Source organism: Labrus bergylta, chromosome 17, assembly GCF_963930695.1.
Source record: "Labrus bergylta chromosome 17, fLabBer1.1, whole genome shotgun sequence".
NCBI lineage: Eukaryota > Metazoa > Chordata > Actinopteri > Labriformes > Labridae > Labrus > Labrus bergylta.
The window spans coordinates 11,228,103-11,372,281 of NC_089211.1; the positions used below are offsets into that span (position 1 = coordinate 11,228,103).

The 144,179-nt window shown below is 39.8% G+C and overlaps 5 protein-coding genes and 1 long non-coding RNA gene across 12 annotated transcripts; 3 read left to right on the top strand and 3 right to left on the bottom strand.

The window, feature by feature from the left end:
- Nucleotides 1–17,162: 17,162 nt before the first annotated feature.
- On the bottom strand, nt 17,163–40,920 carry hook3 (hook microtubule-tethering protein 3). 3 transcript variants are annotated; one of them, XM_065965585.1, is made up of 25 exons: nt 40,730–40,920; nt 34,138–34,223; nt 33,959–34,031; nt 33,572–33,622; nt 33,227–33,359; nt 33,010–33,077; nt 32,715–32,777; nt 32,419–32,502; nt 31,356–31,418; nt 29,663–29,826; nt 29,416–29,556; nt 28,879–28,966; nt 28,558–28,671; nt 28,293–28,403; nt 27,826–27,910; nt 27,621–27,690; nt 25,735–25,875; nt 25,315–25,402; nt 23,498–23,532; nt 23,302–23,384; nt 23,022–23,122; nt 22,827–22,931; nt 22,622–22,693; nt 21,746–21,882; nt 17,163–21,573 (listed from the first exon to the last, which is right to left on the bottom strand). In XM_065965585.1, the coding sequence occupies exons 1-25, from the start codon at nt 40,784–40,786 to the stop codon at nt 21,561–21,563; spliced, it is 2,226 nt and encodes a 741-aa protein (XP_065821657.1). In that variant the 5' UTR covers nt 40,787–40,920; the 3' UTR covers nt 17,163–21,560. The 3 variants fall into 3 exon arrangements, with proteins under 3 accessions (XP_065821657.1, XP_065821656.1, XP_029135262.1); XM_065965584.1 differs by having other exon boundaries at nt 17,163–20,163; nt 40,730–40,919; XM_029279429.2 differs by lacking the exon at nt 31,356–31,418 and having other exon boundaries at nt 17,163–20,163; nt 40,730–40,917.
- Nucleotides 40,921–44,495: 3,575 nt separating this feature from the next.
- Nucleotides 44,496–49,447, bottom strand: rnf170 (ring finger protein 170). 5 transcript variants are annotated; one of them, XM_020644300.3, is made up of 7 exons: nt 49,342–49,447; nt 48,040–48,197; nt 47,464–47,539; nt 46,817–46,931; nt 46,500–46,573; nt 45,818–45,949; nt 44,496–45,508 (listed from the first exon to the last, which is right to left on the bottom strand). In XM_020644300.3, the coding sequence occupies exons 2-7, from the start codon at nt 48,171–48,173 to the stop codon at nt 45,239–45,241; spliced, it is 801 nt and encodes a 266-aa protein (XP_020499956.1). In that variant the 5' UTR covers nt 48,174–48,197; nt 49,342–49,447; the 3' UTR covers nt 44,496–45,238. The 5 variants fall into 5 exon arrangements, with proteins under 5 accessions (XP_020499956.1, XP_020499959.1, XP_020499958.1 ...); XM_020644303.3 differs by lacking the exon at nt 49,342–49,447 and adding an exon at nt 49,183–49,323; XM_020644302.3 differs by lacking the exon at nt 49,342–49,447 and adding an exon at nt 49,179–49,323.
- A 257-nt stretch (nt 49,448–49,704) lies between these two features.
- Nucleotides 49,705–52,852, top strand: gpn3 (GPN-loop GTPase 3). Its single transcript, XM_020644308.3, has 8 exons — nt 49,705–49,878; nt 50,046–50,154; nt 50,755–50,922; nt 51,206–51,330; nt 51,460–51,575; nt 52,019–52,115; nt 52,246–52,374; nt 52,506–52,852. The coding sequence occupies exons 1-8, from the start codon at nt 49,831–49,833 to the stop codon at nt 52,569–52,571; spliced, it is 858 nt and encodes a 285-aa protein (XP_020499964.1). The 5' UTR covers nt 49,705–49,830; the 3' UTR covers nt 52,572–52,852.
- A 51-nt stretch (nt 52,853–52,903) lies between these two features.
- arpc3 (actin related protein 2/3 complex, subunit 3) lies at nt 52,904–56,947 on the top strand. Its single transcript, XM_020644310.3, has 7 exons — nt 52,904–53,044; nt 53,428–53,527; nt 54,312–54,388; nt 54,790–54,858; nt 55,060–55,186; nt 56,219–56,313; nt 56,685–56,947. The coding sequence occupies exons 1-7, from the start codon at nt 53,039–53,041 to the stop codon at nt 56,745–56,747; spliced, it is 537 nt and encodes a 178-aa protein (XP_020499966.1). The 5' UTR covers nt 52,904–53,038; the 3' UTR covers nt 56,748–56,947.
- A 726-nt stretch (nt 56,948–57,673) lies between these two features.
- ube2g1b (ubiquitin-conjugating enzyme E2G 1b (UBC7 homolog, yeast)) lies at nt 57,674–63,607 on the bottom strand. The gene is made up of 6 exons (XM_020644311.3): nt 63,254–63,607; nt 62,669–62,771; nt 62,461–62,558; nt 60,782–60,960; nt 59,655–59,755; nt 57,674–58,458 (listed from the first exon to the last, which is right to left on the bottom strand). Exons 1-5 carry the CDS (start codon nt 63,294–63,296, stop codon nt 59,669–59,671), a joined length of 510 nt encoding a protein of 169 aa, XP_020499967.1. The 5' UTR covers nt 63,297–63,607; the 3' UTR covers nt 57,674–58,458; nt 59,655–59,668.
- Nucleotides 63,608–67,298: 3,691 nt separating this feature from the next.
- Nucleotides 67,299–85,986, top strand: LOC136183195 (uncharacterized). The gene is made up of 3 exons (XR_010669029.1): nt 67,299–67,390; nt 80,304–80,474; nt 84,906–85,986. It is a non-coding gene; the product is annotated as an uncharacterized lncRNA (long non-coding RNA).
- Nucleotides 85,987–144,179: the final 58,193 nt, after the last annotated feature.

Genomic DNA, 144,179 nt, shown 5'->3' on the forward strand with positions numbered 1-144,179 from the left:
TTCTTATTAAGTATAAATGGTCTTTGTACAGCAACCACTGTAGTAGCTAAAACAAAAAAACAAATCATTTTGAACTGTTTAGTAAGCTACTTAAATTGGGTTAGGTATAGGCTATGTCCTATAACAAATCAATATCAGCAACACAAAAAAAGTGTTTGTTGTTAAATGCATAAATATGCTTACTCGTTAATAAAGTCTACCATTCAAATGAGTAAAATAATATTTTTAAATGTATTTTAGCAGCGCCTAATTACAAATCAACTTACTACAAAGACAGAGCAGACTGGCAAGGATACACTGGGCACACCAAGCGGGCCCAAGCAGAGGACACTCAAGTTACACACAAATACCATTTCCAATAAAAAAAAAAAAACAATGTGCACATCCATAAATGGTGGTCACACAAATAAAGTAGTGTAAGAGCCCAATGAAAAGTTATGGGAAAGAGGATTCATTAACACAACTAGACTTTATTATTTTATTTTATTTTTTACATTATGTGATAAAGTCTATGCCAATGACACTTCTGCATAACACAAAATGTATGAGTAGGCCTACAAAATAGAAACACAAAAATATAAAAATAGATAATGTGAAACTTGAAAACCACCTTAGAAAGACCAATATTAGAGATTACGTTTAAACAAATCTTTAACTCAATCCCGTTTTTTCAGTGAATGGATTGAAATCACGCTGCAGACCGATCTATGCGCTCCTACTCTATGCTCTGATTCCTGCCGTCAGTGTGCTGGATCACACGGGGGCAGCGGACACATGTTGGTGTTGTCAGACGTCTGAGTAAATACAAAACGGGTTGTCTTCGCGAGGAATGGCTTAGGGTGGCTTCTCTGTAGATTGATGTTTGCAGTCAAAGAAATAATCCGGGAAAAACAAGGATGAGGCCGGCTGCCATACGATGAAGATGTCACAACTGCAGAAACCCATTGATTGCGAGAAAATAGCCAATTAGAAATTGAATGAAAGCAGGTAAAATGTAAAGAAATACAGGTTAGTAAAGCATACATTTACACTGCGCATATCGACATCTAAAGCACCATTGTACATAGAAATAGGCTACATATCTACAGTTAGTAGGCCTACTGTTTTGTCCATCTTACTTGGCTCAATCATGTGACTCTGCCAAAGCTCCGCCTAGTGGCGAAAGTTATTATTATCAGCTTTAAATGTCTCCTCTCAGTCTTGAACATTTTTGTCCGACTCTGCTGTAACCAGTCCAGGCTTCAACAACATCAAGCCAAACTCCTACCATTCAAAGTTGTTGTTTTTTTCCCCTCATACCGTATGGAAGGAAGGATGGAAGCCAAAACACAGAGAAGAAAGGAAAAACACGAGACAAGAGGCATCTGAGAGACACAAACAGTAACAAAAACAGACTTTGTGAAGACTGGTTGACGTCGCTCCAACATGCATTGATTTGAAGACATTGAAGACATGATGGGATCTGGCTCTCAGTGGTGTTAAGGAACATATTTCCAAAAAATTATAAGCCCCATTTAATTACAACTGCTCCGAGTCTTCATTGTTTACACTATTTTTATTACAAGAGCGGAAAAAGAAATCACACTTGGGCATAAAATAGAGGAGAAAGAGCAGCAAAAGCCCTGGAAATATATACATTTGTCATGTTGTTGTAAAAGCGTTAAAGAAAATGTCAATCATCCATAATGCAACCTACTTAAAATGACATTCTGTCTGAAGTTAATTGATTCAAGCTGTTGACAGCTCACAATAAAAGAGGTATAAAAAACCTCCCTGATGGGATAGGATGAAGGGGGACTTAGATGTTCATGGGTTTGTATGCTGATCTTTGTTTATGTTGTGCATCTGTAGAAATGTAAAAAGAACACCTGCAGCAGCTTCCTCTTTAATGTCTGAAAAGGTCGGGGAAGTGTGTGCACAAAGACACACACACACACACACCTGTTTTTTATTTCCATTATCTCCCCACTTAGCCCACAGAGGATCTTTTACATAAATACTCATCTGACATACGTCATCCTTTTCAGCTGTGTAGCGTCACATATGTTGGAGGTAAGACCTTGTTTGTTGCTGCTGGGTTTCAAAACCACATATTTTTAGCTTTTAACGAAAACTGAATGGGGGAGGGGCGGGATCAGGAGGAAGTGTAAGTCTGCCATAAGTCTGGCAGAGTAAAATGTTTTCATGACTTGAACCCACATCATACTCAAACATGATTCGCTGACGAGGAGATTATGGTCTTATAACAACTTTAACACAACAGTTAGTTCCGACCAAACCATTTTAATTAGACAAGAGGCCTTCAGTGAGCGCTGATACAGAGCACAACATCACCGGGACTTTAAACTATGTGTATCTCATACACTGTCTTTATTGATCAAGCTAGTAGCTCTGAATCTAACGGGAGATCAACGCAACTGTCAGCAGAGTCTTAAACAATGTAAATACAGAGTTACAAGATTGCAGGAAAACGCTTGTGTTTAATGGGGTCAGCCCAGGTCCAGTGAAGTTCTGTAACTACTTCTGTTGGAGGAGCCACTTGAATGAATAGATAAGCAAAAGATAATAATCCATCGTGCCTTTTAACTTGTATAAATACATGCTTGTACAACCTTTGTATAAAAGGAATATCACACACTCAAGGCAGAAATGTTACACTTGATATTGGCACACCTTAGATCAGTGTTTCTCAACTGGTGGGTCGGGACCCAGAGGTGGGTCGCGGAGCCATTTTCAGCGGGTCGCAAATATGTGCCCGGAAAAAAAAAAAAAAATTGCGTAAAAGAGTTTCTTGAAGGAAGAATATGTGATTTTTTTGATCCAGCAGATGTCGCCCTTGAGCACCAGCATTAAACCAAAACAACTTGCGCTGCATTGTTGTGTTAGCATGCTAATGCTTGCAATCTTTATTATGCTCGTTTCTTCACACTGCATGTAAATTTACACAGAATGGCCGTGATCTAGAAACGCTGACGTGCCATTCAAATAAGCAGTACAGTATGTTATTCTTCTTTTCTCTAGTCCCTCAATTAAACAACTTTTATAGGCAGGGGGATGAGCCTGCCTGCCGTCCCTGCCTATTCTTCCTTTAACATGTTTTTCAGAATCACTTTCTTGCTTCTGTCTTAGCAGAAGCTGAGACAAATGTTTGCCCGATTTAAAATATCAGAAATGTTTTCACAGAGGAAGGTGGTGGGTCCTGAGGCTAGACGAGTTGAGAACCACTGCCTTAGATTGTGCCTTATATGACTAACTCACAGCTTTACTGATATTCAGGTAAACATCATTCCCTCTCATAAGATACCGCTTTAAGCCTTTAAGATATTCATTCTGTCTTTGATGTAGCCTTTGTCGAGTTTATTTTGAATCCAAATTAGTAATTTAGTTTAGGAATAAAGGTCCATGATTGTTCATTATACTGTTTAAAAGATTGATGATTTACTTTTACAAATGTGTCAAACAGGCAGTCATAAATAAAAACTATTTTATGATTTTTTTCAGCATTTTATTTTACCTGTTTCTGTATTTCCAACGGCCTACACATTGGCGTAAGACAAGGCTTTAAACGAGACAAATCAAGCGACATTTTTATGCAGCTCTTTCATTTTATGAAAGGGAATCTGTTTGAAGCCGTTCCTGGACTTCAGTAACCTCCTGTCAATACTGATACTATGGCACATCTGTACATTTCCACTTTAAAGTGGCTCTGTTTGTGAGGATCAAACAGCGCTGCGCTCTTCTGAAGGGTTCCCGAGTAAACCTCTGATTCTCCCTCTTTAGACAAAGTCTTCAAAAGGATTTCACAATATGGAAATGAGCACATATGTTTCGTTTTATATAGACTGGGGAGGTGGATGTGTTTGATCCTATCAGGTACTGTGTTTATTATGGAGTAAACTCAAATGAGAATATAATGAGTAATATGTATTTGTTATACAGTAAAATCCAGATATTTTTTTAAGTAAATCCAAACATAATCTCCGTTTCCGATTGTATAAACCCAAAGTAAAGTTGGAAAAACATGAATTCCTATAAACAAAAGGACCTGTGTTTGTATGCAGGTTTTGCAAGTGCTTCCAGATTGCTTGCAATACTCCACAGGATTTGTATGTGTGCACATTTCGCTCACACATTTCTGGTGTTTTTATAATCCAGAATAAACACCAGAGAAGACATAACTTTCTGCAAAAAAAAAAAAAAAAAAAAAAAGACTGCTGGCCAGATGTGTCCACTCATTTTACACATGATTAGAGAAGAAAAGAAGAGAGAAAAGAAGACTACAGAAGAAGAAGATGAAGAAGAAGATGAAGAAGAAGAAGAAGAAGAGAGGATAGAAGGGCAGGAAGGGAAAGAGGGAGAGGAGAGAAGCTGTGTAAGTCTTCCAGTAAGAGTTTAAATTCATGTGACTCAGTCCATTTACAGATGGTCAGTCATATCAACCATGGTCCACTTCCTTCACAGCACATTAAACTCAGATTTTAAAGACCTGGCAGTGGTATCCGCAATACTGTGTGTGTGTGTGTGTGTGTTTGTGTGTATGTGTGTGTGTGTGTGTGTGTTTGTGTGTATGTGTGTGTGTGTGTGTGTGTGTGTTTGTGTGTATGTGTGTGTGTGTGTGTGTGTGTGTGTGTGTGTTTGTGTGTGTGTGCGCGCATGTGTGTGTGTTGGTACCATATGCCTTACTGTATTCGGAGTATGACTGTCTCCGTACTTGCATAGGTAACTACGGGTTGGTGGAAGGGATCAATCCACAAATCTTAAGAAATTGTAGGAAAAAATGAGACAGATGCAGGAAAACTGCAATTATGAGATTGTCAAAAGTTGCATGCAAATTCCGTTTGTGCATGTGGACAAAGCTCCTAATTAGTGGTTTTGCTGAACTTGTGTCGTAGCCCTTTTTTAGCCGTATTGTCACATTTTGAACCGTATATAAAGCCAGAGGTAAGATAACTTAATCAGGCAAAAAAAAAAGGTTAGCATGGCTCTATGTAGCCTGTCTTATTGCTGCACATATTAAATAAACAAGATATGTGTGCATTGCAGAGTTTTGTAGAGGTGTGATAGGATTAAAAACCTTTACCTATTGCTCTTGATATTGTTTCCCTTTACTCACAGACAATATGCTAACAGAGCTAACCATGTGCTGTCTATAGCCTCATAAAGCACTGATGTTCTTATTTAACCTCAGACTAGATGTTGACGTAGCCTCTGAGTCTGAAAGTAAAGCCAATGCAGAAGTGGCATGAACCTGCAATATACCTAATGACCAGCAGGGGGCAACTCAGCTGGTTGGGGAAAAAAAAAGGTGCAGATTGTAAGTAAGCTAATGAAAAAATTACCCTGAACATTTTCCTGATGAGTTTATGATCATAATGGCTAACTTCAGGTCTTCTTCAATAATGCACGATGATTGTGATATTAGCTATCTGATGGGTATAGCCTACTAGAGGCCATGGATACGTCGTGATTGACAAGCTGCTGCCACAGCAACACTTCAGCTTATTTATTCCACTGACCTCCAAATTTTAGATTACTGCTGGAAAAAAAAATTGCGACAATCACTATGTCGTCAATTAGTTTGTAGGACAGTCCATGTACAGACGGTTGACTTCCTGTTGGCTATGTCCAATCCATTTAAACATTCAATAAATCTGAGACTCTTCAGTAATCAGAAATCATGACTGTACCATCTTCATTACATCCAACTGGGCATGTCTTTTAACATGATGTGCTGTGTTTCTACAAAAATCATACATGTTGATGAATAAGGAAATTCTGTCAGAACTTGAAAACAAAAAAAAGAGAAAATATGAACTTTGCCTGAGACTAACATCAGTATGGCTGTTTTGATTAAGTTGCACTATCTCTGTACACATGTTGGTTCAGGTTATCGAGGCAGACACAGAGGAAGGAGTTCATCTGATATTAAAGCTGTTGCTTTAAGTCACATGTCTGACTAGACGCATTGACTGCTTCACTGATAGTTAAATCAACAGATTAAAAATGACTGTCTGCTGGACTTTCTAATGCTTTGTACATGCTTTTCAAAACGAAGGAAAAGCATATTCACAATACAAACAAAAGGCTCCTAGGCCAAACTAACAGAATATAAAGTCAGTTTTGTGAGAGTCTCACAGCCGTAGCAGTGACTTTTGTGTTTGTATTGTTTAAAACTGCCATGTTGCGGACAAATCAAGCCTGTGTAATCGCAGTAAGCAGTAACCTCACATTTCCTGTTTTTGGAGGGAAAGCGACACAGACATTGTTGTGGTTATAAACTGCTTTTCCAACTGTTATTCTAGCAGCATCACTACAAAAGTCAACAAAGAACATGTAAGATGTGTTGTCTTCTCTAGTTTTTAGGAAGAAGAATCAAATAAACCACAAAGATTTCCTTTGTGTGTACTCGTAACGCGACCTGACTACAGTTATATATGTGACTGGTGTTTTTCTGTCGGCTGTTTACAGTAATCCCATCTTTTCTAACATGTGATTCCCAACATAAGAAAACAAACCCTTAGGATTACTCAACTTTCCTGAGTGTTACACATGCTGACCTCTTAGCTTGAGCGGGGGATACAAACCACATGATTGCTGTTTTTGATATTCACAACACGTTCAATTATCTGCTTCTTGTAAACATGAATCGTTTCTGATTTGAAAAAACAAACGTGATTTTAACATAAATTGACACGCTGAGCAGGAATGGCACGACTGCCTGGTTAGTTGCTGATGGAAGTGGTTGTGTGACTGAGAGCTTAGTCAGAGCATCAAAGCAAAAATGGTGTTCATGTTAAAAAGCATTTACTGGAATCCAGGGTGTCCGGGCAGCTCTGTGGGCAGACAGATACTTGATCCAAAGGACTTTTATTACCAAGCCCGACCACCACTCTCCTGTTTTGTCTCTTTTTATTAGGAAGCATATTTTCACATTCTCTTCATCTCTATCCAAGTACATTCCAGATAATGATTCATATATATATATATATATATATATATGATCAGCAATTTGTTGAAGAATTTGTTGATATAACACCAGTATTATATACTGAGCCAAAGAATGACAAACACTTACGATAACTCTTAGTTAAAATGTCATGCAAACACTTTTAAATACATTTTTGTCCAAAATTAAATTGACTAATCAGGATTAGGATAATTCTGAGCACCAATCCTATTCAAACTAATTTTCATTCAAAATCACTCACCCGCTCGCTCGCTCACTCCCTCACTCCCTCACTGCAATGTGCAATATACATTAATTTCAGACCTTTATTAATTAACTGAACATTCTAAAATAAATGCAATTTTTTTTAACATAATGTGATTTTTTTTTAACCAATAGAATTACTTCTAATTCTAATCTAATTGTTATTGACATACCAACATTTTTCCAGGTGGCAGGAGAACAAAGGAAGCTGTTCAAATCATTACAAATTAGTGTTCCTGTTACTTTGCTCCAAACGACATGTGATCAAAATGTTATCTTCACAAGCTACGATGTGACCGCAAAGTGTACAACATTTCCTGTTACAATTTGAGTTCATTTTTAAATGTATCAAAAGGATTTTCTCTGCCTAAGGTCAAAAGTTGATGGGGAGTTGTTTATTGCTCAGAGCCAGCGTTAGGTAAGAAAAAATGATAATTATCTTTCCTATTATTATCATTCCAACTCCTCCCTCGACTTCCAGCCCATTTCTGAGGAAACTCGCTCCGTCTCTTTCTTTCTCTCTGATGTGCAGTGACCATGTGTATTCAGACCATTAGTTTTCATGATGATGAGCTTAAACAGAGGCGTCAGTTATCTGTCACTGCCAGAGGACTCAAACATTTCTTTCTACTATACAGCAAGTCAACTGTTCTGATACTTTCCCTCCGACGGTTACCTTGTGTGTCTGAGCTTGTCTGACTTTTTGGGGAATTTATCTTACAATACTAGAAACCACAATATCAGTGCTTTTATTAAATGATTGTGTAAATAAAGGGTCAAAAAGGTGGCTCAATCATGCATTTATTATCTGTTCTGCATCAGCATTGTATTTTATAGATCGGTGATTCCCAAAGTCCACCAAGAGGGGGGTTGTGAGATGCCTTCCAAAAAAGTAATAGTACAAGTTTGAAATTATTTAAAATTGTATATATACCAATTTAAAATATTTCCAAAGTAACTACATTTAAAATCAAAGAAGGGCCCGACTGACATGAGATTTTTGGGGGTGATACCGATATCGATACTAGGGAGAAAAATCTGATAATGATATATCAGCCAATATCTTACTTTGATCTATGTTTGATCTCTAGAGATAGAGAAATATAAACACACACATTTATTGTGTTTATCCCTCAATTGCAGTAATCAAACACTTGTAGAAAAGTAAAATAATAAAGAAACTGGACAGTAGCTGCGCATGTACGTGCATCAAACACTCTGAAGAATGATAATGCTTGTTGTAATCCATATTGCACCCCCTGCTGGTGGCAGACAGTACGAGAAATGCTCGGCTAATAGAATTATACTCAAATGAAATGCAATTTGGCTGGTGAAAAATTCTCGTAATATCAGTGCATATCTGACATAAATACCAACGACATTATACCGATAGTCACTGGATATGCTAATGTCGGTCTATATTATCGACTGGCCGATTAATCAGTCGGTCTCTTAATAAAATCATATCATTACAGTAAATGAAACTAAAAGAGTTTTCATGACACTGTAGGCGTCTGCGGCTCATTGCATATAAAGATGCATGCAGCTGTGTCTATTCATTATGTTTTGTATGTTTACTTAGTGCTCTATCCCATTTTTCATTCACAGCACAGTTCATCATGAGTCTGGTTTGCCCAAGGTTTTGGCCTCTTAAAGAAAGTTTTCCTTGCCACTGTCACTTTGCTAAATGTTCGCAATTATGATGGATTAATGTTGTAGTCTTTATAGATAATATAAAAAAGCGCTTTTACTGCTTTTGGAATGAATTGGCGTTATACAGATAACCATTAATAGATTAAAGTCTATACATGGAAATTACACACATATCTGCTTCTCACAAAAAAATAAAATAAATAAACGTATGGTTTTTAGGCCATTGTGTTCTTTTGTGTTACACGTGTTTGGATAGGCCACCTTGTGCGTGTGTGTGGCTGTGCGCTAAGTTACTGTAATTACCTTAACCAACTCCAGCAACAGTCCCTGCAGTCTCTTGCTCCCTTATTTTGAGGGTCAGCTGAAACGTTTGGAAACCCCTGGTATAGATCATAAGAGCATCATTTTAGAAACAACTGCACACACAGCTACATTTGAAATTGCAACAAAACAAAAAAAAGATTAATGGCGTCATAGCAGTCTATACTTTCGGCCCAGTTGTAATATAACCAGATAAAAGTGATCAGATAGGATCTCGACAAAGATCCGGTCCTCCAATCTCCAAACATTCAATTTATTAAAAGTGAATATGTATGTTGTTTTTGCTTTGTCCTCACAAAAAAAACCCACAAAATGTTTATTATAAAATATTTAGTTAAAAGCAGCTGTCTGAATATCTCAGCTTGTGTGGATTTGGGCGCCCCCTGTTGACAAAGATTGTAGAATGTAGAGCCTGAGTAATCCAGATTTGTCCTTAAAAGAAATCAGTGTCTGGATGAGATTGATCCTATTCAGTGTTTCTTAGAAAACATAAATATAAAAGTAAGATGTATTACCTGGTCCTGTAAAGAAAAACACAGGATTTCCTAAATCTGGATCGTTCTTATCCAGATGAAACTTTTTGAACATCTGGATCCAGATGTTTAATAATGGTGACATTTTGGTTATTATATACAGATAAATCCCTAGAAATAGTCTTTTTTTAAAATCTGCTTTTTAATTCCAGCTGTATATCAGCCAGGAAAACATCCCAACTCATTAAAAGCACATCTTTCTTTCTGACATTCTTTCTACCTATACACAGTAAAAGATGAGACACTGTCATGCTTCATTTCTGTCATGAATCTTGATAGATATTAGCCAAAGGAAACACAAAAACCTTCATCACCTTAATGTAGACCACTTAATCTTCATCAGGGCAAGATGTCAGGGTTGTCAAGATGTACTTCCTGCGGCAGCTGAAGAAGTTCAACCTGCCAAAGACCATGGTTCACTTCTACACTGCCATCATTGACTCCATCCTCTCCTCCTCCATTACAGTCTGGTACGCATCATCCGCTCTGCTGAGAAGGCGATTGGCTGCAACCTGCCATCTCTCCACGACCTGTACACCTCCAGGCCCCTGAGGAGTGCAGGTAAGATTGTGGCCGACCCCTCTCACCCCGCACATGGACAGTTTGAGACTCTCCCCTCTGGCAAGAGGCTGCGGTCCATCAAGACCAAAACCTCTCGCCACAAGAACAGTTTCTTCCCCTCTGCTGTCAGCCTGATGAACAATGTCCCTGCCCTCCCCCCCTCTTCCCACATAACCCAGACTCCCATCAGCCCCACAGTCAGTAAAACATCAAAGTAATGTGAATGATGAACTGTTCTTTATGCGTTACATTAACGCCCACTGGACTTTAAAAATGTATCTTCCTTACATGTACTCTGTGAGTAGTTACACACACTTTTGTCATAGTCCACTGCACAGCTCCTACATTGCACCTTTTGTACATTTTGTGTTTTTCATTTCAATTTTTTATATTTTCTATTTTACATTTTTTAATTCTATTGTATATATTGTAATATCTTCTTATTCTGTATTATTTAAGTTGTTGCTAGTTCTGCTTTATTTCCCTGTTAATTGTTTAGCACCAATACACCAAGACAAATTCCTTGTATGTGTAAATGTACTTGGCAATAACCCTCGATTCTGATTCTGATTCTGATTTTAGAATGAACTTAACCCTTTACAAATAAAATAAGACAAGACAGATAAGACACTTTTCGAGTGTCTCGTAATTACTTGTGCTCACAAATTTAGTAAGCAAGTACATTTTGCTTGCCCCATTGGCAGATTTGTTTTAACTTATCAAAAGCAATGCAGGCCTTATTTTTTGCTTTAATATTAGAAATAAGATTTTAGTAACACTTTAAACTAAGGTTATAATATTCACCATTAAGTAGCTGTTTATTAGCATGCTAATAAGTAGCATACTGACTGCTTGTTTTTCATTTTCAAGCACTTATTAGTACCTTACTCTATATGACCATATAGCTAATAGGCCAATAACTAAGAGTTTAGCCTCATTGACCTCCTAATTACTGCTTATTTATTGTAAGTTAGGAAGTGGTTGAAAATGAATTATGATCTTAATCTGCTTTGTTTACTTTATAAGGGTCATACCAAGCAAGCAGATTAAGCTCGTAAATTACAACAATTTCCTAATTTACTATCACTAAGCAGTAATTATGAAGGTAACGAGGGTTAACCCACTAGGCACTAATAAGCAGCCAGTATGCTACTAATTAGCATGCTAATAAGCGACTAGTTAATCGTGAATGTTGGGAGTGTTGTCAAACGTTTTTGTTTTTTTAAATCTGGATTTGTCAGGTCAATGTGGCTTTAAATAAGTGTACTGAGATATGTGTGACTAGAAGTTGGACTTAATGCTCTTGTTTAGATTTGAGTTTCTGAAGTGTTGACCCTGACGTCCCTTTGCTAAGAAGCACTTCACACATATACTGTCGATCAACCTTATTGCTATACGGAAAGCAGCCATGATGCATCCTGTCTTTTTGTATATAGAGTCAGCAAAACCTCAGAATTCAATTCAAAGAAATGTTTCAGTACTGGCTTTGTCCATACAAATTCGATTACTGTGCCTGCCACTAAAACTAATGGCCCCCCGAGTACTTGACCGTGTAGGAGGGCAGCTGTATGTGTGAAAAGTAATGAAAGCTCCATAATGACTCACTCAGGCTGTCATTGGTCTATAAATCAGCCCCAGTGGCTGCTGTGAAGCCTCACAGAGTTTCTCTGTCTCATCCTCTAACAGACACCTGTCCACAGTCAGAGGACGGCTTACCTCACTTCTGCACTCTTTTTCCATCACGCTCGATCTCCATCAAACCAGAACACTACTGGGGAGGGGGAGGGGGGTTAACATGCAGCAAAAGAAGTATTAGTATTACTGCACAGCAAGAGAGAGAGGATGAAGGGGTGTGAAGGAATGCAGCTGTTCAAACAGCTCTTTGATTTAGTGGTCACGGCGCCCGATGTGACTCACTCTGGCTCAAACAGCGTGGAGATCACTCAGACGTTCATCCCTCTGGTCCAGGCTGTTTCGTGTGTGTGTTTCTGTGTGAGTTTTAAAGGGAGAGAGTGAGTTTAAATATGCACAGTATCCGCTGCACGTGAACCTGATGACTTGTACATGTGGGAAATTAAATGCCCACATGCTCTCTGTTTATGAAGCTTGTTAAATACAGATGAACCCCCCCCCCCCCGGTAATGTGGGCTTAAAAAAACAATAGGGTAAAAACAGAGATACAAAATATCCATAAATAGTGTTAATAGATTTACTCATTTCATATCGTATACATGTTTTTCATGCATTATGTATCATGGGCGTCTGTTCCTGATATAAAAAAGCAGAATGCCTAAAGATACAGTGTGATTTAAATAACCTAATTTTAGGATATATATGCCTTCTAAAATCTTTGTAGACCAAGTCATGTCAAATTGACGAGTGAAAGAAGAAAAATTAATTTGAGAAAACCATGCCATTGTCTTTCATGAAATAGACATATTCAATGTCTACTTGTAATCAAGGCGTGTATACCTTTAAAACAACAACATACCAAATGAGACAGTTAGCAAATACTGTCACATTAAATGAAGGTTGGCATGTGGATTTTTCTTGAAAACAACCCATAACATTTATTATTTACATCCACATTAACCTGCTAGTAGTAGTCCTTTACTTTGAGCTTTGCATTTGTTTGTTGCACCTTACTACTACCTGTAGATCATCATTGTTTGGTTTAGCTAAAAAAAAATAACAATACTTTCCCAATATGTCTGTCAAGATGGTTAGAGTGTTGAAAAACTGGCATTGCATTTTATTGCATTTTACAAACATATTACACAGCTGTGGCTCAGTTGGTACAGCTGTTGTCTCTCAACCGGAAGGTCGAGGGTTCGAACCCCAGCTCCTACAGCAGCATGTCGGAGGTGTCCTTGGGCAAGACATTTCAGCCCAGATTGCTCCCGCAGCTTCCTCTGCGGCGTATGGATGCGTATAAATGGGATTAGTTACTTCTGATGGTCTCACGACATAGAAACCTCAGCCATCAGCGTGTGAATGGGTAGGTGTGACTTGCAGTGTAAAAGTGTTTTTTGTAGTCAGAAGACTAGAAACACACTATACAAGCTCAAGTCCATTTACCATTTAATGTAAAATGATGTGTGTCCACCAACTATGATGAATTGAAATGAATTTGTAGATGTCCATCAGTTCCTTCATGCACCTTAACAACCGTAACATTCAACCAGAATGAGCCTTTTTAAAATTATTATTGTCTTTGCTTATAGTGACTGGTAGATTTAAAAGTGACCTTAAGTTAGCAATGAAGCTAAATCATGGAGCCAGAAGTTGTTGAACTTCATTCTAAAGTCTTTGACTGTGTTAAATCAAAAGTAATTCACTGAAGCAGCCCTCCTCAGAATCTGCCTACAAATGTCAGTTTTTATGTGAGATAGAAATCCGATTTGTTCTTCTAGCGACCTCTGTAACCTATCCCTTAAATAAGATGATTTTTTTTTACAGCATAACAAGCATGAGAGTAAGCCAAGAACTGTCAGGCATAAATAAATATTAATGTGAAATGAAAATGATTTATGTCTCCAAAAAAAAATCACATCCCTGCTTTGGCCAGTTCTTCATGTTCTGCCTGTTATAAACCACAGCTTCTTGTACAGTGCGGCTGTCAGTCAGACTGCTCCCCTCAGTTCTCGGTGCTTATACGGGGGTCAAAACAATCCAAGGAGCCACTCGCTTCTTCTTTATTCACTCTCTGACTGTGTCAACACAAGCTGAGCACGAGGTTTTTGTTTCCCCCCGTGCACTTCTCACCTGGGTCTCATTGAAGTGAAGCCAAAAATTATCACGAGAGGTTTCCTGTGTGTTGGCTGAATGTGTTTGGTGTGCGTGTTAAAATCTCAGGTCAGGTATCCAAAGCATTGAAACACCACCTGATCTGTGTGTGTGTGTGTGTGTGTGTGTGTGTGTGTGTGTGTGTGCATCAATGAGAGCCTTGTGTTATCAGGCTGCTGCCATTGCCCCCCACCAGTCGATTTGAAATGGAAATTGAAAGTGTCATAAAGCCCATATTGTCGGCCAAACTCTAAGTTATGAAGGAATAATAACGGGCTCTTTCATTAGGGAAATGACAGCTCGCGTTAGCTTTGATTTTTCTGCCTGATCCTGTAATTACTTCAATACTAAGAAACCAAAAAAATAAGGGGGGGGGACATCTGGGATCAATGACAACATTTTCTTTGGACATTAAAAACAATGTTCTCATCCTCACAGGGTTTTCTGGTTGGGGCAACAATAGTGCGGTAAAATCTTTGTCCCCAAGTCCCCAAGAATTGTGTCATATTTTCTCATGTTTAACCGTATTCTGGCCACAGAGACCGTTTTAAATGTAAGAAACCGAGATGTGAAATTCTCAAAGATTCTTAAGCTGAACATTACTTCTCAATGGTTACATGTGTAGAGTCAACCAATCAGAAGGGACTTCATTAGGGGTGAACACTTCATTGTTTTACAGAGTTAGAAGAATGTGCAATGTCTGTGGGGATGAGGCCTCCTCCTTATGTCTTCATGTATTTGAAAAGAGTAGTGAGGCCAATAGACCGTATAGGGAACCTCCAATGGAGTCTAGGCACTGATGGTGGTGGTGAAAGAAGGGTGAAGGATGTGATGAGGGGTGGACATCTGTAGAACTGAACCAGCACAAAGGTAAGATGGATTTGAGTGGAATCAGCTGGTGGTTTCAATGGTGGAACTGAAATAAAAAAAACTGACAAATAGCAGAGAGGATAACAGATATAAAGTTGCAATGGCTGATTGAGTTTATCAGAGAAGCAGGTAGACAGAGACAAGAAGGTGTAGAGAGTGATGAATGGATGATTGATATGCAACAGTCTTAGTGCTTGAACTTTAACGCTGAGCTGATTAGTACTTATCCGGTTGAGGCAGATGGCTGTTCACTAATGAGTGTGGTTCCGCTTGAGGTTTCTGCCAGTTAAAAAGGACCTTTTTCTTGCCACTGTTACCAATTGCTTTCTCATGGTGGATAAATGTTAAGCTACTTAAATGCTACATAAAAGATGGAACCAGTTTGTTTCCATAATTGTTCTAGGATAAATCTTTTTGTCTGATTTTGCGCAATATAATAAAATATTGTTGACGTTGCTTACAGATGTTTTTAAAGGATATTAACACTGAAACTGTTCCAAATAGCAGCAGCAGTTTGTGAACTTTGTCTGGACCACACTAGTAGAATCGTGTCAGTGCTTCTGGTTGTCTATGTTCACAAGTTTATGACTCACTGTCTGCCTGTCGTGTTATGTTATTTACTCATCGACTTTCTCTGACCTAATTTGTCTACTCTATGTCTTTGAAGTCTTAATCCTGTTGACTTAATGGAGCAGACTTGAACTAGACCACACGTAAAGTTACTGCCAATGTGTGATGTAGGAATTCATAATGTTCTACAATTCTACAGTTCCTTTAGCAGACGCTTTTATCCAAAGTGACGTACATCACAGAGAGTAAGTACAACACAAGCAAGGATCGAGAGAGGAGGAAACAGTGTCAGTAAGTGCCAATGAACAGCTTTAAATCCAATTGGACACTCAGGTGCTGACAGGAAGTGACCAGAGGCAAACGCACAACATCGACAGCTGCTGTTGAGAGTTCTAATCAGCATCATAACCATCCTGTCCATTTGCCTGAGCGGGATGTATGGCATCTTTTCTTGATTGCAAATCTTATCCCAGTTCAACCATACTTTCCTCTGACTGACCTGCAAATATCCAAGTTGAGTTTGACTTTGAGTTGCCTCTGTTATATACACCCATCCTTGATGCAAGCAACATAGGTGTGGACGCTCTCCTTATAATAGAAGGCTCTGATGGGGCAGAGCACCTGATTTCTTACTTCTCAGGGACACTTGATTGGCATCAGATATGTTAAAAAAAAAAAAGGCAGGGGGGGTATGTCTGAGGCATTCATGTGACTGTTTTTTTAAGATGTATTTTTGGGCTATTTAAGCCCTTAATGTAGAGAAAGGACAGTGGATAGGGTCGGAAATCAGGGAGAGAGAGAGTCGAGATGACATGCAGGAAAGGAGCCGCACGTTGGATTCGAACCTGAGCCGCCTGCCCGGAGGACAGCGGCCTCCTTAAATGGGGCATGGGCACCAATCACTAGGCTACCAGCGCCCCAAAACTGTAGTTTTCTAAAGACTATCCAAGACGGATAAGTGCACAATGAGTGTCATCTTCGCTTCTCTTTCAGCATTCAGTACATTGTTTGGGTTTGGGGTTGAACACTCCCCCCTGCTGGATAAGAGGTGCCAATGACTCCAAGGCTTACCAGGTGTTGTATTATGAGTGTGTGTGTGTAGGGTATATCATTTGAAAAAAAAAAGGTATACATTGATTACATTCTAGGGGCTTTGGGTTTTTTATATCTGATTAGGCCAGTTGTTCAGTTTGGATGGAAGTATTCATTTAGGGTTTTGTGTTTTATTGTTGCTTCTGTGAAGAGGTAAGCCAGAAACTACGTCTGGCTTCCCTCTTCTTTTTTTCGGCCAGCCAACCAGTTGTTTGAACATTACAGCAATTTTGTCCTTCTGTGTAAGGACTGAATTGTTTGCTCAAATTTTGGTAATAAAAAAATCAGAATGTGAGCTAGCAAGTTTTTCACTGCAAGAAACCTCTTTTAGCACCAATTCATATTCTAATTTGATACATAGTTTGGACAACAAAATGTGTATTCTTGCACATTAAAGTTAAAAAGATTTAAATAATGCATTTACCCACATAACAAGGTCATATATTTATTTAAATACACATCCTCCTTTATAAAATAACTATCTCATGATGGGTGTGGTGTCAGCCAATTAGACACATGTTTATACTGCTCATCATGCTGGATTAAAAAAAATGAATAAAGGCATCCTCTTTTATACAAGCTTTATTTACAATGTCATTTCCAAGTTTTACAGTGTAGGAAGCACATTTTCATCATTAGGTTCTCATTGGACAGACGTTATATGAAATCCATCTAACTAGACACAAGTTTTATTGTCTCATTCTTAATGGCCACACACCTCCTCTACCACTGTCACATAAAGTATGTACATAATGTGTTTGTATACAAGCGATATAAAACTTGGCAAATGGAAGGTTATTTTGCTACTTCAAATATGTAGAGAAAAGTTTGCCTATGAGTAAAAAATAAAGTTAAACAGACAACACTGCACATGTAGTGATGGATTCTGACCTGTCGACAGCTTGTTGTTTGATTGATCTCTTTTTAATACACTTTAACTGGCCCACCAAGCAATTAGCAGCCAAGTAACAGGAACACTGGGTGTTACTTTCAAGCCAAGGTATGTTAGTAAAACACCCAAACTGTGACAAATACTCGTCAAGTATTTTGTTCTCAAATATGAAAATGAATCTGGAAAGATTTGGGGCTGGAGCTAACAGAATACTATACAGCAAACTGTAATGCTCATGTCATCTTCTCCACGTCTTATTGGCAACATATTGCAGGGGCTGACTTGGGGGAGGGGGATACTTATTAAATAAGAAAAACAATGTTTCAACAACATCCCTGATATAGATTTCAACAGCTCAACCAAAATGTGGATGTGTTCCATTACATACACATTTCCTACCAAACCAATGACTAATGGGGATGGACGGTTGAAGAGATTTGTGTACTATACAGTTCAAATTGCTGATCGCAAATGACAGGTGGACCTGTGTCACCTCCAAATCCGCAGCTGAATTTACATTGCATTATATTGCACAATTTTAAACCACTGGTTTCACGTCTCACTTATGGAACATTTTAGATGCTCACATGTGAAATCCAATTTTTTTTTTCTAATGTAACACTTGCATACCCAACAACTTTCTTTCCAGCATGGCCCCAGTCTTTACTTCTGTCACTAAAACAATGGTAACATTTGATCATTAGAAGGGTCCCAGCTATCACAAATCAATTGAAAGTGTTAGATTTGCTTTTTTTTTTTCCTTAAATGAGTAAATCTTAAAATGTCAAACATGACACGTTAATTGGCATGATCACTTTCTAGGAGACTTGGTGAAGAGCTCTGAGGTAAATGTTACCTCATCTGAGCGGACACTGTTAAAAAAAACTAAAAAAAACACAAAGTTTGTGTCTTTATCTTAGGTGGAGATGAACCTCTTCTCTCTCTCTCTCTCGCTCTGTTGCATAAGACAAAGTATTTAACAGTATTGTGATGTATTCAGGTAACTACACATCCATTGTAACAGTACAAGTGATGTTATAATAATACTAGTATCATCAACAAAAAATGTAACAACACTGCTGTACACGCGGCAACAGAATAAATAAGCCATTCAGATAAAAATGCACGGCATGAATTATAATAAGGTTACACGATATAACAATTATGAGTAAAATGGGTTTAAAAAAAAAAAAAAAAAGAGAGGAGAAAAGCCCCCATGAAGCCCACTCTATCCACACATTACACTCTGAATGAAGATTTCTGTCATGTGGTTTAAAGATCACCATAAACTGTTTTTCTTCCTCTTTATAAAGAACACAATAAAGCTGCTTTATAACAAGAGGCGTGTCATTCATTCTTGTGATTTTCCTTCCAAACAAAGGCACTACAAGTAGAGAATGTCTTTATATCTTTAAATAACTCACTTAAAAATGATGCTAACTTTGAACAACAAGATTTGTTGTTTCTTTACATTAATTAAAAATCAGGCTCTAATGAGATTGTGATTTGTGTCTCTTTCTTTCCAAACAATCTACTGAACATTTGCTTACACAAGCTAATGTACAGTTTCCTTCATTTCTTTTTTTTTCCCCTTCTCCCAGCTATGACTTTAAAAGCGAGTGTTATGATTATAATTTTCTGGCTTTTGGTTGATTAAAGCCACTAGTAAGACTTAAAAAAAAAAAAAAAAAAAAAAGACTACAGTTTAGCCAACTTACCTGACATTAAATCCATTCTAAAGACAGCATGAGAGTGGGCTTAATGGGAGGTTCTACCCTGTATAAAAGCGTATTTGTAACACATTTTATTCATTTAAAAACACTGTTGTTTTTTTTTTTTTGCACATCCTATGCTTGTACTGCAGACTGTCCATAAGCCAGCAGGGCATCTCAGTAATGCCCCATCAGCTCTTCCTTTAGACTAAACGTTGTTGAACTTGTTAACACTTGAGGTAAATCCACTTCTAACATGCCATCTTGTAACATGTTGAGGAGAGGCCGAGCAGAACCGTGAAGATAAAAACCTACAAGCTTAAAAATGGGGCCGACTTTTTTTTTTTTTTTTTTTTTTTTTGATATGCAGACTGAATTGCAGGTTTACACCTCTCAAACATTTCACTCACAAATGCCAACCCTCCTCAAACCATGTCAATAAAAACAGATATGTGAAAATATATCAATGAGGTATCCCATTTTCCCAACTGCCGGACTGACAGACTGCTGCTGTCTTAGATGGTTGTAACAAACCTTTGAATCGTAACAGACTTAACGCTGTCAGAAAGCACAAGCAGGTATGTCTATGAGGAGCGAGGGGGGAGGGAGCGATGGCGTGGAGAGAAGAGCAGGAGAAAGGATAAGAAAGAGCAGGAGACAATGAGGAGGAGTGTGGAGCTGGAAAGGTGAAAGGGAGTTTAATTTAAAAGGGAATGAGGGTTTTCTTTTCCCACACCCCGTGCCTCCTCAGGCTTTGTCTGAAGGTTACAACGCATGACACTGCAGAGTGTTGTTAGTGCTCATTGCTCCTGCTGGTGTGCTGGTTATTTGCAGGTTCAAGACAATGCAAAGTCATGCAAACAGTAGGCAGGCAGGTAGTTCATGCATCATGAGCCTCTGCCTAGACCAGCGTGGGTCAAAGACAGGCCAGGTCAGTGGTGTGCCAGTCATGCAGTGACATTGCTGTTGAGGGAGGAGAGAGAGAGAGAGAGATAATGGTCAGACGGTGTGGCCTAAAAAAAAAAGTCTAAAGTTTCCGCCGTGTACAAACACAGGCAAACAAAATGACCAGGGTTAAAGGAGCGTTTTTAAAAGAGCATCACGTTAGTCAGAGATCATTCACACTGTGCCTCTAAAACAACGACAAAGTTAACAGAATGGAAGAAGGAAAACGAGCAGAAGAAACGGCAGAACAGCTGCAACAAGCATACCTTTTTAAACTTCCAATCTAAAGAGACGTGGACAATAATGGGCTCTTCTTGTCGTAACAACAGGTAAAGCCTTCTTACTTTGATAGATACTGATACTAAAATGATATAAAAAGTAAGTCTGCTGCAATGAGCTACAACGAATAAACGCCCTGTAGGCATTAGTGGCAATCAACACGAAATACCTTTCAACCCAACAGTCAGAATATTTAAGCCTCTGCAACTTTCTAGACTTTTCTCTCTGTCATGTGAGAAGGGACGTTTGCAGTGTTGGTAGGATATTATCGACTAAATATCTTGGTACCTTTATTTAAATTGAAGTGTATGGCACATAGGGTGTTGTCTGAGACAACCTGGTAATGCTGGTAAAATGTAAAAACCTGTGAATGGATGCCATTCTCACTTTGCTCAACAGGGGCTCTTTCGGATATGAATCAGCTAACAACTAAATTGCACCACCTGAAGCTTGGCTGAAGAAGTTACTTTGACTTTTTCTCTGGGAAAAATACCTCTGTCGCTCAGTGTGACCTGTTGTTTTCCCTAAATCATGTTTTACTATGGAGACAAATTAGCAAGCAAATGGAACAAGAATATGTAATGACTTTACATCTTCTTTTGCCTCCCTCTATTTGTTTTGCGATTTTGATCAAACTTTAAAGATGAAAACATCATGAAATGGCAAAAGAACATTTTGTCCCTGTTGAACAAACAGTTCAAACATGGACACGTAAATAAAAACTGATGTCACCTGCTTAAAGCTACATCTTTATAGTTAAAACAGTCGAAAACAAGGTGAACCTCAAATGTCGTCACAGGTAGAGATGTGCATAAATACTGCATGGACAGGCAGAGCGATTCTTTTAACAAAAAATGGCAGACACTTGTGAGGAAGATGTGATTCTTCTCTGCCTTAGATTCAACACGACCTGTCTGGGGAAAAAAAAAGGTTGCCACAGAATACAGACTGAGGATGGCCAGTGGTTGAGGGGAAAAAGAGAGGGTGTTTGGAGTGACAAGTCAAACCCTGTTAAATAGGCTGGGTTGTGCAAAAGGGGGAGGAGCCTGATATCCAAGGAGTGAGGGTAAAAAAAAAAAAATCTTAGTCAAGGGGAAAAAAGTGGTGACAGATATGGGCAGCCTTGTCTGGCATCTCTACCTCATGGATCTGATCAAGAAGAAAAACAGAAAATCAATAGGCAGAATGCAGGGAAACAAGAAACGTCTGTTAGGAATGAAATGGAAATAGTGCGCCTCAAAAAAGGCACATCTACTGCATGTAAGTTCAGGGGATCTGTAAGGTAGCTTGTCACTTTATTTTCTGCCCTGCTTCCATCTACCTGGCGGTAGCTGGCTGGACGTGGCCTGGATAGGAGCGGCGTGTGCTGGTGGCTTGTCTCTGCCGGGCCAAGAAGGACTGACCAGAACCGGTGTTGGCAAGTCTGTCTTCAGCCGCCTTCTTCTGAAAAGACATACCCTGGAAACAGATAAAGAAGGAGATGACTTATTAATGACAATGATGGACAATGTCATTAGAATGAGAGAGCAAATACATGAGGACTAAATGTCAAAGGAGAAACCACAGACACTCTCAGTGCACTATGTAAGAAAATAAAAGCTGACACACAAGATAAGTGTGGACAAAAAAATAAGCAGAGTAGCAGATGTAATATTGTTTAAATCATATATGTGTGCTGCCCTCTGGTGGTTAATGCTGAAATTAAATAATTTAGCATGTAGTCTTGTGCAATATTTTTTTTAAAGTAAACAAACGTTATTAAAAAGTATCAAACTTAACACATGGAAACATGTGAAATAGACTGTGTAACATATAAAAAAGTGTAATGTTCAATCAATCAGGGATGGACTGAAAAGAACTGGACAAACTTGTCCTATAATGTTAACTGGTCCTTGAATGTCAGTGTTTTCAGTACTTTTTCATGACTTAATACTTTAGTGCTGGCAACTGCCATCAGTGTGTGAATGGCACACTTGCGGTGTAAAAGCGCTTTAAGTAGTCAGAAGATTAAAAAAGCACAAGATCAAGTCCATTTAACTGGTATTAACTGTGTGGGTCAATTATTTGGGAACTTTGCCATGTGATAGTTTTCATTAGAAAACAGACAAATATATTCTCAATGTATCCATGAGTCTAAACAACATCTTTAATCAGCTCATTCTGAATTGAATTCTGACGATTTCTAAATCCTTCTTACCATATTGTACCAGGCTGACACGATCAGTTTCTCCTCGTAATCTCTCTGGCCCTTTGTCTTGTCCATCTCTTTCTGTTAAGAGGAAACATAAAGCCAAATGAGCAATGGACTGTTTTTGAAGATAGATTAAACTGTTGTGCAAAGACTGCCATTCTTATTTCACACAAAGTAGCAGGCTGTCTTCTGCAGTGATCTAGTCCTTTACCTCCAAAGAGTGTAGCATCCTCTCCTTCTCCTGGAGCTGGTTCTTCAGGGCCTGAACTTCTGGACCTGAACCCTGGTTCTGTTTGGGGTCTAGGGTTCGAATGACCTGAAGAGGACACATGCGATCATTTCACATATCTACAGAAAGCATCACTGTGTTGCAGGTAGTTTATTAGTCGTTAAAAGAAATACTCACACTTTTGGCTTTTTCCAGGTATTTCTTATATCTCTCCTCCATCTGCTTCATGTCATCATCTTTCTTCTTTAATGCATCTTCCAGCTCCTCCACGCGTTGGGCTGACGGGGAACAAAACAAACCTTTTACATTGTTTTTGTGCTTTTGAGACAGTAAAGTCTGAAGTCATTTGAAATCAGAAAACAAAAAAATCAGGACAGACAAAAAAAAAAGGATAATGTAAAAGAACAGGATCTAAATAAGTCTTCACGCATGCTGACTCAGCAGGGTCCAAACTCACAGCTGGCGGTATATTTAGGCTCCATCTCATCGATGAAGGAGTTCTTTTTCAGTAACTCGTTGTTCAGCTCTCGTAGTTTCTCCCTGATGAAGTGAACAAAGAGAAGGGATCAAAAAACTGCTGCAGGACTGCATGGAGAAGACAGTTTCAATCATTTCAGATCACATTTTATATTATTTTGAAGGTGCTAACTTACATGTGCTCCTCATATTTCTTCTTCAGGATGGAAGACTGGAAATAAAAATAGATAAAGAGCCAATTTAAAAACATTTTATACCATTATACAAGTGCACATAACATAAATCAGATGTGCCCTTACACACTGTTGGACAAATGTCGCAGCCTTTGTAACATTTCTAGAGCTCGACTTCACTGGCCATACTTATCTACAATGCAATTAAGCATTAATGTTCACACTTCACAAAAAATTAATAAAAGTGTATTCTTAAACTGCCCTGTTAAATTGGATCTGTCAAAAGTTAAAAATGAAATGGGCCACACTATACAAGGGGTCCTGCACATTCCCCTTTTCCTCCAACAGAGGGCAGTGAAGAACAAACACAGTTTGGGAAGAGGATATCATTATGATTTCACACTACATTAAATAGTTTATTTGTTTGATTCGGTTTCACTCTGCACTTTCACTTTTCATGTGGGTGCTCTGCAGCAGAATGCTTCTTCAAGACATCTTACATCGTCAAGACAGAGGGAAGTTGTGATTCTACGGGAGAAATCAATCTAACTAAGGGTTGATTGAAGATGCCTCTCTATGTCTAACAGGCAAAGAAGAACTAAAGGATCCTAGCTAAGAGGGAGGTAAAGTACCCTTACACATGTGTAGCATCTCAGTGTTATAAATGCACAACAGCAGTGAAATGCTCTGTACAAGGTTCAGATTCAAAGACTTACGGAGTAGTCTGAGTTCAATCATTTATTATTGAACTCTGTCAAAGAATATGCTTTACACAGTGTAAACAATACACTATGTATAATTTCAACTATAAATCAATCAATCAGTCTTTGTTTGTATAGCGCCAATTCATATGTGTTATCACAAGACACTTTACAAAAGAGCCGGTAAAAGACCTTACTCATTACTATATTATCTACAAAGAGACAACATGAATCCATCATAAGCACTAAGCAACATTTAGCAAAGTAACAGTGGCCAGAAAAAGATTCATTTGAAGAGGCAGAAATCTACCAGTGTGTGCGAAGTGACTTCATTCTGAGATGTTACACATTTGTTGGTGGTCATAAGAAACTAAACAAACGCCCGAGAAAGAGAGACAATCTACAAAAGGGAATTGTAAAATAAGTACTTACTATAGTCTGACAGTTGAAGCGTAATTTAAAAAGAAAATCATGACAACTTTACTCATTTGATCTAGAATCACAAACAGGCCACGTGGATGGTCTTACACCCTGAGTGTTTTCTGTCAGGGTTTTTCTTTTTAACAATGTTTACACAGAAGTTCCACTACTCAATGTCTAAACATGTTCTGATCATTAAACACGGTTTTCTTAGAAGCTCTCCATAATAATGTGTTACGAAAGTCAGTTTGCTCAATATGTGCTTGTTGTTTTCTTGTGTTCATAAATTAAGTGCATGTAAAAAATACTGAGATACTGAGTGAAAAGAAAGATGTTTAAGACTCTTAATGTTGCAGCTGGGATGCAAAATCTACACAAGTCTGCAGTACGTGAACTGAAATCCTAAAAAAAAGAAGTGAGTGGTCTTATTTGTCATTTCTTAACTAATGCCTTTAAGGCTATCTTAAACTACAGCATAAAAACTATACAAACACACATATACAGAAAAACATAATGGACTAGAAATTGTTCTTTGTGGGAGGAGTTAGTTGGAAAAATGGTTATTTTTCCCTATTAATTAAACAGATACAAATAAAAAGGAAGACGAGATCAAGCAGATATGCATTACATTTCTATGTATGTGAGTGGTAATAGCATGATCTTTAATTGTACACACAGAAACAATATTTTGTCACTTACATCGTCTGCTTTAGAACCTTCTTCTTGGAGACTCTTCTGTAGCTCCTCTACCTGACTCTGCTCCTCCATCAGGCGCTGATTTATTAACCTAGATAAAAAAGCAGCATTGAGCAAACAGCGAGCTATACAGCAGTAGATAAAGCATCAGGGTGGCTGGCTTCTAACTAGAAGGTCACTGACTGAAATTCCAGTTGGACAAAGAAATGCTTTGTGGGGGAAGAAAATGGGAGATTGATCCATGTTCAAACACAGGGAAGCAGCTCACACTGAAAATGTGGCTCTGAAAACTGCAGGAATCCGAGCATTTCAAGAAAGGCTCAAGCACAAGTGTGAGAGTGTTTTTTTTTTTTTTTTTTTTTTACTTTGCAAATGTATGTGCTTTGGCTGCCAATGCTGCACCTCTCTGTGCTCTTCACTGACCTGTTCTCCGTCTCCAGTTCATTTTTCCTCCTGTTAGCGTCCTCCAATAGACTCTGCAGCAGTGCAATCTTCTCATTGTCTGATCCCTCCTGGGCCAGCTTCAGCATCTTGTTCTCATGTTGAAGACGAATCAAATGCTCCCTGGAACGACACATTGGACGATGGCAAGTGTTTTTTTTTTTTTGTTTTTTTTTAGGATAACCCTAACTAATGTCTTTCCTAACATTTGAAATCTCTCTGATTTGATGTTCTGGCTAAAAGAGACCCACACACTGTGAACATATGTTATTGCATGTTGATTCTCTGTGTATTGTTGCTCTTCTCTGCACTCATTCAGTTAAATTCCAGCAGATCAGATATTGCATCAACTTTCAGTCTATTTATTGACATTCTCACTATCATCAAATCAAAATAAAGAATTCAATAAACACAGAGAACTGTGCATTGTATGACCAAAATGGCAGGTGGAAAGAAAGCTTTGTTATACTTGAGAGTAGGAATGAGTAGGAGGGGGCTCCGGTAGTCCACCCCCCCCCCCCCCCCTCCTCCCTGATTTCTGACTCTATCCACTCTCTGATCGTTACAATAAAGGCACTAACAGCCAAAATAAATCTTGGAGGAAAAAAAAGGAATGTGTAGGAGGGCTTTTAAATTCTTTATTTTGTTTGAGATACTTTCAAACTGATGACAGCGTACTGTCAAAGATAAGCTTGGATATTTCACTTGATACCATTTTTTAAACACGTCATGGTTTTTTTTTTAAGGGTGCGGTTGCTGATGGAGGAACTGGCTAAATGTTGCCAGATGAACTCTCAGCTGCTAACCAGGAAAGGGCAGGCGAAGGAAACGCAGCGGATGACTTGTGAAAAAAAAAAAAAACGTCTTATATAGTTATAATTACAAACAATACGACTAGATGTATTCTGGTAGAGGCTTGATTCTGCTGCTCTTTTAGCAGAATGGGGGGGGGGGGGGGGGGGGGGGGGAAGACGTTTCCAGCCAAGGCTCGACTTCCTGTTTCATAGTCAGGAGAAAGACCTGACAAATCAATCCCAGATGCTGCTATAAAAGGGTAAATCTTGCAAACTCAGTGTTTAAGGCTGACAGTTCATACTTTTATACGTCACATACAGTTTCTTCTCTTTACACATGAAACATCACTATTGCATCATCTCACGAGCTCAAAGGAAATGACATCACTTCAGCACACAACAATGTTTCCTTACACTACCCCTTGGGTGGGATAAACAGCCTTCCTGCACTGGGTGAACTCGATTCATATTTTGTCCTATTAGTAGATTTCAGTGGATTAGGATTACAAGGTCAAATCTTGGTTCACTTGATAACCAGGCACAGTGTGCTGCCAGCAGAAAACCCAGCCCTCATGGAGAGCAGCAGTAAGGCTGATGTAACTCACACACACAGTTACATAACTCACTTCAGACACGCCAAACTCGTCTACCTTACCACTGCAGTGAGCAGAAGAGGGACATGCTACAAACAGCATCTGACTGGCTACAAACTGAACAACAGCATGACAGATACACTGCACACACAAACACATGAGGACAAGGTGAGAGACACCTGCAGGGGAACAAACCGACTGACACACTCTTAGATTGTGAGTCCTTTCATGACTGGTGTGTTTGTGGCATGTAAGCTACAAACTTAGAGGCCAATCGTCTTTTAAAATAAAATACTGTTTTAGAAAATATTGATGACTTTTTTCTTCCACACACAAACTCACATCATGCTTATTAAACTTGTTACATTAAATACTTTGTGATCTGTCTCCCTGTGTAAAACACAATATTAACATTATTTACCTCACTAACAATGTGCATTTAAATCCTAAGGGAAACAAATCAAGTGTTGGAAAGTCCTACCTAATCTCTGGAGTGGTGATCTCAGCAGCCAAAGAATCAGAGCCGTCGTTACTCGCCAACGGGAACAAACCTGAAACAAACCAAAATCAGTGTTAGAACAGGAGGAAAACATTTGTTAGAGGCTTTAAGTAGACCAAACTCTACTTTTAAAAAAGGCCCAGCTCAGTCCACATACTTAGCAACCCTTGACGGGTACGACTTTTACCTGATGTAAGCTGTCCCTCCTGGGCTTGCACACAATGCAGCTCCTCAATAGTCTCCTTCAGAGAGTCTCTCTCCGTCCTCATACGCTACAGAGGGAGAGAACAAGGAGAGAAGACGTTAAAGAGAAGAAGAAACGGACTGACAGAGAGAGAGAGAAAAGGAGTACAGTCTGAAGGAGCTTCAAAGTGCATATAAAATGCAACAGTCAATCAAATAACTCTCTGAAGATCCAGTATGTGATGTTTATAGCTTTGTTTTGCATCTCTCTTGTTGTTTATTGATGAATCTGCTAAATTACAAACTAGACACAGTCTTTTGGTTTAAAATAATATGATTTCATTTACACAAATAGGACTGTGAATATGTTTGATGGGTATTGTCCGTGTCAACTGCATATTAATCGTTGTGAAGGGTGAAATGAAACCATTGTTGTGATGTACTTCTAGAAGTAAAAAGAGTTGGACCTACATCTTTTTCTTTTTGTAAGGAGTCCACTTTCTCTTTGACCCGTTTGTACTCAAACTCCATCTTGTCTGCCTTTTTAGACTCCTCTGACAGTCGGTTCTGAAGTTCAACCACCTGTGCAGAGAAAGCAGCAGTTAATGAAGCAGCAGACGTGATCACTGACAGTATAGATGTGTGTGTATGTTAGTAATGTGACAGAGTAACGCCTTGAGGAACATGGTGCAGCCAGGGGCCATGCCAATGATAATAACTCCATGTGACCTGTTACCTGTCTCTTGTATGTCTCCAGCTGGCCCTTGGTAGCATTCGCCTTTCGTAACTCTTCTTCCAAACCAACATTAGTCTGCATGAACACTGTGTTCTTCTCTTCCAGCAGCTTGTTCTGGAAACAGAGACAGAAATGTGAGCTCAGTTTTAACTGTGTACAACAATACCACCTGTAAGCCTTAATTAGTTGATGACTAAAAAAGATGATGGAGGCTATATAATGCAGGTTCTTATAAAACATTACAATGTTTTGCAGGGAAAATGTGAAAATACAGATCATGAATACATTTTGTCTCTGTGTTCTCTGAGTGTGACTGAGTACCTGTCTCCTGAGAAGGCCCATGTCCTCCAGTTTCTTCTTGTAGTGTTCCACTGTTGCCTCCAGCTTTGACACTCGGTCTGATGAATGCCTGTGAGGAAAACAACGGTCGCTTTCATTCTGTGAGGTAACATTTACAAAGGAAAAGGAAGTTGGGGGTATAACAAAGGCTTGTTTTATTGTAGAAACCCACCTGAGACAATAAAAGTGTGATCAGGATCGAGGTTCAACACTTAACCTCAACTTCCCTCCAATCAGGCTTTTAGTGCAAAACATTTTTAATCATTTTTATCTTTTCATCATTGAGCAATAATCATGTTTTTAAAAGCTACAAGCAATATAACTGTTTAATGATCTGTGTGATGTAGCTTCAAACGATCATAAAAAAGCACTTATTTTGAAATCTACAAAATCTTGAGTATAACATCAAAGCTTTTCTAAGCCCTCTGAATACAAACTTTATTAAGGGCACAACAAACATCATCAGTAAGAAAATGAAATCTCAGTGTGTTGAAAGCCGAATCTGCCTCCCTGTCTTACCTGAGGACATCCATTTCATCCTTGAGAGACTGGGCCTCATCAGCCAAGGACGTAAGCTCTTCATTTTGTGATTTCACATCCAAGAGTTCTTTTTCAAGCTCTTCACAACGGATCCGGTAGTCATCTTTCGCTGCCTCCAACCTACAAAGAAAAAAAAGGCATATTTCAGAGCTGAAGATGTCTGACATCAAGATCAGTCAAGCCTCTCTCTTTCTCTCTTTTGATGTGGCAAAAAACATCCTCCTACCTGAAAGTCTCCTCCTGTAGTTGCTCCAGTTGTGTCTGCAGCTGGAGGTGTCTGCGTCCAGCAGGGCTGTTAATATCCTCTATAGAGTCAGACTGGTTAAGTCTCTCCATCAGGACCTGGTTTTCTGCGAGCAAACTGCTTTTCTCCTCTTGAAGGGCTGCGACCTGCGGGGCAGAGGACAGCAAAATACGAAGGCAGAGTGGAAACACAAAAAGAAAAAAAGGAGAAGAAAGAAATGGTCCAGTAGCAAGACAAGTAGAATCAGATGAGAAGGAAGAACAGAGGGAATTTTAAAAAAGGTGAAGAAGGGGCAACAAAAAGGAATTGCATGGAGAATAGGATGAGAGGTGTAGAGTAGGAAGAGAGGAAAGGATGTTAAGATGGAGAAAAAAGAGAGGAAGAGAAAGGACACAAGTTAGAAAGTAAATGACACTTCTTTTTGTATATGTCAAGCTTTTTTTTTAAAGTACATGTACAACTTCTCAATGCATTCAGTTATTTTCAATCACTGCATCCATTCTGGCAATAAAGCAAGCACACACCAAACACACACCTCAACAAGGCAAAACTAAAACACACTCCAACATGGCAAAGAGGGCTGGTTTGATGTCACCTTCTCAGTGGGATTGATGGATGATTCAATCTCACACAGAGCAAAGCAGAAGCTGTTTTTAAAAGGAACGATACTTGTAAAAAAAAAAAAAAAAAAAAAAAAAAGTGTGGTGCACTGTTAAAATTTAAGAAATGACTTTGATATTTTGTAAAGAGAATATAAATTGTGCTCCAATGATTAAGCTGTTTTTTCCCCTCGAAAATGTCTCACTACCTGACGTGTAAAGGATGTAATCACATCATCTTTTACAAACTCTAGTTGTTTTTTCCAATTAAACTAAAATTGCATTACCTGAGGACATGTTATATTTGCATTATAGTTTGCGTATTTTATGACCTTATACAATGGCATCAGCTTTTTCTGCTTCATAAAACCTTTTAGCACTTCATTGTGTAAAATGTGTCCCGTTGAAACGGCTGGAACACGGGAATGTGGAAGTGTTCAGAGAGAACTTGCAGCAGCGTGATATTCTCTCACTGTGGTAAGTCTATTTGAGAAGAGTTTAAAAAGAAAGAAAGATGTTTCAAAGTAGTTTCATAAAGACATACCTAATCCCTATTCGTATGAAGTAACATTGTGTGTAATTCTGTTACAGATGTTAGCATTTTGACCCCACCCCCCATTGAAAAAAACATCATATATGAATAATCCAAAATATACATTATGTGTGAATATTTGACAGATATTCAACAGCTGTGCCATGAAATGATTCCTCCCTGGGTCCAAAAGAGTTCTCCCTTTACTGTGTAGTGTTGCTGTGGTAGAGCATGAAACACACCAAGGTAAAAAGGGCAGAGGGTATTTAGTGAAGGGGTGACAACTGACACACCCACAAAGAAACTGCAGCTGTGACTGGTGTGACCCCCAAGAGGACCACGTGTACACATGTGCACAAACACTTGTGCACAACTGTGTACACACACACACACATGCACACATAATTAGGAAAAGGGGGGATCTGGATTCCAAAGGGGATGCTGGTGCAAGCAGACTGAAAAGAAAATCCAGGACTATTAGACACACCACACGCCATTGATATAAAAAAAAAGAGACAGGAAGAAAAAGAAAGTTTGGATTTACCCTCTCTTCTAGCTCATTATACTCTAACCTCAGCCTATCACGCTCCTCTTGGACATGGAGGGCCTTTAAAGCAAGGCACACAGTATTGAAAAAGTGAGGAGATAGGAGGACACCAAACAGGAGAGAGCACGTAACCCTTTAAACTACAGCTCCATTTTTCTGCAAAAACACTGTCATTAGCACAATGTATGGTAACTTACAGGTTAATTATGATCAGCTGTTACGAGATGATCGTTATCTGAATGTTACGGCCCCGTGTCCACCTAGAATTTTTTCCGGGGCAGAGAAGCGCTGGGTGTGCGCTCGGGAGCTCTTGTATGAAGCGTTTGTGCGCTGAGAAGAGAAGCGCTACACGTCTCTATGACTACAGTCTGTTGACAATGGCCGCTGTATGACTTACACTGCTCTGTTACTATTACTGTATATTTTTTATTTGAGATCATTTATTTCTCGATCGGACACGGATCAAAGAGGATGTGAGTACATGACACGATTGGTAGGCGGCAAAACTACGGGGGAATATCTTGTATCTGGTGACATCAACAGCGCCTTTCTGAATAGTTTAACGATTTTCAACTTGAGCGGCTGCACAAAATTAATGAAAAGACGCTGGGCGCTTTTTCTCTGGGCGGCCGCCTGCTGCTGGGAACGCTCTCTCCTCGTTGAATACAATTTTTTTTTTAAAGGCTCTGGAACTAAAAAAAAAATATAAAAATGCTAGGGGGACACGGGGCCTAAGAATGTTTCTTTCACCATTTACATTAAGATATACTTAAACTATAACATAATAAAGAACCTTGTATAGAAAAAAAGGAGCTGCCTTTAAAGTGTACTTAATAAACAGCTATAGAAATATTAAGCAAGAAACAATCAGTTTGATAGTAAAAAAAAAAAAGAGTAACAAACTTCAAGTGAAATGCTTAAAAGAAACTTTAAAGGGAAGAAGAGGGAGTTCTCGGGTATGTATTTACAGTATGCTATTGTTCTATGCTTTATTGAACTTTATGAACGATTGGATACATCACTGAACACTTGTATGGCTTCACAACTGCATCAAACAAACCTGCATGTCCAGCTCCCGACACCTCTGAGCGATCTCTTCCTTGGTGGACAAAGCATCGTTCAGCTCCTCTGCCGTCTTCTTGAGCTGAGAACAGAGTGAGAACAGATAAAAACCCTTCTGAATTTTTCTAATTTTCTCAAGCTCAACTCAAGAGTCACTCATGCCTACCGTTAGCTTACTGATTATACAAACAGGTCTGATCAAAAGGTAGTGTTGACACCTTATTGGTGGTATCGACTGAAAACAGAAATGATTTGAAGGCTCCACAGTGAAGATTTAGTATGAAGTCTCCATACCTGTCGGTCTAGATCCACATACGAGTCATTCCCTCCCGCCACTGGAGTCTCTTTACTCATCAGCTACAGAAACACAGAATAATGTTCAGAGAGGTTAAATGTAAGAAGCGACAATATGAAGCAGAACTTTGTCAATCATGCATCTGTGCACTTCAAACTCCAATTTATATATATATATATATATATATATATATATATATATTTAAATCTGAAGTATCTGATCAATGACATGTCATTACTGATCAATCATCATCTACAATTCATTATTAAAGGCCTGAAACACATGATAGTTCACCTCTTGGATGGCTGTCATGACAACATGCTGCACTGACTCCTCCATCATCATTATGGTCTGGATGTATTCTAGAGAGCACAGACAAGTAAAGGGTCAATCCAAGCTTCTGAGTCAGTTTCTAATGCAATGTGCAAACACACAGCACATTGTTTAAAAACACCAAATTGCACATTGCACACACACGTACAAATTGACAAAGTGATGATGCTATGAGCACCTTGTTTCTGTTCACAGTTGACTGCACAGCCCAGCAGAAGTTGTAGCATCCTCCCGAGTTCTGCGTGGTCGGAGTGTTCTCCGATAAGGTTCACATCTGGTAGTGTGAAGTCGTTGATGTGCTGGCCCAGGATCTAGACACAAACAACAAGGTGTCTAAACTTAAAATAATGGACACATTTCATTATATGAAAACGACATCATCATGGTGGTGTCATGTGTTGAGTTAAACAGATTAAGGGTGGAGTAGGCAGTCACATTTTCTCTGTAGCAGAAATCCTTCTCCTTATGTAATCGGAGTTCTGGGTAGTGATCAAGTCTTGTGGGAACAGTAGATTTTTCTTACCTCCTGATTATAGTCTAGCATTCCTTTTAAGATTTTCTTCAGATTGCTGACCTGAAACAAGAAAAGACAATGAGAAAGAATTACACAAGCAACACTGAACCAGAGGTTAGACCTCCAGATGACTCTCACAAGATAATGACAGCGATTAGTCATCATTTATTTATCAAAATCCTCGGAAAACACATTGAGAGAGAACCCTCGTTTCCAATGGAGCCGAGGTAAATCCATACTTTAAAATGTGACATAACAAGAGTGGGATCGACCATGTCATTATGAACAAAAAATGGCTAAATTTAGTAACAGTTTCTCGGATCTGGTTTCATAAAAGATGTAAAAGGGAAATGCAAATGTAAAAAAAAAAAAAAAAAAGAAGAAGCAGATACTAACCTTTAACCTCCAGTTGTCCCCGACCTCTGGCTTGATTCTACTTATCCAAGCATCACTAAAATAAACTATGTCTCTAAAAAGTTCAGACACACAAGAGAGCAGGGATTTAGATAGTTTGAAAAAAAAAGACGCTTGCTGATGAAAAACTTAGTAGTATAAATCTGAAGAGCAGAACTTACATTTTCTGCAGAGCTTGGGCCATGACGATACCACTCGTCAGGTCTTCCACTGTCTTGCATGGAGCCTCCACTCCAAAGGTCTGGATCTAAACAACAAAACAAACAAGTGTTGACTGGGCTGTGTACACACTGTCTAACTGAATCAAAATGACATTAAACACTGTAATAGACAAACCACGACACCCTCTTTATCAAGGTCTAAATGTAGAATTTTATATTCAGCTTAAGTGATGATCAGTTAAACACTTAATGAATGTGAAGCAGGAAAAATTAAATTTGCTTTGGTTGAATTGATCTATAAATATCGTCCTGCTCTTTAATGAAGCTCACACTTCCCACTCCAGCACAAATTTTCACAGCTTCGCAAGTCATCACTGCAGTTTCTCTCGACTCTTGCGTCACCTCTTTCCTTTCTTTCAGATTATTCCTCACTTGAAAAGTCTTTTTTCTGTCCTTCTTATTATTCTGTACTGCTTTCCCTCCCGGCTGCAAGTCTGATGTTGCACAGACAGATGTGAATATCTTTGAGTCTGCACGCCAACAGTCCACGTGCAAAAGGAAAGCGGGGAAGAAGTTGAGAGAAGGAATGTTGGATTTCTGACAGGAAGAAAGTGATGAGGTTGAAATTCTTCCTGTACAACCTTCTGCTGGTCTCACTTTTCATTACGTGGCAAAACAGTCAGCTGCCAAGCTCTGAGCTGCAGAGAGGGAAGAGTAAGAAACGATTGGCCAAGTTTCCTGCGATGGCAAAACAATTAGGGACACTTTTAAGTCCCTAATGAAGGGTAAAGCCTGGATCAACATGAGGTAACTGTGTTGAAATTAAATGAGCTGAGAGAGGGAAACTCCAGCTGAGCGTTTAATTTATTCACTAATATTTGCAGCTTTGTAGTGCTACTAACAAAAATCCCATTCAAAGTTCTTAAAGTTGAAATAATGATCTATTATAACAGCAGCTTCAAGTGTTAGCAATAATACAGCCTTCAAACGACTGCTTTACCGGTTGTATGGCAGCTTGTCTCAAAACATACATGATGACGATTCTTTTTACAACTAACGAGTGGTCATAATAAGAATAATTGAATATTTGTTCAGTTTAGCCATGTTCTGAATTTCCCCTCTGGGGATCAAGAATGATCTTATCTTCTAATTCTTTGGATCAAACTCTGCAGGTTTAGGACTTGAAGTAGTATGTAGCCACAGAAACTCAGTGATAGGTCTGCACTATCACTTAGGTACTTTCAGTAAACAAGAAGACATCGGACACTGCACACAGTGAAGGACACACTCCACTCCACGTGACATGAGGGATACATCACACTCAAAATAACATCCACACATCATCACTTGATGAAATAATATAACTTCAATGTTTAAAGTGTTTCTAAAAGGACGCTGATTTACTTTGGAATCACAAAGCAAATGATCCTCTTTCCTGGAGTTTGTCTAAACAAAAAAAAAAGGTGAAACAATCAAATACAGTTTGCTTCCAATTCTAGCATGACCTTCCACTGTACTTTACAACACTGATGACAGCCTGACTTCTCAAAAACATTACTCTCCTACTTCTGATCTCAAAAAGTCTTCATACTAGATAACCTCCAGTCTATTCAGGTAGTCAACCCCACATGAGATAAGTCTCTCTGTGTGTACATCATGCAGCTGAAGCCAAACACTGGCCCGGAGCCAGCACATGTAGAAACCTAAACAATACCCCTGATTACATAACACCAACTACCAGGGAGAGACTTTTCCCCACATCAATTACCAACACAGCATTCCCTTTATTTCTACCAGATAAGCTGAATTTTCAGCTACATTTATATTCAACACAATCAAGATTTGACTCTTTCCTGCAATGCTGTCATCTCGTGCAACCACTTTTATGCTGACTTCCTGTGTTACAAAACCCTTAGGACACAACACTGGCAAGAGAGATGGCTATGTGGTTTCATACAAAGTAGTGTTTAATGAGTTGGTGTCAAATATATAACATTAAATAAAAAGGTCTTGTCATGTTGAAAAAATACAGTTATAAAAATGTTATTACATTGAAAACAACACTCAAAGACAGAATTGCACATGGATGGAATGAAGCAAACAGGATAGTGTAGTCCTGGAGTTGCACGGTGCTTAAATTAAGTGTATGTTTTGTGTCATGGTAGAAACGGTGGCAAACACAGCTGTTGCTCTAAAAGCAACATTTGGTCTACATCATTTCCTGTAGCAGGAAAATGGTGGGAGGACAGAAAATATGGTGGCACTCGCACAAATACAAAAACAACCCATAGAGGCCCTGATGAACACATGTTCCCAAACAGGACAGCATGACAACCAGTGCACTGCTATCTAAAGAGTAAAAAGCCTAAAGGCCCTGACCCACAAAGAAGATCGTTAGCCGTTAGTCCTAGTTGGCAGCATTCGTCCCCACTAGTTATTTGCCGCCTGCTTGGTGTGTCAAGGCCTTGGAAATAAAAAATAAATATCTCTCCTAAAGTACCTCCAGCACTGGATCTAAGGTTGGGATCTAATGTTGTTTATAATCAGCCACCTTAACTCTCACAGCAGTGTTAGCTCCTGGAACAACCCCATCAGTTGCATTGTCTCCACTTGGCCTCTTTTTGCGGGCCTCTGTAGCTATTATTCCACTCTATAGTACTGTCCCCACACAGCAACATGTTTCCATTGCTCCAAAACCTCCACATGCTCGACTGCATGCAGTATACATGCCACTGTGTTACAAAGCCTTTAAAAAGAGTGTGTGCCCATGTGATGCCTCTTCAAAAAGCCCAGCGGAGTAAAACAGGCGAGTCTCTTTATGCTGCGGAGAACAATGAGCAACTGCCCGGCACCAGTGAATAAAGCCCAACTTTTTCAGCTCCAAGTAAGTGCATACAATTTCACTGCTTTGACTGTATTATGTGTACGTATCATTTGAGACAAGTGCACATCATGCATATATAGTCACTTACCGGTATTGTGTTGATTAAATCTGCTAGAACAGATTATAAGAATATTTGGGGGATGAACATTTACTCAAATTGTATAGATTTCACCAGCAGACTTTTTTTATTGGCAATAAGCAAGCTGATCAACGCACTCAGACTAAAAATAAAGTCTTAATTTGGAAACGGTGCAAAGTTTAGTCATTGTGCTCTGAGCCTCTGAGCTGTTGTTTCTGACCTGCGCTAAAGGTCCATCAGCTGTAACGAGTAAAACAATGGGGGCAATCTACAAGTGTCATTTCAATGCTGCATAAACAAATGCAGCAGCTATATAAACTGTTTTATTGTCCCTGGAACTCTGTGATGTTGAGTTTTGGGTTTACATTTTTGAAGTATTTGCACAAGTTCTTGATTATATCCTTCCCACATCTTATCCCATCTCCCCCTATCCCATTTTTCTTAACAATGAGGGTCTTTTACCTGCTCTTTTGTAAAGCCTCTCAAGATAACACTTGTTATGAATTGGCGCTATACAAATGATGATGATTGATTGATTATTACATTGACAGCTCAGCATTGCTATCGTTTTTTTGTGGCTTTTTTGCCTACTTTTCAGCTGTTCCTTCCTCCACCACAGAACATCCTGTGAAATTAATCTGCATACCATTTTAGGCCCTGCAAGTGCCAAATCTTTGTGTGAGCTGCATTGTGATGTTTGATAAGCCATTCATTTGAAAACAAAGAACTATCAAACACAACAGAAGAATGTGTTAATTGTACTTAAAAAAAAAAAAGATTTGCTAATTTCCAACAGCCTTGCCAGGATGCAATCAGTTTTCTTTGAGTAAAGGTAATAGAGCAGCTATCTGCTAACAGTACAGATGACAGAGTCCAGTGTAGTTTCTCTTCAAGAAGTTAAAGAGAGAGAGACAGTCTTAAAATGGGATCCACATCTGCATTGAACTGACATTGGTTGAGAAAACTCTGAACAATTGTAGCTTGAGATAGAAAATGTTACACAAAAATGTGGATTTTCACTGACACTCGCAATTTCTAACCTATGTGAAGAGTGTGGTCATTTTAAAAAAAAACCTTGACATCTAGAAATAAAAACTATACCGTAGCAACCAACAACAAAACTCATGAAAATACAGACTCAAGCACACCAAGAAAGTGTGGACATAAACTTCTTGGACAGGGCAGACTGAGGTCAAAAAAAAAAAAAAGCCCCACCTAGGAGTTTGTGGAAGCATTTGGGAAGGGTTGAAGTCAAACTGTGGATAGAGTGTGTGTCACATGACTAAAGCAACACATGACTAGGAGTCTAGGACAACGTGATTAGCAGCAAAAGCACTCAAATAAACTAAAAACAAAATTGATAACAAAAGGTTTTCTAGATGTTTACCTCCAGATTATGCATCTTGCATAATAGCTATCTTTGTTTTGCAATGTTTCCCTGAAAGAATAGCATAGCAGATGGAACACAACGTCAACAACCCTACATCTTTTAGAGTAAGAGTGAGTGTGCATGTGGTGCCAAACAAAATGTCGTCAGCTGCAAAAATACATGCCGCAAAAATAACCAAGACACAATGCAATCAATGCATATTGTTGTTTCATTCCAGTTAGCGCATAGGTGCCTGTAGATGTTATTCTTGAAGTTCCAGTGTAGACTTCAAATCTTTGTGTTGCTCTTCATCAGCCTTACATTAAGCTGTTGTAGACAATAATCATTACACATGGGGAGATTTAAAGGTAAAGGTATAATTGCAGCTGAAACCAACAATTTTATAGAATAGCAGATTACTATTGTATGCACAGAGATGTTAATGGGGCCAACAATAGCTACTGTCCCGTAAGCGTACTGTCATGCGATAGAATTGTATCACTTGTATCTCATTATCTTATTAGACAAACTGGCTTACACAACAGGAAAGAACTGCAAGATAAAAGCAGTAGCTGCATGCAGATAGACTCACAACAAAGATAAATGGCATTTGACCGACATCTGATAACATTTTTCATTCTGGCACCACAGATACTTCCTATTTTACAGGTATGCTTGCTTGATTTCATCCCGTAATAATGTCTATTTCATGCATCATCACTTAGAACTGTTAAATTACAAGATATGTTTGAACGTGTTTATCAGTCAATATTGAACAACAAACAAACAACCAACTACTTATTTGTGAGTGTGCCTAAAATCCTAACACTTCTTCCTGTTACATTGACCTATCGCAGAAGCACCACTTAACACATATTCACTGCTACTTTGTAAGACGTTAAGTCTCACATGTCTCAGTAACAAGCAGTCACAATCTGTGCTGTGACTCCGCAGATGACAAGCATGTGAGGAATGTTTGAAGCGACGTCGTTACAGGGAACATGACGAAAAGGCTACAGATAAGCCAAACCATGACAACAAAAGGAGGGTGCAAAGTTGATGCACAGACAGATACGACATGCAGTGTAGTGTAGCTGTACATTCATTTCATTTATAAAAAGGTATTCCGACGGTGACATTTCTGACTTTTCGTTGCCCTTACTTTTTCCAATCTCAATGAAAGCCTTTGTGATTAAAGCTGCATTCAGTTATGAATCCCAAACCCCTACATTGTTTATATATTTTTTTTTAAACAAGCTTTAATGGGCTAAATTACTTTCACAAAAGGAAATGTGCACATGTCTTTGCTTTACATGACATGTAAGGAAGCACATGACCACGGAGAAGCACGGAAGCTTGCTTGCACTAAGCTCTACCACAACCAACATCACAAGCTTTGTTTTGACTTTACACTATGACATATGTGCCAGTAGCTTATTGTGAAAACAAGGAGTTTCCATCAATTGCTACCCGTGCCAATCCATTCCCAAGTCATTACACGTTTAAGATATGTCATGAACTGCAAATGTCTGCTGAGATATCTAAATCCATTCAGCCTTTCCCCCCCCCAAACATCAAGCAAGTGCATCACACCACAACAAAAACAGCTCTCAGCTTCTTGGTTACACTGTGTATCATCTCAGCTCAAGACCCCTTTTCAACATTGTAAACATACACCAACCTTCAGCATGTGATGCTACAGTATGGTGCATTATTTCACTGCTTTAACATCTGCTTTGAGGCTTTAACTAGACATGCATGGGTCATTTCTCAAAGATTGGAAGGCAACAGAAAACAGGACATAATGACACATTGGGAAACAATGAGAGGAATTTAGTCTCAGACCAGACACTGAGCTGTAACCTTATATCCTCTCTCCGCTTATAAACCATTGAACCATAACAAGGCCAATGGTCTCTGCTGTTTGATCCCTTTATTACGCGACAGACATCAGGAAAGTTGAGTTAGCTTTATATTCGATGGCAAAGAACTGGCAACAACATATTAGTCTTGAATGGCTACACGGGTTTATGGCGGCTAGTAAGCAACACATCAGCAGCTAAAGTAGCAAACAGCTGGCCTGCATACGTAACCAACGTGAGCCCATGTCATTTTCCCCCCTCCAGTCTGCTACCGTTACCCGAGCTAGCTCCCTAGGCTAGCGTTAGCCTTTATGTTAGCTAGCATCAGCCGGCTGCCGGACAACAGTCTATCTGTGAAAAGAAGCCCCGAAAACTTCATATTTTTTTTGGTCACCTACCCATGTCAGGAGGCTTTCACAGAGTTCCATTCGATCCAGTGACTCTGAGGTGCTCATTGTTACCTAACGTAGACCGACTTTATGTGGTGAGCGGAGCCTGAGGTTGTCAGTCGGCTTCATGTACTCCCGAGGTCTCTCGCTCTCTCTCTGGGTGTCTCACGGTCTCTGTGTTGGCCAATAGTCGGGTTCGCTGCTTTGCCAGACTGGCGTCTCTGCCTGAGGAGGGCTGGGTGGGCGGAGTCTACTAGTCCACATTCAAGAAAACTCCCACAATTACAGAGGAAAACTCCCTAAGGAGAATGTCCTTCCTCTGGGACAAGAATGTAAAAAAAATAAAAAAATAAACCAAGTTGTGTGATCTTTTTCACTTTAAAGACCAAACATTATACACAGCCACACTTACAGGGGAACCAATTATAAGAGGGTACGGCTGGGTTTACCTGCTTCAAAAAATGTGGTGTGCCCCCCCCACCACCACCACTAAACCTTTAAAACTGTCCTTCTTGAAAAATCTTGAAAACATCAGGACAACCTGGCTGTAAAACCTCTGACTTGGATTCACATGCATGTCACAGTGGGATACTTTCCCCATGGAGGAGGGGGTTCTCAAGGGGAAGCACATGGCTTAAAAAAAAAAAAAAAAAAAAAAAAAAAGGACAATGCAAAAATAGCAAATGAAGCAACAGTGACCAACACTGTAATGACAGTTGTTGCCTTCAATGCTATTTATAATTAAAAAAAATATATATAAAACAAATTCACAGTATCAATAAATAAATAGGCTAGTAAATGAACGTATCATTGCAAGCAGAAAAGAGTAAGAAGCAGCTTCATTACATGACGATTGCACCGGTTGCTCACAGGTTGCGTGATGTATTGCTTTGTCCCCCTTACATTTGAATTGTTTACACAATGAGTGACAATGAGCCACTGGGTCATTTTAAATAATGTGTTTCTGTCTGCTCTGGTTGTCAAAATTAGATTTACATATTAAATAAAATCATGATAACACTTACTGGATAGTGTTATCTGTAGATAAATCTCTCTCAAGAAAGGGGAGCCATACGAACAAAAAATACAGATTTCCTTCCAAAACATGATTAACACACTAATAACCATCGGGGGAATCTAACTGAATACGTATGAAGGGCTCATGTATGATGTGCGATGGTCATGGCAAAATATTGTATTCAGGGTTGAATGTCAAAGGGAATTAGTCCCCCATTGAACTGTTCAATTAACAAGTTTGTTATTAAAGTTGATCTTCACACTACATGTGTTGCTGGAGCTCTTCAAGCCTCTCACTTATTCATGCACCTTGGTAGCTGAAGTTGTGCCAGGAAATCCTACTCTGCTCCCCCTCATTGAACAGGGACAAGAATGGAAAACGGTCCAGTTGACCCACACTGGCTCAGCCATGGGGGCATAACGCTCAGCTGTATCATGCTTGAACAGAATTTCTTGCATCACTAGACAAGAGACACGCCCAAACTCAATAAATGGTGTTTATATCCCGACTGACAAGATGTTTTGGAATCCATGTAAGGAACCATGTATTTCAGTACTTTGGCTTTTCAGCATTTATTATGGAAAGAACATTGATCTTAAGGAAAATATAGAAAGCCGGCGAAAACACAAAATGCATGACTGGTGTGTGTGTGTGTTCATTATAATCTCTCCCAGCAGCTGTGGTATTTTCCCACCTGCATGAGTCTCTCACCTAACCAGTTCTCAGCTGTCGAACTGTTGAAGCATTTACAACACATGCTGCTGTCATTTGCTTGAGTTGGGCAATCAAAAAAAAAAACAAAAGGGTGGAGGTTGCTCAAACACCCCAGAAACTAACCTGAGGAGACAACTCAGTAAAGACAGAGAAAAGGTATGACACAGCTCGGCCACACCTTAAAATAAAACATTCCAGGAGGGAGCCGATGGTCCTATTTGAGATGCGCTGAAGTTGTGAAACATACAGAATAGATTTGACAGTTGACTGTTCACCCGACACTAAAGCCTCAAACCCCCCTTACGGTTCATGAACATGAAGGCCGACGCCTGCTCAGCAGACAGAGTCCCCGAGAAAAGCAAATGGTTTGGATAGAGTTTCAGTTAGTGATCTGAAGCAGTGAAGTTTGGCAACCTTATATTCAAGTAACTTTAGGGTGCCAAGTACCTTCTTATAAAAATTAAATATCAAATATCTTGTACTAGGACTGATTGATACGAGCATGTGTCTAATGTAAAGTCAGAAAATGCTGAAAACAAGGACCTCTACTACAGTACTACCATGCACCACTAAAAGTATGAACAGAGTGCTTCAGATGATCACACCAACATCATTAACATCAAGGAAATCCAAAATGTCTGATTTCCTCAACATACTTTTCTTGATCACGTACAATATAAATAGACACACACACTGTACATGTAACTTTCATCTTTGTTTTTCATTATGTTATAAATGACTTAGAGGGAGCGCCGGTGGCCTGTTGTGCGCCCTCATGTACAGAGGCTATAGTCCTCGTCGCAGCGGCTGTGGGTTCGAATCCGACCTCGACCCCTTAGCTGCATGTCATCCCCCCCACTCTCTCTCCTTCCAACGTTTCCTGTCTCTCCTCAGCTGTCCTATCCAATAAAGGTAAAAGGGCCATAAATCAATAAATAAATACATGACTTAAGAGATTAAAAAGAGGTCGACTCAGTGTTCCAAAAATAAAAGCGGAGAAATATGAAAAGCCCACCCACTGACTCTGAGCCTGATCGTGGCTGAATCTCTTGGCAGCACAAGGTTGTCAAAATGTTTGATGCACTGATATTTTTGATACCATGTGTTTTAAAATGATACAATCACAGTTTTTTTTTTTTAATGGTATAAAAAATTACTGAAGGTTAAAAAAATCTACAGTTCTGTAATCATATATTTAATCAAGAGCTGCTGGGACACAAAAAGAGATAGCTCGGTTTAAATTGCACAAACACATTGGCAGTGCTTTGGCACCAAAACAATGTACAATTTAGACAGTTCTTCAGGCATATGCTATTTTTTGTAACTTAAAAGACAAGAAATTGCCCAATATTGGGTTCGGAGGACTTCTTTTTATGTTGCCATGGTATCGAAAACAGGCAGCGACAGTGTTTGCTTTCTACTTGTATCATATCTTAAGCCCTGTTTCCACCAAGCGGTCTGGTTCGTTAATGTTTAGTTTATTGGCGTTTCCACTGTCATAAGCAGGGACTGGTACCAAAATTACCAAACTGTACCGTCTTACCTATTTGGTTCCTGTCTGTTGGGGTGCACAGCGTACCTGATGGCTGCAGTCTGACAATCTGCTTTCCGTTGATTGGTCGAAAGAACCCCTTTGCGTTCAAAAGCGGTAATAAAGGACAAACACAAAATGCACCATGTAAAGCTATCCTGTGGATTTGGAGAGAGTAATTTCAAGGCTGTTTTTGTTTTTTGAGACTATTGTCAGCCCATAGATGCAGATCTTCCTAGGAAACACTGATCTTTGTTTACTGTGTTGCATTCTTCTTTGGTGAATTTATTGGCCACCTACACTATATTGCGTTGTTACGATGTAGTGATGTGTTCGGGAATGGTTGGCTTTGGAAACGCAAGCGAGATAAGGGTGTACCAAACTGAAAGGCTTGGTGGAAACATGGCTCAAGTTTCATTTCTTCTTCTTTCACACCTTTGCTTTGGTGTCTTTTATTATATATATATATATATATATATATATATATTTATATATTATCAGGTTGTCCTGCCTGCATGCAGGTTCAGATTTTTATTATTATTTCAATGGAATTAAAATGCTACAAAGATCATAATCTGCGTTTTTCATGTCATTATGAATCTTTATAAGCACATGTTCCTTACATAGGTGCGTGATCAGGTGAATTGACCACAAAGCTTGTAATAACAACAGCAAGATGGTTCGAGTTACATGAATCTGTTAAGACAGTCGACACTTTGGATGCAGACAGCCAGGTTTAAATGCATATAATCAAGACACTGCCATCGATACAGTAAGTTCAAGTTCACATTACGTTACATTACTGTGGTCTCTATTATGTTGATATGCACATTGTCCAAAGTCAGGAAAACTCTGTCATCCAATTGGCTGAAGCATTCAGTTCATCAAAAAAGAGTTCCCTGGTTACACAAAGTGGTTCAAAGTAGGTATACACAACACCACATTCGTTTACAGCCACCCCCATGCTGTGTTGTTGTCCACTTTGACAGAACATTTATTAAGCCATCGATGAAAGATTGAATTCCTTATATAGAGTCATTGCAGAGATGAGGCTTATATTCACTCTCCAGTGATGAAGAAACATCCCTGGTTTCAAGGTGAACCTCTCTTGGAAGACCGGTCTTGTCGAGTATCTGTCCTTAAGAGCATTTACTCAGTTCTTTCTTTGTGAGTCTTTTTTTTTCCCATCACATCCTCAGATGCTGGGTTCTACCTCTTCCTGAGAAAACCTAAGGCCTTGTTAATGAGCGAGCATCTAGCCGTTCAGTCTCTGTGTTACCACCTCTCTGTACATGATGGAGATGTACACAAAGAGAAGCAGGATGACAAAGAAGTCGTCCATGAATCCCAGGAGACCGAAAAGTGCCTCTGGGAGAATGTCCAGCGGGGACACCAGGTAGGTGAGTGCTCCGACCAGGCAGAGAAGGATTCGAATCCTGAACATCCAGAAGAGGCCCCCCACAGAAAACATCTCCCTAAAGGCGTGACGCAGCAGGGTGGGCACATCTCGCAGCCGGTCCATAAACTGATGACACACAGGAGTACACACACAGTAAGAAAGCATTATGTGAAAGTCTGTTCTGTACAATCCCTGATGCACTGCATGCGTCAGAATCTCAATTGCATGATTTTTTATTTAAATATCAGTGCTAACATATTTAACAGCACTACAGAAATGTCTCTAATAGCATCTTCAGCTTGTTTCTATATCAATAATTGTTTCTATTACATATATGTGCATGTAACTAACATCAATATTGGATAAAGTAAGTTCAAAGTTCAATAGCTGTGTAACTACTGCAGCCTAAATGTGCATGTGGGTGTTTTGACTCACAGATCTTGGTTGGCCTGAGAACCTGCGGTTGTAATCGTTAATGTCTCTTAAAATCAGCAGAGGTTCTGCCTCGCCATCCTGGACCCTCTGAGGAGTTGCGTTCTCATGGAACAGCGGGAAAAGCAAAGTGACCTAGACAAAAGAAGACAAAAAAAATGAATACAAATGCCGAACAGAAATGTATGCACACATCTACACTAATAAAAGGAGCAATATGTAACTGTGACATGTAGCGCTTAAAATGAGTACTGCAGTGGAAATGTAAAACCTTTTAGAGAGCGGTCTGCCCCTACACTTTCCTTCCTAGAGTCGATGCGCAAACAGAATCTGTAGGGTTTTAGCCACCTCTGCATCGGTCATAAAACATTTCTGTCTTCTAACTTCTCTCCATTTTCCCAATATTATCCTAGTTTGACCACGTTTCTGGTCGTGGAGCTTATTAGAAAATGCAGAGGCTTTTGCATGCAGGGTGCTAGCAAAACGAGGGGCGTCCAAAACGGCCGTATGGGGTGCATTAAAACCGTCCACCTTCTCCGGCCAAAACAAATACAGACCATAACGGAATCTAAACTTAGAAGGACGACAAACTGGCTGCTGCATTGTTATCTAAATATATGTGGTGTATATTTGTATATCTGGGTGCATGCAGAAGAAAATAAATTCTTACAGCTACAAGTCTCACCATTTGTCTGCAGATGGGGCAGTTAATAGCACCCAGCCAGGTGCCATACCTCCAGTACGCTATGATGCAGGAGCCTATGCGGGGAAAGACAGCACACAAACACTTTCATGACATTGTTTTTTTTTTTTTCAATTGAATTCTATGTTCATTCTCATTGTTATTCAATGGTCCTATGCCTATCCATGTCAGCATATGCTCACAGGTTGTAGCTCATAACAATAACTCGGGGTAGAATGTCCTCCAGCATCTCCACTTGTTCTCTCAAGTTGGACATAGTAACAGCTTTGCTTAGTGTATAAATCTTGACACAGTCTTACCGCAGAAAAGGTGTCCACAATTTGTTTCCACCGGCAGAACAGCCTGCTGCAAACACACTGGACAAGACATGTCTGTGTAATACTGTTGCCTGGCCTCCGCCTGGCTATTTTCATCCTGATGGAGAGAAATTAAAGTAAACATATCAAACACATGTATGACATTAAACACAGGAGTCAACACAGGGTAATGTGAATGTATCTCCTAATTTAAAGCTGTATTCACTTTTAACTAGGCATCAGTCCTGAAGAATAATACAGAGTGCTACCTTCTATCCGACCATCAAAATACACCGGTTGAGAAAATACATCTTTTAAACTTTTTTTAGTTCATGGTACCTCAGGAAACAGTATTTCATGCCACTTCCTGTGATGGTTTGATCATCTAAACGTTTCATCTTACTTCCAAGATTACTACTACTAGCCCAAATATTTATAAGGCATTAACTAATTAAACCAAAGGTTATCCTGTTATAAGTACAGATGAAGGACAAATTGCTTCCTTGTTATAAATACAAACAACAACTAACAAAATAATCCTTTCAAATAAGTACAAAATAGGATCCTAAAATTCCATGTGTAACAGAAAATAAACAATAAAAAGGGTTTAAATTATTCAGCTGATTTCATGTAGTTTTGTTTCAGCGTACCTGCTCTGTTTGGAGCTGTTGCCGGACGGCTCGAACATGCTCCTGATTCTCAGGGTGAATGTTCTGCTCCTCTTGTCTGCAAGGTCAAATGCACAGTTACAATCAAAACATTACAGAGCTTAGTGTTTAAGCACGGACAACTATACAACCTGGGGAGAAAAAAAAAACATTTTTCATTTATCTGAAAATTATTTGGAAAGCAACTAAAACAGCAGGTTCCGTTTCCCCAATCAACCGTGTTGTTAACAGCCACCGTTATAAAAAACTGAAATGTAAGTAGGCTTGCAGTACTTCCAGTGAAAAAAGGAGAAAGATTTGCAATTCAATCCAACACACACAATCTCCACATGCAACTTTGGAAAAGTTGTATTGTTTGAGAATGACAAAGAGCTATCTTTGTTGCTTGATACAATATATTTACTGGGATTATCATACCACAGCTGTGTGAATCACATTCCACTGAAAACAATTCCTCCTCTCATGCAGAGTCTCTTGAAGCGTTTGTCTGTCAGAATATGCTGAAGTTTGTGTCACTACTTTGCACTTGGTGGATTTCCTCCTGACATTGCTGCTTACCTGCAGAGCAGAGTGAGGAGGCCTGCAAGGAAGGTGATGCTGAGAACAACAACAAACAAGACCTGGTTGCTGACACCCTCAATGAGGGTGTCCTCATCTTGGATCAGGAAGTCTCCACATTGACCGTCCTCCATCACCCACACTCATAGCCTACAACACTAGAAGACGAAGAGGAGGGAAGAGTGAGCATTTCACAGGACAATGCACTTGTCATTGAGAGTGTATGAGTTCAAATTTAGAAAGAAATATAATTGTCAAAATAAGCAGTAGTCATTTTACTTTTGTATGAACAACAACTTCTCCTTGAGACAGAAAGCTTCAAGTTACATAAATATGTGTTCATGGCTTGTGGCGTGCTACCTTTGTTAAATATGACCTTAAACTTCTGACTGCCAAATTTCTACATTCAGATGTTCAACTTCATGTGAGCAAAAGTAAAGAAAACAATGATGTGTGTGTGTGCACAACATGTACTTCATCTTATTGATTAACATGTAAACTTCATGACTGAAAATAAGCTAAAATGTATTTGAATTCTTAAGTATAAACCTACATCAGAAAGTAATGTCCATTTAGTGTAGTTTAAAGCCACAGTCTTTGTAATCCCAGACAGTTATTATCCAGCAGTGCTAACTAAGTGTTGCTTTAAAATTAACACCAGTCTTATTCCCATGACATATGCCGCCTTTGTTATTCACTTTTCTAACATTACCAGTGTCTTAAGTTGTTGCTATCCGTGTTGCTAAGTTGACACAGAGTCGCCTTTACTCGCTGGTTTCCTTAGTAATCACTGCTAATAGGTGCTAACGCTGTGACACAATGTTGTGTGGATGAAGCTCCTCCGCTGTCGGAAACCAGCCAACATTTGAGTTACAGTCGTTAATAGACAAACAGCTGGTCTTCTAAATCCGACTTGAACTGGGCTATAATCGCTTGTAGCTAATTCATAAACATAGCTACCCCTTTTTATTTTTCCTTGGATAGCCGACAAAGTGTTTGGTTTGCTTCAGCAGCTCAGCAGCTCAGCAGTCCAGGAACCAGTGTGAGCGCTAAACCGAGCTATTCAAGTCAAAAATAGCAATCCATAGACACTGCCAGTCATTGTAGGAAGAGAGACGGTAATTGACAAATGACCTCACCTACCAATAAGAGGTCCACCTGTCTCTAAAGGCTTTGACTTGTCAACTGCATTCACTGTCATAAGACTCGACACGTTTCCTTTCCGACGAGATTTTAAAGACCCCGGACAGATAACCCACATGACGCCGTTGTCACGTCATGCTTTTTTTTGTCTGTTGTTACCTGGTTGTTACTGTTTCAGGTTGTTGCCCCTTTCCTCTTCTTTTATATATATATTTTTTTTCTCAATTTTGTTAGTTATGGCGGCTTGTATTGAAATTACTTTGAGGGTGTATACTGCCACCTACTGTACTGGAGTAGGCAGACTTTTTTTTTTTTTTTTTTTTTCACCCTTTTAAAATTCTAAGAACAGTATAATATTAATACTAAATAAAGAAAAAAAAAGAATGTATATATATTTTTTAAATTACTTTCTTTCTTCTGTGGAGGCCAATTAAAACGCTGTAAATCCACCCTGTTTGGTCAACCCAGTTACTTGACTTCTGCTTCCTTCTGTTTCGCCCTCATATCATTAGGTGGCAGCACTGATGCTTAGTACCGAGTGAACACGCGAAGAAGTACTGAGCATCAGTAAATAAAGCTCTGCTAGCTTTATCACCCTATAATAATAGCCTGCGTAACATCAAAACAGCTCGTTTTAGTTGGGGCAAAATGCCCCGCTTTGCACAGCTCGTCATGGGCCCGGCCGGCAGCGGGAAGGTCAGTGATCAGTCATCCGGGGCACACGTGTTGAAATGTCTTATTATGCTAAATGGCTAAAGCGGTGTGCTCATGCATGAGGTTGTCTTGTTTTTCCCACATCGACTCAAGTTAAAGTTATGGCTTCCTATTTGTTAATTGTTGGAGCTTTGTTTCACCCTTTTCAGAGTACCTACTGCTCCACCATGGTCCAGCATTCAGAGAGCCTAAACCGGTCTGTACAGGTGGTCAACCTGGACCCAGCAGCTGAGCACTTTGACTACCCTGTCATGGCAGGTACATAAAGCACAGGTTGTAGTCCTGAAAAGGATCATGTAAAAATGTTTTGAATAAATGGTATTGGTCTATAATATAGAAGTAGAGATACAAAATACAGCCACAAGCAGGTTCGCCAAGGAAAACTAAGAATGTCAAGAGTTACAGACTTTGAATTGGTGTGGATGGTGTTGTAGGTCTAATAATAATTGAAGACAATAGAATTGCCAAAGCACTGAGAAAGGGTTTGCTTATCATAGAAAGAGGGACATTACAGTCTAATGGGTACGACTTGGTTACTGACAGGATAATAACAGATTAAATTTGGACACTGTTTAGATTGATCACAATAATCTCAACAATACAAATACAATATGAAATAATACAGTAAAAAAAAACACAGCAGAGAAATTCACAAGCGTTTTGGTCAGGGCTGCTGTAGTTGTATGTGTGTATGTTGTGTTATTTGCGCACGTCTTTCTTAAGCCAAAGGGGCTGATGATGGGAGAGTGACGTGCAAGTGAAATGAATGCTGTGAATCACTCGCTCGTGTTTGATATTTGCTTTTACACTTAGTTTTACTTTGTTTCATAAGACAACCCCTTGTTTCTGTGTCGTCAGATATCCGTGAGCTGATCCAGGTTGATGACGTTATGGAGGATCCATCGCTCAGATTTGGCCCTAATGGAGGCCTGGTCTTCTGCATGGAGTACTTTGCCAACAACTTTGACTGGCTTGAGGAAAGCCTGGGGCATGTAGAGGATGACTACATACTGTTCGATTGTCCAGGTTATTACATTGATTTAAAAAAAAAAAACAATGAATGATGATGTAACGGCATGACATCTGTTCTGGTAACACACATTTTTATCACCGTAAGAAATTGCACAACACACCGTTTTAGGCCCCTGTGCTCTCTGACAAAACAAGGGGTCGGTTTGTATGACAGCATTATGATTATGAACAACTGTGTCAGTTCTATTTACAATTATGGATACAGCACTGTCTCAGATTTCAGGCCATGCTTTTAAGTGTATCACAGATTTGACAAAGGACCTTTTTATTTGTTCAGGTCAGATTGAGCTTTACACACATCTCCCTGTGATGAGGCAGCTGGTGGAGCAGCTCCAGCAGTGGGAGTTTCGAGTGTGTGGGGTCTTTCTGGTGGACTCCCAGTTCATGGTGGAGTCTTTTAAGGTAACCTACAATTGCTCGTCTCTATCTGTTTAATTTAATGTTCCTTAGTGTCTGAGAACACCTCAATTCTGTCTTGAAATGCACTCAGTGTAATATATATCACATCTTCATTCCTCTTCTTAACTGCAGTTCATTTCGGGAGTCATGGCTGCCCTGAGTGCCATGGTGTCATTAGAGATTCCCCAAGTAAACATCATGACAAAAATGGACCTGCTTAGTCCCAAAGCTAAGAAGGAAATAGAAAAGTAAGATTCATATGAGTGTGTATGGTGACCTTTCAATTGAAGGAGAGTTCTTTCACAGTCTGAACTGTGTCGTTTTTTTGTTTTTTAACAACTGAAATGATAAATCAGGTTTTTGTACATTTCTGCAAATCCAACAAGTTTTTCATCCTGTAGAGCATTAATACTCGATCCGAGGCTCTCGAGTGTGTCTCATTTGGCTCTTTTAGGTCCTACTTGGAGAAAAAAAAAAATCCAAAGTAATTATTTAAAAAGGGAAACATTGTCAGCAGAAATTATTCTTTGCAAGTCACGTCACTGTGTTTCCCACACGTATTTTAGGAAAGAAAGACGTTTTTTTGATTGTGGCTCTTGCAGAAATATTTTTTTTTGGTAAATGTGGCTCTTAAGTCTAACAAGGCTGAGTACCACTGCTGTAGACTGATGTTGTCCTTTCTCTTTCACAGGTACCTGGACCCGGACATGTACTCTATGATGGACGATAACTCCGATAACATCCGAAGCACAAAGTTCAAGAAGCTGACTAAAGCTATCTGTGAACTTGTGAGTAAAGCCTTTCAATTCACGCTGGGTTTAATTAAGCCCATATTCACTACACTTTTACCAAGCCTCTCTCTCTCTCTCTCTCTCTCTCTCTCTCTCTCTCTCTCTCTCTCTCTGTCTGTTTATTCAGATTGATGACTACAGTATGGTGAGATTCCTGCCTTTTGATCGCTCAGATGAGGAGGGCGTTAACATAGTCCTGCAACATATTGATTTCTCCATACAGTATGGAGAGGACCTGGAGTTCAAGGAGCCAAAGGTGAAGATGCACAAACATTTATTGAAACACAGTAAAATATCATGTCTAGTTATTGCAATGCATTTGGCGGTTTAAATATTTTGTATTCATGTATGTTGTGTTATAACACACATCCCTTTATTATTCTACAGGAGGTCGATGAAGAGCCGGGCAACCTCAATTATGATGAGGCTTTTCAAGACAGCGGCGAAGGCTGAGAATACAACGACCCCAGGAATTCTGCATAAAAAAGTGACTTTGAAAAAACAAAAACAAAACAACGGGAAAAACAATACAAAGGCATGTGACTGCAAGGACATGTGTGGGGCAAAAAAAAAAAAAAAAACAGACCCTGAAGATGATCATGAACGTATTGTATTATGTGTGTTCAGAAGTTTTTTATTTATGTTGGCCATTTTGCAGACTCAAGAAATGTCATTTCAACCATTGTAGTTTAATAGATTTACAAATGCTATATTTTTTAAATAAAATATTACCCGAATATACCGATTGTTTTCCTTGTGGTGACGTTAAAATGGCGTATTGGCGCCCCCTTGTGGCAGCAACGTTTCATAACATGTAGCCACTTCCTGTAAAACTGAAGGGTGGGACAGGCGGAAGCTCAGTCCTGCGGTGTTAATATTTTTCTCCGGCTGAGCAGTAGGACTAATATTAAACACTCAACATGCCGGTGAGTATATCCTACATGCATACTAAATAAGACAAGCTTCCAGTTAATCAATTTAGAGGTAAATACCTGCATAGAAAAATCATCTGAGTGACACAAGGGCCTTCGAGTCAACGCTACCTTTGATGCTGAGTCTCGTTAGCATCGTCGGCTAGCTTTAGTAGCATTTTTTTTCGCAATTCAGCGATGCTGGAGAACTACAAAGTCTTTTATAATCTAATTTAACGTGTCTTTTTACATTTACGGTGTTTAGATACTATACGCGTTGCAACACAGTAGTAGACTTGCCGGTGATGCTATCTGACGGAACTGTGTACAGCTAACTCAGCTTTAGTAAATGTGTGTGACAGCAACTTACTAACCCCCCCTTTTTCTTTTTTTCCAAGGCCTATCACTCAAGCCTGATGGTCCCAGAAACCAGGCTGGTGGGGAATATGGCATTGCTTCCCCTGAAAACCCAGTTCAAGGGGCCAGCCAGAGGAGATGGTAAGCCCCGTATGAATGTTTTTTTTACAAGTGCAGAGAGGAGCAAACAAACACACACATAATGTTTAGTTCAGGTGGCTTTAAAGTGGTTGAATCCCTTTGCTTTGGACACTTTGTGCAGGGTCCATACCTTTTTATGACCCGTTGAGCATTTCTTTGATAATCACTTCCTTATATGGCCTTGAGCGTGCACACTAAGCTTCAACTTCTTCATTCATGTCTGTTGTTGAAACACCGCTCACAACCTTTTCAGTGTCTGTAGTGTTTAGGAGTGTCTCCATCAGAATTACTGACCTTTTTTTAAAAAAAAATATTATACCATACATGTGCATGTTTATCAAACAGAAGGTGTAATTTACTGTTGCATAGTGGTGTCAGAATTCAATAAATGTTCATATTTGTAATATCAGAGGAGGCAGAACAATCCACTTCTACATTTAAAGCCATGAAGTACGGGTTTGATACAAAAAAAAAAAAAAAAAATGAAACAGGAAGTGATTCTCTGCAACATCGATGCATTTGATTATGAACCTGACCTGGGCTGCACATGATCTGTGAGCACTTTAAACTATGGACAATCTCCTAACATTATTTCTGTATCTATGTCACTGCTTGAACTGTGATTTTAATTGTAACTTACGCTGTTTTTAAGTGTGATCTGATTTGAATGTGAGGATTTCTGAGCTTGTAAACGGACAGTAAAGTTTTATCCTATTTATATCTTGATGATTTGACTAAAAGACAAGTTGAGAGCTATATTTATTGTTACTGTTTTTCATTTCAGGCATTGACTCAGACATCATCGATGAGGCTATCTACTACTTCAAGGCCAATGTTTTCTTTAAGAACTATGAAATCAAGGTGAGAAATCCACTGTTGCTGCCTCGCCTGTTTTGGCAGATACATTAACCTCTAATTTAAGTATAGTGAAAAGAAATGTTTCCACGTTTCCTGGCACATAACAAGAACAAAATGTGATTTGGCTGATTGAACTTCACAAATCTCTGTCGTGTGCTCGTTCCTGTCTGTGCTTTCTCTTCCCCATCTCTCCGTCCCTTTACGCCTTGAAGCAGCTGTGGTTTGTCCTTACACATGCCCCAGCTTGTTTTCTCCTCTTCCCCTCACCTATGCATAGTTGCTCAGGATTTTAACCGTGCAACAGGCTGGAATTGAACTTCTCATAATAACTTTCTTGTTCACATTTGTTTCAATCTACTTCAAGGTACTTAACAACATTCTCTGTGTGCTTTTGTTTCTCTTAGAATGAGGCAGACAGGACGCTGATTTATGTCACACTGTACATCTCTGAATGCCTAAAGAAGCTACAGAAGGTAAGCTGCAGATGTTGTATGAGGTGCAGAGAATACTCTGGTTGGTTGTCTGCATTTTGCAGAAACAACTGTAGGCCTTATGCCAAGATAGGGCGGGCTGTTAATCAACGACCCTCAAATGTTTACCAGTGATATTAAGTGACAAATAGATTGTTAATAGCTGCTAGAAGCTTATAATTCGTATATCTTTTCTCCTTACAGTGCAGCTCCCGGAACCAAGGAGAGAAGGAGATGTACACACTCGGCATTTCTAACTTTCCCATTCCTGGAGAACCAGGCTTTCCTCTCAACGCCATGTACATTAAACCAGCAAACAAGCAGGAGGACGGTAAGAACCTTTACTCGCTATGTTTACAAGTGCAACATTTCTTCAATCCCATTGAAAGCATTCCGATTGGGGATTCCAACTTCACTGTTTACATGGGTGATGCAGAAAGTAATCCGATGAGGGCATTGGTGTACATGCATCAAACATTAAATCAGAATAAAATCATTTTGACGTGCAGAGCGATCGAGGCAGTCTGATCCGCCTGTAATAACAGCAAAATCAGCTTTTCTGTCCTGTTGACATTTTTTATTTTTATCAGGCTTTTATTCAGATTATTTGTGTCCATGTAAAGATAGCTACTGTAAACTAGGACCAGTACTGTTAGGGCACGCCGCACAAACTCTCGGCAATCTACCCTGCTTAAGCACCCTTCACCCCTGAAGTCCAGCTCGTTTGACAAGTGTGAGTGTTCTGTGATCAAGCATGCTACACTTCCTTGACCCTGGCACAGATGCAGACGTTATGTTCAAGAGGTAACCGTGCTCAGACCCGGTTAGTCCTGGATCTGTGTGAGTGCAGGCCAGGGGGGAAATGGGGAAAACTGGGCCTTGTGTGAGTGCGCCCTTAGTCTAATGAGGTATACAATGGATAAGAACAAGCAACAACAAATAAGTCTTGCTCGGGATATTATCCATATGTTCTGCTGATTTTTAGCGGAGAACCTTTGAGACACTGTTTCTTCAGCCTGTACTCTGAACTATGGCCAGTCTCCTTGTTCCCTTCTTATATTTCATCTTTTCTCTTGGCTGAAGTGATATCAAGCCAAAAATAGCGATGAGAACTTCTTGGGCTCAGTCACCCTGAAGTAGGAAATGCTGTTTCAGTTCTGGCATGGTGTCTCCAAGCATTCCAAAAATGTACTTTGAGAAAAGTTCTTGATGAACTTGTATAAGAGATATGGAACTTGAATGAAATATGTCAAAAAAACCAAAAACAAATTACTTAGCTCTGCAATGAATCCTATCAAAGTTATGACATCCATGTTTTTCCACAGAGAATTATTAATAATACTGATCCTCCCACCTTTTCCAGACACCATGAGGGCATACCTGCAGCAGATCCGCCAGGAGACCGGATTGAGACTATGTGACCGTGTGTTCGACCCCCAGACAGACAAACCCAGCAAGGTGAGCCCAACGTCTCTGAATCATTTACATCAAGTAATCTTGATCCACTGTGATGTACTTTTTAAAACTTGTCAAATGTATGTCATCGATTCCTGTTCCTGTGTCTGTTATAATGAAATGATCAAGGTTAACCTTTAATTATCATATTAGCTGCTCTCAGACAGGTTTGAATTCTAATATGAAACAAAGCTTTGTAACCAAGATTAGAGAAAATAGTTATACCTGTATCACAAGAGTCAAATGTTCCTATGGCTTTAAACATAGTTTGTTCTGTTGACTTGTAATCAATGGATGTTTTTTTTTTGTTTTTAACTGTACACGTCTGAGTTTGGAAGCTTGTGGCAGCTCTCTAATGATGTCGTTTGTTTCAGTGGTGGGTGTGCTTCGTCAAGAAGCAGTTCATGAACAAAAGCCTGTCAGCTCCTGGACAGTGATCACCTCAGGACCCAAAGTTTCTATTCTACACCTGCAACATGGATCGATGGAGAGATGGATTTCTCTTCGATCGGGCTGGGAGGGGTTTTGCTTTTGTGTTGCCAAGATGATTTTATACTCTTTCAATTTAAATATATGTATTCTCCTGACTGTTGACAATATTGAGCTGGCGCTTAATTCAATAAAGCAATCAAAGGGATTGAAAGAAAAAAAGTTTTGTTTCCCCCCCCCCCCCCCAACACATATTCTCAGTCGTGATTAAAAGATGTCAGAAACATTTCAACATTTAGGTTAGAATGTCCACTATGAGGTGTATATAATTTATCACAATGTCACATTACTTCAGAAAGAAAAGGGTTCTCCTGCATCATTTTCAAGGTGTTCACACATCCAACTTTCTCCTGAAGTGTGTAGGACAACAAACTGTCACTTGAAAAGATCCCGCACACTACTCTTGCTAAGGATCACCAATTGATAAGAAAAAAAGAACACACTTGACAGGTTCAGAGGGACTGAAATGTTCAGATTGTTTTCTTAAATTATTGATGTTTAGCAAGCGATGTGCTGGATTTTTTTCTGTTCTGCATAATTTAAATTCTCTCCAGTAAAACTGATTAAGTTTGATTGAGACACATTAACAGTTATCAATAACAAAAGGTGACATCTTTGTTCCATTATGTTCTAAGAGGAAGATATTAGAGGCTAAATAGGATAAATATTTGATCTAGACTGGCATAGTGCCTTTATGTAGTCCAGATTTAAACACGTGTACCTCTCCTACAGAGACAGAATATGGAAACAGGTCTGTTTGAAGTGCTACTGTAGATTATAAATACACTACCTCTGCAAGTATCAAGAGAAAAGCATTATCTCTGCACGGATGTGTTTTAACGAAACAATACAAATTTAAAGCGGTACAAACATAAAGCATTTTTCAGTAAAAACATATTTATTGGAATATTATTTGATTTGTCCACAATAGTTTTTTTTTTTTTCAGGATGTAGAAGAAGCAGTCAGTTGCAGTCTTTCTGAAGGTTGGTTTCATTTGCTGGTAATTAAAGTTAAGGCAGTGCTGGTGTGAGAAGTTTTCCCCTCAGGGAAAACAAGGAACACTTTTCTCTGCTGGACGCTAAGAGCGCGTAGGGCGAGCAAAAGCCGAGTGTTTGTTTGTGGCGGCAAACACTCCAAACTAAGTTGCATACTTGATTAAATAGCTGTAAGGTTTGGTTGGCTCAGTGTGGCAGATTGAAAAAAAAAAAAAAAGAACAAAAATCCCTCCAAAAACAGACGATATGCATCTTTAAAATAGTCACACTCTAAATAAATAGATAAACTAAACAAACTAAGAATATGTTGTTTTTTATCAGAAGGGATGGTTTGCTCCTTCTGCCGAGTGAGCAGATAATAAGGTGAATTATTGATCGTCCTGGGAGGAAAACTGCTGATGCTTGACCAGAAGTAGCCTGATGGATATTGTAAAGTAAAACAGAACCTTTGGCAGGATGAATACCAATGCCCTTCAATTACGTAAATTACTATCAAAAACCATTATCAAACTGCAAGATACAAATAAGGGAAATAGAGGTTTAACATATTCTGTAAGTCTTTTCCATTTTGGGAGGCAGCTGATGTTGATACAGTGGAGCCCCATGTTCTTCAAGACCACTCCCGATTTGCCAGTTGTCAAATCCCATGTGCAGTTAATCCACCTAAAATAAAAAAAAAGGAGCATTTCAGTCTTGTTTTTTTTCCACCATTGGTTAATTCAGTCAATCTACAGTAGTGTACTAACACTGCATTACAAAAGAGGAAATCAACAACATAAGCAGCAGTCAATTCAACATCACAAACATTTCTTCACAGGTGCATAATAAATGTCCCGGTGCAGGCCCTCCCACAGAAATGGCTGGGCCCCTAAAAGGTCCAGTGAATGGTCTCTCCCAGGACAAGATTTAAACCAACATTCAATCAGCTGTGTTAGCGCTAGCCTCCTGGCTAACATTAGCTCGTTGTTGGCCCGCTATCAGTTTAAGAAGAGAGGTTTATACTTGTTACGGCCGCGCCCCGCCCCTTTGTGTGGCCTGGTGTGTGTGTGTGTGTGTGTGTGTGGTTGGCTTGCAGCTGTAAAAGTGCTATTTTCAGGTAGCGTATGTTGTACTACCTGGGAATGTGGAGTGGCCAATCAGAGAGGAGCAGCTGCCGACACGGAGGGCTAAAAAGACTGCCGGTGCAGTAGTAGAGAGAACGGCTTTGGACAGAGACGTTTGTCGGTGTCACTAAATGTTATGTTCAAATGTTAAATTGAGGTACTCGTTTTGGCCGGGCCAGGTAAATTGAGTTCATTGTGTAGGCTACTGATTCAGGAGACTCTTGTCTTTCACTTATGTAGAAATTCACATGTTATTCACACTAGGTTAGGGGTGCTGTTTGGTTGTATTATGATTTGGGTAGTTAGCATAGCAGGTTAGGCATTATTTTTATTTCTTTATATTCACCAAGATTAGTCGTAGATTTAAAACTCAAAGTTAGTCTTTTCTGTTTTCCTTATTTATTGATTTCAACAGCACCCGTCGGCCTTTGCCAGTTGCCTCACTTTTTGCCACACAATTTATACTAATTTGTTAATAAATAACTTTAATTTGCCAAAAACAACTGGTTTTATTTTTCTTCCTTTTCCCCACACGAGCCGGGTCGTAACAATACTTTAAACAGGGTACATCTTACTAAAGCAAGTATTTAGGTGTAAAATAACATTTGGTCATTGTTGCTTTAAATTAGGGTGGACCAGGTTTTTGCTAACCTCCATGGGCCCCAGAAAGCTTTCCCCTTTATCCCCCCCCCCTTATGGGCGGCCTTGTGTAAAATAAACAAACGTACTGAATCCTGAAAGGGTGATTGCACCTACTGTGTTGTGATTCCTTAATCAAATGCCATCTCTTGACTCCTCCGCACACAGCGTGCAACCTTTTTCTTAAAAACTCCCGTCGGATCCTCCCGCCACTCTTTCTGCAGGATGTTAAACAAACAAGAAAAACATCACAAAATAATCTGAATAGTGCAACCCTTTCCTCCTCTCATGCTTTGTTTCAATCTACTGCAACCACACATTTAGAAAAGAAAAAAACAGACTCAATTACAAACATTGGAGCTCCTGTTTTTTTGTTGTCACAAGTAGGCACCTGTAAACAAAGATAATTCTCTTTAAACTAATTCAAGAATCACCTTTAAAGGTCACATATTATGCAAAATACTCTTTATGTTTTTCTAACACTAATATGTGTCTCTAGCCTGTCTACAAACCCCTCAATTATGGAAAAAGTTAATCCTCCCCATCTTTTACCGGCTCCACTTTTCAGAAAATGTGTGCTCAGACAGGATGTTTGGAGATTTTCCCTTCATGACATCACAAAGGGCAGTAAATCCCCCCCCAGGTGGGTGACACTCCCACAGCTAGGTGTTTGTTCTGTCCACTGAGTCTGCCTTCTCACCGTAAACAACTGGGCCTGTTGCAAGATAGACCAAGCCCTTCCAGAGAGGGGACGTGTTCGAACACAACTTATTTACATTTAAAGCTACAGACACAGAAACAACCTGTTTTGAACAGGGCTGAAATGGAGGGGTCTATAGGGGTGCTAAAATTAAGGATCAGAGTGGCAAGACACAGAGACATGTTTTTGGGAGCTCTGAGACGCATTTAAACTTGCTGAACAGGAGGAGAATATGTGACCTTTAAATGCTGAGTTTCTCTCCACAGGAACCCACTCTCCTCATTCCAAATGTGTTACCAAGGTAGAGTCAACATTCATTCCAGGATTTATTTGATCTTCTAATGGCTCAGGGTGCAAATATATATATACACACTCAGAATCACAAATAAATGGTTATTGAATCAGATTTAGTTTTCATCGAAATACTCAGATTTATATGAAGTTCAGAGCATACAGAGTATGTCAGTGGTAAAAAAAAAGATGCATCTGCAAAAAAAAACCTACGCCCCTACGAGTGTTCCCAAATGAGACAGTGTGCACTTACAGCTGCATCCACATTTGCAGGAGAGTCTCCATTAGGGTCTGCCAACATGGAGATGACACTGATCATGATGGTCTCCACTGTGTGGATTGGCAGCCAGCGCTCCTCAGGCTTCTCGTAGCCGTACTTGTCCTCTCCAGGTTCATGCAGGATGGAGATGCAGACATCGCCGTTTTTTGCCACTGGCAAAAGTCCCAAAAAAAAAAATAAGAACACAGAAAATGTTACATTTGTCCCAAACCAGAAGATCAGGTACTACGTATACTGCAACTCTTGTTTGAATATTGGAATAACAAACATCATTCTATTAGTTGATAGCCACATAGCTGATGGCAGCAAACTTAAGAGCAAATTCATCATTATCCAGATACGAGAATTTGCACCAAACAGCCAAAAAGTCTGAATTTCTCTTAATAAATAAGAAAATAAATGTATGCAACTAAAGCAATGCTTTCTAGCTCAGCATGTGTATATTTTACTGATTGGATAGAGATATGAGTATGATGGCTCATTGGCTGTGCCCTCGCCCAACTTTGATTCAGTCATGTTGGGTTAGCGATCAGCTATCTTCAGATTAATTGGTTGCCAATTTAGTGGTGGAAAAAAAAGAGATTTGATTTGGGCTCAGGATGAAAATTGCAAGCATAGGTATTTTGTAGCAAAAGAAGACGTGAAGATAGATATATAGACTGAGTTTGGTTGAATAAGCACTCTCTTATTTGTTTTTGTTTTTAATTCCACTACATATCATTACTGAAATATTACCGTAATCAATGCAATTGTACATCATATTTTTTTCTCATACTTTGCAGGCTTGCAATGAGACTGAAAGTCTTGTCAAGAGACTTGGCTACATCACTGTTGCTCCAAAGTAATGTAGCCTGTTATATTTAATCACACATTAATACATAAGGCTCTGCTAATTCTAGACTCCAATTTATCCAATTCAAAGTTACACATAGATTACGTTACTCAAAGTCTAAACTACACTCTTTTTTTTTTTCCTGACCTCTCACCTTTATGTCATAGGTATAAGGTAGCGAAATGTACAGTTGCTCAACATTTCCAAAGATTTATAACTCTAGGTCTCATGCATTTCAGTGGAGCTCGGTGAGAAACTAGAACGTAGTGCCAGGACGGTTTTGGTGCACGGTGTGGTAAATGCCAAGAGATGTATTTTGAAACTGGAAATCTGATGCAGCCCGTCAGTTTGTGGTCTATAATAATTTATTCCTGTGTGTGTGTGTGTGTGTTTGAGTATGTTGGGATGCATGTATGTATAGATGCATAAAACTATACTCAAGTGTGATTCTTGGTGAGTATGTGCATAGATGGGATTGTGTGTGTCTGTGCATGAGCGTGTGGTCGTTTGCATTTACATGTAAATATACTACTAGTGTATTGCTTCATTTTTTAAATAGTTTAAAGGTTTATTTAATTATTATGGGCTCTGTATGCCTTTATTTAGAGATACAGACAGTGGATTGTGTCAGAAATTGGGGAGAGAATGTGGAGAGTGACATGTGGGAAAGAAGCCACAGGTCGGAATCTAAACCGGGCAGCCCACCTGTGAGGGCTAAAGCCTCAGCACTTGGGGCACGCGCACGAACCACTAGGCTACCAGTGCCTGAGAAAAGATGAATTCAACATTTTGAACAGCCCCCTCTCCCCCCAGTGCTTACCATTTGGATGCCACAATTCTGTGACAAACTTCATCTTTGGTGGCCTCAGAGGATAGTCACGCGGGAAGGTTAGAGTTGCTTTGAAGAAACCTCCTTCACTACAAAATGACAAAAAAAGACAGTGATGACCTCCGGGGAGGATCATGGGGGGGGAAAAACATACATTGTTTAATCTGAGCTACAAGGTGATTCGCTTTCGCACACTCACAATAATGTGTCTTGGGGTCCAATGACGACCACCTCCCACTGATAGATGTCATCATCATCTACAAGGCCGGCAGAGAAGCCCTCCACTGGGTTCTTGTTGAGCTCTAGAAATGAAGGGTTGCAAAATACCCAGACAAAAGTGTCAAAACGCATTCGTCAACTGCACAGGAAGCTACGTAAACAGGGGGAGCAAGTTCATCAAAGTAGTGCTTGGTCATTTATTTTCAGTAAGATTTGGTGACCCTGATCTCATTTGGACTAATTTAACGATGACAATGACAATGTGGAAAACACCTAAGACGTTTCAAAATCACCATAAACAACCTCCTGTGAGTTTGTGTGGTGATTTGGAAATGTCTCCAGTAGTTATTGAGCAACAGTCTTAGTCATATCCTCACAGCAGTGTGCTACTAAATATGCACATGCACTTCAAATGTATGGTCATGAGCTGTATACGTACGTAAAAACGTAAGCAAACCACACAATACATACTCCAAACTATCCGTAGCTGCTCTCATTTCAATGGTGGCCTGAACTTATGATGCGGTAAAAAAGAAGCTCATGTAGCAACAGTTAGCCAACTCACCTGCTAATTGTTTACGTAGTAACAGCGAGGACTGTTCCGTCATTGTACAGCTATGTCTTTCTAATTTTTTTGTTTTTTTATGTTGAGCACCAAATGTCTGTCAAACTGTCACCGAGTTTAAATCAAACATTGGGGAAGAAAAATGTAAAATGATCTGTCCACGTTTTTCTCCTCCGTCAGTCTGTCTGACAACACCGAAAACATGAGTCAAACAGCTAGAATAAAGTGTGCCCTCACTCACAACTGTCAGGCAAACATAGCCTTCCATTGAGATAACTTTATCAATACAGTCAGATAATTACATTAATATTAAGGTAAGACACAGGGCCATATATGTTACTATAGGGTAGTTAATCTTGGCAGAAAGGTAGATGTTATAGCATTAGATAGCCCATGATTCCTGCGAGGATGTACTCAGGGTAGAATACACTCAGGTAAAATGTCTTCTTCGTTTAGCTTTGAGCATTCTGCTAGGGACTCATTACTGCCTCCCGCTGTTTGAAATCAATACTACACTTTCTCAGTTTGCATAAACCTGTTAAGAACAGTGTGTGATCGTACTTCTTTGTGTGTATGCACATACACTCTTGGAGAAACACAAGTTTGTTAAAGCCCAGCGCAACGTCGGCTTGGATACTGCCAACCGTGACAAGTTAGGCTACTAGATTTATTCATTATTTTGATCAAAGATTGCATCTGATATTGTACCCGGAAAGTAATCACCTCTCAAAAATCCCAAATGCTCTCCCTCCTATATACCTGCAATTTGATTTTTAGATCGCTGAAAAAAATGTAGCCTGTATTTGACTGGGAGAAAGGTAAGAACCCCCTTCAGGGGTGGCAAAGTCATATAAAGTAAGTTTTCTAAAGTTCATATTCTTTATTTTAACATTCAATTCTAATCAAAGCTCAACCTTTTTTTTTTTAACATATGTGCTTTTAATTGTGATTTGTGGCAAGAAGTGATGGAAGAAGACATTCCTGAAGGACTACAAAACTAGTTCACAACCTTTTAAAATCATACAACTGAGTGCAAACATAATGACTTTCAGGCACAAAATGGCAATACTATATAGGCCTATCAAAATTTCACACTGACCACCTGACTTATTATTTCCAGAAATTAGGCTCCTGCAAGCAAGTTGAAAAACCTGGATCCCTTTCCTCTGACTGGCCCATCACAACTCCCTCCAATACAGAAATCAGCAAATACATACTGAGCACACATAAACACATTACTTCTGCCTCACCAACTAATACCAAGTACCAGAAAATACCAAATGTTGTGAGTAAGATTCCATATACCACATTATAAGCTTAAGTATATACCACATTATGTATGTGGGCCCTATCAACTGTACTTGAAGAACCAGAAGAGTCCGGTCCCTGGTCAGGAGTTGGACAGCAAGGTTAAGTATCTTGTTTAATTATTTTATCTCTTTATAGGTTGTTAAATTGTGTCACGATTCATTCTTGCACTGAGATTGTTTATACCTATAGGCCTACCTTTACATCCTGGTAAAGAAGACTATACAGTCTAAACATAAGCAAGGTATCAGTAAGTTATCTGGATTCACTAACCCTAAAAAATTAGATTGTGTTCTATCCAGGAGGAGGTTTTACCCATCTAGCAGGGAGCATGGTCACATAAAATGGGCGGTAGATGCCAGTTTATGACCATTCACAAACATGGACAAGTCTACTAGCACAAACAAGGAGCACGTTATGATCTGAAATGAGGGATTTAAACTCATAATCCAGATTAAAAGCAACACAGTTGCAGGTCCAAAATTCAGGAACCGGCGGGTAAAATAAGTCACTAACTGTTTGAATGTGTAAGTGAAGATATAACCAGAAGAAGACAGGAGGGGGCTCTCTTTCATAGGATTTTACTCCTGATATAAAATCAATGGCTTTCATTGTTGTGATATCGATTTAAAGCAGGAAGCAGTAAATCCATCCTCCAATGAGCTTCACCCTCTATAACTCCTGACTCAGAGCATCAGAAATTGTACTGAATGAACCTTTCATGTCACAGGGTAGTCACCATGACATCTACAACCCCTTTTAAGTGAGCCTTTTTCAAGGGAACGTGCTTAAATGTTACAGCGACTAAGCTGTGTTTCAGGTTGGAGCAGACGATGTGATGGCTTTCTACAAAAGGACTTTAGAGCTTGATATGGAGCTAAAACAGTTAACTATGGTGAACAAGAAACTACAGAGAGAAACTTAAGGTGGAGAAACTGGAGCATGAGAAGAAGGTAAAGATGTATTTTAGAAACTTGTTTTATTCCCTGCATAAAAATACATGTTTAAGGAAAACAATTCAACTCAGAGGAAAAACCATTTACATTGGAGAAAATGTAAATGAATAAAATTAAATTAAATAAATTGGTTGTGATGACCTGTCATTGCCCTATTGGGGTGGTCCAAGGTTAGTGGGTCCACAACATCAGGGGGTTGGGGATTTATGAGAAGGGCCTTTCCTCTTTCAATAGTGGTAATGTTGGGGAGCACAATGCAGACTGCAATGATTCTGCAGGCCCTGTCTGGGCCACTCTAAGCCCACTCAGGCACGTGGATTGGGCTTTCAGTAGTCCAAAGGCTATTTCTATCCTGACCCTGGTTTTAGCTTTGGTGCCACCTTCAATCTGATTTGTGGCTCTGCCTCAGTGTCAGGATAGGGTGTCATAGGGAACAGCTACTATGTCAGTAGAAGGCTGCATATTATACTACACTGCATATCATATGGTCCATACAATTCATAAAACAATTCGTCATATACTGTAGGTTACCATCAATGTTATAAAAACCTGCTTATATGGTCTCAGTTGTCAAGTGATTTGGGAATACCAGCTTCACAAGGAATCATGTGTTACAGCACAGAGTGTGTTCTTGCTGAGACGCAACAGAATATATAGGTAAGTGTACCTGCAGCAAAGAACCTCAGGGCTATACGCACAAGGTGTGTCTCATGTCTCTTAAATGAAGAATTTCCTCGGTCAAACCGGTAATAGTTCTGTGCCAGTATCTCAAGGATTGCCCTTATAGCCCTAACTGCGGCTTAGAGGAGAGAGGACAGACATTAGTGACAGACACCACTCGATATTGCAGATCACTGACATTGATTGGACATTGAAGAGGATGGGACTTCTATGAAACTTCACAACAACACTAGAGTTTAATAACAGTGAACAGACAGACCTTAAAATGTACATCGACTCTCAACAACCAATCATAAACCGTCATTTTCTAAAGACTCAGTATGGGATGAGCTGGGATTAATAAAAACTGACATGAGGATTAACAACAAACTATGAAGCATACGTTTTGTAAATCAATATGATGGTGTATCACTCCTAAGTTTTATATTTGATCAACAAGATACCAACAACCAAATGAAAATAAATATTTTATTTTCATGGTCAGTTATTTCCTCTGGAAATTTATTTATTATGGAGATGATTAAAGTCTGAGAGAGTGGGAGTCTGTCAGTGAAAAGTAAAAACATTCCCTTATCAATCAGATTCCCTTTGAAAACAGTATTGGAAACAAACATTCACCTCACAACAAGAACATTTCCACAATGATCCACAGTAATCGACCTGGTTTTAAACATGTTTCTGCACCATTGACCACCTTTACATTCCCTCTATTACACTAACTCAGTAACTTAACGTTATCTTTATACACTGGCACATATTTGACCTTCCCCACTGATGTTTTGCACCCTTCAACTCTCCCTGTTAGATGATTTAATTTAAGCTCCTAACCTTTATACTACTTTATACATTTTTTTTATCCTACTTGATATTTTCTCACAGTTCTCCAGGTGTAAAATTTATAACGTTGGCTTTATCACAAGTGTGCTGCCTTTATTTTGAAGTCAGTAATTTGAATGAAGTTAAAAATGTTAGTCAATAAAAGTTGTCATAAAAAGTTAGATTTAAAAGATTAAAAACATTTCATTTTTACATTAGTTCATGGTTTATACTGCCATCTACTGGTCATTGTGGGTAGTTAGTTCATTAAGTCACATGCTGCAGTGAAGCAGTCAGAGGGACAGAGAGAAACAGAGGATGCATGTTGCTGCTGAATGGTTTTCTGCGACGCTTCTGCCTTGGAGACCATTTGTCTGTAAGTTTTATGTTCAGTTCATTATAAAAATGTCGAGATATTAACACAAAATTCAAGTCAGAAACTTTTAGTTGTTTTTGTCTTTCATGTGCTCTCAGCTAATGCTAAATGTAGTAGCTAACTGTTTTCCTCATGGTTATGATAGCATGTAGTTTTGTGTTGAATTAGCATTTTTATGCATTTCTGTGCTTGCTTGAATTTAGATAGCAATGCTTACACTTTGTAAATCTATACTTGTTATCTGTACCGAAATATTGTTATTCTCTTTGTAATATTGCAGTTTTACAAAAACAAAACAAAACGAAAGGAACTCAAGTAAAATCAAGAAAAGACAAGCCTTGTGTTTTTTATTGGAGGACTTTTGTTTGAGTGTTATCTGGCTGTCAAATCCTGTGCATTGGAACGTGCAGAAAGGGCAGTACAACAAGTTTCTTTCCTCTGCAATATGGTGAAAGACACTGTAAAAGAACCTGTGAACCTTGTGATAATAGCTAATCTTCACATTCCTTGCCAATACACCAAAAAATGTCTAAAATAAAATAAAATATCTCTGTTATTTGACTGTCTTGAACTCATTGGCATCCTCACATCCTCTTATATGTTTTTTTTTGTATCTCCCCTGACGACCTTTGACTCCTTTTAAAATTTCTCGTCCAAATTAAACGATCACATCAGTCTCCTCGGGTCCTTTTCTGACTGGTTTGTTTTTTACTCACAGGCACTCATCAGAAATGCAGAGAGAGCGACACTAGTTTTGTTGATCAAATCATCTGCGTAATGGAGGAGTGTTAGATATTTTCCAGCACACTCAATGATCCAGCAGTCACATTCGGTCTTAAATAAAGTGTTTTGCATATCCTCACCACTTCATCTTTCATCCCTTTGGACCAGAGAACTGTTCTAAACATGTCACTGAGAGCAAGTCTTCCAACATACTTGGAGACTGTGTACACTGAGAAGAGCCATTTTTGGGATCCAATCAGAGTGTGGTAACTGGGCCATTGCTACAAGCCATCCAGTCCTAATAAAACCAGTTGCTATCATGTTGGTATTAAACTATGTACAAGTGTTTGCTACTAGTCATGTCATGCCTCATTTCCTTATAAGCAATTAAATTAAACTTAAGGCATCTCAGTCATATGACACCTTGGCTTACTAGCGTAGATACCAAATGCTATAACACACGGTCCGGAGGAATAAAGAGTGCTTTCAAACATGCATAAAACTACTGAAAACTTCCTGAAGTTTTGGAGATGAGGTGCATGTGAGAACACAAATAGCCACATTTTTCACTCTGGCTTTACCCAGAATTTTTCCAGGCAGCACCCTAGTCGGGGGTCGGCAAACTGCTTCTTTGGACCATCATTGCAGTGCTCTTGCCCTTCTCCAGTTGCTCCCTGTGGCTTTGCCAAAACAAAAGCAAAAATATATATATTTTGTAACTTTTGATTTGTATGTGTTATTGTCGTTTCCAAGTATTTTACTTCCTCTAACTGTATAAATGTGCAGCCATTCATTATATTATTTGGCTACTATTATTTTGAATAGCCTTATGTGTGTCATATCCTGCCTTAGCTGAGCTGCACACAACCTTTCCAGTTGTACCAATCTGTTGTCTTAAATGTGAAAACAACAAAAAGTCATGTTTGGAGACATTTCGAGAACAAGCACGATGTGTGTGTGCAAACGTGAAAGTCATGAAGATTTTTTGAGCAGCCTGTCTGACATTTTCTAGAAATTTTCAGGAGTGCTCATGTGAAAAGGGTTTCAATCTACATTGCTGATAACACCCCTTTAAAACTAAAATTACTAACAGGTTCAAGACTACTTAACAATTGCTACCTATCAACGATTCTGTTTTGGACATGAATGGATCTTAATGTGCAGCTTGATGGAGCAGAGTGGCCCTGGATAAGTGAAAGAAATTAGACAGACTGATGGATGGGTAAATTGGAGCACAAACCACTAGCTTTAAACAATACAAGTGAAATAAAGGCGCACTCTCTTCACCCTGGCTGCACTTTGAGATCCATTAAAGTAACATAAAGAAACATTGGTAAGTAGCAAATCTTCAAATGTGAAGTAGTTTTCTGGGTGAAAGATACATCTTGCGGATGCGCTGGGACACATCATCAGTGATGTAACCTGGGGTCATTGGGTGTTTCGGGGCTTTTAACATCAGACACCCTCACCCAGGCGACCCGACCGGGGTTGTTCAGACAAGATTTAGCTCACGTCTGTGTTAAACTGTGACCACAGGCTGTTAGATGAAAGGCCACTTGATCTGCTTGTGTTGGACTGTTCTGCAGGGGTTCGGAGGCTCTACTGCTTGGAGGGACTGGCCTCTGTGAGGTGATTCCTGGCCAGGCTCCTCCTGCGTCTCACCAGGATCATATCCTGTGCGTTGCAATATGTTCTCCTGCTCCCTGAACTTCATCCTGGCCAGATGTATTTTTAGGCCACGCGGGTTCTTGCACACTTTTCTGCAGACGCATCCTGCATTCATGGTTGAATTTCCCTTCGCATGGGTCGATACTGTTAGAGCCGTCCAGTTGGGGCTCTCATCTGTCTTTCCAGTCGTCACCAAACTGTCCCTGGTTGCCACCCAGTCTGTTCCTGAGCGTCACTGGCGAGGCCAGATTGACAGGTGAAAGATACATCTTGCGGATGCGTTGGGACACATCATCAGTGATGTAACCTGGGGTCATTGGGTGTTTCGGGTCTTTCAACATCAGACACCCTCGCCCAGGCGACCCGACCAGGCTTGATCAGACCCCAGCCTGTGTCCCATCAGCGTTTGCCCACGGATCTGCCCTATGTAGATTCTATATATGGCTGTATATGAATATATCTCAATGAAGCCATTAAAGCAGAATCACAAGGTAAAGTTATAGTATACTGATGTTAAAAAAACAAAATATCTCCGTGGATGTATATTGCACTCAACCAGAGCCGAAAAGGAATCAGAGAAGTGGCCTGTGGCTTACTCATTGTTTCAGGTCTTTCTTGTGCTTTTTAAAGAGCATATTGCAGGTTAAAGTTTTTAGTAAATTAACACTTAACATTGTCTGATAAAGGCTGTAGAATAAGTCAATGTTAGATTTGTTGTGTTATACAACATAAAAGGGCAAAGAATTAGAGGAGAAAGTGGTCGTTTTCAGTATAGCTGTTTAGAACGATCTTTTTTTTCAACATCGCGTCACATGACGTTGCATGGGGGACTCGCGTTCTCTGACTCTGCTTTGATCCAGAGTGGTAGTGGGTGAGAGCGGGGGTTTCGGGTCGTGTTTATTGTGTTTCTTCCATTGTATAACATTTAATTTGACCAATCATTAAGATGGTTAAATATTGTTTAAATAATGTTTCCCTAATAGGAAGAAACGTTGAGTTAGCTTACGTGCCTGGATTCTCTTTGTGCAGTTGAAGAGACAGGACTTTATTTCTGCATCTGTGATCTGTCACAAAAAACACGGTCGTCTGTGGTGCCGACGGAAACGTGAGCTGAACCGTAAGTATTGGGCTTTGTTTTCTGACTCCAGATTAGTGGATAAACGGATTTCAATAGGTAGAATAACATTTTTTTAATACATAATTATTAATGTCATCGAGGCCTTCAAGCCAGCTGTGACATCAGGGACACGGGAAGAAGCTAGCCTACGGGTGCTAAGGGTGCTGCAGCACCCTCTGACATCAGGGACAAATGATATCATCAGCTATAAGAACTTTAAAACTACAGTTAATATGTATTAGTATGTTAGTTAGTTAGTATGTTTACTACATGGCATGGCAGACTGCTGTCTCTGTTAACACACTGATGCTGTCCAAACCGCTCCTGTGTGTGCTTACCCTTCTGTCTGCACATCACCCTCCCTGCTCTGTTTATTAAAAATCTATAAACTGATCATAAGCCACGTCTGAACTTTCAGTGTGAGGTTTGTAAAACACTGTAATTTATTACAAACAAACATATATATTTGATTTTACACATCTCAGACTAAACGTCAAAACCATATAATACTAAGCCCTGCAAATTTAGACTTTTTTTGTCAAAGCTGTTTCATTGGAGAACATTGGATTTTATGCTGTCTCATAAATATGCCTCCAAATATGCCTGATCTCTTTTGAACAACATCATGTCAATTTCTATGTTTTTGATAGAATTAGAATCATTTCATTTCTTTTAATCAACTCACTGTGTGAACTAAAGTTTTGTTTCAAGTTGTGTTTTTTCTGCTTTTCATGTTTATCTCCTAGGTGTGTTTGTTCTGTGGGTAAGAGCGGTTTTGGCAGAACCAGCCAATGCTGCAGCGAAACAAGCTTGCATATAACCTACAACTGAGTGGGGCCATCCACTTTTCAGCTCCTGCACACACACACACACACACACACACACACACACACACACACACACACACACACACACACACACACACACACACACACACACACACACAGTGGCTCAGGGCTCAGTGCGCATGTGTGTGTGGGGGGGGGGAGCGACTGAGGAGAGAGAGTATGAGGTGAGTGTGTGTGTTCGGCAGGTGTGTGCAAGAGGCACGTTATGATGCCGGGGACCGGAGCAGAGTAAGCAGGAGAATTTATCAACTTGGGGGGGGGGGGGGGGGGGGTTAAACTCGCCCACTCAGCCGCAACATGTTATCAGTTATCAGCCGCAACATGTTATCAGTTATCAGCCGCAACATGATACAATGTTTGCCCCACACACACAAATACACACGTACACTTGAGTCCCCACAGTTCGCCGAGTTGGGTATTATATATTTCAATACTTTGTACTCAAATGTCGAGATTGGGACTTGGATTGATCTATAACACTACTTAATACTCAAATACAGAGGTTTATAGTTGAAAAAAGTGGCTTTAGGGTTTAGTTACTCTTTAACTTTCTGGCAGTGTTGCCAGGTCTGCTTGTTATAAGTGACTTTGGGCTTGTTTTTCTGTAAAGTCGCTTGCTGGAATGGCACCATAAGCAAATGAAATATCGTCATTGGGTTTTTGGGCTTGTTTTCTAAAGTGCAGTTGCTTGTTTGGGCTTGCTTTGCTCCCTGTATGAACCCCTACTGATTCACTCCCAACTCTCCAAACACGATCACAATGGTTAGTTTGTCCTTTTCCAGGATTCGTCCACAACCCTCTTTCCTTGGATAGCCTGCCCGCCCGATCTATCTATCTATCTATCTATCTATCTATCTATCTATCTATATATATATATATATATAAAAAAGAGAGGCCACTTGATAACAGTACATGTTTGTGTGTGTGTGTGTATATATATATATATATATATATATATATATATATACACTACTGCTGCTGCTATTTTAATTCATGAACACAGTAAATCAAATATGAAAGTGTAGCAGCTTTTGACTTTTCAAACAATTCGTCACCAGTTAAAATATCATCATATCATCATCATCATATATATATATATATATATATATATATATATATATATATAGATACATATATATATATATACATGTACTGTTATCAAGTGGCCTCTCTTTTACACTATGTGGTAGGTTAGGTCACCTGTTGGGCTTCATTTTATTTATTTGAGGAGCCAGGTTGCTTGTTTTGGGCTTGTTTCTCTCGCGAGATCTGGCAACATTGGGCTCTGGTTCGGGAAGTAAATTTCCCCTTTCAAATCCTCCCTTGATTATTCACAAAATCCCATTAAGAGATTGGCACCTGGAACCAAGACAGCCAGCTACCCAAATACTCGTGACTATATTACATTTAATTCAGCACCAAAACAGCGTAAGGGAGTGCAGAACAATATTGACTGGAATCAACGGCACCAAACCATTTAAACAACTGCATAATTCGTTTGATATTTAACTTGAGACATCGTACTGCAATCAGTGCATGTGAGGAGACAGCAGGACCTGTGTCTCTCTCTCTCTGTCTGCTGCAGAGCGTACAGTGGCTCCAAGCAGCACAGCTCGTACATGTATTATTTTTATCGTTATTAGATTAAGGTTGTACACGGGTTACAAACAAACAAATATGCTAAAATGATGGGTAAACGTGAAGGCTTGGATCTGTTAACATGAATGCTTAAATAGAAACCAAGCCACCTCAAAGCAGATAACTGCTAATGCATCCATTGAGGAACTCACGAAAAGTCAAAATATTGTCACGAAATTCAGTGTCACGAATCCATCAAACGTAAAGCTAGAGTGGCACAAAACGAAAACCAAGGAGGACCAACATGCAGAAAATTGTGACATTTTTTATTTAAACAAAATTTTATTAAGTTTCTGTGAATCATGTAGGTGCCATGAGTACTGCTAAAAGCTACTCATACATGTATACTTAATTTGATAACCGGGCTTACAGTGTGCCGACTGTCTCTTAAAAAAATCTATAATAGGCCTGGAGGGCCAGCTCCTCAGCAGGGGTAAAGTCTGGAGTCTTTGGTCCTTCTCCCGTTTTTGCATTTTCTACACAGTTGGCAAAATATTAAAGGTATGACAGTGACACTGGAACTTTGTCAATTCATCACCATGGCAAAAATTCTATTCACTGACCACATTGAATGATGCTTATTAGTTTACATGTAGGAATTGTTTTGCTGTCTAGTTTAATAAATACATGTAAAAATACGTAAAAGCAAAACATACAATATAAATAAATGAACAACATCTTTGTTTTTATTTGTGTCCCTCTTAAGCAGCAGGAGCCCGACCTGAGGCCTCACCCTGCAGCTCAAGCCGCTCTCTTTCTGCTCTCCTTTGTTCAATTAAATCATCTATTTCTCTCAGGAAGTCTCCATCTTCCCCCATGATTTCTGGCAAAACAAAGTTCTCCAATTCATCCCTTTCCTCATCCATCTCTTTCTTCTCACTGGGCTTGTGAGCCTTAAAAAGCCCATATTATGCCCTTTTTGGGGTTCGTATATTTAATCTATGTACCTACTTTTGTACGTTCACAATAGATAAAGTCCGAAAAAAGTGTCTGTTTTCATGTACTGCTCCTCCTTGCTCCCTCTACGCTCTGAGTCCGTCTGCTGAGCCCCCACTGTTAAACCCCACGTGGGCCAAGTCTGCTCTGACTGGTCTGCCGATCTGCTCTATCGTTATTGGTCAGTCGCTCAGCACGGTTCTCGGAAATGTCCCGCCTCTTTTACCATATAGAGAATGCAGCCACTGGCTCCGTCTGAGGGAGCAAAAACATTAATCAGTGATCTCACACAGACAATGATGTCGGACTGACAAATTTTTATCGAGGGGGGCTAGAACCGAGCATTACATGCGGCTAATGCTACAGCTAACAGGAGGACGTAGGAGAAGCCGCGTTTCCGTAGACTTTGAATTTTTGCACATAGATGTGCCTAAACATGCACCAGGACACTTGGAAAACACACTAAAGAGCATAAAAAACCAGAAAAAGCATAATATGGGACCTTTAACATATAAACATTTCAGACACTTGTGCGTAATTATGAGCGGCGAATGTTTTGGCACTGGAGGAGGACAGCGTGGATGCAGCAGTGACGTGGTGTCATTCTCTGATTTTTCTTAAGTTTGTGATCCTCCTGTTGCAGCAAACAACCGATATGCCCATTTTATCCTTCACTTCATTCACAAGCTCCTCCATTTCTGGGTCAGAAAGTTCATTTTCTTTGTCTACACTTCGATTTTCGCCGCGATCCAGCACTGGAAACTTTTGATCTGCCCCTTCGTTTGTATGCATTTGTATCATACAAGCTGTTTTGCATTGACTGTTTATGGAAGAATGTGGCCGTGTAGAGGGCAGAACATGGCACTAATCTACGTACATTTTTAGTATGAACTCCACGCAGCTTTATCAATGAGACCACTGGGGCCTCATTTATCAGCAGTGCGTAGAAAGTGTTCTTAATTCTGTCTTACTAATGAAATTTAAAAGTACAAAAAAAAATCTGTATTTATCAAAGGTGTGGACGGTGATCGTACGCACATCGGTAGGTGATCAGTGTTGATAAATCTCACATGTTCTTGCATGTTCGGGGACATTTTTGCATTCAGAAACCCCTCCAATAAACCATATAAGTTAACAACACACCTCTTTGAAAACCATGTGAATATATTTACCTAGGAGGAATAGAGCAAAGAAAAAGCTTCATAACAACAGGAATGGCAGTCGATGAGGTTGAACAAAATAAATACATTTTCAACTCTACGTTCAATTGTTTTATTTTAATTTTATTTGGGTTTACATTTGAATGACGGGCACAGTTAACATTTTAAAATGTGGAGATAAGACCGTAGCCAGAGGGTGGGAGAAGATGGAGAACCTGGAGAAGAGTTTATGTGGAGAACGGCCCAGAAAGGGCCAAAAGAACTTTTTAAACTGTGGAGGAAACCACAGTTTAGCTGGATCGTGGGATAAGCCAGAGCACCCGGAGAGAACCCACACGCCTTTCTGGAGTTTGTTCAAAAGTATGTCTTAAGCCTAGCTAAAGTGACAGGATTCCACTTCTCTGTCATCTGTATTCTTTCTCCACTTAATCATCTGTGTCTGTGCCACTTTTGAAGATGTTCTTAATACTTTTCCACCGCAAAAGCCTTTGTCTCTCTGTAATTGGGGTCTGAGTTGTCTTTGTAGTTTGGGTGTGTGTCGGCTCCTTGATGTGATCTTCCATCCCCTGAGGAGGCTCAGGTGCTGGTTCAGCTCTCACTTTATACCTCCTCAACAATCTCCTCAAGTTTTTTGCTAACTTTTGTGTGTTATTTCCTATCATCTCATCAGCTCTGGTGGCTAGTTTTCTTTCCATACTTTTCACATTATTTAAGGCGCCTTCATTCTGCTGCTCAAGCTGCTCTCTTTCAGCTCCTGCTGCTTTGTCCTGGAAAATGGTATTCTCTGTGTCCCTCTTAGTGCTCATGCAGCCCTGCTGCTGTGTGTTTTCTTTTACCGTCTCGTCCACCAGGCTCTCTGAACTGTGTGTTCGTCGAATTTGTTTGATACGTTGTAAATCCTGGCGAATGGCGTTGACTGTATCTCTATCAGACCTCTTCATCGATAAGGTGGTAAAGTAGCGCATTCCAAGGTCCCATAAGAACTCTTCACAATGCTTCGCTCTCCTCCTCTCCTGTTCTAATATACATTTAAGTGTCTCAATTTCTTCTTTGAGAGCTTCCTTCTTCATCTCGTTATCTGCCTCTTCCACCAGCCTCTCTGAAACCTCTGGTTGTGGACATCGTATTACATGGAATAACTCCTGGCGAAGGGCGTTGACTGTGTTTCTATCAGACGTCAGCAAACATAATGGGGTCCAGTAGTCCATTCGAATCTCCCATAACTTCCTTACACAAAACTTTGCATCCTCATGCTCCCGATTGAAATCCAATTGGAGTTCAATTATCTCGTTTTGAAGAGCCTCATCCTCTATCTTTTTAACAGAATTGTTCTCCATTGCTTGTGCCATCTCTGTTTCTTCTCACTGGGATTGTAAAGAATAAAGAGCGATTCTAATGCTTGATATCCTGATGGGTTCAACACCTGCTGCAATTTCCAGAATTACCCGACAAGGAAAAATAACTTCTATTCATAAACTTTTGCAAGTGATGTCATAAAACATTCTGTGACATCATCGCCTTTGATGTTCCAGGGTTGTTGTTTTGAACTTTTGTAAATAAACAAAATAGATGGTTGCCAAACATTCTGTTCTACTGCAGTCTTGCTGCTCTGTTTGTTTCCATGGTTACCACAGAGCAGCTAATATGTGACCTGCTCCATCATTTTGAGTTTTCTGCATGGCTGTAAAGAGGAAAGTCTTTACAGCAATACCAAAATTATTTTTCTACTCCAGATATTCTATGAGACACGGTCTTCCAAATGTCGACTGTCACCAAACCTTGTTTGAGAAAAAGGGCACTAAAGACAGCAATCAATATTCTGCCATTTTCCAAATAAATTGAAAGACATTTATAAACAATCAAGTCAATTCTAAGTGCTTTACATAAAACATTCAAAGCATTGTGACACAGTTTAAAGAGCACAGATGATAGAAATTAAAAACAAGCTACAATAGACAGGTAACAAAAGTTACAGTGCAGTGCAAGAAATGAATAAATAATTTGATTACACGTCCGATCATTAAAAACAATTATGTACAATATAATATGATTTACTATAATAGAGGGTTCCCACCGGTCCTTGAAATCCTTGCAAGAATAATAATCAAGGCATTGAAAGTGCTTGAATTTATATATTTTGTGCAAGAATAGAAATTGAAGTTCTTTTGATAATTTTTGTTACTTAACGTTAGTCAATGGGCCACATAGCCTGTGTAACACTCAGGATACAAAAGTTAGTTTAAATAAATATGTATTTAGAAATAATAAATCATCAAAATATAAACAACAAAATGTAACAAATTAATGTGTGAAAGGATAATGTAAGATTAGACTCTTTGAGCTGGTGGACAATTAATTAAACACACCACACAGAATGTTGGTAACCAGTTTTGTATTTCACAAATTTCTATTTCTAACAAATAACATTTGAAATTAATCCAGGAAAACCCCACAATTGAATAAAAGAAAACAGGCCTTCAGTTCACAATTTCTCACGGGCACCTTTTACCCTCCATACCGCATAAACTAAACATTCTAGGGCTGTTGAAATTAATCATTTAATCGATGCATCACGATGGAGACTAGACGATTAATGCATAGATGCAGGGACAGGACGCAATCGATGCTGATGAAGGTTAGAAAAAAGCATCTGCTAACCGTTAAATGTGGTTGTTTTGCGCAGCGTTGAGCTAGTTCGTTTTACCTATACACACATGGTGGTGTGTAATGAAAGTAATGTAGGCTAACAGAGAGATTTGTGACAGAAAACAACGTAAATTGAGCTCCTGTGCTTGCTGACTTTATGAGCAGAGTCTCGGTGTCTCTTTGGCAGACCGCAGCACGGGTTAGCATCTTCATTACAGCTAAGGGTGTGTTTAAACTGATGCCGCGCTGTCTTAAGTCCAGGATAACTAAAAGAAGAGGGCTGTGGCAGTGACTCGTAATAAAGTGAGCGGCTGTAAACACAGTAGACTCCCGACACAGCGTCATAGAGAATCACCGCTAATAAGTGCACCTCCGCTAAAGCTGCGTTCGTTCGATGATAAACACATACTATTTCCGACAAGTTCTTCACAATAAAAGTCCCCGGCCTTACAAAAGCAAACAAGACCTTAAGATAGAAGATATTTTCTTCTGTGAAGTTATTCTTATTCGTTACTGCTTTCAGCGGGTTGGTGTCATTTTCTACAGCCAAGATTCAGAGTTAGGGATATATTTGACGGTTCAAACTTGGCAGAAGGAGATTTTTCATCAGTAAACACAACTTACTCAAGCACAGGACAAGATCAGCGAAGAGATAAGAGGTCAAACTTTGTCCCCAGGGGATGCTTAGTGTGATTTTTGAAATTAGCATTTAAAATCAAAGGTCATGATATATAATGAGGTAAAAATAAGTGTATAAAGAAGTTTCTGATAAACATGTTTGCATGATTGTTATCCCAATTTACCTCACACACATTTACGCCATCATAAGAATTGTTTTGTATCCCAGCTCCATTGGTTGCCTGATAAATCATTCAACAAACATAGCTATTGTAGATTTTTTAACACTTTATCATACTTAGGTTATTATAAAAACTATCCTTTATCCAGTGTATCCTCTAAAGTAACTAGGGTTCCTCTTAAAAGCAGGAGATATGGTGACTACACACCAACCACACTCCAGTACACCTGTATGACTCCTCTGTGTTCAGACAGAGTTCCATCTCAATCTATTCGCACAGTGAGAACTGTTAACACCATTATTCATCAGTGATCACCCCGAGCTAAAGCTTCTCAGTGCTATTTGGAAACACAAGAAGTATAATTCTCAACATTAGGCTACCCACTGAAGCAGGAATGCTTTACCCACCTGAACAACAACTGCTATTCAAGTTGTTTCTATCCACATTGATTTTCAGCCTCAAAACGGTTCTGCCTGCAACTTTTCTACCACAGAGGGTCTTTAAATCTGAGCTTTGAAGTGAGGCATGGCCTCTGAAGTGAGAACACATAAAGAGAGGGAGCTTTAAATACAGACTGGGCCAAAAAATATGTTCCAGGACATCCTTAGATCTTCCCTCTAAACACCTCCTCCTCATGCTCGGTGTGCGCTCTCTGCAGACTTGTTTAAATGGGTGAACACTTAGAAAATAAACAAACTTCTTAAGACAGAAATAAGAAGAGTAAGAGTGTTAAGAAAAACTTGAAACTAAAGCCAACTGTGACAAAGATCACCTGAGGGAGTGACTGCGTCTTAATCAAACCTCAGCGCTGCAGCAAATCAAATAAGTTTGGAGGATTTTCTTTTTGCAACCATTGTTTTTTCTGCTTTTGTTTGCATCGCCATCAACTGAGAGAAAGTCATTGGCTCGGCCTCTTCAGTCTGTTAGAGCAGCTCCATATTGCAAGAGGAAAAACAAATTGCTTTTTTAGCCAACATTTAGCCTCAATTAGTTTTATATCAGATTGGGAGATAAGGGATGTGGTGTTTAGACATCCACGTGTGATACCTTTACTAATAAAACATTAGTTTTGTTTTTCTTTACAGCTGACTGAAATGTACATGCATTCTCAGCTGCAGTTTTAAGGCCATTTTTAAGAAACACCAAAAGCTCCTGTTAACATAGAATAAATCTTTATAGTCAACCAAAGGATATACAAATGAAGTCCACTTGCCCTGCAGTTCTTTCTACATCTGTAATGTCTTCATTTTCTTCATGTTCTTATCCTTATCAATTTGGCCTTTCCATTTCCTCCTATCTTTCTTTTCCTCTCCTTTTTTATCATCCTCTGCTATCTAAATCCTCTCCTGACACACGTCTCCCTCTTTCTCCTTGCAGGGTACGAGTGCTGTAGGTGGACCTGGAGGTGAATGGGCTGATGGTCATTCAGTGGGGACAGGAGGTGACGTGGCAGGTGGAGTATCTGCTCAACCGCACCCTGACCAGTGAGGTACCAAATTCAGTCGCCTGCTGCCACAAGACCTGGGAGGCATTGTGCTGTTCAACATGGTGGGTGTTGTAGGGGGACAACAAAAAAACTGAAAACGGACTGTAATGTTTGTATTAATGCTGGCTAAGGTAAGATTCTTACACCATGCCAGTTCAATATTATTTATATTGAACTATTGTTCATAATGTTTTTAATCTATATCAACAACATACATTTTAAGATTAGCTTTAACCTCTTGATGAAAAGACAATTGGAAACCTATATTTTTCTCCTGTGATGACTCCTACACATTACATTCTAATTGCAGATAGCAGGTCTTCACAGATCCACACTGATGTCAGACATATCAGAAATCAGTTGTATTCAGTATTGAGATTGTTGCTAATGTAAAAAATACAAATAACACACAATTTATGGTTTGCAATGAACATCTTACTAGAGTAAAGATGTCTGAGTACATTGTTTATAAACATGGACATAGTCTGAGTGATGTCACCCTTTGCTAGTGAAGCAGACTTTTGAGGCCCATTAGTAGCAGTCGCCATATTGCTTTTTCAGTAAACCTCAAGTGAGGCGGCTGTGAATCAGTTGGTAGAGCCGGTTGCTCCTGCTGCTGCTTCATCGGCGTATGAATGTGTATGAATGATATTAGTTACCTCTGATGGTCACGTTAAAATCATCCACTGCCATCAGTGTGTGAATGGGTGTAACCATAAGATTGAATATAGTATGGGGTGGTCGAGGAAAAAAGTAGCCTACAATGAAACAGCAAAACCAACAACGCCGTTTAGGGGCTTGCACCCAGGGAAAAACACATACAAATTTGAATATTTTGTTGGTCAGTAGTGTCATGGTTTACTATTGATTAGTTATTTTAATTTCCTGTCTTTTTGGTCATGTTCTATCCCAGTGTGGCTTTTTTCACTACTGTGCATTTTTATTGTATTATTTCCAAGTTCAGTTCTTTATGTTTACCTGTTTTATTTTGTAGTTATTTCATCTATGTATCATAGCTAGTCTTCCTTCCTTCCTTTGTGTGTTTCCCTCCCTTTTTGATTGCCTTAATAATTTTCACCTGTGTCTTGTCTGTCCCACCTGTGTTTGATTGCCCCCTTTATTTAGTTATTCCTTTTTATTTTGCTCCTCTTCCGTTTTGATTTTTCAGTTGGACTTTTGAGTAACTTTATTTTGGAACTTAATGTAAGCTTATGCTCTGCATTTTGCCCTATTCTTTGGTTTAAATTAATCTTTTCTGTTTAGTGCTACACTTAGGTCCTGTTCCTCGTGATTTAAACGTTGTGACAAGTAGAGATGCCTTGATAATTTGACTATATGACTATATTTTCACACAATTTTACAATAGAAGACAATAACAATATCCCCCTAAATATATAAACAGTAGGCTATTAAAAGCTAAATCATCTAAACACATTTATTTTCCACTATGTGGAAAAGTGGGCAATGATCACACATGCTTTTGAGATGGCTGTGGTCAACAGCTAGTTGGAGTACAGGCTGGATGCCTAGAGGGCCAATATCCAGACCAAAGACATCCAGGATCTCCTCCATTTCAAGATGAACGCGGCCCAGTGTCTGGTGAGAGTCCATAAAACAGTGGCAGCAAAACGTGGAAGACCCAGTATGTCTCCAGAACCACAGCATGTGCCCCGCAGACCAGTTCACAGACCAGTTTAGAATGTAAGGCCTCTATACCTGAAGTGCAGCATGACATGGTTGACCACATGCCAAATTATGATGAAAAGAAAGAGGCTACCAGATGCAAGATGCCATACTGTACAGGAAAAACACACGTCTTTTGTGACAAGTGCAACATCCACCTGTGCTTTGTGCCACACCGAAACTGCTTCAAGGCTGCTCATCGAAATGATAATTCATGAAAACATCCACAAGCTGATGTCTTCTCAGGTTGAAGTTCCAGTTCCATTCCAAGTATTATCAAGTATAATAACCATGTTATCAGTTCAGTAGCCTACTATAAAAAGTATGTTTGTATGAAAGTACAACTACTGCGCTCATCTCTATGGCATTCTTTGAACGTCTGGCTTCAACGGAATCCACCATCAAAAACCTCCGTACCCAAACCCAGTCCCTTTTAGACCAGCTCGATGACCTCGAGAACCGCTCACGGAGAACCAATCTGCACATTTTGAATATCCCCGAGGGCAGTGAGGATGGTAAAGACCTGGTTAAGTTCATGTCGGAGGTGTTGATGCAGATAATGGGCTCTGACGTCTTTCTTGCACCACCCGATCTGGAGAGAGCGCACCGGACCCCGACGTTTAAATCTGGCCAAAGAAAATCCCCCCGTACATTCCTGGTGTGTTTCTCCATATTCCAACAGAAGGAGGCAGCGGTACATTATGCTAGGAATCACGATCTGAAGTACCAGGGTGCCACAGTGAGGATATATCAAGATCTCAGCCCAGGCCTCGCAAAAAAACGGGCTGCATTCAGTGATATTAAACAAGCTCTGTACCGGAAGAACCTGCGGTTCCATCAATTGCAGCTGCACGTAATTCAAGGAGATGATGTGCTCATCTTCGACTCACCCGATGAAGATGATGATGATGATAATCTGCCTGGACTGTTGTTGTGACGTCAAACTAAACTGTGAACTCATCCTGATCGAACTGAAGGTATGAACACTCCTGTTGTTGCTCAGTGCTGGACTCGTTCATACTGTGTTGTTACCATTAGCAGCCCTCTCACTTTCTTTCAAATATTTTAATTTCATGATCATGGTGTTGTTCTAATGTTAATCAAGTACCTACTTTTTAAAAAAGTGTGGTGTGTCTACGTTTTATTTTTTATAGCCCTTGGCTATCATTTTACTTTCACATGACTGCTCTTATAACCAAGGCTGCTAATAAGGAAAAGTTCATTTCATATTAATCTGCTGGGAGCCCTCTTGGGTAGACTTATTAAAAGCTGCTTCACCAGAAGTTTTTGAAAACTGTGTTTTGCCTGCAGCTTGCCTCAGAACGAGGGACAGGTATAGGCTTAAATGTTTATGTTCTGTTTTTGTTCTGTGAATGGGATGGGGTTATGGGAAGGGACACTCCTAGATTTTCTCAACCTGTATTGCATTTTGTTTATACTACAAAGATAACTCATGATGCTGTACATTTTGTTAGAACTATGTACCTACTTCGCCACATTAACTTTATTCTATGGGCCAATCATGGATGACAGAAATAGTACAGGAAAAACTAATTTACGCTTTATCGCATGGAATGTAAAGGGTTTAAACGGACCCATTAAAAGGGCTAGAATATTTAACCATCTTAAATATTTGAAATGTGAAATTGCATTTTTTCAAGAAACTCACCTTCTAGTAAAAGACCAAACCAGACTTAGGAAAAATTGGGTGGGCCATGTGTTCCACTCAAACCTAAACTCCAGAAATTGTGGAACAGCTATTCTGATACATCAACCACAGTAAATTCAGACCCACAGGGGCGCTTTATTATGGTATCTGGACTTCTTTTTCACAAGCCTGTTGTTTTGGTTAATGTTTATGCGCTAAATTGGGATGATGAAAACTTCAAAAAAACTACCTCATTAATACCAGATCTGAATTCACACCAGCTAATATTTGGTGGTGACCTCAACTGCACAATAAATCCGACACTAGATCGATCCACTGCTAAATCTATAAACCCATCAAAAATGGCCAAATCATTATCAGTTTTTATGGGTCGTACAGGAGGTGTTGACCCTTGGCGATTCTTTAATCCACAAAGCCGATCCTATTTTTTCTTCTCCCCAGTTCACCATTCATATAGCAGAAAAGATTACTTTTTTATTGATAGAGATTTTCTTCCATTTGTAACAAAGGCTGAATACTCAACTATAATTGAATCAGATCATGCTCCTGTGCTTCTAGATCTCCTACTTCCTCTTAACAATTTGGGTCGACCTCCCTGGAAATTAGACATATCTTTCCTAACTGACAATGACTTCTGTAAAATGATATCCAAAACAATTGCTGATTTTACGGAATTCAGTAACAAAGACAATATTTCCCCATCTCTGCTCTGGGAAACACTTAAGGTCGTAATCAGAGGTGAGATTATAGCTTACTCTGTTAAAACTAATAAGATGCGACGACTTAAACAAGACCAGCTACTTAAGTCATTAAATGCAACTGATGCTCTGTATTTTAGCTCTCCCTCTCCCGAACTCTATAAGGAAAAGTTTGTACTCCAAACTCAGTACAACCTGCTATCAATTGAAAAGACAGAATGGCTCTTGCTTAAGTTAAAGAGTCAATGACAGTCAAAATGAAGGTGTTTAAAGTGTAAAGTTGTCGAGGGTCTTGGCAGAAATCTCAGAAACATAAGAAACTGGATTATCAGTGTAACTGAGGACATTGGGATTTTGGAGTATACTCCTGAGTGCCTTTGTTTGCATTTTGGTTGTACAAAGATATTTAAGTAATGGTTTCCCTCTTACTGTCTCTCACACAGGACGATGGAGAAGAACAAGAAGAAAGGAAAACTCCTAAAGAGTTCTGACACTACAACAGAGGAGAACAAAGCAGACTAGCTAAAAAAAGCTTCCTCTGATTTTGACTTGTGTTCCCTGAATGGCCAGTGTCCTTAAGATGGCTTGCTCTTACGTAGAATTGTGTGCTTCAAAGCTAAACATAAATAAAATAAAAGGCTCCTGCAAGAATAAAAAAATCCATGTAATAAAATCTGCCATTTGAAGTGATGGTGTGACCGGGCTTTAGATAAGATAGTGCCCCAGTGCAGTGGCAGGTGTGGGTTGTAAATGTAAGAGCAGGTGTTGTTTTATACATGCTGTGTTTGAGGTGAAGATACTGTGTGATCAGAAACAGACAGGATTATGGAAAGATAGAACTCTGAAGTGTGTCACGGCAGCCAGAATTTAACAACTGCAGTGTTAAATGAGAACCTGTTTTGTAAAACATGTCTTAAGAATCTACGGATACAATTCCACTGATTGATACACACACATAAAACCCTACATCTATACCAGTGAGTACAACTTCTCAGGACTGCTCAGTTGTGCGATATTTAATTTTAGGGTCCAAAGGGAAGCATTGGTCCTACAATAAATTAAAAAAGCAGTGACTGATTTTTTTTCTTTAAAACTATTGTGAACCATTCACCCTCAAATAACACACAGACAGCAGTTTTTTTTTTTTTTTTTTTTTTTGTAAAAGTTTATTTTTATATGTACACTGTTTTCTGCTTCTTTTCTTTGTTTTATTATATGTTCTAGCTCTAACTACATGGTTAATATTGAAGTTGACAAGGTTATGCTATACATGCATAATTTTGGCCAGCAGAACAAATGTGGGTCTGAAGGGGTTGAAGATGCGTTTTCAGTGACCTAAAATGCCGTTAGTGTGTGGACTAGGCCTCAATGTCTCTTCCCTTCTGTGTCAGTTTGCACATGTACGTACCCTTGTTGATACGTGTTCCTAGTGTTCCCTCGTGACTCTTGGTTTTCTCCTTGCTTATGTTTGCTAAGCTTATGTTTTCTGCATTTTTTTGTTGAATAAATGAGCTTTTTGTTACAACTGCAATTAGGTCTATGTCCTTGTTTTTTTTTTTACATATCCAGACATCATCGAAAATCAATAGTGATGAATACTTTTTTTTTTTAAGTCTAAATAAATAAATGTCAGAGACACACATACACTAAGTGCTACTGTTCAGTAGTGTGATTGCTTGGAATCACATCTGTTCTTAGGGAGGTAGGTACATGCTCTTCTTTAAATGTTTTCCTGAAGTAAAGAAAACAGACTGTGTGACGAGTAGGTGGACACCTGTAAGATGTGTAATACCTCCCTCTTGCAGCGGGTGGTGTAAAAGTCCTGTACCTGTGGCAGTGATGATCCAATGATTTACTGTCCTCTTATGGTCCTGTGCTGTAATATTGCCAAACCAAACCAAACCAAACCAAACCAGTATGCTCCCTGTAAGAATGCTTTCAATGGTTGCTCTGGAGAAGTTAATGAGTACTTATAGACATGCAGCTTTTTCTTGAGACACCTTAGAAAACAAAATCTCTGTGTTTCCTTTTTTTATGACCTCTCTAACATTCACAGACCAGAAGAAGGAGTCAGTGCTCTGGTTGCTCAAGAAAATGAAGGAGTTAACCATTTCAACAGTGGTGTTATTAATACAAACAGTTATGAGGACAGATTTAGATTTCCTGAAATCACTTTACGCCACGAGGAGTTTGAACGGAAAGGAGACAGACTGCAAGTGCAAAGTTAAACTCAGTCCCCGAATGTCTGAGCTACAGCTAAGAAACTTAAATATTACCCCCAAAAAAGAGTGATAGGGCAGAATATAACTGAGAGGGTCAGTGCCATTGGTAAAACGAGGAGAAATATGTTCAAATTAAGAGAAGATGGCAAGACAGGTGGGAGGCCGTTGGAAGAGATGCCCCTTACCAATATTGAACAACAGATGCAGCTGACTTTCTGCGATTAGCAGGTACCGTAATTTCCGGACTATAAGCCGTTACTTTTTTCCCACGCTTTGAACCTCGCGGCTTAAACAATGACGCGGCTAATTTATGGATTTTTCCCGCTTTCACAAGCTTCATGCCGCCAAAAAACTGATCAAAAAACACATTATGTGACGGTGCTCAGTTTTTTGGCGGCATGAAGCTTTCATTAGACCAATGAAATTGCTGAACGGGTTAAGGTGAAACAATGTAACTGTTTAGTTTACTGTTTAGATTAAATCGAGCGCGCTCAAACTTCCCATCATTCTGATTACGGTAGTCATTTTGTCACCCTCATCATGGCAAAGACACAAAGAAATGCATATGATGCAGCTTTCAAGTTGAAGGCGATCGATCTGGCTGTTGGAAAAGGAAATAGAGCTGCTGCACGGGAGCTTGGCCTTAATGAGTCAATGATAAGATGTTGGAAACAGCAGCGTGAGGAACTGACTCAGTGCAAAAAGACAACAAAAGCTTTCAGAGGGAAGAAAAGCAGATGGCCCGAACTAGAAAATGAGCTCGAAGACTGGGTCAACACACAGAGAGCAGACGGCCGAGGTGTTTCAACTGTGCAGATCCGACTGAAAGCCAAAACAATCGCCACCGCAATGAAGTTTGAGGATTTTAGAGGTGGACCATCGTGGTGTCTCAGATTTATGAGACGTAAAGTCCTGTCCATCAGGGTATGGACGAGTCTGTGTCAGCAGCAAAAGTTTCAAACTTCCGCAAATTCACTGATGCAAAGATAGCGGAGCATTCCATCGGCCCGCACGACATCATAAATATGGATGAGGTTCCTCTGACGTTTGACCTGCCTCTCACTCGGACTGTCAACAGGAAAGGCGAATCATCCGTTACGCTGAAAACAACTGGGCATGAAAAAACGCACTTCACCTGTGTTCTGAGCTGCACGGCATCGGGAGAAAAGCTTCCACTGATGGTGATTTTTAAACGCACGACGATGCCAAAAGAAAAATTCCCGAGATAAATTGTTGTGAAAGTCAACAAGAAAGGATGGATGACGGAAAGCCTAATGCAGTGGTTTCCAAACTTTTTTTGCCAGGCCCCCCCTTGAACATAAAAGTGGCTTTGGGCCCCCCCAGACATTACTGAATACATTTTGTGTGTATATATATATATATATATGTGTGTGTGTGTGTGTGTGTGTGTGTGTGTGTGTGTGTGTGTGTGTGTGTATACAAAAAATACTGACAATAACATCCTTTATAGTCAAATATCTGTATTTTTAGAATTTATCTGTGATTTGCCAAAACAGAAAAAGAATGGCAGCATCAACGTGTGAAGATTAAACTTAAACAAAAATATCATGCTAATTCTAAAGTAGCAATAAAGAGTATAACTGCAACATTCAACTGAACACTTTTTTAAGATGCAACAGTAATAATTGTTTTTAACAATTTCTTGACTCTCTGCAAGTAAACAGCTCCTTCTGAAAAACTTGATGAAAATCTTCTTTCAAGCTCCATTCTCACATCGAGAATGGAGAATGGTGACATCGATAAACTGTTCCTCCTCTGCAGTGCTGAAGTCATCAGCTGGGGTTGCACTGAAAGGGTCTCGGATCCAGTCATATTTTGCAGAATCTTGCAGTGGGAAATACCTTTGGAAGTGTGTTTGAAGGGCAGAGATGTGGCTTTTTACACATGGGATCACTGTGTTCTGCAGCTTGTTCCCCTCAATAAATGATTTCAGGCTTTCAAATGAGTCTATATTCCCATCTGTAACTCGCTGCTCCCACATCTCCAGTTTTCTTGTGAAAGATGTAATTTTATCTGCCACCTGTGGGAGGTGTGTCTTGGTGCCCTGCATCTGCAGATTTAGTATATATTTTAAGGCGAGTTTTAAAAACACCAATAGTGGGAGAGAGATGGATGTCTGGGGGCAAAGAGTTCCATAGTTTTGGTCCTGCAATAGAAAAGGCCCGATCCCCATTGCACCTTGTCTTCGATTTAGGCAGTGACAGAAAGTTTTGTGCAGATGATCTAAGATCTCTCACCGGTTTATATGGGGATAGGAATTCTGAGAAGTAGGCAGGGGCAAGTCCATTTAATGCCTTAAACACAGTCAAAAGTATTTTAAAGTCAATCCTGACTAGCAGCCAGTGTAAGGAGGCAAGAACTGGGGTGATATGATCTCTCCTTTTTGACCGTGTTAGGACTCTGGCTGCTGAATTTTGTATGAGTTGAAGGCGGGATAGAGATGACTGAGTGATACCAAAATAAAGTGAATTACAGTAATCGATGCGAGTGGATATGAATGCGTGAATAACTTTCTCCAGGATCAGAATAACATAGGATTGGTCTTAATTTGGAGATAGATCGGAGCTGCGTGAAGCTTAATTTTACAACCTGATTTATTTGTTTGTCAAATTTTAGTGCTGAATCAAATATTATGCCAAGATTTTTTACCCGAAATTTAATGGACTGGGACAATGGGCCAAGATGGGGTGAAATTGAGTCTGCCAAGTGCTGTGGACTAACCAAGATAACTTTAGTTTTTTCGTTGTTGAGCTGGAGGAAGTTTGTGGCCATCCAAGATTTTACGTCTTGAAGACAATTTGTGAAGTTTGTTGTAGTTGTTTGGTTCCAGGGGGAGGTAAATCTGTGTATCATCAGCGTAACAGTGGTATGCTATGTTGTATTTTTCAAAAATTTGGCCTAGCGGGAGTAAGTAAATGGAGAAGAGGACTGGACCAAGTATGGAACCTTGGGGAACACCACAGGGAATCGGGGCAGAGGAGGATGAAAAGTTACCAATGGAAACACTGAAAGATCTGTTGGATAAGTAGGACGAAAACCAATTTAAGGCAGTACCAGAGACCCCAACCCATTTGTTTAGTCTCTGGATGAGAACTGAATGGTCAACTGTGTTGAAAACTGCAGTTAGATCCAACAGTAGGAGAACAGAGCATTTACCGCAGCTAAAAGCAAGCATTTGTAATTCTGAGAAGTGCCGTTTCAGTGCTGTGACGAGCTCGGAAGCCAGATTGGAATTTATCAAAAATGCAGTTTTGAGCTAGATGGGACAATAACTGATTGAAGACTGTTTTTTCTAGGATTTTTGAGATAAAAGGGAGTTTGGAGATTGGTCTGTAGTTATTTAAGACTGCAGAGTGGCTGGACAACAGCATGTTTGAATGACTGGGGAACATGACTGCTTTCCAGAGAGCTATTGATGATTAAGAGAATGCAGGGGCCAACGGTGTCTTTAACTTCCTTGAGGAGATTGGTAGGAATAATGTCTAGACAGCAGGTGGAGGTTTTGATAGAAGAGATTAGTTGATGAAGTTCTGGTAAAGTAATCAAGGTGAAAGAATTTAGAACCAATGTGTTCTTGGAGGGAATTAAAAGATTATTTACAGGTAGACTTATACCAAGTCTGATGCCAGACACCTTATCACGGAAGAATTGAAGAAATTCCTGACATTTTGACACAGAAGCATCGAAGCTGGAGGAGGAGGGGGTGGAGGTGACCAATTTCAAAATGCTAAAAAGAACTCTGGGATTATGGCAGTTTGTGTCAATGATATTTGAGAAGTACTGGGTTCTGGCATACTTAACTGCCTGCTGGTATTTATTCAAGAGATCCTTCAACATTTGAAATGAAATTTGCAATTTATCTTGTTTCCACTTCCGCTCTGCTTTTCTGCATGCTCTCCTTATTTCCCGTGTACTGTCATTAAGCCATGGTGAGACCGAAGACCGAAGAGGGCAATTGAATCAAGGGTGGCCAACGAAGCACTGTTAAACAGTGAGACAATATTTTCAGTGCTGACAGGAGATGGAGAGGCCACTATGCCCATCATGGTAGGAGTCCCCTTAAAGGCTTCAGCAAACTTGATGGCAGTGGATGCATTTATGGACCGAGAATGGAGAAGAGCAGGACTGAGAGGAGAAACATATGGCAAGTTCAGAGAAAAAATGATTGCCTTGTGATCTGATAAGTGGAAGTCCTCTATGAAGGGGTTGGGGATGGAAAGACCTAATGACAGGAGTAAATCAGCACCTGGGGGGACAGAGCCTTCTCCATAGCTGTCCCCTCCCTCTGGAACTCACTCCCTACACACATTCAACACTGCACTGACCCTCCTACTTTCAAATCACTTATCAAAACTCACCTCTTTAAACAAGCTTTTAATGTATGATTGTGATTTATTTTCTGTTTTCTGTAGTTTACCTTTATTGTTTATTATTCTGCTGTAGCTCTAGCTGTTCTTTATGTTTTAACTATTGTAAAATGTCTTTGAGTTTTTAAACGCACTTATAAATAAAATGTATTATTATTATTATTGTTATTGTTATTGTTATTATTATTATTATTATTATTATTATTATTATTATTAATAATAATAATAATAATAATAAATCTAAGGTGTGACCTTTGTCATGGGTTGGGCCAGTCGTGGATGTTTGGAGACCAAAGGAATCAAGTACATTTGTAAAATCACGGGTCATGGTTTCGGAGGGACAGCAGATATGAATGTTAAAATCACCAAGGATGAGAATATTATCAAATCTAGGAGCAATTTGGGAAAGTAGAGCAGAGAATTCTGTGATGAAATCCGTGTTTGGTTTTGGAGGCCTGTATACCAGCACACAGAGGACAGGTGGGGAGCCATTTATTACAAATGACAGGGATTCAAAAGAAGAAAAAGGGCCGATAGGAAGACTATTGCACTTAAGGGCGTTATTATGAATTACAGCAACCCCACCAGCAACCCCACCTGCATGTAGCCTGGGCTTATGAAAATGGGAGTAGCCAGAAGGAGTGGCTTCAATGAGAGGAGAAATGTCACCTGGGGTAAGCCATGACTCAGTGATTAGAAAGCAGTAAAGTTTATGTGACAAAATGAAATCTTGACAAACAAATGATTTGTTTGACAAGGATCTAACATTCAGCAAGCCAAATATTAAAGAAAGTGAAGGCGGAGATGAGGTTATGAGGGATTTGGGTACTGGAATGAGAACACTGTGGTCTGCACGTCATACATTGTGTGGAAGAAAGTACCTAGGTTTAAAAATGGTTTGAATGGGAAAAATTCCTGATGATGAATCTAACAGTTGACGCAGACAGAGGGAGCCACTGGGAGGAGCAGTCGTCTGGGGAGCGAATGCAGGTAGAGAAGTAAGAGGGGGTGGAGTTTGGGTCAAATAGGTAAACAGTCATTCATGTGGGACAGTCTGCACAGCGTGCCAAATGTTAGCCGCTAGCAAGCTGCTACCCAGCCTGTTTGGATGCACTCCGTCAGGTCTGAAGAGGCAGAAATGGTTCCAAAACAGATTAAAATTGTCAATAAAACCTATGCCATGGGTCCTGTAGGTGGACTGGAGCCACGTCTGACTGCTTAGAATCCTACTAAAACACGCAGCCCCACGGGCCAGTGTGGGGATGGGACCAGACACAAAAATCGACTTGAAAAGGTTAAAAAGGGCATTAAAATCCAGTTTGGTCAGCTTGGATTGTCAGATCCGAGCTGTATCGTTCGTGTCCACGTGAACAACCACCCGATGGATTGAGGACGGGAGTGACCTCAGCAGCCCAGGGGAGTTCCTCCAGGATGACCCGGACTGTGGCACCCGGGTAGCATCGAGTGACTGCATTAAAGAAGCGGGTGTTTCTTATAATGGAATCCCCCATGGTTGGGTCAAAGAGAGGACGAGGAACTGTCGACTTTGGATTATCTGGGGCGGAAGGATGGGAGACCGCGACAGGGCTGTGTGTGGCAGAGGAGGGCCGGTGAGGTGATGTGGCCAGGCCAGGTGGCTTTTGCGGCGCAGTAGAGCCAGCAGCAAAACATGTTAATACGTAAAACTACAAACATGCTCTCTACGCCTTCTTTCATTTTACCTGAGTCTCCTCCTCACAACAATAACAGCAGCCATCTGTGTCTAACAGTGGGATTCTGGATTAGCACCTTATGTTCAAAGGTGTTAAATACAGACAACGTCACAATCGCAGCTTTTTTTTGTCATGCATGGTAAATCGAATCTAAATTAACTTATTTTAATTTTCTCCTCCCAGGATTTTGCACACTAGGGTAGAAATGACACATATTAAATATTCATAAAGCCAAACGTACTAAATAGACAATACGTGTTGTTGTGTTCATTTCGCTCCTCCTTCTATTAGTAGATCAGATTGTTAATACACAATTTAACATATGCAAGCCTTAAGTAAATCAGGCCCAATGACTCATACATTAACTATGCTGTCCGAACATGAAAGAAAATACTCACACTTCTTAAGATATGCTAGCATTTCAGGATGCAGAAAAACAAAAAAAGGCAACATTTCAATGTCGAATTACCTTAAAAAAGATCAAATTGAAAGAGATCACTGAACTTGCATCAGGAAATTGTAAGGTATTACTCTTAAGAACAAGTTGTTTTTCATTGATTGCTGGCTCAAACCTCCATTGAATACAGCAGAGCACATTTCAAGGATCATGGATTCTTCTCTATATTTTAGAGATCTCGCTACCACCAGAGGTTCTTTGATTGGGATTTCCCTTTGAAATTTCTCTGAATCAATGGATCTAAAGGCCCTAAAAACTCTCTAGAAGTCTAAAGAAGAGATAAGAGAAAGTTTTCTGTACTTACAGAGACCCTGCTGTTCCCTTTTCCTCTTACACTGCAAGAAACCTTGCACACAAGTGGGTACTGAATCCCTGTTTAGTCTTTATACTGGTCATTCATAATAATGCTCATTCAGAACCAGCAGCAAAGGCAAGTCGAAACTGTGTAAGTGTTTTGGTAAGCTTGAAAGACAAACTATAAAAGAACATGCCGACAGAGTGCTGAATGCTGAACATTTCATCCTACCTCGCTCATTGGAAAAGAAAACCAGTGTGGACCCCATAGCTCTTTAAAGCACATTTTTTAATAAAAGATAAAGCACAAACACTGCCATTTGCATTTTACTCATAGCCTCTGAATCACTCCATTCAAAACTCAACATTAGCCTCTGCCAAGATGGCATCAAGCTCAATGTTAGCTTGATTTATTGTTCTGCTGTTGTTCTCTTGTCACAGATGAGCACCTTTTGTCTGGAATAAATTCAAATGCAGCTTTTCACATTCTGACTCCATATACAGATGTGACAGAAAGTGATAGACTGAGGCAACAAGGCCAGCAGAATTAGTCATGTTTGTCCTCTGCAGGCATGAGCAACAGATAAGTCAAAAAGAGAGCGCTCCTCATATTGTTAATCTGCTCACAGATCCATCACAGCATCAGCACTGGCTAGCTGTTCCCCAAGCAGGCTGCCATCAGTCACACTGCCATGCTGTCAGGAACTGTATTTGGAGAATGTCCTGGCAGAGCGCTAATAGGCTGTGCAGTGAGGATATCCACCAGCATGCTAAGTGTCCTCGAGGCAGCATTAGACATCTGAATCATCATGGCTATAATGTCTCTTATAGCTAAATGAAGTCCTCTTGTGTGTATACATATGGACCCTTTATTTACTGTTTTATCTTTCTAGTGGATTTTTACAACATTTACCCTTTTTGAGCTGACTTTGCTGGATTCATACTCCAGGGTTCTTTCTCCTCCCAGGACTCGGTAATCCTGCTGCAAGAAAACAAGAGCGAAACAAAAACATTTGTAGTCAACCCAAAACACGTCAAGGATAATTCATTCATTCATTCATTCATTCATTCATTTCCCTTGGCTCAGGGTTAAGGTTAGGTACCTATCCATTATGATCATACTTCCCTGTAGATGTTCGATTGATTTAGTAAATGTGTTCTCACACTAATTCATATATCTGTTATAAGTTGATATCCTGTTAAAGATTCTTAGAGGAAGCAAGCTTTGCAGATTAAGTAAAAACAGTCACTATCTGTTTTTGGAGACTTAGTGGCAACAATTACAAACAGAGCATCGTAAATCAGGTTTTTCCATTTATATTTTAACTTGAACGAGTTCATTCATTCATTGTCACTATGCAAATACTGCTTATTTCTACTTTAATGTGTTTATACATAAACCCAACAGACAACCCAAGGATGATTTGTTTTAGAACCATTTAATGAACAAGAACATGATATGAAGGTGCTAATGTACAGAAAATATGAGCATTGAACACCTTTGACTCAGGATTATATAACAAATGCAGATGCTTCCACACCAGGCACACTGGGTACAATTAAACACTTTTGGTCCAATAGTGATCTGCAGCGTGTACACTCTGGTTCCAAAAATACCTATTGTTAACCTTCCTGCTCTGCGTTCCAACCGTGGTCAGGGCGCACAGGGGAGACTTATTTATCTGCTCCAGGGCCGAAGTCGTGGTTCTCAACTTCCCCTGTCACTTCACTGGAGTGCAGCAAGGTGTGAACAGACAACGGAGAGTCCGGCTTGTTATTTTGGGCTTCCGGGCCGTTTATTATGCTCGCAGAGCTTGAACTGTACATACACTTAAATGTTAACCTTCCTGCTCCGGTCTCCGCTATCACAACGTGCCTCTCACCACATACCCGCCGAAAACACACTCTCGCCTCGCTTTTCCTCTCTCCTCTCTCGCTCCTCCCACCCACACACATGTGCACTAAGCCACTCACAGACAGACACACCCTGCTCGTATAACACTATGTTTAGTTTCAGAGGCCCCTACTACTATGACTACACAGACTGGCCCTCACTTATCAATCTGGTGTAGAAACCAGCGCAGATTTGGCTATAGAAATCATCGTACGACAGGGTTCAGGTGGGACCTATGAAACGTGCGTATCTGGCTGATCACAGCGTACTCATGACCGGGTGTTGCGGCTGGAAACGATCGTCATTTAAATACCACGCCCCTATATATTCACGGCTCAGCTGTCCTCGCCCCCAGAGTTAACGGCATGGAGATACGTAATACGGCAAAAAAGAGATAAGAGATATGACGGATATGACCTGAGTGATACCATAACAAAGAAAAGTAAAGAGGAATAACATTGTGTTGTTTGGCAGCCTGACATGTAGGATTAAAGAGCTTCAGAAGAAATGCGCCTGCACGGAAATCTCAACAGCGTTGGTGTGGATAACCGAACTCAAGCTGAGTTTTTATTAATTAATCTAATATCTGTGATATGTAACGTATAATCTAGGCTATAATATAATCAAATTTTTATACTTTTAGTTTAAAAAACCTGGTCAGACCATACGATAGCTACAATGTAGGCTAGTGTTGCGGGTCTTAAAAGAAACAGCTCCCAGACCGTAGGACGCCAGCCGGACCCCACCTAAAATAATCCCAGATCCAGGAGCGAGTGGCTTCTTTCACCAATCAGCCTCAATATCAGGCACAAGTGGTGCAGGTGAACCTGCATCTGTGCCGGATAACTTCGGCTGCACTAACGGGCTCCGTGCTAAAAGAGAAAGAGAAGAGAAACCTGAAACGTCCTGCAACAAATGAATAAAGTGTTTGACCAAACACTGTGCAATGTGCACTTCTCATCCGATTAGCCTACTTTCCAAACATAAAAATGTAACACTTACATACAAGAAGGTCCTGACTCCGTTTTACAGCCCCCAGATTTCTTTATTCGTCTTTATTATGTCACATATAGTCTGGCCTATGTGCGTCTGCCGTGCGCAATTACGCATGAGGCACACCAGAGTATTATTGATGATTTAAATCTCCGGACATACCGATTAGTTATGATCTAATGTTAATGTTCTGAATTTCATAAATATTTCATATTTCAGAGGCTAAAAGTTGTATTTGTCATGATTTGGTATTATTTAGTTTTGTATTTTCAGTGTTTAGTGTTTCTCTATGTTCTAGTGGGTTTTGTTCATTCTTGAGTTCTGTGTGTCTTCAGTGTTTCATGTATTTATTTTGTAGTTCTCCTCAGTGTTTCTTGTGTCCATTCCTTCCTCTGTGTGTTTCCCTCCATTGTGATTGCCCTCATTGTCTTCACCTGTGTCATTAGTCTCACCTGTGTTAGATTACCCCATGTCTATTTAGTCTCTGTGTTTCTTCCCTTCTTTGTCAGTTCATTGTATGTGTTTGTCGGTTGTCATATGTCAGGTTACCTGTGGCTTCTTGTTTTCTCCTGTTTGGATTTTGGACGTAAGTTTTTGTTAATTCTGCATCTGGGTCCACCTCTTAGTTTTCTTGTTCCGTGACAGAACGAACTGACCAAAAAATGGACCCAGCAGGATTATTTTCGTTGGAATTGCGTGAGGTTACTTATAACCTGACATGACTTAAAATATGCTTGCTCTAGCAAGGAAAGACTGGCAGCCATTTCCACGGCTCAAGAGGAAATTCTTTCAGGACCATGGCTCAAACACTTACTCCCTGTGTGGACTGGAGACTTGTTCTCTGCGCTTGCTTGTCAGTCCTATACCTCTGAGCCTGTTCATCCTCAGCAGCCGGTGAATCAGCTCAAGCGTCAGCGCAGGCCTCAGCCATGCGTTCCTGTGCTCAGAAGGTGATCTGGCACCTCTCCAGCTACCAGACCAACTTCCAAACTTGGTCCGCACCGGGACTTGAACCGGCGACCCTCCGGTTGTCCCTACAGACTGAGCTACTGCCGCCCACCAATGGAGACAGTAGGGTGCATGGTGCTAAGAAGTGCGACTATTTTTTTTTTGGTTTCCCCTGGTAAACCGTCTTTTTGACGGTCTTGGCGGTTCTAGTGTTAACAAGCACTGTTATAGCATGATCTAATTATTCTCCCACACTGGGAGACTTGCGCTGCAACGCAAGTCCACACTGAGTTGAAAACGTGCGTACACGAACTGAGGCCTGGCGTGGGATTTGAGCGTACCCTCCGCTCACGTCCAAATTGATGAGTGCCAAACTTTGCGTGGAAATGGAAATGCCAGGGGGTCCATTTTCTTACCCTCAGTAAGAGAAGTGGCTGAGTGTTTCCCCTCTACAGTGAAGCGTGTTTGGGTTCACTTGTCCCTGTAGAGATCACTTTGATTCTGAGTTTATGATTGTTGTGGTCCATTCCAGTTTGTCAATGCCCCTTTTTGGCAAAAAGGGTCATTGAATGGTTCATTATTACAAGGATGTGAATCAAATCCTGTGGCATGTCCAGTCACCTGCTGTAAAGCAATTATATGTGGATTGATATGTCAGACGGTGCTCTCCACCTTTATCATCAGATGTTGTCAAAACACAAGCAGGCTTAGGGCAGCCAATTCACCACTGCTTGTTACAGAGAGAGGGAGCATGAGGAGGGAAAACTAACAGAGGCTTAATATGTTATCTCACTAAAAGTTTTCACAGATCACAGTCTACGAGAAAAAACGTAAACCAATAAAACATCAAGCCAAGAGGCTATTAAATAAATCCATATAAATGAGGAGAGTATAAATTGCTGCTGGTGCTGAGTAAATAATTATTAATGGTATTTCTTACGACCGGTCCTGGCAGAGCGCCCCATACTGCACATGACTCTTTATTTGCTAATACTGCAATGATAGTGGCTTTTTCAAATTCTAAAGCAAGTGGAGACACTGCAGTTGATAATTCAGCTTCATAAATAACAGTGTAAAGCACATATGCAAAAGGGACAACTAAATCTTCTAGAATGATACTGTCAATACAGTTGAATATATATTTTTTTCATCCATGCTCTTGTCCCTATCCCCATCCTTCTGTCTGATAACACCCTCGCCATTTCACTTATCAGCACCTCGCTCCATCTTATTTCCGACTTCCTCATCGCAGTGTAGAATAACTTGGCTCCTGTGGCTTTTTCCCAAGCTATTACAGTAAAAAGATTACATGCCCATGAACATGGTTCTCTCCTGCTGTTTTATCTGTACAAAAAAAAAAATCTGTATATGTTGGAGTTGATTCCCCTGCGCTTGCTTTCATTTCATATCCTGCTGTAGAGTGTGAGCTATTCATGTTTTTGTCAGTGGCAGTGAGAGACCCTATTGGAGCTGGAGGGAAAAGGTATTTTTTATTGATAATTGATATGAAGTGAAAGGCTGAGAGTGCTGCTGTAGGAATATAAAACACACTCAGAAGTGTTCTGAGACAGCAGGACCTGTGAATAATTGAGTTGTACAGATCAGAGGCAGCTGTTTGGTCAATGAATAAAAAAGAATGGGGGCCAGTGTTTTGCAGTGTATATGGTTCGAGCATATAAGCTGAATATGTTTCAGATATTACCTTCCCTCCTTCTTTTCTCTCTTTGAATAGAGAATGTTATTAATAGTCACCAAACTTTCCTACCTTGCATGTTGATACAGTCCTCTTGCTGTTATTCTGCTTTGAGAAATGTAGGATTTCACTTTAAAAAAAAAAAAAACTTTTCTTTGTAATTGTATAGAAAGTTGGAGGTTTGATGATTGGTCGCGCGTAAAACTGTATTGCTTTCACTTCGCGACCAAAGAAAAAAGAGTCTATAGACCTTTACGTTTACATTAACATAAACCAAAAGGCATTTTAAGAAATCTGAATTCTGTGTTTCACTGTTCAAAGAGTATCTTTAGATAGAGTTTAGACTATTTACATTCTTGATAAAAAATCCCCTCCCTGCAGATGTTAAAGACAGAAAACAGAAAAATGTGATGTGTGAGAAAGAGAGAGACGAGGCAGAGGAGACCTCTTTAACAGGCTTAGAATTCTTCATGTCTTTTGAGCTTTATGATGTGAGCTCAAGGATGAAGAAACAAAGCAAACATAGGCACCAGTTGTGATGAACACAGAGCTGTCTGGAGACAAACTTCCCTCTGTCTTTCAAATGTTTGGGCCTCTTCAGTCTTATACTGAACCGAGCTCTGATGGGCAGGATCTGTGATATTACATTTCCTCTGTAGAAAGCAGCTCTGTAAGAGCTTTGTAATAACTGATCTAAATTTTTGCGATCATTCATCTGGGGAGCAGGTTTCATATTTCCTCAAACAAGATACCCTTTTTTATGGATTGCCAGAAATTGTGAACTTTTCCTCAGATCACAAATTAGAAATCAATAAACACCAAATGTTGTAATCATCTCAGAGGTGTTTCGTTCATCCTTCATGCTGCAGGAGGAAAAACATTTCCCTAAGGTTTACCTCTATGTACTGCATATTTGAATGTGTTCTATGCACTTTGTTATGCAAACTCTCCACTAGACAGACTAGGCATGGATTCATAAAATAAAAAAGTATTTTTGTGGGAAACATCAAGACACATTAAAAAAAACATGCATGCTGTTAAAATGCTTTTGTTGGTGATCATGTTTCTATGTTAGACACAAAATGAAAAGAGAACATTCCTTAATCATATTTGCTTAAGATGCTTAGAGAACCATTTGAGATCACATTTTTATCTTTTCAGGGGATCTCAATAAGATGTGTAAAGCTAAAGCAACTGTGATTGTATTAAACTGAGAATAACTTAACATATGAGTAGTATTATTAGAGACAGTAGACAGGATAAGAAAAGTTGGAACTGTAGCTGTAAAATAAACTTAGTCTGCGCTTGTCTTTGAACATGTCTAACCTGACATCTATATCCTTCAGGGGCGTAGCCAGACTTTTTGGACTGGGGTGGCCCAACTGGGTCAATGACTTGTGCAAGGGGTGGCCTGAAGTTTGTGTGCACACATGAATAGATGCATTTATTTACCCCTTTCTGTCTGCACTAATCACACTGACTTTTGAGTAACACAAGATATTGGCAACATATACATCTAACCTTAATTCTTCTGTCTAAAGTCACAATTTTAAGCATTTAAAGAAACTTTTTCAGCCTCAGAAACATCACCCGCCTCCACCCATCACTCTCATTTTCAGCTGCTGAGACCCTCACCCACGCATTCATCACCTCCAGACTAGACTACTGCAACAGTCTCCTCTATGGTTCACCATCCAAAACACTCAAGAAACTTCAATACATCCAGAACTCTGCTGCTCGACTTCTCACACACTCCCGCCCCCCGAGATCACATCACCTCCGTTCTTCATGACCTCCACTGGCTCCCCGTCCCCCAACGTATCCAGTTCAAACTCCTCATCCTTACCTACAACAAGCCCTCCACAACCTGGCTCCCCCACCAGCACACTCCCACCTGCACTCTCAGGTCTGCAGTTGCAAACCTCAGGGCCTTCAAACCACAGGGCCTTCTCCATTGCCGCTCCCACCCTCTGGAACTCTCTCCCTAAAAACATCAAGAGACTCCCCCACACTCACCTCCTACAAGAAATCCCTAAAAACTCACCTTTTCATCACTGCCTACAACCACTGACTCTCATCCTCTTCCCTCGACACTACTTCCATGTTGTATTGTTCTCTTAGTTTTTGCTTTTTGTTGTTTCCTGTCCAATCGTCTTTGAGTATTTAGATCTAATTTATTATTATTATTAAACTGCACACACTGTAAACTATGAGCTGCCTGTTGCAACACAAGCCTGAATAGTGAATGTCAACACAAGTAAAACCTCTGGCAAGGGAAATAGTCAATCATAGTTAATAACATTTCAAGGGGGCCCATGTCACCCCTGGCCAGGGGATACGCCCCTGATGCCCATATAAGAAACCAAGGAAGAAACTAGCTGCTCAGATTCATAAAGTTTAAATGAATTATCATTGCTTCTTTAAGGTGCAACTTTCATTTCCCTGAGCTTATGTTCCTTATAGTATTAAAATGTTATTTCATTCGATTTATTGTACTTTATGAACAAAATAGAACAGATTGGATCGTTTCCTGCGCCAGTAACATGACTTTTCTCAACAGCCCAATCCAATCCTAAGCAAGGAAAAAATAAAAAAACAAAAGTGAGTGCGAAATTATCATTATGACATTTTTTGCTCTTAATATTCAGTATGTTTTAGATAATAACAAGTGATAATAGCGTGTGTTTGTTTAATATTGAGGTGCTGGTTTTGTGTGTTTTTTGTGTTATGAACATGAATATCAGAGAGAAGAGAAGAGGCAGATCTCTCAAAGGGTTTAATTATCCACCTAAGAAGAAGCACACAGTGTGACGCTGACCTCTGTAGCGCACCAATCCATCTGGTTGGGAAAAGTAAGCATTGCCCCTCTCAACTTCATCCTATTTTTTTAAAGGAAAAAGGTGGGGAGGAATTGCCATCTTTTCTCACTGTTTTAATACCACTTTCAGGGTTGAGTGTTTATATTTGCAAATAGTTTTGCACCAATAATAGATCTAAATACGAAGTTGAGTGACTGCTATATTAGGGAAGATATGAATAGGAATGAATCATCTAAAGTGCAACCTGCATCCCTTCACACTGAATTCTCATATTTAGAACGGTTTTATGTGACTTTCAGATCAAAACAATGCTGCCTTCAGACACATCTCCTTCGTCTCTCAGCCCGCACCCCTCCCGTCCTGTTTCACTGTTTCTGTAAGGCAGTGAGAGCAGAAGATGAGTGCTAATAAATACATGAAAACAAGATTCAATTCAATCAATTTCAGTCATGGTATACATTTAAAATGTTATTTGGTTGTGATATACGTATGTCTGTGTTTTTAGGCTGAAGTAAGTCATTTCCAGGGTTTAGAAAGTCTTGTGGTTCTGCTTAAGTTGTACTTGTGCTCAGTGAACCTCAGTGGTGTAGTGTTGCCTGAAGAAAGTGGGTATACTTTAAATTTTTACCCACAACGTTTTTTTTAAAGTGTCCGTCGAGCAGAGTAAAAACGGTCTCTGTTATAAACAGTGACATGTAAGAATACTCTTGCAGATTGAGTTTGCATGTACTTGCAAATCAGAAACAGAGTAGGGAGGGTCATCCCTTCGCCATTCTAGGAACAAAATGCAACATACTACTGAATATAGTCAATCAATGGTGTGAATCAAAGGAGATTTAGAAGTGGGTATACCCTATGGAGACAGAAAAATAAGTAGGTATACTCTGTATACCTGCGTATACGTTGCACTATACCACTGGTGAACACAGTTATTTGAGCCAATGCTGCGTTTATGTTTTATGAAGAGGGGAATGAAAGAGGTTCTGCCTCCAAATGTCAGCTTCAAACTCTCAGACATGTTAAAGAACTGCGTGTAAAACAAAGGGAAGGACGTTTGGTAATAAGAAAGGCAACAGGATCCAATTGTCAAACAAAGTGAGCATACACTTAAATCTTTGAGCCTTAAAGTAATTCAAAAAGGTGTGTTATGAAAAATTTCCCTCACACAGGCTGTTAAGGTGTTTATTTCTGCTGTAAAAATTGTCATCTCTAAAGTCTGGCCCATAGACTGGAGGCTTCTTTAAACGGGCTTTGTAGTGTTGATGCAGGTATACAATGTAGGTGCAGCTGCAGACAAAGTAAAAGTGAGAGTCTCATTATTCATTTGACTGTTCCCCCAAACGATACTTATGCTGAATAAGAAATAGGTAATCATTTTGAGCAGTGCTGAGCGTGGAGAGATCTCCTGAGGCTGAGAACACAGAGTGCAGTGATATATTTGGAATACTTTGAGAAGAACAAGAGGTAGCGATAACAAATGTAATTATGCTTTTTCTTCATCTCATTCAAATAAAAAGAACCCTATTTGAATTAGATATTGATACAAGAATGGCGCACACAGGCTTGAGTACATGTAATCAAAGCTACTTTGATGATTATCATTCATGATCATACAAACAGTAACTGTGTTTGTTAGGGGCAGTTCTTTAGCCAGTGTATTTCACCTTGATGGCTTGGAATGCACCCCCCCCCCCAAGTAGAAGTTCAACTCCTCCCCTGCTCCAGCTCCTTAATAATTATTTAAAGCACCCGTCAAAACCATCATGGCTGACTTTTGACGGTGACTTCAGTTTTAAACACAGCATACTAACCTGTCATCCTGTTTTTCAGCGTGATCTGCCATGCCTCATTAAGCCTAATGGAAACTGTCACTGTCACTCTCTCTTAGCTAAGGCTCAAAACAGTAAGAGAGCAAAGGTAAGAGTGAGTGGCAGAGGGAGTTTAAAAAATAGATTACTGGAAAGTCAAGTTAGAAATTGATGTGAGAAAGACAGAGTGAGAGCTATTCAGAAGGTTGACAACTATAAAACTCAGGAGAACAATATAGAGCTGGCAAAGGAAGATGAAGAGCAGATGGAAAACAGTGACGGTTTCAATGCTTCCCTTCATCATCAACACGGTTGACTCCAAGGAGAGACTCTGTCCCAAGGCCGCATTTAAGCAATCGCTGCAGCTCCTGAAGCTCAGCCTTGAGACCAGAAAATAGAATATGTTGTTGATGAATGTGATTTAATAAAGTGGTAGAGTCAGCAGTGTATCCTAAGCAATTTAAAACAAAATGTTAAAGAATTTGAACCTAAAACAAGTCTGCAACTGTTTAGTTTAAATTGAACACAGTTGCAGCCTAGTTGTTTGAGTTCGTTTTCACACATGAAGTCCGGTGTACTCAGTGCGTTTCAGGGGTGAAGTTGTAACAGAGTTGCATTTTTAATTTGGTTCGGTATGCTTTCACACAGCACTTTGGCAAGCGCACCAATGCCTGTCAAATGTTGTGTAGCGTAAACACCCGTCAAGTTGGGGCTGTAGCTCTGGTCAGTGGTGACTGCCATCCAGCCTAATGCTGCACTATTATGACCCAAAAGAAATCAACAGGAGAGTGGAAGAATGGCATCCCGTAGCGCGGGGCAGCTTGGCAGTATTCTGTATTATGATCTATAAAATGGAGATAAAGTAATATGAATGTTGGGTCAGGTTAAACTGTAATATCCACCAGAGCGATGTGTCACCACACTTGGACGTCTGGACGTTAACCTGGAAAGGACCGGGAGGACTGGTGTTGTTAGCAATGCTAATGTCAGCCACGCTCAGCAAGCTTATTTGACAACGTTAACAGACGGCCAAATTCAACCCACAATGCACTGCATTTTTTCAACTTCCTATGTTTGGTCCCGACCGCGTTCTCACCTACGGCAAGCAGAACTCTGGTGCACTAGGAAGCGAACAAAGATCCCCGTTTTTAAGGGGGCCAGAGTTCCGTTCTTTGGTGCGCACCAGTTCACTTGAGCATTCACACCACCCCAAACTAAACAAACTAATCGACAAAGCGCACCAGAGTTTGTTTCAAAAGGACCAAACGGCTCGTGTAATTGCACCCTAAATGCCTTTTCAGAAGTGTATTGCTTTTGTTATAAAGAAAAGTAACACTTGAATCAAACATCCAAGTACGAAATAAATTGAGTTCATAATGGCTTTGAGACTATATTGTACTGATCATTCTTATCAGTGTCTGAATGTCTTATTAGCGCCACTGTGGCACCAATTAGGAGATGAAGTGGATGGGATCAATTTTTAATACTGTGTCTGCTGGATGCTAAAAAAATAAATGTCCAAGTTGATCAGTCAAGACTTTGTTTTTTTTAAGTATCTTGAGTTCGCCTGCCTCCAGAAAGAAGAAAGAATGTAGCTTGAAATCAGTAGCTTGCATGTTCACAATGAAACTGGGTGAAAGACAAAACAGACTTAAGAAGAAAGAAAGAAGAATAAATCCTGTAAGGGTATCAAAAATATCCAAATTGAGTGCAGCATGGCACAGATACTTATACCTAACAGGAGCTGACAGACAAACCTGTTTCTGTGTTGATGATGTCAGCGTTCTGATAAAATCTAGCACCCCTGAGTTCTAACTATTCTCCCTCTCTCTCTCTCTCTCTCTCAGAAACGTCTGTAATGTTGTCAGTGGAAGAGTTGTACAGTAAGCATCTTGAGTTGATTATATGTGTATGTTTGCATTCTTGTGGGTATGGGAAATAGAATGCTGCTTCATAACTAGTCGGTAAATTGTTTAAGGAGAGAGAAAACGAGACTGTTAAGGTGTGTTCACCTTGTGTTAAGTTCAAGACAGCCTGGCTGCAGATCTAAGGTCGCTTCCATTGTAGGCTCCACTATACTTTGCTATCATTTAACTCTTACACCTTCTTTAGCCATAACTGTAATACAGTGAACTGATATGTTAACAGTGCCTCAAACTATCTATTTTTTTACTGCTGTTAAATCATACTGCCCCTGTTCCTCCAACTCACACTGTACTTTCCTGAAGTGCAGAAAAAATGTTCATGTTAAAAATGTATCATCATTCCCTGCCTGTGTCCGCATGTTTGTTTGTTTTTGTGGCATATGCATTTTATCTGTGACAGAAGGACTGTTTTTAGATTTTCTTCTTGGACATAAATGACTTATATTTTGTATGAAGACTTTTGATTTTGTATGAATACCTTCATTTTGTTTGAGTTAGCTCATTTTCACATTTCACAGTTTGTATTGGACGTTTCATTATGCAGACGCTGCGCAAATTGCTAACAGAGGCTGTAAATGCATTGACTGCTTATATATGTATTATAAGCAGTCTTTTTTTCTTTTTTTTTAAAGGGCCCAGGTCCCAGACCCCCAAGATACCATGTATGACACACACTGATTCTAACCTAATTTGATAATGATCCTGCTGGACATGGTCACTAGCTAGCTGTAGCTATTGCCTCATAGTGAATTGATTGTTTCAATGCATTGCATTACATTTCTCCCAGGGATATTAAGAGATAAGCGATACTGAAAAGAAGCAGCGATATTAAAGACCACAGCTACAACCAGCAGTGAAAAGCCAAGCGTAGGCACAGCATGGAGTGAGGAACACCACCTGCACAACATGGTAGGTCAAGTTCTGGTAGTTCCACGTATGAACTCGGGGAAGATACTTGAACTACAGCCTACTGAAATCTCAATAACAGATTATATCTCTGTAGTCAGAATCTTCACCTACAGCTGACGAGCCACACACAGGAGAGGAGGTTAGGGGAGTTGTGGAGAGTGACCCTAGACTGTAAATATTAATGGACGAAGCCTGAGTAAAGTCACCCGTCTGTTACAGCAGGGGGGTCTGGAGGCTCATCGGCAGCAGCTGCCATGTTGGAAATCCTGTCTCAGCCTAACTATCAGTCAACCTAACGACAGGCTGAGAGCTGGAGCTGAGGTGGGTTTTCAACCTAATAACAAACTATTACATCGAGCCCACCTGTCATTATGTCAGCCCCATTGCGCCTAACTACAGATAACACATTGTTATGAAATCAAAACGGAGCCGTTTACAAAAAAAATCACCCCCTGTACAGTGTGTGCCCATGATTACAATAACTAATCAGACCGATTTCGTTTTTTGTACCAGGCTGTAAATATGTTCATTTATGCTGTAAAAACAGCTTTTTGGCTTTGGTGTGTATGTGACTTCTGGTGTTCCTGGACCCAGCCTCTAGTGGACACTCGATGAACTGCAGGATTTTGCACTTCTGCATTGGCTTCGTTTTTCAAGACCATCGGTTGCCGCTCGACGGTGATCCAGGAGTGTCTGCAGCTCCAACTGCTCATCATTGTTCTGTTCCAGATGTGTCTTCCATGAACAGTAACCTGAAGGGGTCATGTACTCCCACATTTACTCTAATTTAAAAATGTGGTTGTTTCACTTTTGTATGATATTTAATCTATTGTTTATATATAAATGCAAAACATTGTGACAAAAGAAAAAATTGAACACCAATTTGTCCATGTACATGGCAAAGACATGTAATGAATGAAGACAATTTATTCTATAAAATGCCTCTGAGAAATAAGATTTAAAGAGCTCATAGAATTGCTAATGCGACAATTAATAAACGAGCTGCAAGTCAATGATGTATAAAGAGATACTGACCCTTTTAAGCACCCTCTCTCTGACATGTCTTGGTAGAATCCCTGAATGGAAAATCCATTTGGCTATTAACCTTTGCATTGTGTCAGTGTGATGACTCAGAGATAAATGACTCCAGTAGCATTGGGTTATACGTAGTATTGTTAGATACACTAAGCCTTTGTGCAAATGGAAATCATACAAGACAAGACTCTGACAGCTGTGGGACTTGTGTGAAGACAGGCCTTGACATGTGTGGTGTGAGAATCTTACTATCTAACTATAGATTTGCACCAATATTGTGAGCTGCTATTTTTCCAATAGGGTGGAGTACAGACCTGACATTCCTTCTTTGGTCCATGGATCAAGAAGCTGGAGAGCATCAATGTTTTTTTTAAGATTTATTTTTGGGCATTTTGTGCCTTTATTGGAGAGATAAGACAGTGGATAGAGTCGGAAATCTGGGAGAAAGAGAGTAAGGAATGACATGCGGGAAAGGTGCCACAGGTCAGATTTGAAGCTGGGACGCCCGCTTGGATAACTACAGCCACAATACATGGGGCGTGCGCTCTAACCACTGCGCCACCAGTGCTTCACCTTGATTTTATTCTAAAGCATGGTTTCATGTATTTCTAATTCTATAAGTTTGAAAATATCAGCTTTAAAATAATCAAAGGCACCCTTTTTAACTTAGCCCTCATCTCAGTCATAAGGTGAAGCCATTTTCTCGAACGTTTTTCTGATACTACATTGACTTTAGTTGTGTTTGACATTTAATGACATCGGTTTCAATATGTGGGAAGGAATAAGGAGCACAGAAACAGGAAGGGAGTCTGCACAAATGAGGAAGTGATTGGTGCTGACAGTTCATTATGTAAATGAAACCATGCACGGGCAGCTGCGGGAGAGACTGGAGCCCTAATTGGAGCGGATGGGAGGGATACTCATCTCATCGGGATATCAAAACTATTTACACGCTTTTGCCTCTGGCAATCCTGTGAGGTGGAGAACTCAATTGCTGGGGGGGGATGTATTTCTTTTCTGCTAAGGAGAGATTTTCTGTTGTATTTGCTTGTGTAAATTACACATTTTTAATCCAAGCAGAGATCTTGTGCATGTGGTTTCCTTTATTTACAATGAGTTAAGTATACAGAAGATAGACAATTTTTCTTTCATCAACAAATATTTGAATGAAACACCAGTGAGTAAAATGAGATTACCTTTTTCAAGAAAAATGAACTGCATATGTCTTGTAAAGCAAATGCAAACAATGCTAGCACTCATCATTGTCAACAGTAGTGGCTGCCTGCAGACTGGCTTTTCCTCTTTATTCACAGAAACATTGGCTTCATGGATTTTTATTGGAGTACCATGACAAGAAAAGGTGTTTGTGTGTGTTTCAGGTGATGTCCCCTCTTACATCTTCAATCCTGGCTGACAGGAGCATCAGGGTGCTGGAGGACAAAGTGAGTGTGACAGAGCTCAGGGTTCAGTTGGTGTCTGGAACTCTCTGTTAGCTCAGCCCAGGGAGCACCAAGGCCATCGTTGCCAGTGCAACCACACAAAATCATTGAATTGCTCACACAGGTACAAATTCAGGAAATGTAAATATCTTGCAACAAATTATATCACAGTGTATTACTTCACTTGCCTCAGCAGGGGGTGAAGTATAATCTTTTCTCCATTAGCTGTAATGTAAATTGTCTTTGGCTTAGAAGTAAATCAGGGTTATTATGGAGTCTATGATATGCAATGTAATTTTTCTTTTATAATTAATTCCCTCTTGATGAAATGGAGCCATGTCTTTGATTTGCATATCCAACCACTGAATAGTTATGATATTTCTGTAATTATAATTTCAAAGAAGAGGGCTACTGTCTCCGTCCTTGGAGAGTAAAGAACATTTGGCTTTTACAAGAATAGTTTCATATCCAATCTATCTCATTCTTTTCATTTTCATTTCAATATCAAACAGCAGAGGTTGCACATCAAAAAGATGCATTTACAGAAGGGGAACTGCAAACGGGCAAAAACCAACTGAGTTTGTGAGGTTCTTTGCAGTGCACGTGTGTAGACTTTTCTCGTGATAGGTAAGTGAACGGCAGAGAGTGAAGGGGGTTACAAACACGCTCGGTGGAGAGGTTTTATAGACTGTGGATAGTATCGTTCTCACATAGAACTTAAAGAAAGTAATGCAGAGCAAAGAAAAAGTTGTGTTATCCACTTCAGAAATGTATAAAAAGCTGCTGGGGACACTCACTGACGAGTGGAAACAATTCACTGAGTTGTTGTACTTACTGCTGTCAGGAAAATGTAATGTGCCTGTTTATATGTATAGCCACATGTTTGTATATTTAAGTACATTAGTAAATTTAGTATTATTTTATATAAACTGTATATATAGACTTCTGCCAATAGGTAGGAGGTTCACTTATGTTAGAAGGGTCAAATCTAACTGATAACTGAGGTCCTTTGACCCGTCAGAAGTTGGGTTTCTAAAGAAGCTGTAGGCATTGCTGTCAGTACATTTTTATTATGTTCTGATGGTCCTTGTTTTCCAATAAAGATTTTCCAATATACAATTATTATTCTCTTACTTTCCCAACTGTTCTAGATTGAATACCACCGATAGATATCATCACTTCCTTTAACCAAAATACAAGGTCATTTTTCACTATGATTAATTATCCCCCCCTCCCCATATTGTATCTCTATTGGTAATGATGATCAATCAATCATCATTTGTATAATGCTAATTCACAGCAAGTTTTATCTCAAGACGCTTTACAAAAGATCCAGAAATGGCTGTAACCACTGTTATTATATTTGTTTATCTGTCCTTTCACTTCCTACTTGTCGTGTTCATTTCACCAATAAAGTCATGTACATTTGGTATAAAAGTTCTTACTGCAGAGGAGGAGTCGAGGCAAAAGAACCAATGAAGTTCTGACAACTATTGGTTTGAGAAAAGAGGCATGGGACTGGAAAAAGACATTTAACCAAGAATAAAAAGTCATTCTTTGTCATTAATAATAAAACCGCCAAGACCGTCTGACGGACGGTTTGGGTTTTTATAATACAAATAACTCTTTTTAAATAAAAACTACGAGCCTCTCATCCTATGACTTTTCTTAAATATGTGTCCTGTATGTTTTTTGAAGCCTATGTGTAACTAAAATTAAAAACACACAAGATTTCTGAGCATTTATACCTCTAACTATATATATTGACGGCAATTGAAAATGATACATTTCCCTGGATTGTTTTTGTGCGTCGTTTTAATTTTTATTAGTTATTGTTTCTATTTATAGACGTCATATATATGCGCAGGAATTTAACAAAGAGCGACAGATAGATAGGATATACAAATAGATAGATAGAGACCATAGACAGATAGATACATGCTCATTCTTGAGCTGGCAAAGGAACAGAGAGAGGAACACCTGCGTGTCAAGGCCAGTCTGACGTTGGTGCCCGTGGAGCCACAACATCCACAAGAGCTGAGAAGGAGGCAGTGTCAGACAAACATGCACTGCAAGAAAAATATGACCGTTGTCTCCTGCGAGGGGTGCAGGCGCCCTGTGAGTGGGAAGTGCACTGTAAAGGTTGAGCACAGCGTGTAAGGCACATACTGCAGGTATGTGCCTTACGCGCTGTCCAAGGTGCTGATCGTTCATTTGTTCGTCATTTTGTTTGTTCGCCACTGCATCTGTTATGGATTTCTGTGGTTCTTTATGTAGGCTATATAGTTTGTCATGCCCATAGACAGTCGTGTTTGTGTTGTTGTTTTTGGCGTGTTTTTGGTTTGTAGATAAAATTAAGTTGTATTTAACTTCATCAAAAAAATTCATTATTTGTGTTACGGTTCAGTGTGTAAACCAAGGAAGGTGGACCCAAGTGCGGAAACCAAAAATATTTATGCTAAGGGAATTTTATCAGATATATGGCCAATCTGGGAATACATTTCTTACCAACCAATTTCTACACCAAGGTGTTTCTAAAGGTGTTTAGTTACACACATAAAAAGATTGAAATTTAACTCCTTTAGGAAAATCCATGAGAGCTGCTGAAACTTCGGGTACCTGGAACCCTATTGGTTGAAATTTTTGATTTTTTTTTACATGTGCCTTAAATAGCACATTTGGGGTCAAATTAGGGGTTATTTGGGATGCTGGATCCATTGCAAGCATTTATTTTGCACCAAAACCATTTCTTGGTAGAGAAATGACCACGCCCACTTTTCCAGCTCTCTTGAAAACCCTTTGTTTAGGTGAAAATAAATGTTGGTACACTGGATGTGGTCATGATCTTTTGGCGAGCTACTATAGCCATCAAAGACCACAATGATCTTCTGGGAGCGACTGCCAAGACACTGCACAAACCTCAGGTAACTGCCTGAAATCTCGTGCCAAGTCTGACCTTGTTCCCACTTTACCAAGTAGAGAAGCCATCCTCCATCAACCACCAGACTGGAGCAGGGTTGGTCTGTATGGTCAAGCGGATCGGCCAAGTCTTTCAGGCTTGTTTTGGAAAAGCCTGCTTTGTTCGCCTTGTTAATTTTTTGACCTTTTTTGTTGAACAATGACAATGGGAAGGGAGTCAGCTCATACTCTAAGCTTGTCTCAACTGTCATATCCTGTTGGGCAAAGATTATCAGTCAGGTGAACAACTTGAGTAAGTTTAGGTAAACCTTCTTGTCTTTGACCTTGGGAATATTTCTCAGTGATGACATGGCCTGCACCTTGAACTTCACCTCCATGGTCAATGTCACTGACTGTCCATCCAGCTTTATCTGCATTTACCTCCCAACTTCCGCTCTTTCAGCGTTGACTGTGTCACCCGCAGTGCTCATGAATCCTGAGAAGGACACAAGCAACTCGATCGTGGTCAAATGGGTTGTCAAACTGCTTCAGCGTCTCGCTTCATAATTGTTCTGGAAAGGTCTTTGTGGAGTTGATTGTGTTTCTTGACACCTTCCTTCATGTGCTGGTTGACATCGGAGAAGTGGTTAAGTTGACTTGTGTCCTGAATCACTATTTCTCATCCTCCCTCTGCTCAACCCAACATCTGACTTGGCCGCCTTCATCAGTTTCAATACAACCCACCCAACCTTGAAATGATGGGTAGATTCACCTGCTTTATGATATCCACTGCCTTGAGTCAGATGGGAGATCGAAGGTCACTATGGTGACTTTGTCCCTGGAGAGACGCATGCACTCTTTGAGAGTGGTGAAGATGGTCTTGTGGTCATTAGGGTCACATTCCACATACAACTTTGTATTTCACTTTTACCAGCTGTCGTAACTAATAGACCCCCAAGTTGGATGTCAACCTCAATCTCATCTATCTGATTGTCAGTTTCTTCAACAATGAGAGCGCCAGAAGCATCAGAGATGCCCACTCCATTCTTGTCATTGAGGAAGCAGTATTTGTAATTTTGTATTTCTATGTACCCTAACCGGCGTAACTTGTTGAGCATCCACTTTGACCCAAATCTATGATACAGTTGTATGGCAAGCCCCATCATGTACGGCAATACCCCTGACCGAGGCCAAAAGGCCTTTGCTACTCTTTCCATCCTCACTATAGGTCTCAACAACATCTGAGGGCTCTCAAGAACAAGTGCCAGCTGACTAGGGATATCAGCCATACTGTGTGCAGTTGGGTATGACTTTGGATCCATATCAATAGTGGTGATGTCATTGCAAATTAACTTTAGTGCAGTCTTTGAGATTTGTCTTCTCGTTTCCAAACTTAATGTTAGCATGTTGCTCTCGAAGGATGTTGCTGGTCTTATCTTTGAAACAGTGAACATCTGCTCTCCTCTTCTGTGATTTTAAATACAGTGTATCCTGGTATTCCTCCAGAAGCTTCTTCTTCAGCCACTTCTTTGAATATGAGAGATTCTTATCCAGTGACTGATCAAACTGCTGCATTTTTATGTGGACTTGGTCAAGTGTCATAACCCCATGCTCGAGTTCCAGGTCTAACTATTCACAGAGCTCATAAAACACAACGTCTCACCCCTCATCAGTTTTCCTTCCTATTAATTAAACAAAAAGGCAAAAACTAAAACTTTCTATCAAACTGTCCAAACTGAGAAAATCCAAAAATTGACTAGCACTGAGAAACACTAGGAAACACTGACACTCCAACATATGACAAACAACACTGGCAACTTACAACAATTAACTGACACGGAAGGGAAGAAACACAGACTAAATAGACAGGGTAATCAGACACAGATGAGCCTAACAAGACACAGGTGAGGACAATCAGGGCAATCACACAGGGAAACACACAGAGGCAGGAATACAAGAAACACTCAGGACAACTACAACCTAAATCATGAAACACCAAGGCCACGTCCACACGTGTACGGATATTTCTAAAAACCCGTTTCCCCCACCTCCGGTTTAAAAAAAAATCCATGGCAACGCAAAAACGATGGAAAACGCTCACATAAGCATGCCATAAGCATGCCAGGCCAGTAGGTGGCGATAATAGCTGTGTCTCATTCACATCAAACACCGTAAAAGAACATTGCGAGCATGCGCATTAAGCGTCCTTTTGACAGCGGTGAACATGGCGAAACAAGTCAACACAAAGTTAAACAGAAAGCCGATTCATTCGTTTGGACGGATGACGAAGTGGAGTTGCTACTTAAAGTTACACTCGAATATAAAGTCAATAAGTACCAGGAGAATGTCGACTGAGAGTCATGCCAAAGCAAGTATCACAACATTTTAGCTGCATTTGAAGAGCAGTATCCAGACGAAACATTAGCCATAGGGGAAAAATCAGGAAAGGATTTTCCTCACAAAAAAGATGTACTGAACAAGATTATTTTGGCTACAAAGCTGAAGGCCATTTGCATTAAGTACAGACATGCTGTAGACTTGGGGCGCAAAAGTGGACATGGGAGAGTGGTTTTAATTTACTTTGAATTATGCAAGCAAATTTGGGGTGGTTCGCCGGCAACAAGCCCGGTGTCATCTGGCATAGAAACAACGGATATTGATGACAACACCACATCGTCATTCAGTATGGACGCTACTTCCCCAGCATCTGATCTTACGGTGTCTGAAATGTCAGATCAAACAGAAGACTGTGAGGGTCGCAATCTGTCCGCCTCAGTTGTCAAGGACTGACGAGATTTATTTCAGGTAAATCTTCTCTGATCTTTGTTAGTTAAACACAACTAGACTACTGTTATGTTAGCCATATGCTATACAGTATGTTTGCGTGTATAGCCTATTGAGGTATATTGCCTGTTTTTAAAGTTACTGTAACTTATGTTTTGTTTGGAAGTAATGTTATTATCCTTCTTCTCTGTTCAAGGCAAAGCTTAAGGGGTAAAAACTGGACAAACTGTAAAGAAAACTTCCAACGGAGAGTCAACTACTGAACACAGCCCAAGAAGAACTACAAATAAAGAAGAAGATGCTGGAGATGATGGAAAATGCAGAAAGGCAAAACACATAAAATCTAAATAAAATAACCTCTAACACTGCAAACCTCACAAGCTCAATCACAGATGGGTTTTCCCTTTTGAGACAAATGATCTACCAGCAACCTTCCCACAATATGCCGCCACATCATGCACAGCAGGGCAGCAGTAGTTATGCTTACACACAAATGCATACACCCCCACCACCGCATGGCCAAATGCATACACCCCCTACACATACCACACCTGTGCGAAGTTTTCCTCAGCTTTCCTACATGCAAAGCCTGTTACAAAATGACTGTGGCCCCTTTGAGGCAGATGCATAATGCACATAGGAAATGTGTTGTACTGTACTGTATGTTAAGTGGCAAATGCTGCTGTTTTTGTTTTGATTGGCCGAGACATGTCATGTGCATTATTTCTCAGTAAACCTGCTAAGAAAGCAGAATGTATTATTTTTTCTCCAAACGGTAGCAACTATTACATCTTTGATATGCACTGTATTTGTATTATTTTTTTAATTTAATTAGTTTTTACTTTGGAAGAGCTAGTACTTGAAACACATGTTAGGCCCACATTGTTTAACTTTTTATGTTGTATGTTTATATACAGTCAGTACTCTTGCAAGTATTGTTCCACTGGAACACCACTGGTGCAAAATTGGTAGTGTAATCAATAAAACTCGCTCAACAGGTTTGGAAGAAATTTGTTGTTCATGAATGCAACATTGGCATTTCTAACAAAAACATCTAAAATCTGTATAAACACGCAATCATTTAGTAGATAGCTATGCGTTCTTCAATGGAAATTACAGCACTTACCCTTCTATAACTTTGCTACACATTCTCACATATCAATGTGTTTCGGGTGACATGTTTGTGTACATAACATAACACTTGAGTTCATTTATTTACATGTCACAAGTAATGAGTGTCCCAGTAGTTCATTTAAGGATCAAGGAATTTTGTAACTACTCTTCTGACCCTCTTTCCTTCTGCTTCATTGCAGTCTGTTCTGAAATTGTTATACTGTGTGGGGGGCTGACGTTCCTGCTCACACTGCATGGCTGCTAGCACTGTGGTCTCATCAACTGTCTCTTTGTTGGCCTCACAATAATTATTCAATTCAATTCAATTCAAAAAACTTTATTTGTCCCCGGGGGGCAATTCAAAGGCACACAGAGCAGTAAATTAACAACAGTGCAAGTAAACAAAACATTTTAACCTAAATATAAAGTGTCAATTTAAATACAACTTAAAGCTTAAACTTAACTTAAAAAATACAAAATATAAAAGAGTAGATATAAGTGGACAGTGATCGGACTAACAGATGTAAACAGATGTAACCAGAACTATGTGCAGTAGTGACCAGATGTAAACAGAACTATATGCAGTAAACGAGAAATAAATATATATATACAGAGCTATGTGTAAGTAGGCAAATACTAAATGATAAGTTATTAAGGTGCATGGTGAATAATGGAACAACAGAACTAATATATACAATATAACTGTAAGGTAAAAATGAGATAAATAAAGTGACCGTAGTGCAATGATGGATAAGAAACAACAGGAATAAAGTTAGCAGAACTGTATGAATGCTGATATAAAAGGGATATAATAAAGTGATGTAGTGCATGAGACCAGATAAAGCAGAGGCAGTTAAGGTGCATGTCAATATAAAGGAAGTTCACAGCTGAGAGTCTGCATTGGGTGAGAGGTGTTGGTGTCTGTTGGGGGGGTTAGGAGTTGAGGAGCTGGACAGCCCTGGGAACGAAGGTTGCTCTTCTCCTCTGTGTCCTGCAGCAGGGACAGCGAAGAAGGCGTCCTGAGGGGAGCCACTCAAACGCTGGGAAGAGAGCATGTGATGGGTCCTGCATAATCTGACCTGCTAGCCTGATTGTCTGTTGCTCATAGATCGATGTCAAAGTCCTTACAGGTAGTCCAATGATCTTAGAGCAGACTGTGAGCGTGCTCTGCAGGCGGTTTCTGTTCTGGAGGGTGGTGGAGTGGAACCAGCAGGTTATAGAAATGGTTAATGCTTAATAGAAAGGTTATGAAGTACAAAGCAAGCATAAATGACAAAAGGAAGGTCATTGAGATTTATGTCCATTGCCCTTCTTAGCGCTCCAAACCTCGCCTTCAATCGTCCAAAGGCACATTCAATGATCATTCTGGAGATAGGCCAAAGTACTGTTCTTGAGCAGTGCAGCCACCATTTCCATACTCCTTCATGAGGAAAGGCAATAAGGGATATGCCGGGTCCCCGAGTAGAAAAATTGGTATTGCTTCCTCATCTTCCACAATTTGCTTTTTCAAGGTAGGGATCCTGCCATTCTTGAAATGTGTATTTACTTGGGAATTCACGAACACTCGAGCGTCGTGAACGCTTCCAGGCCATTTGACCACAACATCAATGAATGTGTACTTATAGTCACAGGTAGCTTGCACGTTCAGTGAATACTTGTGCTTTCTGTTTATGTAATCTGTGGAATTAGTGGGCGGCTGTTTAATTTCTACATGGGTCCCGTCTATAGCGCCCAAGCACTGCGGCATACCATGGGCACGGTAAAATGCTGTGACAAGTTCTTCTGCTTCGGGTTCTGTGAAAGGCAGCTTGATGTACTGCGGGCCTAAGTAGACTGTTATAGCTTTACAAACTTGCCTGACTATTTTTGAGACAGTCTGTCGTGACAGGACAAATGCGTTAGCTGTCTTGCGCAGTCTTCCTTCATCGCTTAGATAGTAAAGTGTGCACGCAACCTTTTTCACAACATCAACCGGCGATCTCATTACAGTAGATTCCCCCTCGATGTGACAACGAAGAAGTTCACTCGAAGATAAGAGTGATTCTCTGGACATCTGAATTTTTTTTTTTTTTTAAACCTAACAGCAACGAACAGACGTAAACAAACCGGTAGCCCGCCATCTTGGTTATGACACATGTCGCATGTTCAACACGCAAGTCGACGTAATTACGTCACTATTACAAAAAGCTCCGTTTTAACCGTTTTAACTGTTCACACGAATACAAGTAAATGTGATTTTTTTTAAATCTCCACCTTGGAATGCGTTTTTCAAAGACTTCGTTTGCAGTGACCAAAAACTCAATTTTCAATTGTTTTCATGTGGACGGGAGGCCAAAAGGGAGAGAAAAAACTACGTTTTCAAAAAAATCGTATACGTGTGGATGGGGCCTAAAGACATACAGAACTCAAGACTCTAACAAAACACACTAGAACACAGAGATACACGAGGATAATAAATGACAAAATAAAACAGAAAACACTGAAGATAAAACTAGGAAACACACAAGGGAAAAACCAGCAACACTGGGACACAACAGGGAAACTCAAATACAAAACCAAATCATGACAATTTGTGTGCTTCTGAGCACAAACAATTTAATTTGCATATGCCGTCTGACAGACGGCTGTGGCGCTTGGAGGGGGGTCCAGAATGTTGGTGGTCCTAGTGTTAAAAAGTGATGTTGTGTCCAGAAGAATTTAAACACTATAAATGGTCTCATCATATGCATTAAGCACCATTTAATAACTCCTGGGAGTGTAATTGTGTGTCATTATTAGCTTTTAAAAGTCTTCTGGGTTAAGTGCACCAGAGACCTAGAAAGCCTTTAACCCTCTCGGACAATTAGTCTTCATCCAGGATCACTGACATGTGTCCCCTTTATAAAAGGGCAACCTCATTAAGATTACTTAGTTCAGTCTTGTTACATGGTAATGTGACATTTTCCTATGCAATTTGTCTTCTCTACATACAGTCCTACTTACCTTTAAATCAATTCCCATGCATTAGCGATGTCCCAGGTTAACCAGGAAGGTCAAAGTGTTGTAATCATAGGACTCTTTCAAACAAAAGAGCACTCCACAAGGTTTATTTACGGAACAATTTACCACTGTTTTCTGTAAATGCATAATTATGACCTCGTGAGGAAGAAAAGATGTGAAAAAAGTGGCACAGCCAGACTGGTCAGGGTCACCATCTTTCCCAGCACAACGTGTACTCAGCTTTCAATACACAAAGAATGGTGATGGGTTTTTAATCAGGTTGCAGTGGTAGGGGCTGCTGCACCCGCTGTAATGACAGCGCATGTTTCAGTATTTTATACTGGTATATTGGTCGCACTGGTGTATAAGATGCAGCCAACTTTTAAGACAAAAAAATAGGTATTAAAAGTGTGTCTTATACACCGGATTTTACTGTAGTTAAATAGCCCTACGCTACCATATTTCAATGTTGGCCATAATGGTGGTACCTGGAAAGAGAGATATTTCCTGTGGAGCTACTCAATGTGAAAAGTTAGAGAACTACACTGATCGAGAAAACATCAAAATATTTCACTTTAGCAATCAAACGTTTTTTCTGCTGGTGGTGAAAAAGGAAGAACCAAGGTGATTACCAAAGGGTTTTGAATGTGTCCTCCTGAATATTATAACAATCCATCCAATAGTTGTTGGGATGTAGGCCTATCAGTCTAGTGCTAAATGTTGCCTGGGTGAAAATGTGTGCTATCTAAAAGCCAAACTTAACCACTTGGGAGTCTAATTTTTATGCCATGCAGCGGGTTGTTTCAGCCTCCGGAGTCACTTAATCGTGCTCTCATTTGCAGCATAACTAAAATGACATTTTTTCTGCTGCTGCTTCTCCCAGGGCGGTTTCGCAAATTGCACCCAGAAAAATGTCCACATTTAACACTTTTAATTGAGCTGCCATGTTCTCCAGAAAGTGTTTATTTCTCTGGCCCACCGCAGGCACGTCATTTGGCTCATCCATCTGAGTCCCCAAGGCTGTCTGCAGGTTTGAAAGGTTTTTACTTCAAAAAGCTAAATGTGTGGCTGTGATCTGAGCTGCTCACTGCAAAAGGGTTAATTGAATGAGTCATTTTACACATTGCTCTTATATACTGATTCAATCTAGTCAGTATACAAACAGGCAGAAAGCCAGCATTAAGTGCATTCAAACCTCAGCAACCCAAAAATCATCATCGCTATTCAAGATTTCTCACTTTGGTGTTAAACTCATCATACTATTCTAAAAAGTGTGATGTTCTAGGGATTTGATCAAGTGCTGGGGTTCCACTTATGTATACAGCCTAACAATACTAAAGTCAGGTTAATTGTTGCGAGTCAATATCAAGCAGCAACCTCCATGGTGGAAAAATAAAGCCAATGCAGGAATGGTGCAGAAAAAGCTGCAGTTGTGTCCACTTGAGGCTCACTGCAAAAACAAAGGAATCCCGATTAGGAGACATATTATAATGCCTATTTTACAGCACATAAAATGTGTTTAGCACATTAAATTTCTGTTCACTTCTCAGGTCTTCATTGGTTCACATCGTATTGAAGAATGTTTTTCTAGACTCACTTCATTTGACTTTATTAAGCCTAAGAGTGTTTCATTCATTTGCTTGACTGAAGTGATTGAGAGGTAGACAAGTTGGAGCCATTTGCCAGGAGGCTTAAAGCCAGCCTTACCTCCAAGACTTTGTCTGTTTTTTGTATTGCTCAAAAGCTGGGCTTTGTAAAGTTTCTTTCAAAGTCCAGCAAAGCTATTGAATGTGTTATCCTTCAATAGGAAAAAATGACTAAAAAAAAGCATTCCTTCTGTAAGTTTAAAATCCACTCTGGGATTTCTTTCAGTCAACAAACAATCATTCCAAAGCAGTCCATCAAGGTCAATCTGCAGCATTTTCAATTTAATTCAGTTCAGTTTAAATGTAAAACGGCATTAAGATAAGAAATGTTAAGAAAGGATTAAAGGAACAGTCAGTGCTCACAACTGCCCATGGGTTTTCCAATGTTAGTCAGCCTTTAACACTCAAGTCACTGTTTACATGATGAAGGATGAATGCCAAATAATGTATTACTCAAAGATTCCAGAGGACAGCAAGAACGTGAAAGCATTAAAGCAATCAAGTAAAGAAAAACAAACACCCCAAAGCTCTGATGCAATGGACCTATCTCTGTAGTAAGTCACCATCTTGGTCCATGGCGTCTCCCATTTAAGGACACTTGTATGAATGAAGTGGCCAGCTGAAGGTGCAATGTCCTGCATGGGTGACGTGCGCTAAGTGACCCATTAATATCCAGTTTATTCTGTTGCTAAAGCGTTTCATAAGAAAGATATTACACAAAGAAAATGTTTTAAATGCTTTTTAGAAAAGGGGACAAAAACAGGCAACCTTATTCCTGCAGAGTTAGCAGTGTGGCAAGCTCACTGACAGAGAGTCTTTGAGGGCTTGACAAAGTTTGACAGTGCTACAAGAAAAAAATCCTTGAATTGGAGAGTGGGCTCAAAGAAAGGAAGCCTGAACAGGCTGACACCACCAGATAATGGAGCTGCCAGAGCCTCTCCAGTATTACATCTCACCTCCCTGAATCTAGACCAGAAGAAAACTCTTGCACATGCAAACACACTCCAAATACACACACTCACTGTACCGTGGCGGCTCACAAACACTGTCAAGAGTTGAGCTTTCAGAAATAAATGCCTGCAAGTAAGTCACGTAGCACAAGAGAAAGTATGAGTAAGGTTGGATAGCTGTGAGTACATGTTGCTTGACTGATTACAGGCCAAGGCAACCACTGAGAAAAAAAAAACCTCCCAATGTTTTTTCTTGTCCTGCTTACCTCCCCTGTCAGCTCTTAGAAATGGGCTGTAATTTGATATATCACAGGGCTGACATGAAGAGGGAATTAGCTTGACAGTGCAAGAGCCCTCCATGCTCTGCCACCAAACAGCTGATCCCACTTTTTCAGGACATTGAATATAGAGGCCCTCTCTTCCACAGCTTCATCGTCAAGAGAATAAAACCAAACCCTGTTGAGAGGGGAAAGAGCAGGATTGGAGAGAAAACATATGTGGTTGTCACAGCAGAAAGCTGGCCTTAGTCATAGGTTCAATTGGTTTGAAACAATTCAAAACATTAATCTGCCACCTTTTAATCTGCCACCTTTGATCAGAAAGTGACATGGTTTGTTTCAAACATTATCTCAGGTCCATTTCTATTTTCTATGATTTCTAGTTGAAATGTTGAGATTTAGTAACTATTGAAGTGTCTGACGTAACTAGGACAGAGATAATATACTGCTCCTTTAAGTTTTTAATGTGTACATCTGGAGAGAATTTGTATCTGAAGGAGATTTAGGAGTCCCCTCAAGTTGAATGTTTATCTTAAGGTGTTGTGTAGGAGAATTGCCAAATATGGATGTATTACATGATGTTTTTTTATGACCCATGACGAAAAGCAGATGTTTAGATGCATATAGGTGATTGTCTCTGTATGTTCACGAGAGATCATTATTTGGCTTCTTGATCCTCCTGGTCAGACGTGACCAGTGACTCTGTTTCTTGCTTAAATAAAATTATACTCTTTGAAAGCAAGTCAGTCTCAACGGAAAATTTCTTCATCATCAAACATATCAACAACAAGGAAATCCACATCACTATTTTTTTTAAATCATGAAGATTAATGCACATGAATAAATGCACACAATTATTGTGAGCCACTCACTCTTTCTACTGTGTGATTAGTCCTACAAATACCTTGGCATCCACATAGACAACAATCTTCTGAGAAAGGTCTAGGTGTAAGCTGTCTGCTACAGAGTGCAGCCTCTGCACTTCCTGAGAAGACTTTAGGACCTTTGGTGTGTCCTGGGAAGTGCAGCTTCTCTTCTACCATGCAGTAATAGAGAGCCTCATTCACTATGGTATCTCTGCATGGTTTGGACATTTTTATTTTGTGAACAACTTTTTATTGAGTTGGCAGATTGTATATACACAAATACATTCTCAAAATGCTTTAACAGAAAGTTCATTACATAGAGTGTTGGACATAATCATAATGAGTTCTAAGGACAATATATCTAAAAGCGGGTGGTTTGGAGATTTAACTTACACAGATAACAATGAAAATCATTGGAGTCCATCAATATCCCAGCCTCCAGGATCATTTTCAACAAACCACAATGGCAGGCACAACAAATCATCTCAGACCCATCTCATGTTCTCCACCCTGAGTACAAGGGTTGCTCATTCTGCCCTTGACTTTCTCTGAAAGAAAGGCAGTGTTGAGTGGATTATTACTCTGTCGCTGCTGAGGGTGCCTTTGATGCAGACTCCTACCAGAGTCGGCAACCTTTTCCATCAAAAGAGCCATTTTTGTCTTGGGTCAGCTCTGATCTCAGTTATGTTTTTAAAAAACTGAGTTCTGATGCTCTAATATTTAATCAAATGTTTTTTTCACTTTCTCCTGGTCTATGAACGGCTTCTCATATGTTGGTTGCACTTTTCTGACTGCCTCACTTCTGCATGTAGCTGTCACAGTCAAAGCAATGTAATGCATATCTAAATCCTCCGTCCTGAAGGGCCAATGGGTCTGCCGCTGAAAAAGAAATACACAATTTAATTAAAAGATTGTCATAAAATCCAGATGGATGGATTGGCTAAAAAATTCTTGGTTTACACTGCAAAAATCTTCCGTTGTAATTTTGGTTACTTTTTCCTGTTTTACAAATGTACTTTTGGCTAAAACAAAGATTTAAACACTTACTTGTTGCACTTTATTCCAGATTGACAACCAGTAATGTTTTCAGCTCAGAACAAGGACATTCTTAAAAAACATTTTCATCAATAAATCTTTCTATATTGCAGCGAACACATTTGCATATAAATGGTTAACATGTAAAGGTGTACGACAACAATTGTATCCACTCAGATATGCTATTAAACAAGCAAAAGCTGTTTCTCTGTTATATTTAGTCCTTAACTCAGCCTGAAGCGGAGCACTGTGGTCTGAACGTGCAGGACCAGCTGACTCTGCTCATAAAGTCAGCAAGCACAGGACCGGGACTCAATTTACGTTGTTTTCTGTCACAAATCCCTCTGTTAGCCTACATTACTTTCATTACACACCACCGTGTGTGTTTAGGTAAAACAAACTTGCTCAACGCTGCGCAAAACAACTGTATTTAGCGGTTAGCAGATGTTTTTTTCTAACCCTCGTCACCATCGATTGCGTCCTGTCCCTGCATCTATGCATTAATCGTCTAGTCTGCATCGCGATGCATCGATTAAATGATTAATTTCAACAGCCCTAGAATGTTTAGTTTGTGCGGTATGGAGGGTAAAAGGTGCCCGTAAGAAATTGTGAACTGAAGGCCTGTTTTCTTTTATTTAATTGTGGGGTTTTCCTGGATTCATTTCAAGTGATATTGTTTAAAAATAGAAATTTGTGAAATACAAAACCGGTTACCAACATTCTGTGTGGTGTGTTTAATTAATTGTCCACCAGCTCGAAGAGTCTAACCTTACATTATCCCTTCACACATTAATTTGTTACATTTTGTTGTTTTTATTTTGATTTATTATTTCTAAACACATATTTATTTAAACTAAAGTTTGTATCCTGAGTGTTACACAGGCTATGTGGCCCATTGACTAACGTTAAGTAACAAAAATTATCAAAAGAACTTCAATTTCTATTCTTGCACAAAATATATAAATTCAAGCACTTTCAGTGACCCATGTGTATTTTCAAAAACTTCCAAGGCCTTGATTATTATTTTTGCAAGGATTTCAAGGACCGGTGGGAACCCTCTATTATAGTAAATCATATTATATTGTACATAATTGTTTTTAATGATTGGACAAATTATTTATTCATTTCTTGCACTGCACTGTAACTTTTATTTTATTGTAGCTTGTTTTTAATTTCTATCATCTGTGCTCTTTAATGATCATTTTTTCTAATTGTATTTAAGTCCTTTAATGTGTTTCTGTGCTCTTGAAACTGTGTCACAATGCTTTGAATGTTTTATGTAAAGCACTTAGAATTGACTTGATTGTTTATAAATATATTTCAATTCATTTGGAAAATGGCAGAATATTGATTGCTGTCTTTAGTGCCCTTTTTCTCAAACAAGGTTTGGTGACAGTCGACATTTGGAAGACCGTGTCTCATAGAATATCTAGAGTAGAAAAATAATTTTGGTATTGCCGTAAAGACTTTCCTCTTTACAGCCATGCAGAAAACTCAAAATGATGGAGCAGGTCACATATTAGCTGCTGTGTGGTAACCATGGAAACAAACAGAGCAGCAAGACTGTAGTAGAACAGAATGTTTGGGTTGTTTGGCAACCATCTATTTTGTTTATTTACAAAAGTTCAAAACAACAACCCTGGAACATCAAAGGCGATGATGTCACAGAATGTTTTATGACATCACTTGCAAAAGTTTATGAATAGAAGTTATTTTTCCTTGTTGGGTAATTCTGGAAACAGCAGCAGGTGTTGAACCCATCAGGATATCAAGCATTAGAATCGCTCTTTATTCTTTACAATCCCAGTGAGAAGAAACAGAGATGGCACAAGCAATGGACGACGATCAAATGTTAAAAGGTACTAGTATCAGAAATCCAAAAACACAGCTCGATGAAGAGAGAGAGGATGAGGTTCTCAAAAAAGAGATAAAGGAGCTCGAATTGGTTTTCAGACGGGAGAAGAATGAAGTGAAGCTTCTTCTTAAGAATTTATGGGACATTAAAATGCGCTACTGGAGCACAATATGGATGCTGTCGTCTGATAGAGAGACAGTCAATGCCTTTAGCCAGGATTTAAACTATCTAATACGACGTCCACAACTAGAGGATTCAGAGAGGCTGGTGGAAGAGCCAGATAATGACATGATGAAGCAGGAAGCTCTCAAAGAAGAGATAATGGGACTTAGATTGATATTAGAACAGGAGAAGAGCAGATTGAAACATTGTGAAGAGTTGTTATGGGACATTGACATGCGCTACTTTGCCACATTATGGCTGCTGAGGTCTGATAGAGATAAAGTCAACATCCTTCGCCAGGAATTACAACATATTGAACAAATCCGACAAACACACAGTTCAGAGAGCCTGGTGGACGAGACGGTAAAAGAAAACATGCAGCAGCAGGGCTGCATGAGCACTAAGAGGGACACAGAGAGTACCATTTTCCAACACAAAGCAGCAAGAGCTGAAAGAGAGCAACTTGAGCAGCAGAATGAAGGCTTCAAAAATGAAGAGGAGAAACAACAAACCCCATCATATGAGGAGATCGTTGTGGAGGATGAAGTGAGAGCTGAACCAGCACCTGAGCCTCCACAGGGGATGGAAGATCACATCAAGGAGCCGACACACACCCAAACTACAGGGACACCTGAGAGCCAAACTACAAAGACACCTGAGACCAGAACTACAAAGACAACTCATACCCAAACTACAGGTACACCTGAGACCCAAACTACAAAGACACCTGAGACCAGAACTACAAAGATAACTCAGACCCTAATTACAGAGCTGACTCAGACCCTAATTACAGAGCAGACTCAGACCCCAATTACAGAGAGACAAAGGCCTTCGCAGTGGAAAAGTATTAAGAACATCTTCAAAAGTGGCACAGACACAGATGATTAAGTGGAGAAAGAATACAGATGACAGAGAAGTGGAATCCTGTCACTTTAGCTAGGCTTAAGACATACTTTTGAACAAACTCCAGAAAGGCGTGTGGGTTCTCTCCGGGTGCTCTGGCTTATCCCACGATCCAGCTAAACTGTGGTTTCCTCCACAGTTTAAAAAGTTATTTTGGCCCTTTCTGGATGAAGTTTGCATGTTCTCCACATAAACTCTTCTCCAGGTTCTCCATCTTCTCCCACCCTCTGGCTACGGTCTTATCTCCACATTTTAAAATGTTAACTGTGCCCGTCATTCAAATGTAAACCCAAATAAAATTAAAATAAAATAATTGAACGTAGAGTTGAAAAATTATTTATTTTGTTCAACCTCATCGACTGCCATTCCTGTTGTTATGAAGCTTTTTCTTTGCTCTATTCCTCCTAGGTAAATATATTCACATGGTTTTCAAAGAGGTGTGTTGTTAACTTATATGGTTTATTGGAAGGGTTTCTGAATGCAAAAATGTCCCCGAACATGCAAGAACTACTGGTTAAGAACATGTGAGATTTATCAACACTGATCAGCTACCGATGTGCGTACGATCACCGTCCGCACCTTTGATAAATACAGTTTTTTTTTTGTACTTCAGCAATTTTAAATTTCATTAGTAAGACCGAATTAAGAACACTTTCTATGCACTGCTGATAAATGAGGCCCCAGTGGTCTCATTGATAAATCTGCGTGGAGTTCATACTAAAAATGTACGTAGATTAGTGCCATGTTCTGCCCTCTACACGGCCACGTTCTTCCATAAACAGTCAATGCAAAACAGCTTGTATGATACAAATGCATACAAACGAAGGGGCAGATCAAAAGTTTCCAGTGCTGGATCGCGGCGAAAATTGAAGTGTAGACAAAGAAAATGAACTTTCTGACCCAGAAATGGAGGAGCTTGTGAATGAAGTGAAGGATAAAATGGGCATATCGGTTGTTTGCTGCAACAGGAGGATCACAAACTTAAGAAAAATCAGAGAATGGCACCACGTCGCTGCTGCATTCACGCTGTCCTCCTCCAGTGCCAAAACATTCGCCGCTCATAATTACGCACAAGTGTCTGCAATGTTTATATGTTAACAAGACCCACACAGATATTGACAGAGGACACGTCAGTCAGCAGTCTCCCTCACTCTATGATATTATTAATCAAAGGTTTGATCAATGAACAACTAGAGGGGGAGCAAGAAAAAGAAAAACAGAAAGATCTACACACATCAACAACAAATAACAACAGATAATAAAGACTTATTGTTGCATTACCAATAATGTAAGACACATATTTCAATATAGCACAAAAATAACATTTTATATTGTATAAGTAATCATGTCAGCCACTCAAGTTAAATGTTAAATGCTGAATCGACAGAATGGATTGTCTATTATTAACCAATTTAATGTTTGCCCCTTTCCCCTTGTGTTTCTTGTTATCTCTCTCTGTTTGTCTCTGGGTGTGGTTCTCCTGCCCATATTCTGGGTTCATCCCAGTTCCCTTAATTGCATCCAAGTGTCCTCCACTTGCCTCCTCCACTTGCGTCCTAGTCCCTCCCACCAGAGAGAGATGCATGGAGAGATGCAAGGAAACGAAGCAGGTGGAGAGAGGAAATGAGGGGATATGTTATAAGAGACATGAGACAGCCTTTCCTCAACAGCGTCACGTGAAGTGACGTCCGTTTTTGATGACATTAGCGCAGCTGGATCGGCTGCAACAACTCCACAACATACAACGAGCGTGTAGATAAACTGTGGGCGATGCCGCTGTGCATTGGGTGACAACATTTAGTAGTGATTCTCCCAGCACATGAAGTGCATTTGTTTCAACCAGCGACACATCTACAAGCCTGTTTACTGCAAAGAAGAGCATGCTAAGATACCGTTGTTGATTAAAAAATACAATACAAATAAAATAAAAACGAAATGTTCAAAGATCAGATTTTTTGCCTATCCATTCCACTTAGGAATTATTATGAATAGAGCAGTGTGTGTGTGTGTGTGTGTGTGTGTGTCTACTACAATCTATTCACAGTGCTTCAAATAGTAACTCCCACTTCAACTTTTCTGCTTCCATACATTAAGCCTCAATAGTGAGTACAGGATCATGGCTTAATGTGTCAAAGTTTGCCTTGATCTGCTGAGCCATCTTTACTATTACTTGAAATGAAGGAAAATCAAATAGCCATACCTAATGCTGACATCAATGATAATAAAGATCTATTCTAGATATCCATCATTCAGTGCGTCTGCTGCTGAATCCAACTATGTAATTCATGCCAGCTGAGTCCTGTCAGCTCATTGAGTCAATTAAGAACATCAGGCGCCAAACCTATGTAAGTGTCAGATAATCTGCATGTTGTGCCAGGCTGTGGCCTGGCTACAACTTGTCTCAGGCCACAGCAGTCTCAGGCTTCAATCATTCCTTGCTTTGTCAGCCACAATACTAGTGATATGGTATGAATGTATTACAGTTGTGATAGCATGATGCTGGATTGATCACAGGGCATTTGTTTACTTTGGTCAGCATTTTGACATGACTCAACTGACAGTCAACTCACCCCCACTACTGGCTGTGTGGCGTTTGCAAACGACCACCTCTTTACAGGTCTTTATTAATTTAGTTGTTTGGTCTTCTGTCCCTGTTAAAAGAGAAAGACATTTCTTTGTCACATCATTGGGCACCATGCACGCTATCAAACACTATACTTTCACACTTGTGACCTGCAAAATATTCCATGAAAGGCAAGTGCTTATGTTGTATAGTGGTGACGCTTCGGTTTTAACATCAGCTGCCATGCTGTTTCTGCCATGTGTTCACTGTTGTTCCCATCTTTACATCATCCCAGTTTCTAACACATAAGTGTGGGGATCAGTATAACCAGCGGTAAAAAAGCTTCATCACTTTACACACAATGTAGTGTAATTACGTAACAAATGAGGATGTTATTGTTGGGTGGGGGTGTTTCTGTATTAAACGTTGAATGAGGAACTCGAGAAACAAACTGGATTATTTTAGGATTTATGTGGCCGAGGTGAGCCAACAGCAACAAATGGCTGACAAACATTTCATGTTAACAGGTTTGCTTCTATTCTGTTAGCAGGTAGGCCTACAGCCTAGGCTACACATTCCTTTCTATTTGGGTACACTTCTGATAGGCTGGAAAGGTGACATTACCTGACTTTTGAATGCCAGAGCTATACATTTCTTCAGCCTCAGTGACTCAAATTTCCTTTTCAGCTCACAACATATACTTGGCTCCTATCTAAACATAGCTCCGCTGCCATGAGATGTCTTACACAAAGCATTTGTATTGAAGTTACCCTAATATGGTTGACAGATTAAATTGTATATTCTCAAATTACCAAGATGAATGAATTCAAGAACATTTGTACTAACAGTTATTTCAATAACCAATGATAGCTAATTTAAATGTTTTGAATGTCCATCCTCTTGCATTATATATATTTTCTTTTAGTAGACACATATATTGAAGTGAGTCTAATGTCAGGAAGATCAGCCACTTACACTTGAATAACTTGTCCGCCACCATCTTGTTCAAATCTCCCAGATGTGTGGGTGGAGTTTTTATACCGTTTAGCTGAACGTCTCTCTTATTTCCTGGTGTGCAGTCAGCCTATTAATCTGTTTATCTTTCTGCTCAGGATCAACTCTGTCACCAGCTTCAGCTCACCAGTGTTGGGCCACGCAGGCTTAGGACAATCAAACAATGGACTTGCACCCCTGTGGGAAGTCTCATTTGAGTGATTCACTGAAATCACAAGGAAGCCTAAAAGGACTCCTTATCCCAGAATTCCCTGCGGTACTTCACACCTACGTGTGGCGTAAAGGGGGGACTGGAACCTGAGGGAGACCCCACAGGAAGGCGGCCAGGTGACAAAACTCCAAGACTTCCATTGCTCGACCTCTTTCCACGCGCTGACATCTAGTGCTCGGAGACCCAAGCTCACCTCCTGTTTCTGCAACAATCTTCCTTTGTTTCAAGTTTTTTTTGGCGCGCAGGTAATCCGCGGCCGGCAGTGTTCTAAATTCCGAGCTCGGATTGTCCAGTGAACGCATCTCAGTTTCTCGTAGAGCGTCAGACTATAACAGATTATCAGAAAGATAACAGTCTAATTCCGTCCTGCAACGAAAGGACATCAAAGGACATCTTTCCACTCGACGGAGAACCAATGAAGCCACTCTCGCCGTAAGGGACCCTCGCCGCCATCAGATGCCTCTGCACCAGGACGGACAGAAGATCTGCTCCATCGCCGGACTCTTTTCCTTCACCAATCGCGGAGAAAGCGATTCACAAGTGAGGCTTAATTAGGTCTGGGCAGAATTAGCTTTAGAGAGTGTTTTTAACAATTGTTGATCGAAGCAGAAACTGTAATTTTTATCTTTGTTGGACCTGCGTCCTGAGTTTTAACTGTTGTTTTAAACTCTTATTGTTTCGGACCGCTGCGTCCTATATGTGTTTAGCGTAACAGCGTTATAACCGGGTATTAATCTTCTGATCAGAAAGGCCAGTGTAAGCCGTATTAACTTGAATTCGGCTATTGGTTTGTTTCTGTGAATGAAGGGAATTACTTCGAGTTGTGGTGCGGGAGTCGGACTGTGATCCGGCCTCTTCAGGCACGCATTTCTCTTTTATTCTCTTTTATTGTCTTTTATTTCCCCTTCTACGGACATACACACACACACACATTCCCGTGTAAACGTACATCTGGAGACCAGCTCCACCACCGCGCCATTACGCACAGAGATCTATACACTCGCCGCTATCCAGACGCCTCAGAGACACAGATTGTGTAGGGCCGAACTCGGTCTCTTTTAGACATTAAGGCCACATTTAGGCCTTTGTTAGGTGTGCGCCATCGGAAGGGCGACCACGTGGGACGAAGTAATCTCCCCCCCCCCCTTTTCTCTCCCTTTCATCCACACACACACACACACACACACACACACACACACACACACACACACACACACACACACACACACACACACACACACCTACATTCACACCCCTTCCACAAGCCTTTGCTTGATAATGTTTGTTGCTTAGATTAGTTTATAATAGTTATTTGTTTGATTAAGTTCATTGATTTTGGATTGATGTTGCTTTAAATTAAAAAAAGCATAAATTCTGTTATAATTTTAAGAGAGCAGTTGTTTGTGGTTACTGGTGTATTTGCATTGTGATGTAAGCTGGATGTGAAGGCTTTGTGTACGGATTTCTCGCCTTCAATTTATTAAATATAGTTATTCATTATTAATAATATTAGTAATTAAATAACTAATTTGAGACTGATTTGAGTGATATTTTGGTTATATTTACCTGATTACAGGTTGGTGCCCCAAAAAGAGATTAAACATAGTTTAATGATATTTTATTTATATTATTAATAATTAAGTATAATTATTAAAGAATATAACCAAAGTTGACTTGATACAACCCCAACACCAGACACTGGATCATCAATTAAACCACTCTCTGCCTACCCACCTCCCATTCTTCCACTTAAAAATTATAATTTGCAACTATCATTCATTAAAATACTTCAACTTATTACACTGCATCTGTGTTCTGAATTTTGGGTCAAGGAGAAAGCAAACTGTCATTGGCATGACACCAATGTTGCATCAAGTCTTTTATTTTGACATTTTGTAAGGCCTGATCCATCACACTGATTTGTAGGGCTTCATCTTCTTCCTTCATGTAGCCAAATAAAAGTGTGTAAATGTCAGGAAAATAGAGAAAATTACAACACATTCAAATCTTTTCTGTTTGTCCCAGTAAACCTTTAATTCACCCTGTCACACAAACATAAAAAATAATTCTCCTCTACACCCTTCTGATGACAAAAACAATAATGCAGTATGCCAACACTGATACAAACTGGCCTGAGTGCAGGCACATTTGAACATTAAATTTGAGATCTTGCAAAAAACCCTTCACCTTAAACCTTTGACTGGACCCCAGTTCAAACTAATGATTAAAAAAACTTCATTATGACGTGTTATTATACCGTATAACTCATTTGGTATGTAACCTTTCCAAATGCTTCCACCACTTGTCATACAGATTATTCCAACCGAAATTCTATTCCCAAAATAAACTGAACTATTTCCATGTCTTTGAGAATGGAACGAGTGTAGACAAATATCAGTATCTCAGTGTACCTTTTTATGAATAAAAAATTAAACCACTTAAGGTCACCTATGTAACTCAGGGCATCTTCATTGCACAGCTCCTTCGGATTAGGATGCAAATTATGTCTGAGTATAGAGTCGTGGGGTACTGTAAGGGGGCAAGAGAAATTGCATAGGAAATGCCACATTAACATGTCGTAAGTGGCTAGTCAATGATAAATGGGAGCATGTCGAGTGTCTGTGGAATAAAGCTTATTTTTTGAGAGGGTTAGAAGCTTTCAAGGCCTCTGGTACACTTAACCCAGAACATTTTAAATGGCTGATAATAACACACAAATGGCATGCATTATGAGTATTATTAAATGTTCCTCAACAGAGGTGATACAAAAGGTAATGATGCTTACCTTTTATCTCAGCACTCCTAGATGCAGTGCTAATTTGTGATGTATTATACTTCCTTATAACAACCTTTTTACCTACTGTCTCTAAAAGCAGTATGGGAGGTACAGTCTGCCGTTTTGATGCCCTTCTCCTTTCATTCATCTACCAGTAAGGGTGCTTTTAAAAGTATAATGGTATCATAAATACATTTGACCTATATTTAATAACCAACTAAGACTTAAACGAACATGAGAAAATACATGGAATTCTGAATTTGTTGGTGACTTAGAGTGGAGTGATGACAGGTGCATGATAACTTATCTCTCTGGTTTCAGCTGACAGCCACACAAACTGTCAACAAGAACAGGCACTTCATTTGGATAGTTGAAGAAGCCGCTGTCTGTGATCTCACATAAACCAGTCTGATGAGCAAAACAACGCAAACAAAGAGAAGAACACAACAGTCAGCCCAATGAATCACACTGCAACGTGATAAGAAAAAAGTCACTTTCAGTTTGAATTAGCCCAGCAGCCAGTTTTATAACAGAGATAGAAAATGGTGGATTTAACTAATGCTGACATATTACTTAAGGGGAGGGGAGAGTTCAGACTCTTTTCCTGTGATGCAAAATGTCATGTATAGTCGTAGAAAAACCAGGATGGGCCATGCATGTATAAAAGACTGCACAGCTTTTATACTGAAAAATGGCGTACTCACGAAATTGAAAAAGTACTTACGCAAAGAAATGTACAAAACCATGCATACGCCTGTTCCTGCGACCCTAACCTGTATACATCTCAATTAACGTGAAATTGAGCTCAGCTATATGTGCCACTTGGTCCACCTTGTCTCCTCCCTTATGAGTATGCTATTTACTATGAAAATCCATCCATGCTGCACCTTTTCTGTGAATGACTATGGCAAATTGCAATGGAAAAGAAGCAAAAAAATATATATATTCAGGTGCTCATCACAGAGGTGGAGGCCAGAAAAATCACATTATTTGGTGAACTTCCTTAAGAATTAGCAACAAATGCAAGATGACTGCGTGTCAGTGTGTCACTTGTGCTGTTAACGCAGCTGGTTCAGAGGAATGCACAATGGCAGAAATGAAAAAGAACAGACATAAAAGTCAAAGTAAAATGAAGAGTAGCTGCGCATCAGCAGAGTGTTAAAGCCACAGGTGGGGGCCTAGGAAAGCCGGCCCTCCCATGAGGACAGAGTGGCCTCAATTCTTGGTGAAGCCACACTTTGAAGCTGATTTTCTTTCACATGCGGCGCTAGATAGCAGCTGCATTTGGTTCATTGTTAGGTATTGGGCCAGGGTCTGGTTCTTTTATTTGTAGCTCCTCTGGCACAGGCACGCCACGTTGATTTGCCACATTGTGCAGCACGCTACATGCCTGCACAATGCGACAAAACCTTCTGCGGGGTGTACAAAAAGACGCCACCAGTGCTGCCCAGGCAGCGCCAGCGACCTTTGAGCTGCCCTATGGCGCATTCAACATCTGACCTTGCCTGAGCATTAAGGTCATTGTATCGCCATTCTTGTGCCGTCTGGGGGTCGGTGAGCAGGGTAAGGAGCCTGGTTTTGAGTTGGTAACCACGGTCACGCACCATCATGAGTGTAACATGTTGTTTAAGACGGGATGTATGCAAATATTCTTCCAAACAACTTTCTATAAGAGGACTGTCATTATGTAATGGCATATACACATTTAAAGGAGCCCTTGTGCTGTTTTACGCATTAATTACGCAATGAATTTTATACTTAAGAGCAACAACCTAGAAGCCAACCATCCTGCACAGCCCCTGCTTGAAGTCTGTTCCCAATGCTACTACTCCTCAGGATGAATGAATTATCGGTTGAACCAGGCCACCTTGCCACTGTATTTGTGAGACACATATGCGCATCACAAATAGCTTGCAACTGTATGGAGCGAAAATGCTTCCTGTTCATGTAATTCAATCTCTGAAGGTGCCCTTATAGCAATATGAGTGCAGTCGATCTCACTGATTACATTCCGAAACTGGCTCATTGCTGGAAATTGCACTTTAATGTTTGCCACGCTGTAGGGAAATCTTATGTATCTGGCCATGATACAGATGAGGCCCCCCCATACAGCTGGCATGGCACGGAAAAGGGAGGACTGGGAGATACCCGACCGATCAGCTAGCTCCTGTGGCAAGGAACCCGAGCGTAGTGAGGACTTGGTCTGACACTTGCAATAAGTGATTTCTTGCAGTGCCCCTTTCCGAAGCTGGGCCCAGTTCAGCACAGAGCCCCAAAATGATAGCTCTTGGCAATCTGAATCGGCTCATAAACCAGTCATCGTCTTGGGCCATTAAGTCAGAGTGATCCCTGAACACACGATCCCTCCGAACTCTGCCATTTGCAATGTCCTCCAGCGGGGCCAAAGCCGCCATTGTTTAGCAATTACGGACCATCATGTTTACGCAGCCCTTTACATGGCCACAAATAATTGTGTACACCTTGTAAACTTTATCATGACGCATCACACATGCTTATTCCTAATTAATATGCTCAACCGAAACTACATTTACCTCCCAGCGGTGATGTAGCTGCGCCTCGCTCCGTGCTTCATTGATATCTTTGCATCTCTGCAACTGTGCAGTCCCAGATGTGTGTTCAATTCCCCATATCACATATATAAGAAATTTTCCCAATTTATTTGCAATTTTGTTTTTGGCACAGTAGTTACGGCATGCCATCTGTTAGTTATGTGTTTTGCTTCGCTTATCCGATGTCAAACATTATCCAGATTACAGTCCTCATTAGTGCTGTAGCTACCAGGTAGCTCTGTCTGGTCTTGGTACTTGGATAATTAACTTGCCCCGACGCTCACCAATTGAAAATCACAATTAGGTCTGGCCCATAATATGAAGGATCAGGACGTGCCAGCCTGCCTCCTGGCTGTTTGATTGGTCCTCTATCTTACCAAACCTTCCCTATATGTTTGCCTTTCCAGTGGCTAAAATAGATTGCTGTTTTGTCTTTTGGCACACCTCTGATTGGCTCATTTCAACATGCAGAATCAAGCCCTGACCTTTCCCTTTGGCAACAATGATGGGCCACCTCCACATTGCACTATGATGCACTACCACCACCTTTTCATGACTTTCAGGGTAAAATGGGTGGGATTGTGGTTGTCTTGTCCTTTGTCCAGTTTCTGGTAGATCTGTCTCTCCTCCACCCCAATGCAGAATTACAGCTCTTGCCTTTGGCCTTTATCTACAGTTGTGAGATTCCCCATACACACATGTCAAGTCCTGTTCGCATACCAGAGTTTTATTAAATACCTCTTCAAAGCTCCCCTCTTTCTATACAGAGCTGTCAGAGTCTTGTCTTGTATGATTCGTATCCAGATCTCAGAGGGTTTTCACCACCTGACCCCACGCAATCCCATTTGCACCTGGATCTTGTCAATTACAACCACCAACCACCAACCACTGCACCACCAGCGCCCTGGCTTTGTTCATTTCTCTTGATACACCATTGACATGCAGCCCAGTTTCTTCATGATCTCATCACCAATTCTATAACCAATATGGAACCATTTAATGTTCAATCGGAGGCTTTTGATCCTAGACTTTCATTAAATACTCAAATCTAATTGGAATGAAACTCATGTGGCAAGTGCTTGGGAGGGAAACCAAATCTGATGGGGTTGGTGGGGGGGGGGGGGTCAATGGGGCTTGCTTTCACTGCAGAGGGATCTGGGAGTATGGTGGGGCATGACATGCATGAGTCAGGAGGACAGGAGGAGTTACAGATGGTTTACACACCATTGCCTCATGCATGTCAAGGTAAACTGTCCATGTGGCAATGGTTTCCTCTCCCTGGTCCATTCCAGACCCTAGTGGGAGGTGTTCTTAGTTCCTAATGGGCAAACAGGGGCATGCCGCATTGAAGACAGTGGTATCTTCATTCTGTGACAATGACAACAAATGTACTTTGTATTTCTTTTTTAAATTCTCCAATTTCTTTGAGGCCTGTTTTGCTGTCACACCCTCAAACTTCAGTTCCTTGATAATGCACCTGTAAAGCAATGTCAGGGAGGATAGTAAAAGAAGTGTTTGTCCGAAACAATCTTTTATATTATTACCACCACCTCCACCATCGACACCCTACTATTAAAAGGTTACATAAGATAAGAAACAGCATGAGGAGTGATGTGGCAGAGTCATTACATTCAATCCACAGTATGGAGACGAATTAAAAAACGTACTCCCACACTTCTTCGGCTGCATTTCTTTTTTTGCTGAACAGCATCTCGTTTGTTACTCTTGACTTTATGAATTATATGTAAATACAAAACACTTCACAATAAAATAAACACCTCAACTGTTTTCTAAACCAATGAAGGGTAGGCCTATGTACATTTTGAGTTGTTAACATCTGTATGACTTGCGCATACCATACATTTGTAGGCTGCTTTCTCCATGATGACAACCGGACAAAATTGGCGCTGCACGTGTTCAGTAAGTCAGCCTCGTTGTTGACTCGCTGGTGGAAGGGTAGTGGGTAGGGAGAGGGTGTAGTGGCTGGTTTGAAAAAGACCCTTCTTGCGTTCGCTGCCACCTCGACCCGACTTCAGGTAAGCGGAAGGAAGTGGATGGACCTTATTGGTGGGGCGGTTGTGGATCAGTGGTAGAGTTGGTTGTCTCTCAGCTGGAAGGTCGGGGGGTTCGGTCCCCAGCTCCTGCAGCCACATGTTGCTGTGGAATGTCAGCTCACACTGAACAAAGCCAAGCCACATTTTGGGTGCTCACTCAACCTGAGTGCTCCGCTGTATGTGTTTAATCGGTACGAGCATAGACAATTGTCTTTTAAGTTTCTTTTGAAACACCTACAGACTGAAGTAAGATCTATGTGTCAGTCGCCTAATATCCACTACTCAAATACAAATACCATCAAAAACACTCACTCAGCGCCACCAACACACTAATAAGCAATAAGCCAAATCATAAATATTTCCTGTCAGTTGCCGATATTTCTGGGAAATGTTCTTTCATTCTATCTTTGGTGATAGGAAGAACCATCGAAAAGGGATGTATGCACGATCTGCCATGTTACAGAGGACCAATAAATAAACAAGGCATGCAGTAGAGGAGTCAGCTCATGGCTCAGTTCTTAATGTGCCAGTATGCAGTGACAAAATCCAAGCCACTCTAAAGCAACTGCCCTCGTGCAACTGAAAAATTTAGTCAAAAACAGCAACCAATTTGCACAGCGTATGGCCAGCCTTACGTGTGTGACTGTTTGAGCGTCAGTTTGGCATACAGTGTGAGAAATGGTCTTCAGAGCCAGTTACCACTTGCAGCAATTTATAAAGTCTGAACCGATCAGTCAGATGAAAATCCACAACATTCTGACTTTGAAATAAAATCACTGATCAGTAATGGCTCATTTGCAATCTTTTTGTTCTTTCTTTTCATCAGTAATAAATTGAAACAAGGAGATCCCACATTGTCAGTACAGTTAGTCACTTCCATTTCCTTCTATTTAAACAATTTCCGAACCAGCAGTAAAGCAGCAATCCCAAACACACATCCACACACACACACATCTACACAAAAACACAGTCAATTCCCTGCACACAGGTCTTTAATCAGTAAATAAAAAGAGGGAGATTATGATTGTAGTCTACTGTGTTGATACGTTTTCTGTGTTATACCATCTTGTATATTGATGTTCATTGATGTTCATTTACAGGGCGAACAGGCACATATGACATCCAGAGCAAAGACCCGATTTGTAAAATAAACTTGCCATGCCTTGTAGTATTAAAAATAACAGATTTCCAAGAGTGTGTTTTCCAGTTTTTAATGGCGATCGAGCGTCTGCTCGAAATGTTAGTGTGGCAATTAAAAGTAATATTTTTTGAGTGCTGTCTTAATTGTTTTTCTTGCATAAACAGAAGTCCACAATGCATCTATGTAACCTTAAAGGCAGGGTTGGTCATTTCTCCAGATACACGTTTTAAGATTTTGGTTGAAATTGTGTTTAGGTCCTGACAGAAATGAATAACTTGTGCTCTTAAAAGGATACAAAAAATCTGTCCTCTGTAGCAGTTGTAAGCATGTAAAACTTTGACCAGTGTCTGCCACGAGGTACCAATTTAATGAACCAATCAATCATGTCTCCCTGCTTGTTCTCTACACCTTGCATGCACGAGCCCACACTCAAAATCACAGGGGACGGAGTTTAAACTGTAAATTTGTCGTTGTGAGAAGCAAAATAGTCACATTTTATTTTATTATGATTCAGTTTAGTGTCTACTTACCCATGAATGAGACGTGAGATGACGTAGTTCCTACACAATGCAAGTGATGAGCTGAGTTCTGCTTCTGTAGCAACAGCGCTTGTGCTTTTAATGGAGCACAGGTATGTGTGTGTGTAATTGTGAGTGCGTGTCTGAGGGAGAGAGTGAGTGAGAGAAAGTAAGGCCTCAGAGGTACTAAGGTTTCCTATATGTGCCACAGACGTGTTTGTTTTTTTTTTCTCAGCTACTGATAGGTTATCGTGTTTGTGCCATGCTGCAATCATTTAAGATATTTTTGTGGCTTAAAAAAAACTTTTTATTTGTGTTTGAACTAGTTTTACTGCCTGAAAATGCAAACTAATCAATTTAATCTACATTCTGTCGTACTTTCGAGACACTCAGGGGCAGGATAAATCCATATGAATTAAAAAAAAGAAAACAAAATCTGTTTGTATTATCGACTTGTGAATTTACTATCTAAGCATCTAGCAGACACAGGGGAAAGTCAATTAAGTTTCTGGTTATCCAATTAAGAAATATTAAATGAATGAATTCAATCTTTACTTTTCTTTCAGACATGTTTTATTTTTCTCCTGAAGCCCTTGGGGATTGTTTCTCCTGGATTCTCCTCTACATTATCAGCTTGTTCATTGTCTGTCTGCTGCTGACAGATAGTGCACATGGAGGTTCATTAATGCTTTTTTGTGATTCTGGTCGCTGCAGGAAACAGGATTAATTAAAGTGGAAGAGAGCTCTGATAGAAGTGCAGTGTCGGCTTTAGAGGGTCCATACAAGGGACCACTTTCACATTGTTCAATTGAAATGGAATCTCCTCTGGTTTTTGCTCTTTTTAAATTGTGATGAAAAGAGACAGGAAACATCTATCATGGAAGTCTGTATACTGTGATTGATCTTTCGATTTTAAGAGACATTTCTCTTGACCTTTTTCATAATACACTCTTAGAAATGAAATGTTGATTTTACTTAACTAAGTAATGTCAACCGGTTCCACACAACTGGGTTGTATAAAATGGAAAAGCAAAACACTATTAATGTGAACAACACATATTAAGTAAATCTTACTCAATTATCTTACTTTAAAGCTACATGATATTACTACATTGCATAACCACAACAACATTATGTTGGATTTACTGACACTACATTAAGGTAACTTAATATGATTGAGTTCAACTAACTTAACACAAATGAACATTATTATACTCTGGAAACATTAGTGGGGCTATTACAAATAACACACGTGTATAACTGCCTATGTGTGTTCACAGAAACTGAAAATCTGCTTATGAAATAAAAATAAAGAGTATTGATGTATAATGTTACTCTTAACCACACCTGATTAAATCCGCACATGTTGAACCATCTAAATTTTAAAGATAACTTAAACATTTGGTTCACTATAAACTGGTCGAAAAATGCCAAAAGCTGTACTGTGTGATATAGGCAGCACTGCTGAGGTAAAAATGAAATGTAACTCCTCAAGCAACCCATCAATTGCATCAATCACTATTTCAACTTTAAAGTCTTTAACTGTGCAATGTGGGTGCCTCCTGCTCTTGTGTGATTTGTAAGTACCATATATATTAGTTTGAAACGTACAATTCTGAAACACACAAGTTACTGTTTCATAACGCTTCAGATGGTTGTTGATGTGAGAAAGGTACTCTCTACTAGATGGCATTTCACTTCCAGGGCACAAAAGGCCTGTAAAAACTCCTAGTTCCGCACTTCTGGTATGTAACACATCAACATGACATCGACTCAGATGAGTTTTAAGAGCACTCCATGTTTTGAATGAGCATGGACATTCATAGTATGTGCATGGATATGAGTGTCTCTGACCATAATGACCATGCTTAAATCTGAGTGTTCAATAAGATTTACTGCATGCCATCTTACTTTGAACTCCAACTTCATTAAATTCAACTCCATCACTTATGAAGTGTCAAATAACACAATTACAGATCAACAAACAAAATGTCTTCAAACTTAACAATAGGGTTCATTCAAGTCCGGCTGCAGCTGTGCAAAGAGTTTGGCAACAGCTGCTCAAGTTTGGAAGTGAAAAAGAGGAGGAGTCCACTGTCCAAAATCACTCAGTTTTTCCCCTTAGTAAGAATCAACAGAAATCCAAGTTCAGTTCTTATCCACAGTACTTGATGGCAATTTACTCATGCAGTTTGTTTTTGGGGACTTGTACCTTAGTGGAGAGCTTGTTCCCATCCAATCCCATCACAACTTTTTGAAGAAACTCAAAAGTGTATCTCAAGTCCTTGGGATAGCTTAGGTTTAAACAATAGATCAGGCCAAACACGGTTGCACAGCCATTTGCCACATCTCTCAGGTCTTGCAGCACTGTACATCCTTCAACGATGATGCCAACATCTGCAGGTGGATCTGTTCCCTCTCCCTCTAGTGGCACAGCATAGATGCCCAAAACCACTTTCTCCATTTCTCCCTCTGCACCAGCATCAACATCCTCAAAATGGCAGAAAGAAACAGTATTAATTACACATATATGTATTATTAATGTATATTTTTCATTAATTTCTGTTAGTTTCGTTAAAGTATAAGACTGGTAATTGTGTTTTTCTGAAAGAAAAAGAAAGAAAGAAAAAAGGCCAAGATGAACAATGAATCTACATGATCCTATTAGGAAGCACTTGTTTGAGCCACAGAGCTCAGAAAGAAAAAAAATCTATGGTTGATCAACAGTGTCATAACTCACCATGTACTTCTTAACAAGGTTGTCAGGATCTTCATTTAAGCAGACGCATAATGCTTTCAGTATGCATTCCCGTCTAACTTCAGTGCTTGGATTCTGTGGGAGACAAAACAGATTTTTTAAAATAAAATAACTAATGGTTTTAGATGAGCAATTTTTAATATTAAAGTGACATAAACAGAGGATAGAGAATAATGAAATACTATTAGAAATTGTGTTAATGATGCTCATGAGTTCATTCTAATTTAATACTATATTTGATTATGATATGGCTCTAAAGCATATTTGAACTTGATTCAAAGTAAAAGACCTAATAAGAGGGAAAGAAGTTAAACAGTAACACCAAACAACTTATTTATGTTAAGAGTCAGGGTTAAAAGTGAAAAACACCCACCTGGTCCATGGCTACCATGATCTGGCTGATTCTGCGTCCTGCTGCCCCTCCCTTTTTTTTTGAAAATCTTCATCAGTTGGCTCGAGTAATGATCCAGTTGGGCCATAAAGGTTGAAAGCAGGGGGACTGTGGTAATGCGGGTGAACTCTGCATTTACCTGCAACAGATTGACACAGAAACTCACATGAAACTAAAAATGATCTCACATCACTTTCAACTGGTCACATATTGTGGAAATGTAACCATAGGTCTGCTTTGGCTCTAACTTTTGAGGTGGTGGATTAATGGTTTTGCCTTTATTCCAAAATACTGTGCACTGTAATACAGACAGATTGACTACATGCATGGAATTTTCTCCATTCACCTGGTTCAAAAGAATTATACCAACACTGACATCGTTGAGTCCACTTTTTTCAAAATGAAGAGCTTATTGTTTAGTAAATGTACAACCATAAAAAAAAAATAAAAAAAAACATGAACATTACCTGATTCTCAGAAAACAGAGCTGGCCATCTGTTTTTGAACTCTGCTATGAAGGGCATATCTTCAATTACTTCTCGTCTCCTATGGGCAAAGGTTTTCTCCATCTTACAATTGATTAGCTGATGTTTGTTCTTCTTCACCTCCAATGTAAGTGCTTCCCTTTCCTTCTCAAGGCTTTATTTGGTTTCACCTGCAGGACAGAAGTTGACCTCTGCTTTCTTTGGCTTCTTCACCTGGTTTGGGCTTTGACCGATGGCACCTCACTTTTCTCTGACAGTATTGATGCTCAACTCTGGGCAGCCAATGTTCCTCAGTCTTGTGCAGAAGTTTGCCATTTTATACTTCAAACTAATTTTCCATCCATAGAAGCCAGTAACTGATCCTTGCTCCTTTAAACAAGGATACTTTGTTATCAGGGCCTGGGCGACATCATCAAACTTTGAACTTGAAGGATAAACTTTGTATTTGACAATTTCTGATGCAATACCATCAAGTATGTCTGACTTAAGTTTGGGACTTGGACTCAGAAGAGTACCACTGTTCAGGAAGGCTTGGTTGGCCCTTTCCAACTGAATCTGAACCTGAAGATGTAGATTCGGGTGAGGAAAGTATATCTGTGTCTGCAGCTGTGGACAAAGAACAGTCATCTAACCACCGTGAAACAGGTTGATATGTGGTTATGTCTGACCCATCTGTTAAGTTAATTACTTTAACTGTGCTCTTGTCTTTGATTTCTGAGATCTCTATCAAGTTCACAAACTCATTGTCAAATTCATTGTCTCTGTACTGCAGTCTGAAACTTCCAGGCAAGCTGAATTGTCTCTTAATTTCTTCTTTGAGAGCCTCTACTGAATCTGGCATTCCACTGGGCAGAGTTAGTTTTGCTGCATTGTCTACTCCAAGTACAAATCTCAGTGATGCAGCCATCCTGTGTTCGTTCTGAAAAACAAAACAAAATACTTAATAACTTTTTTTGCAATGGCATTTAGGCCTCTGGCTTGGTATCTATCAGGTGAAACACAAAGCAAACAACACATAACAAACAAAAACCTCTTTCATGGAAATCCCACGTGTGCCATGTGACGCGTCAAGTTAACAAAAAGCAGACTGAGCGGGACAGGAAAATGTGCACGGAAACCACTTAAAAACGCCCAGTGACTTTCAAAATAAAACAAAACGTGACAAAACCAGATTGTATTCAACTGGACAATAACAACAAACCAAAATAATGAGCAGAGCCAGACCAGGAGT

Bases quoted from the DNA above. Each gene is read 5' to 3' on its own strand.
- hook3 (XM_065965584.1), bottom strand. From the start codon at position 40,786: ATGAGCACCTCAGAGTCACTGGATCGAATGGAACTCTGTGAAAGCCTC. The intron at 29,827-31,355 runs GTAAATCCAAAC...TCTGCCCCGCAG, and splicing joins ATAATGAGCTAGAAGAGAGG to GTCGCAGCCCTTCAAGAGGA. The intron at 22,694-22,826 runs GTAAAGGACTAG...TCCTCTTAACAG, and splicing joins GGATGCTACACTCTTTGGAG to AAAGAGATGGACAAGACAAA.
- gpn3 (XM_020644308.3), top strand. From the start codon at position 49,831: ATGCCCCGCTTTGCACAGCTCGTCATGGGCCCGGCCGGCAGCGGGAAG. The intron at 50,155-50,754 runs GTACATAAAGCA...CTGTGTCGTCAG, and splicing joins TGACTACCCTGTCATGGCAG to ATATCCGTGAGCTGATCCAG. The intron at 50,923-51,205 runs GTTATTACATTG...TTATTTGTTCAG, and splicing joins CATACTGTTCGATTGTCCAG to GTCAGATTGAGCTTTACACA.
- ube2g1b (XM_020644311.3), bottom strand. From the start codon at position 63,296: ATGACGGAACAGTCCTCGCTGTTACTACGTAAACAATTAGCAG. The intron at 60,961-62,460 runs GTAAGCACTGGG...GACTTTTGCCAG, and splicing joins AGAATTGTGGCATCCAAATG to TGGCAAAAAACGGCGATGTC. The intron at 59,756-60,781 runs GTAAGTGCACAC...AACATCCTGCAG, and splicing joins CTGCAAATGTGGATGCAGCT to AAAGAGTGGCGGGAGGATCC.
- arpc3 (XM_020644310.3), top strand. The intron at 54,859-55,059 runs GTAAGCTGCAGA...TTCTCCTTACAG, and splicing joins GCCTAAAGAAGCTACAGAAG to TGCAGCTCCCGGAACCAAGG. The intron at 56,314-56,684 runs GTGAGCCCAACG...CGTTTGTTTCAG, and splicing joins AGACAGACAAACCCAGCAAG to TGGTGGGTGTGCTTCGTCAA.
- rnf170 (XM_020644300.3), bottom strand. From the start codon at position 48,173: ATGGAGGACGGTCAATGTGGAGACTTCCTGATCCAAGATGAGGACACC. The intron at 46,574-46,816 runs GTAAGACTGTGT...TTCCCCGCATAG, and splicing joins TTGTGGACACCTTTTCTGCG to GCTCCTGCATCATAGCGTAC. The intron at 45,950-46,499 runs GTGAGACTTGTA...TCTTTTGTCTAG, and splicing joins GCCCCATCTGCAGACAAATG to GTCACTTTGCTTTTCCCGCT.